Genomic DNA, 131,654 nt, shown 5'->3' with positions numbered 1-131,654 from the left:
GTGTCGGAGCCGGTGCCCAGGGTGCTTTCTGGAGAACCCCAGAACCTGTGTACGTGTTCACTCGGGCCTCAGCAGTTCCCCGGTGCTGGGCCGGCGGGGTGTGGGGGCCCTGGCCAAGTCCTGGGTGGGTGCTGCGAGGCTGAGAGCCGTGCCTGGGGGCAGAGACGCCCGCCCCGCCCGGCCACCAGGAGTCCCAATGGGAGCGTGGCAGCACTGACGTTGAGCATGGTGAGCGGGGCGGGGGCCTTCTCCTGAAGGTGGCCCAGCTTGTGCCTACAGAACTCCTCCCCCAGCTGAGCAGAGACAGGCTAGTGCTGTCGGGGGCACCTGGTCCCCACTGTGCCCCCTCATTGGCGCTCCCCACGGCAGCCTGGGCCTTGTCCTCATGGGGTGGGACAAGGGGCTTCTGAGCCCCAGGCTCAGAGGCAGACAGTGCACGCTGTCAGCTAGGCTGCCCAGGCTCGGGGACCCTGACACTTGGGGAGCGTGTGCCCCGTGAGTTTTGGGTTTCACATGGAGCCTTGGCTCCCAGCCCGCACCTATGCAGTCCTGGGAACCAGAAGGTTCCGCAGAGCCCAGACCACCAGTGCTAGCAGCTGCCCTCAGAGTCTCGGTGGCCTTTGCTGTCGTTGCAGCCGATGTGGACGCCTTCAACCTGCTCCTGGAGATGAAGCTGAAGCGGCGGCGTGAGCGGCCCAACCTGCCGCGCACTGTGACCCAGCTGGTGGCCGAGGACGGGAGCAGGGTGTATGTGGTGGGCACAGCCCACTTCAGTGACGACAGCAAGAGGGATGTCGTGAAGGTGAGTGTCACAGACCACTGGGCTGGCGTTGCAGGCCCCCGGGACAGGGCTGACGGTGAGCTGCTGTGTCTAGAGCCCAAGGGGCCTCCGAGTGGCGCCAGCACAGCCCACACCGCCCCTTCCACACTCGATGTGTTTCCAAGTCTGTGGTCCCCCAGGAGTGGCGAGGCTGTGCTTCGTGCCTTTTCCATTTTACCGCGTGAACCTGTTTCATAACTTTCTTTAGCTGCTGAAGAGTCGAGCTGTCTCATGGCAGCAGAGTGCCGAGGGGCGGCAACACTGGCCACCCAGGGGCCGGGCCTCCTGGTGCTGGGTCAGCTCTGAGGACGCAGGGGGGTGGGCAGGCCGCGCCGTGCGAGGTGTGACCCTGGCTGTTGCAGACCATCCGGGAGGTGCAGCCCGACGTGGTGGTGGTGGAGCTCTGCCAGTACCGCGTGTCCATGCTGAAGATGGACGAGAGCACGCTGCTGCGCGAGGCCAAGGAGATCAGCCTGGAGAAGCTGCAGCAGGCCGTGAGGCAGGTGCGTGGGCACCGCACTCCCTGCTCTGCACCTGTGCGCCTGGAGCCCGGGTCCCCTGGTGTCGGGCCTGGGGCAGGCCCAGCACTCCCTGGGGCTCTGCCTGGTTGAGGCCCCTCCACCCTGGCCGGGGCAGAGCTGGGCCTGTCTCCAGGGCTTCGCCCTTCCTGGGGAGCCTCTCCTCACGCACCGACCCGCCAGCCTGGCAAGACCCAGAGGCCGGCAGCCTCACGCTGTCTCAGTGTGACGTGGGCGTGCCTGGGTCCGAGCCTGGTGTCGTGCACTGTCTGTCGGCCTCCGCAGGCGAATGTGAGAGGGACAGGGCTGCCTTGCCAAAGGTCAGGCTGGGCCTCACAGACGGTCTGGCCCCCAGGGCTGGGCACCTGTGCCAGAGTGAGTGAGGCTGCCCCTCCTCAACCCTTGACTGTTCCACAAAGGGCTTTTTACTAAGAGGAGCCGCCTTCGAAAAGTGACTGTTGAGGCCTGAGTGGCGCATGCCTTGTGTGTGGCGGGACCCGAGGACAGCCCTGTGCGGAGCCCACTGCTGGGCCTGCCAAGCGGCCACCTCGCTGTCCTTGTGTCTCAGCTCTGCCCCTCTGTGGTGCTCAGCTGGACCCGGCCTCCCTCTCCCTGCAGAACGGACTCATGTCGGGACTCATGCAGATGCTGCTGCTGAAGGTGTCCGCGCACATCACCGAGCAGCTGGGCATGGCCCCCGGCGGCGAGTTCAGGGAGGCCTTCAAGGAGGTGGGTGCAGGGTGCAGCCCGGGGTCACGGGGGACAGCTGCCCAGGGCCCTGCTGGCCCCAACACCCAGCCTCTGCCCCAGGCCAGCAGGGTGCCTTTCTGCAAGTTCCACCTGGGCGACCGGCCCATCCCCGTCACCTTCAAGAGAGCCATCGCCGCGCTCTCCTTCTGGCAGAAGGTCAAGCTGGCCTGGGGCCTGTGTTTCCTGTCAGACCCAATCAGGTAGGGCAGCCTGGGCACCGTGGCCGTGGCGCAGGGGCGACCTGCAGGGGAGCTGGCCGGCTGCGCGGCACGTCCTAGCGCGGCCGCACCTGCCCAACTTCCACCCAGCCGAGCCTCCTCAAACAGGGCCCTCCCTGCCCTTCCTTCCGTGGAAAATCCCAAACAAATGGTGCCGCAGTCCCTGCCCTGGGTCAACAGCACCAGCCCCCCGCTGCCCCCGCCCTGTCCCTCGGGGCTGGCAGCCGCACCCTCTGCCCCAGCAAGGACGATGTGGAGCGCTGCAAGCAGAAGGACCTGCTGGAGCAGATGATGGCCGAGATGATCGGCGAGTTCCCCGACCTGCACCGCACCATCGTCTCGGAGCGAGACGTCTACCTGACCTACATGCTGCGCCAGGCCGCCCAGCGCCTCGAGCTGCCTCGCTCCTCTGACGGTGAGCTGGCCGTCCTCACGGGCCCGGGGCTCTCAGGGGCACTCCTGAGCCCGCACTGACTTGCTCCACCACAGCCGAGCCCAGGAAGTGCATCCCCGCCGTGGTCGTGGGAGTCGTGGGCATGGGCCACGTGCCCGGCATCGAGAAGAACTGGAGCACCGACCTCAACATCCAGGAGATCATGACGTGAGCGCCTTCCCCTGGGCTGGGCCCCGCCCCGTGACCCCCAGGTGGAGGCTGGACCCCAGGGAGCATCGACGCGCATGGCGGTGACCCCACGCGTGGGGGCCGAGGCTTGGGGAGCCTACGCCCAGCCAGGCCCAGCCCGCCCCTCCCTCCCCAGCGTCCCACCGCCGTCCATCTCCGGCAGAGTGTCCCGGCTTGCTGTGAAGGCCGCTGTCCTGGGCCTGCTGGGCTACGGCCTGTACTGGATGGGCCGCCGCACTGTGAGCCTGGTGCTGTCGCTGCCGGCCGCGCAGTACTGCCTCCAGAGGGTGGCCGCCGCCCGACCTCCCAAGTAGGACACAGCGCCAGGGATCACCACAGCCCGGGCAGTGCTGCTCACATGGTCGCTGAGGGGCTCCTCAGGAGCCTGCACTGCCTGCAGAAGCACCCCGAGTGCCGAGCCCGCCCCCCATGGGGGTCCAGGCCAGGCAGTGCCTGCACCCCGGTCCACACCACCCAAATAAAGGATTATTTAACTGTCTGAGCCGAGGCTTCCCGGCAGCCCCTCCCCACCTCCCCAACTCATGCTGCATGGGGGCAGGGCAGGGGGAGGGCTGAGCACAGGGCACCCCAGGCGGCGGGGTGTAGCCATCCAGCTGCTGTCCCCTACCTCACTGTGCCTTCTTGTGCCCTGGCCCACAAACGTCTCACGGTGGGTTCCGGGGCCAGGCAAGTTTGGGAAGGGCCGGGTGTCCCAGGCAGCTCCTTAGCGTGGCCCGCAGGAGCTCTGGCGACCCTGTTGCTCCCTGCGCCCTGGCTCGGCTGCTGCCTCCCTGGCTCCATCTCTGCCTTCAGAGGTTCTGTGTTTTTGGCTTTTTTAAATGTCTGAAAATCTTTACTCAGGTAATTGTAACTTCACAGAAAAAACAAACTGAAGCAAGTGTCAGGAAATGCAAGCCTTAAATCTGATTGGGACAGAAAGGAATTCTCCTTTTCCGTCTCGGTCCTGAGAAGGTCAGCCTGGGGTCCCGGCTGGCACGTCGGGTGTGAGCCGATGTCCCGCTGGCATCTCGGGTGTGAGCCGACGTCCCGGCTGGAACCTGCTTCCTGTGCCTCTGACTGGGTGCCGGGGCTGCCTGGCCCTCCCTGGACAGATGGCTTGGGGCCACAGCCTCGGGCCGTGGTTGGGGCTGCCCTGCCAGGGCCAGCGTCCATGTGGGGCCTGTGCCCAGGCAAGCTCTGGTTGTCTCTGTGTTGACTCAAATCAGGTGAAACCCACAGCTGTGAGCCCGGTGGGGCGCAGGGGCAGCCACACGTGTGGATTCATTCCTTAGAAACTGAAATAAATTCTAATTTTGGAAGCTCCTGTTTTGTGAAGTATGTGGAAACAGGGCTCAGGTGATGGGGATGGGTCCTGGTGCCTCTCTGTGCTCCTGGACCACAGGGTGCCGAGGGCACTGCCTGGGGTCCTGGGGCGCTTGCCCTCTGCCAGTGCTCACGGGATGCAGGTCCTGGGCCCCTGGCGCCCAGCCCTGGCCCTGCCCGGCAAGGTGGGCAGGGCGCCAGCTAAGGGCAGCTCAGAGGGGCTCCCGCCCCGCTCAGCACCCCACCCTGGCACAGAGAGGAGGCGGGGCTAGCCGGTGTTCTGAACAAAAGGCCCAGCAGCACCAGAGCTGGGACCTGCCCAGCTAGAGACTGGCGGTGAGTGTGGAGGGTGGTGGGCGCCCTCCTGCAGGCGAAGGGAGGTGGGCTGCAGGGGCTTCACTGCTCAGTGGCCCATCCCCACGTCTGCCCCACAGGGAGCATGGCTGCCCATCCCATCCTGTGTCTGGCTGGCCTCTACCTCTCTCTGGCCTGGGTCAGCTCGACGGTGCAGCAGCGAGGGCCGGTAAGAGTAGCCGGCAGGTGGGCCTCAGCCCCAGGGGTGGGCTGGGAGCTTCAGGGGTGCTGAGCCTGCCCTGACCAGGGTCTTCTCTCCACAGGTGCAGGTGGTGCTGCTGGAACCCCAAGGTCTGGCTGGTGGGGCATGAGAAGGAGGGGCCCTGTCCAGTCTGCGCCTCCCTGGGGGGTCCAGGCAGGGCCTCAGCAGGACAGGCTGCCCTAATCCCTTGTCAGAGGACACTCAGGCTTGGGAAAGGGGGAACACCCAGGCAGACCCCCAGGGCAGCAGGTCTGGGCCATGTTGAACCCATGGGCGAGAGGTGTACGGGGCAGCAGAAGGAAGGCAGAACCGAAGCCCTGGCCAAGGCTGGGGGGAGAGGGGCAGAAGCCACTTGGGGGCCACAGCACCGCCACTTGGGACCAGCTGTATCCTGAGATGAGGGGCAGTGGCAGCTGCCTGCCAGCACGAGGGTGGCGATCATCTGGATATTTTCAGTGGCCAACCCCGCCTGGCTCTGCACACCTGGTGGGGAGGGACTGCTCTCAGGTCTGGTGGGACAGCCCCACCTGGCCCTGCACCCCTGGTGGGGAGGGACTGCTCTCAGGTCTGGGGGGACAACCCTGCCTGGCTCTGCACCCCTGGCAGGGAGGGACTGCTCTCAGGTCTGGGGGGACAGCTCCACCTGGCTCTGCACCCCTGGTGGGGAGGGACTGCTCTCAGGTCTGGGGGGACAACCCCGCCTGGCTCTGCATCCCTGGCAGGGAGGGACTGCTCTCAGATCTGGGAGGACAACCCCACGGCCCGAAGCGGTGTGTACACCATCCAGCCAGAGGGGGCCAGCGCCCCCTTCCAGGTGAGCAGCCCGTCCAGGGGCACCACCCCACAGCATGGGGGGCCCAGTGACCAATGAGATGTTTTGTGGCCATCAGTTTGGCAAAAACAAAAGAGGTACTAGTATTTGTGGTTGGCAAGAGAAAAGCTGGGCTCTGCCAGTGGTGCCCTGGCTTCGTCCCGACTCCTGGGCACAGGAGCGTTCGCTGAGCACTGTTCATAATCTGGAGGACCCAGGGACCTAAACGTCCACCCCTATGGGAATGAGCAAAGAACTCAAAGCACTGCGGTGTTTACAAACCAGAAAGGACCCTGATGACTGGCCCAGGACAAGAAGTGAAGGGAACAGAGCAGCACAAAGCAGAGGAAATGACAGGCATCACCTGTGGGCGGGGCCTGGGCAGCCCTATAGGTTAGGTCTTCACCCCATTTCTGCAAGTTTGAATTTCTATTACTGTGCATGCTCATATTACATTGCTAAACAGAAAAACAATAAGGCAACACTTTTCTTCTTTTTTTTTTTTATTTTCAAGACGAGTCTCACTCTGTTGCCCGGACTAGAGTGCTGTGGTGTCAGGCTAGCTCACAGCAAACTCCTCAAACTCCTGGGCTGAAGCAATCCTACTGCCTCAGCCTCCCGAGTAGCTGGGACTACAGGCATGCACCACCATGCCCGGGCTAGTTTTTTCTCTATATTTTTAGTTGGCCAATTGATTTCTTTCTATTTATAGTAGAGACGGAGTCTCCCTCTTGCTCAGGCTGGTTTCGAACTCCTGACCTCAAGCAATCTGCCTGCCTTGGCCTCCCAGACAGCTAGGATTACAGGCGTGAGCCACTGCGCCCAGCCAAGGCAGCACTTTTCAAATAAAAAGTGCTTGGGGGAGTGGAAATGCCCTCTCTGAGGGAGAGGGAAGGGCGGGCCGTGTGGACAGGCCAAGGCAGTGACTGCCTCTGTCCCTGCCAGGTTCTGTGTGACATGCACGAGGACGGTGGCTGGACAGTGATTCAGAGTCGAGATTGGGGCAGGGAGAAGCCCGTGGACTTTGAGAGGTGCTGGCAGGAGTACAAGGAGGGCTTCGGAGACTTGGGAGGTAGGAGGCTGTGCTGCCCACGGGGCCCAGGGATGAAGCTTGATCAATCCCCTGCAGGAACACACAGGCAGGTGCAGCGGGGGTGGGGGTGAGGTGCAGGCCTGAGCCCGGTGCCGGCTCCCGCAGGTGACCACTGGCTGGGGCTGCAGCACATCTCAGACCTGACCTCCCAGCCAGGCCTGCGGACCGAACTGAGCGTGGACTTGCAGGACGTGGACAACCTCACGCTCTGGGCCCACTATGACAACTTCCACGTCGACAACGAGGACCAGTTCTACCGGCTGACCCTGGGTCTGTACTCGGGGAATGCTGGTGAGTTCCGGGAGGGCAGGGGCTCTCCTGGCCACCTCCCTTGCTGCCAGGGCACTCTCCGTTCCTGAGATGCTCCAGCTGGCTGGGAGTGGGGGTGCTTGAAAGAGGCCAGGACGGGGAGGGGAGGTTGGGACCCCACAGACCCCCAACTTCCCAGCCTCTACCCTGGGAAAGGCTGTTGCTCCCCCAAGTGCCTGCCCTGGGGTCCCAGGTGCCGAGGCATCGCTGAGCCCCCCACCCACACCGTGCAGGGGATGCCTTCCGGGGCTCCGGCCACAGTGACAGCCAGGAGGGCAGTGCCTTCAGCACACTTGACCGTGACCGTGACGGCTGCACACGCTGCGTGGATGGCGCCCGCACCTTCGCCAGCTGCAGCCTCGACCGCTCAGGCGCTGGCTGGTGGTACAGCAACTGCGGCCAGGCCGACCTCAATGGGCCATGGCCAAGGAATGCAGGGGGCCGATCCGGCCTGCACTGGGCCGTGGGCAGTGACACGCGGGCCCTGAGTGCCAGCACACTGCGCGTTCACACCACGCAGGCCCATGGGGCCTAGGCACCAGTTGGCATCGGGTGGGTGAAGCCTCACTCATTAAATGTTCACGCCCTGCTGTCTGCTGCTGCCTCCTTGTGTCAGGGTGGGGAAGGGGCTGGCTCAGCTTCCACTCAGCCCAGACACTTGTTCCCTGGCTAGGAGAAGGCACCCTGGAGGGCTTCTTGGAGGAAGCCATGCAGGAGCTCAGTGGTGAGGCCAGAGGCCCGATCACAGGACTGAGGAGAGCCCCTGCTCGTCCACGCCAACCTGCTGGGACCCTGACCGACAATACTCATGGACCCTCAATAACCCAATCCCACCGGATTCCAGAGTGTAGACAAGATTGATCTCGGGCGGAAAAGAAATGGGTCAGGAGGGCCCAGAGCCTGGGAAAGAGGAAGGGGTAACGCCAGGGTCTGACCAGGTCTCCCATGGCAGTTACAGAGCAAGATGTTGGAAACCAAGGCAGGTGGGTCTGCCAGCAGGCCAGTGGGGAAGACCCCCAGAAAGGATGGGCCTCTGGGCACTCCTTAAAGGGCAGGGCTGATGCCCACTACAGGAGAGGGCTGCGGGCTGAGCACCCACTATCCCCTAGTCGCCACAATAGGGACCTCACCACGCCTTCCCCTCTGCAGAAGGTAGTGAGGGGTTTACTGAGGTCACCGCCCCACAGGAGCAGAGCTGGGTTCACACAAGGACTTGGAGGACCCTGCTGCGGCCCCAGGAGGGATTGCTGGAATAAAGAGTAACCCAGGGAGGGCGGACCCAGAGCAGGAGCTGTCCTATCCTCTTACACTTGGAGTTGGAACCAATAAAGGCTGTCTCCACTGTAGGGAAGAAAACGGTAACCCAGCCAGAAGGGAGCTGGTGTGGGTCCAGGATCCCTGGGTCTTGGGTTCAGGACCAAGGTGGGGAGGAGACTGGAAGGGGGCAGCTCAGGGTGGGCTGAGCTCATTCACTTGGTCACATCCACCCCAAACTCCCGTGTTCACCCCACCCTAGCCCTCCTGGGGGTGTCTCTGAGCACTGGGCGCTGGGGGGAATTGGCGCCCCAGTGAAGTTCCTGCCCTCCTAGACTGCAGGTCAGAGAGACACAAGAAACAGAGACGTAAGGAAACAAGATCATTTCAGAGAGAAGCGCAGCGCGAGGAAAACCACAGGGTGGCAGGAGGCACTGATGGGCAGGTGCCCGCAGGGGCCTAGGACCCAGTGCGCATGCTCAGTCAGCTCTGGGCAGGCCTCCCCCCAGGAGGGCACCGGGCAGAGCCTCGTCCACGCTCTGCTTTGGCCTCACCCTGGAGCTCTTCCTTGGTACAGACCTGTCCCCTTGGAAGACCCTGTCTCAGGTCGACAGCCCCTACTCGGTGCCTACTGGTCCCGGGAACAGTCAGCCGTGGGTCAGCACATCCAGCACAGCCTGCTGCCGGGCCGCCTGCCGCTGACCCTGAGCCGGCTCTGTCACCCCTTCCCGGTGCACGACCAGCCGAGCAATGCAGGGCGGACCCTCAGCGCAGCTGGGGCCGGGGCTGGCCCTGGCTCCGCCCTGAGCTGGGGAGTTCGCCTGGTGGCCTTTTGGGGACACATCACTCATGTCACCGCACTTGGAGCAGTGCGGACCGTCACGAGTCACCCGGGTCGGACCTCCAGGAACCTGCTGGCCCGTGACAAAGTCATTCTGGGATGTTCTTCCAGCGGTCACCCCAGGCTCCTCTAGCCCGTCCAGCTCTCTTGCTGCGTTCCTGGGGATCCCCCGCCGGGTGCGGAGAACTCGCAGCCTCCCACTGCGCATGCGCACGCAGGCGCAGCCTCCCACCGCGCGTGCGCCAGAGGCCCGCCCAGAGCAGGCGCGGAGAGGCGGGCGTGGCAGCCAATCAGAGCCAGACCCCTGGGGGCGCGGCCCGCGCAGGCGCGGTGGGGTCCTCTGCCCGCTGGCGATTGGGCGGCGGGCGCGCGGGGCGGGGCGCGGCGCGCGGGCTTCCGCCAGAAGCTGCGCCGCCGATGGCCGCGCGCAGGGCTGGGCTCGGGGCTTCGCTCGCGGCCGCCCGCGCCAGGTCGTTGCCCCTCGGCCGCCACTGCCCGCCGCGCGCGCCGTGTCGCGGCGCCGCCATGGAGCCCGCTCCGCGCTGGCTGGCGGGGCTGCGCTTCGATAACCGCGCCCTGCGCGAGCTGCCCGTGGAGGTGCCGCCGCCGGGCCCCGAGGGCGCCCCGTCCGCGCCGCGGCCCGTGCCCGGGGCCTGCTTCAGCCGCGTGCGGCCCGTCCCGCTGCGGCAGCCGCGCCTCGTGGCGCTGTCGGGGCCCGCGCTGGAGCTGCTGGGCCTGGGCGCGCCGCCCGCGGGCTGCGAGGCCGAGGCCGAGGCCGAGGCCGCGCTCTTCTTCAGCGGCAACGCGCTGCTGCCGGGCGCCGAGCCGGCCGCGCACTGCTACTGCGGCCACCAGTTCGGCCAGTTCGCCGGGCAGCTGGGCGACGGCGCCGCCATGTACCTGGGTGAGGTGTGCACGCCGGCCGGCGAGCGCTGGGAGCTGCAGCTCAAGGGCACGGGCCCCACGCCCTTCTCCAGGTGGGCCCTTCTCCGGGACCCTTCCCCAGGTGGGACCTTCCCTGGGCGGGCCCTTCTCCAGGTGGACCCTTCCCCAAGTGAGCCCTTACCCGGCAGACCCTTCCAGGTGGACCCTTCCCCATGTGGGCCCTTCCCCAGGTGGACCCTTCCCCAGGTGGGCCCTTACCCGGCGGACCCTTCTCTAGGTGGGCCCTTCTCCAGGTGGACCCTTACCCAGGTGGGCCCTTACCCAGGTGGGCCCTTACCCGGCGGACCCTTCTCTAGGTGGGCCCTTCCCCGGGTGAGCCCGCCCGGGGCTTTTCCACGTGGATCCTTCCCCTGGTGGGTCGCAGGGCGCTGTCCTTCCCTACAAAGGGAAGAGGCCCGGGACTGTGCCCTGAGGCCAGGGCAGGAGGACGGAGGCTGGGGCTGGGTGGCCGGCGCTGCTGCCCCTCGGCCCGGCCCGGCCCGGCCCGGCCCGGTGTGCGGGTACCGCTGCCCCTCCCAGAGGTGGGGCACCTCGTTCCCCTCTGAGAGCGCAGTGCTGACAGCCGCTTGTGCTCCGTTCTCGTGAGTGCGCCAAGGACTGTGGGGTCCCTTGTACAAGTTGCGCGCGTTTGCCGGTTTGCTGGGCTCCGGGTCCGGTTGCACAGTGCTCGGAGAGGGGTGGTGACTGCCTGTTGTCAACACGTCCTGCCGCGTGCTTCCTTCATGGAGGCCTGTTTGGGGGCTGGGGGACTCTTCAGACTGCCGCCCGTGGGCATTCTTAGGGGGCAGTCCTGCTTGACCCCGAGGTGAGGTGGGCCATGTTTAGATTCCCGCGTGCAGCACACAGGTGGTCAGTAGCAGGACAGCCAAGCCCAGGGGTAGCCCGTCCTACGTGCTGTCCTGCCTTCTGTATACAGACAGCACTTAGGTCTGTTTTGCTCTTTTCCACTAAACAGTTACATATACTTAATCCACGTTCTTTAAATGCTTGTTGAATGACTAAATAAATAACATGTAAGCTGGCATTTTATGTTCAATGAATTACGAAATCCATCGCCCATCTGGCCACTCCCTATCCCTCAGCACCCCCTCCACCAGGCTCCGCGTCCCAAGCCAGATCCTCAGACTGACTGGCTTCTCCTCATCCCCCAGTCTCCAAACCTTCCCGTCTCTGTCTGAAAAGTTTACTGAGTGCAGCCTGGCAACCCCCACCCACCTCCAGCAACCTGCTAGAGTTTTCCGCACCAGGAGCCAATGAGAGAGTCTCAGACCCTTGGGACGATGTGAGATTGCTTCTCAGCCTGGGGCCTGCTGCTTCTGTGAGCACCTTTAAACTATGTTTTCATTTTAATGATAATTTAAGTTATAAAGACAAGCCTTTTTGTGAGAGTAATCTGTTGTTGGAAGATGCTTTTTATATTTGAAGACCTGAGTTTTAAATTAAGTCAGTGTTTCCAGACCTGAAGTCTGCTAGAATATTTTTTCCTTTAAAAAGAGAAGGGGGCAAGGTGCTGTGTCTCACACCTATAATCGTGGCACTTTGGGAGGCTAAGACAGGAGAATTGTTTGAAGCAAGGAGTTCAAGACCAGCCTGGGCAACATAGGAAGAACCTGTCTCTTCAAAAGGCAATTTTTTTTTTTAGTTAGCCAGGCACAGCCATGGTGGTGTGCGCTTATAGTCTGAGGTAGGAGTTCACTTGAGCCCAGGAGTCAGAGGTTGCTGTGAGCAATGACGACATCACTGCACTCCAGCTCGGACAACAGAGGGAGACCCTGTCTGCCAAAAAAATAAAAAGAAAAGAGTCCTTTGACCTTACTCAGGCCCTTCCTATAACCCTCCCTCCATGTGTCCCAGTGTCCCTGGCCTCAGCAGTTCTCCAAGATTGAGTCTAAAGTCTGTAGTGGCTGTGAGAAGTAAGACTTATGCAATAAGAACTATAAAACATTGCTGAAAGAAATTGAAGAGGACATAAATAAACAGAAACACATCCCATGTTTATGGATTGGAAGACACTTTTTTTTAGGAGACACAGTCTTGCTCTGTCACCCAGGCTGGAACACAGTGTCATAATCACAGCTCACTGCAGCCTTGAACTCCTGGGCTCAGGTTATCCTCCTGCCTCAGCCTCTCAAGTCGCTATGATTACAGGATGAGCCACTGCACCCAGCTCGAAGAATTAATGTTGTTAAATTGTTCATCCACTCAAAGTGACCTACAGATGCCGTGCCATGCCTGTCAAAATGCCAATGATGCTTTTTGCAAAAATAGAAAAACCCATCCTAATGTTCATATGGAATCTCAGGGCACCCTGAATAGCCAAAACAATCTTGAAAAAGAAGAACAAAGTTGGAGAACTCACACTTCCTGACTGGAAACTTACTACAAAGCTACAGTAATCAAAACAGTGTGGTACTGACAAAAAGACAGCTACAAAGTCCACTAGAACAGAGAGCCCAGGAATAAGCCCTCATTTATAGGGACAAATGATTTTTGACTAGGGGTGCCAAGACCATTCAGTGGGGAAGGGACAGTCTTTTCAACAAGTGCTGCTGGACAACTGGGTGTCTGCATCCACGAGAATTCAGTTGGACCCTCGCCTTACACCATGAACAAAAATCAACTCACTGTGGGTAAAACAAATGTAAGAGCTAAAACTAGAAAACTTAAAAGGAAACATAAGAGCAAATCTTCATGACCTTGGATTTTGCCAGTGATTTATTGGATGATCATTTTTTGCCTAAGCTTTTGCCACAAAAATGGACAAATTAGACCACATGAAAAATATGCATAAAAAGACACTCTCAAAACTCAACAACAACAATAAAAAACAATTCAAAAATGGGTAAAGTACTTGACATTTTCTCAAAAACTTATATAAATGGCCAATAAGCATATGAAAAGATGTACGACTTCGCTAATGTTTAGGGAAATGCAAATCAGAACTATGATGAGACACTACCTCGCACCTAATAGGATGGCAGTTATTAAAAAAAAAATAAGTGTTGGTGAGGATGTGGAGAAATCGGAAGCCCTGTGCACTGTTGGTAGGAATGTAAAGTGATTCGGCCACAGTGGAAAACCGTATGGCGCTCCCTCACAAAACTAAACACAGAACTGCCGTATGACCCAGCCCTTCTGCTGGGTATGCACCCAAAGGAACTGGAAGCTGGTCTCCAAGAGACACTCGTACACCTGTGTTCACAGCAGCATTATTCATAATAGCCAAAAAGTGAAAAGAAACCCGCGTGCCCATCTGCTGGTGATGGATAAACAGCATGTGTATACAAACAAGCTCGTTCAGCCTTAAAAAGGGAGAAAATTCCGACACCTGTCACGACACGGATGAGCCTTGAGGACACTGAGGAGAGAAGGGGCCAGGCACGGAGAGACCGACCCGTGTGGCCTGTGCATGTGACGCGCCCCGGGTGGCTGGGGGAGGGGAATTGGGAGTTGATGTTTGGTGTGGGCGGAGTTTCGATGTCACAAGACCGGAGGATTTCTGCACATGTGTGGTGGAGACGGTTGTGCAATATTAGGGATGTATTTCATACCACTGACGTGCACATTTAGAAATGGGTAAGATGGTAAATCCTATGTGTGCGTTACCAGGATAAAACAATTGAAAAAGAAGGGGTCAGTCATTTGACCCTGAATCAGACTCCATATACCATCCCCCAGTGTGTCTCAGGGTCCCTGGCCTCAAAAGTTCTCCAGGACTTGAGGCCAAAGTCCAGAGTGGCTGTGAGTGGCCTGAGGGCAGTCCCTGGAGCCCCGCGGTGTGGGTTTTGGGGAGCCTTTCCGCTGCTGCAGGTGTGGAGGGGCTCGTACCTCGTGGGGGCCACGTGGGGGCGCCAGTGCTGAGGCGCGGAGGGGCTGTCGGGTGGGGCTACCCCCGAGGCCGCCCGCGGCCTTGCTTGAGCCCAGGAGATTGAGGTTGCTGTGAGCCAGGCTGACGCCACGGCACTCACTCTAGCCTGGGCAACAAAGCGAGACTCTGTCTCAAAAAAAAAAAAAGAAGTGCAGCGGGCTCCACCCTCCGGCAGAGGGCGCACTCTCGCGAGCAGCTTTTGTCGCCAGTTGCTCCCCGGGAGCTTTGCAGCGTCGTGCGCGATGTCTGGGCCGTGCGCGCCGCGCCACGGACCCCTGCGCACCCCTCCTCCTGCCGCGGGAGCTGGCGAGCGAGGGCAGCGCTGGCGTTGGAGTGAGGGCAGCGAGGCGGCGGCTGGGAACACAGGCTTTTTCGAAATAATGGAGAATCGGGATGCACGAAAAGGTCGACCTTGCGTGCAAGGCTCCCCGAGCGGAATCCCCGCAGCCTCCCGAGCCCCTTGCTGCAGCTGCGCAGGCTGCCGCGTGCAGAGCCCCATTGCCCCCGAAGACGCCCTCGGACCGCGTGTGCTCTGCGCCTTGCCCCTCCTCCCCTGCGCTGCCCACCTGTGGCCCGCACTTGGAACCTCGGCCCTGGGCCCACCTGCCGCCCCAAGGTCCCCACCTGGGCTCACGCCCTGCCCTGCGGCATCTGAGAACAGGGCAAAGAGGAGCTTCCGCCGGGCTGTATGGAGCGCTTGCTTTTGCATCCGCCTCCTCATGGGTTGTTTTCAGTGTCTACTACAAACAGTGCTGGTGTGCACGTGTGCGTTCTTGTGTTTAGGTGAAATACACCCACACAAACAGAACTGCAGGCTGAGGGTGTGCTGGGAGCCGCTGGTGGCTGGACTGTCCCCAGCAGGAATTGTCGCAGCCACGGACCGGCGCTCGCCGGGGCTTATGGTGTGCGGTGTCATCCACAATGCCTGCGGGGCCATCCACAATGCCTGCGGGGCCATTGGTGCAGTTTTACAAAGCTTTCTTCTCGTCCCTGTCCGTTCGCTGCCCCAAGTCTTGCTGAGGAACGGGCTCCTGGCCGGGCGCGCACGGTGAACGCTTGTGTTTGATTTCAGACAGGCTGACGGGCGCAAAGTGCTGCGGTCCAGCATCCGCGAGTTCCTGTGCAGCGAGGCCATGTTCCACCTGGGCATCCCCACCACGCGGGCGGGGGCCTGCGTCACGTCCGAGTCCACGGTGGTGCGCGACGTGTTCTATGATGGTAATCCAAAATATGAACAGTGCACAGTTGTGTTGCGTATAGCTCCTACTTTTATAAGGTAATGCCGGGGTCCCTCAGGCCTGTCTGTGCGCACTCGCTTGCAGGGTCAGAGATTCGCGCTTACGCAGCTAGAGCGCCTCGTAGAAGCAGTGAACCGGAGAGACGGCCCCAGCCTCCGAGAAAGCCAGGCCTGTCCCTAGAGCAGTCTCGGAAGCAGACTAACCACGAAGTGGGCGCCTCCTGCCCACTGTGAGAGATGCACAGTGCGAAAGGCACGTGGCCTTCTGGCTCGGGGCCTGTCCTGTGTGTGGACGGTTGTGTCCACGACCCCCGTCCAGGCCCTGGCTGCAGGTAGAGGGAGCAGGAGGAGCAGAGGCCGTGGATGCCTCAAGGCCCCAGAGGGGGAGCCCCCGAGTGGCACTTCCTGGGAGGAGGGTCTGCGGAGTGTGAGGCTCTGGGAAGGTGCACGGAGCTGCTGTCCGGGAGTGACGACAAGGACCTACTCACACGTGACCAAGGAATCGGCCTCACCCACGTGGTGTGTCCCAGTGCCCGGCTGCCATCCTGGGGATGGGCCAGCGCTGGCTGGCCTAGACTCCCTTGGGGCTGGCTCCTGTCCTTGGCGTGAGCCTGCTGGTCTTCGGTGTCACCTGCGGCCTGGCATCCGACACCTTCTCAGTGCCGACTGCCAGGGCCGAGCTGCCCAGAGGTCCTTGTCTGTCTCTGGGGAAGGGGCCCTGCCTCACCCAGGAGACCCCCTGCACAGTGCCCCCGTGGGCACTTCGACGTGGGCTGTCCTGTGCCTTGCGGAGCGTACAGAGCATTCCTGGCCTCTGCCCACCAGTTGCCGGTAGTGACCCTGGTTGTGACAACCAAGACATGTCCAGACACTGGCTGAGGTCCCCTGGGTGACAGTCACCTGAGTGAGAGTGCCGCTGACCACTCCCAACACACTGGCCCTGTCCCCCCTCGCCGCTGGCCCTGTCCCCCCGCCCCAGACAAGTTGTGTCCCTTTGCATGGAGGGACATGCGGCACCCGTGAGCCGGCCAGGTGGAGACGCACTCCCCACACGTGTCCCCACCTGCGGGACAGGCCTTGGTCTGTGCTGGCTGCTGACGTGAAACACGTGTACCTGCTGTCTAGAGCCAAGACACGTTTAGTCGCTTGCTTGCTTTTGTTTCGATCACGCTTCTCTCTCTGCTGTAGGGCCACGAGATGCAGTGGCCGTAACTCCTTTTTATTGTCACAAGGGGCTGGGGTGCTGCTGACCTGCTGAAAACTCAAGTCTCCCCTCCAGGTTCGGATCCTTTGAGATCTTTAAGTCCGCAGACGCGCACACGGGGCGTGCGGGCCCCAGCGTGGGGAGGGACGACATCCGCGTGCAGCTGCTGGACTACGTGATCGACTCTTTCTACCCCGAGATCCAGGCCGCCCACGCCGGCGACAGGGTGCAGAGGAACGAGGCCTTCTTCCGGGAGGTGGGTGGGTGCCGGCGACCGACCACTGCAGGGCACAGGCGATTGGCTGGTGGAGGGAAGAGTCACCTGGAGCCCCTGCCCCTCCCTGAGCTGCCCCCTCCAGCCCCCAAGTCCCATCTTCTCCCAAAGCCCAGGATCACGGGCTCAGCGGTGCTGACGGGCCCCGTGTGTCGGCTCTCTCGCTGGGGGGGGCCAGGCGGGGCACCTGCAGGCGGGAGAGCATTGGGGGGCAGTCGGCTTGGGGGGACGCACTGCGCTCGCTGCTGGGTGCCCCGAGGGTCAGCGCTCACAGCGGCCCCAGCCACACACACCCTGCCGCAGCCAGCCCAGGGCTGTGATTTGGGGAGACGCTGACTGTCCCGGCCGGGGTCTCGGTCGACGCCCAGAGCTGTCACACGCGTCCCTGCCCCGCAGATGGCCGCCCGTCCCCCACATGACCTAACCACCTCCTCTTCACAGGACGCCAGGGTGCAGTGGGGGGACCCTGGGGCCTGCAGCACTGGTGGGGGGAGGGGAAGGCGAAGGCTGCATGGAGGGAAGGGTGTGGAGGCTTGGACCCCCCCGGTGGAGCAGCTCGCCAGGGCCCCTTTCACCATGTGGCTTGGGGGTGGCAGTGGGTGCCAGGCAGGTACTTGTGGAGCTCCGCCCTGCGCGGGGTCAGCCCCTGACCCCACCTCAGCCCACCCGTGTAGGCGAGCGATGGGGCTGCGGGGCTGGGGGCTGGCGGGCCCAGCCTCGTGCTCTGGTGCCGATAGGGCGGGTGTCCCGAGCCGGTCACCGTCAGCGAAGCGGGATGGTGCTGCCCGACTCCTGGAGCGTCCACGGCACCCCGGAGGCGCCGCGTGCAGGGCCTGTGCTCAGCGAGCTCCGGGTGCCACGGGGCCCTCGGGTGCAGCCCTGCTTCCTGGGCTCCTGCCCTCGACGCCCCGCTGGTGCCCGGCTGTGCGGGGGCCGCCGTCTGGTTCCGGGTCAAGTGGGCAGGGCCGGCGGTCAGACCCGGCCCTAGTGGCAGCACAGGGGAGGTGGACAGCGGCCTGCTGGACACAGTGACCTGCACCTAGGACAGGTGTTGCCCCTCAACGGGGTAACTTCCTTGTTTGCACGGGGTCTTCCTGCCGCGCCTGAGGCGGGGGCACGTCAGGGTTCCCTCCTTGTTCTGGTTTGGGTGACAGCCGAGCCTGCGAGCACGTCAGAGAACAGACATGCCGCGTGGGGATCGGGACCCACACGCCCTGCTCACTCGGAACGCGCTTTCTCCTTCCCTTACAAAATACTCTCCTCTGCCCCGTGATCAAGATGACAGAAGATACCAGAACAGGCCCCCGGGAGTCCCGGGGAGGGAGGAAGGGCAGGAGGGCCCCCCCACCCCCGCGCCGGGGCCAGAGGGGGCGGGGCCCACAGGAGGGCATGAACGCGTCTGCCCTGCCCCAGGTGACGCGGCGCACGGCGCGGATGGTGGCCGAGTGGCAGTGCGTGGGCTTCTGCCACGGCGTGCTCAACACCGACAACATGAGCATCGTGGGGCTCACCCTCGACTACGGCCCCTTCGGCTTCCTGGACAGGTGCGTGGCCTGCGCCTGCCCAAAGACCGGCCCCCGGGGTGGCAGGGGGACAGCGAGCGCCTGTGACGTCGTGTTCCGTGTTCAGTTCTCCGAGGCACGGCCTGGTCAGCCGCCCCTGCAAGTAGAAGCCCCGGGAGGGCTCTGAGCAAAGCAGCACGCGCTGCGTCAGCCAGCATTTTGCAGAGGGTCCCTCTGCCGCAGGGCTGCCTGATGGTGGTGGGTTATCAGATCTTACCAACATTCGTGTCACTAGGGCTGGTATAAACCCCCCACTGCTAAATTTGGCTGGCTTTTTTATTTTTTTTTTTTTTGAGACAGAGTCTCACTTTGTTGCCCAGGCTACAGTGAGTGCCGTGGCATCAGCCTCGCTCACAGCAACCTCAAACTCCTGGGCTCAAGCGATCTTGCTGCCTCAGCCTCCTGAGTAGCCGGGACTACAGGCATGCGCCACCATGCCCGGCTAATTTTTTGTGTTTATATTTTTAGTTGGTCCATTAATTTCTTTATATTTTTAGTAGAGACGGGGTCTCACTCGAGCTGGTTTCGAACTCCTTACCTCAAGCAATCCTCCCGCCTCAGCCTCCCAGAGTGCTAGGATTACAGGTGTGAGCCCCTGCGCCCGGCCTTGGCTGGCTATTAAAAGTAATAATTTTAAAAGAAATGAAAATGGATTAAGGCCAGGCACGGCATCTCACACCTGTAATCCTAGCACTCTAGGAGGCTGAGGTGGGAGAATCACTTGGGGTCAAGGGTTCAAGACCAGCCTGAGCAAGAGCCAGACCCTGTCTCTACTAAAAATAGAAAATTTAGCCGGGCATGGTGATGCTCACCTGTAGTCCCAGCTACTCGGGAGGCTGAGGCATGAGGATTGCTTGAGCCCAGGAGCTGGAGGCTGCTGTGAGCTGTGATGATGCCACAGCACTCCATCTGGGCCACAGAGCCAGACCCTGCCTCAAAAAAATTTAAAAAAAGACTGAAAGGAGGTGCGCAGGGGCAGGCGTGGCTCCCTGTGCTCGGCAGAACTGCCACAGCTCTCCCACCCGCGCGGCAGGTATGACCCTGACCACGTGTGCAACGCCTCGGACGGCGCCGGCCGCTACGCCTTCAGCAGGCAGCCCGAGGTGTGCAGGTGGAACCTGCAGAAGCTGGCCGAGGCCCTGCAGCCCGAGCTGCCCCCCGCGCTGGCCGAGGCCGCCCTGGCCGAGGAGTTCGACGCGGAGTTCCGGAGGCACCGCCTGCAGAAGATGCGCCGCAAGCTGGGCCTGCTGGGGGCGCCGCAGGAGGAGGACGCGGCGCTGGTGGCCCAGCTCCTGGACACCATGCACCTGACCGGTGAGGGCACGGGGCCGCGCGCAGTGTTTTACCGCAGTTAGGTCTGCACTTTACCCTCTTAAAGTGCGCACTTCAGTGGCACCGAGCACACTCACGCTGCCGTGCGGCCACTTGCGTCTCCAGAACTTTCCCACCGTCCCAGACCGAGGCTCTGTCCTGCCAAGCACCAGCTCCCCTCCCCAGCCCGGCACCCACCACCCCACTCTGTGAGTTCGATGGCGCTGGGACCCCGCAAGTGGCGTGACACAGCGTGTGTCCTCCCGTGACCGCCTTACTTAGCGAGACGTCCCCAGCGTCCATCCACGCGCATGTGGAGCTTTTCCGTCCCAAGGCCAGTGCTCTGCTGTGTGGACGCTGTTGACGCACTCGTGGGCAGTTTCGTCTTTTGATTGTTACGTCCAGTTGTTATTTTTTATTTATTTATTTTTTTGAGACAGAGTCTCGCTTGTTGCCCAGGCTAGAGTGAGTGCCGTGGCATCAGCCTAGCTCACAGCAACCTCAAACTCCTGGGCTCAAGTGATCCTACTGCCTCAGCCTCCTGAGTAGCTGGGACTACAGGCATGCACCACCATGCCCGGCTAATTTTTTCTATATATATTAGTTGGCCAATTCATTTCTTTCTATTTATAGTAGAGATGGGGTCTCGATCTTGTTCAGGCTGGTTTCGAACTCCTTGAGCAATCCACCCGCCTCAGCCTCCCAGAGTGCTAGGATTACAGGCGTGAGCCACCTCGCCCAGCCTACGTCCAGTTGTTAAAATATCCGAGGATCCACTTTCAGTTCCTCTGGGCACAGTCGTGGGCTTGCCGGCTCGCGTGTTTTAACTGTGCAGCTGCTCTGGCTGGAACTTCCTGTGCGTTGGACAGACGTGTCCCACGTGGGCATCCCTGTCTCGTCCCTGATCTCAGAGGAAGAGTGCTCAGGGTTCCACCACCGAGGGTGGTGTTAGCTGTGAGCTTCGTCGGACTGGTGCTTTCGCCACGATAGGCTGTCAGGTGTTGTCAAGTGCTCTTTCTTGGAATGAAGGTGACCCTGTGCCTTTATTCTTTCATTCATATCTCCTTGTGTTCTGGGGATGATCCCTACTCAGCTGTGGCTGTAATCCTCTTAACCTTAACATGCTGAATTTTGCTAGTATTTTGTGGATTTTTGCGTCTTTAAGGGATATTAGCCTGCAGTTTTCTTTTCTCGTGGTGTCTGTTTGGCCTTGATATTAAGGCCACGCTGGCCTCATAGTTGAGTGAGGGGGTATTCCCTCCTCTTCCAATTTTCCCAAAAAGTTTGAGAAAGATTGGTACTAGCTCTTCTTTAAATGTTTGGTAGAATTCACCAGTGAAGCCATTTGGTCCTGGCCTTTTTTCCTTGGGAAGTTTTTTATTATGGATCAATCTTTTTACTCATTTTATTTAGATTTAGGTCTGTCTGGATTCTCTGTTTCTCCTTGAGTCAGTTTTGGTAATTTGTGTGTTTCTAGGAATTTGTCTCTGTCATCTAGGTTATCTAATTTTGGCATATAATTGTTCGTGGTATTCTTAAAAAAAAAAAAAGTCAGGTGCAGTGGCTCACACCTATGATCCCAGCACCTTGGGAAGCTGAGCTGGGAGGATTGCAGATTGTTTGACACCAGGAGCACAAGACCACCCTGGGCAACATAGTGAGACCCCATCTCCACAAAAAACTTTTCGAAAATAGCCAGGCGTGGTGGCGCATGCCCATAGTCCTAGCTACTCAGGAGGCTGAGGTGGGAGGATCACCTGTACTCAGGAGTTGAAGGTTACAGTGAGCTGATTACACCACTACATGCCAGCCTGGGCAGCAGAGCAAGACCCTGTCTCTGGGGTAAAATGCTGTTGTGGTCACAACACTTAACATGGATCCACCTCTTAACTGTGCAAGTGTATGACACGTGACTGTCCACCACGGGCACGATGCCACACAGCAGATCTCTGACGCTCGTGCATGGCGATGACTAGCACCCCCATTTCTCCTCCCCGCGGCCCTCCCTGGTAACCACCGTCCACCTTTGATTCTGTGAACTGACTGCTTTAGATGTTTCACGTAAGCGAATCGTTTGGCGTTCGTCTCCCGTAACCCTTTCCTATTTCCGTAGGGTCAGTAGCCACGTCCCCACTTCCATTTCGGGATTTCGTCTTGTCCTCTCTCTCATCACTGCGGCTGGAAACGTTCACTGATCTTTTCAAAGAACAAACTCTTGCTTTGACTTTTCTCTATTATTTTTCTATTCTTTTCCATTTATCTCCCTCTGAGCTTTATTATTTCCTTCCCTTTTGCTAACTTCGTTCTCACTTTACCCTTTTTATTCTTACTCCTGCTCCTTAGGTGTGAGGTGAGGTTACTGATCTGCGATCTTGTTTAACGCAGGCATTTACCGCTGTACGTTTCCTTCTGATCACCACTTTTGTTGTATCCCACACATTTTGGTGTGTTGTTTTTGTTTTCATACATCTCTAAGTGGTTTCTAAACTCCCTTGTGACTTCTTATAGGACCCATTGGTTGATTAAGAGTGTGATAGTTAAGGCCGGGCGTGGTGGCTCACACCTGTAATCCTGGCTCTCTGGGAGGCCGAGGCGGGCGGATTGCTCGAGGTCAGGACTTCGAAACCAGCCTGAGCAAGAGCGAGACCCCGTCTCTACTATAAATAGAAAGAAATTAATTGGCTAACTAATATATATATATATATAATTAGCCGGGCATGGTGGCGCATGCCTGTAGTCCCAGCTACTTGGGAGGCTGAGGCAGAAGGATTGCTTGAGCCAGGAGATTGAGGTTGCTGTGAGCTAGGCTGACACCACGGCACTCACTCTAGCCTAGGCAACAAAGCGAGACTCTGTCTCAAAAAGAAAAAAGAGTGTGATAGTTAATCTTTACATTATTTGCGAAATTTCTAGTTTTCTTTCCTCTTAACAAAAGACTCACATGAGATCTACCTTCTTAACAAATTAAGTGTACCCATTTTTAAGTAACTTTCAGCTTCATTCCATTGTGGTTGGAAAGGTTATGTCTTTTTAAATTTATTAAGACTTGTTTTGTAGCTTACTATATGGTCTACCTGGAGAACAAGCCGGGTGCACTTGAGAAGGCTGTGCCCACTGCTCCTGCTGGGTATTCTTCACGCGTGTCTGCTTGGTCTGGGCGGTCTGTGCTGTCGTTCAAGTCCTCTATTTCCTTACTGATCTTTTGTCTGCCTGTTCTTAAAGATGTCCTATTTTTCTCCAACTTCTGTTATAGCTCTATAATAGAACTATTGTCTATTTCTCCCTTCAATTCTGTGAATGTTTGTGTTTTGAGGCTCTGGTGTTTAGTGCATATTTATAACTTTTACACCCTTGTGAACTTTTTCTTTTGCCTTCCTCTATGTTCTAAGAACTGACTCTTACAGGTAGCAGAGTTGCACAGCGGAAGTGTGCTGGGCTCTTAAGAATTGACTCTTTTACCCATATGTAACGCCATTCTTGTCTCTTGTAACTTATCTAAGTACAGCCACCTCAGGTCTTCTTACTTTACTGTTTGCATGGGATTTTTTTTTTCGAGACAGGGGCTCACTCTGTCGCCCAGGCTAGAGTGCAATGGCGTCATGATAGCTCACAGCAACCTCAAACTCCTAGGCTAAAGGGATCTTCCTGCCTCAGCCTCCTGAGTAGCTGGGACTACCGACGCCACTACCATGCCCAGCTAATTTTTTCTGGTTATTTTTTGGTAGAGACGGGGTCTCACTACATTGCCCAGGCTGGCCTCAAACTCCTGGGCTGAAGTGATCCTCCCGCCTTGACCTCCCAAAGTACTGGGATTACAGGCATGAGCCGCTTGGCACTCAGATGGGTATTTTTTTTGCCCTTCCCCCTTCAACCTATCTGTTTTTGAGTGTCCTGGAAGTCTCTTGCAGACAGCATGTGGCTGAATTGTCTATCCATTTTGCCAGTTTGCCTTTTGGTGGAGAGATTAATCCCTTTACTTTTGAAGTAATTACTGATAAGGAAGTACTTCTGCCATTTTGCTATTTCTGTGTCTTATACCTTCTTTGTCCCTCATGTTCTCGGTTATTGCCACCTTTTGGTTTAGTCGTTTTCGTAATATACTCTTGATTCCCTCGTCAGTTTCTTTTGTGTTTAATTTTTAGATACTGTCTTAGGGTTACCGTGGTTACGTGTGACTGTGTCTGAACAAGTCAGGTTGAGAACCTCACTGTGTCGCGCTGAGTCCGAGGCAGGCAGTGGTGGCTGACGGCAGCGGTGGGGGCGGGCACCAGCACGTTCGCCGAGAACGGAGGCCGAGCCGGGTGCAGATGCAGAGGCTGAGCAGTGGGGGCGGGGCGGGGTAGGAGCCCCAGAACCTGCCACCGCGCAGGGCTCAGCACGTGCGCTGGACACAGGGTGTGGGTCGGTCGGGGACAAGCACAAGAGGGGACTCAGGGCCCGTGCCAGCCACTAGCCTGAGCAACCTGTGCTCCAGGTGCCGACTTCACCAACACCTTCTACTCGCTGAGCTCCTTCCCGGTTGAGCCGGAGTCCCCGGACCTGGAGGAGTTCCTGGCCGTGCTGACCGCACAGTGTGCCTCCCTGGAGGAGCTGAGACTTGCCTTCCGACCCCAGATGGATCCCCGGTGGGTACCTGGGTCTTGCTTCCTTGGAATTTATTTCCAGAAAGGGAGGAATGTTCAGAAAATGGGTTCAAGGGGAACGTTGGAGACAGCTGGCTGGGGCCGTGCAGGGGCCCTGGCGGCCACTCCCGTCCCCGGGATGAAGGCAGCCAGGTCCTATCTCTCGACATTGGGACCCGATGGTCACAGAGAAGACAAGTGACACTGACACAGGTGTGAGTGAGCCAGACAGCACGGCTGGGTGACAGTGGCCTCGTTGCCCAGAACAGTCTCTGGTTTACCAGGGAAGGTGGGCGCTCAGGTTCCCAGGCAGATGACGCTTTCCTGCACTGTCCCCAACAGGAAGAGCACGTGCGTGGACGGTGCTGGCTGTGGCAGTGACAGACCCTGGTCACAGGGGAACTCGGGGGGTGGGGCTGTGGGCGCACAGGCCAGCAGGGCCTGCGAAGCCTGCTGGGCAACAGTCCTGATAGCAGAGACACCCCACACGCACTAAGCCCTGGGGTCTTCCTGGTGTCCATGGAAACGGCAAGCCGCAGAGACCGTCCCTGCCCTCAGCAGGACGGGGGATGGGTGGTGGGTGCCCACCTGGGCACCACAGCGGGGCTCCAGGCTGGGGTGGGGACAGGGCCTCCCAGCAGCCCAGGACAAGCCTCGTGCTGCCCCCTCCCCCCGCAGGCAGCTCTCCATGATGCTGATGCTGGCGCAGTCGAACCCGCAGCTGTTCGCGCTCATGGGCACGCGGGCGAACATCACGCGGGAGCTGGAGCGCGTGGAGCAGCAGGCCCGGCTGGAGCAGCTGAGCCCGGCCGAGCTGCAGAGCAGGAACAGGGAGCACTGGGCCGGCTGGCTCCAGCAGTACAGGTGGGTCCACGCGCCAGGGTGGCTACAGAGCGCGTGGGGGGTGGGGGTGCCTTGGGCCCCACCTGCCAGGAGAGCCCAGCCCGGATGTGATTCCAGAGCCCGGCTGGACAAGGACATGGAGGGTGTCGGGGACGCCGCTGCCTGGCGGGCCGAGCGCGTGCGCGTGATGCGCGCCAACAACCCCAAGTACGTGCTGAGGAACTACATCGCACAGAACGCCATCCAGGCTGCCGAGGCCGGAGACTTCTCGGAGGCAAGCGCACGCCTGCCCCTGCGCCACCCCCGGGGCGGCAGGGACGGCCTCAGACCCCCAGCCTCCTCCCCCCAGGTGCGGCGCGTGCTGAAGCTGCTGGAGACGCCCTACGACAGCGACAGCGACAGCGGGGCGGCCAGGGAGCCCGAGGAGCCCGAGGGGGCGGCCGGCCGGCGGCTCTCCTACAGCAGCAAGCCCCCGCTCTGGGCGGCGGAGCTGTGCGTGACGTGATCCTCGTAACCGCCTCGCGGGCTCCAACGCCTGGAGTCTCCGAGGCCCTCGAGTGCTGCGGAGTCACCGAGACGGCGCCGGCTGCCCAACGCCCGCCTCTCCATGACGACAGAGACGTCCAGTCGGGACCTGACCCGTCTCTGCCTGACCCAGCTCAGCAGCACGGCCCGGCCCAGGGAGCTCGGCCTCGTGCGGGTGACGCGGGGCCAGTCCCAGGGACGGGGCAGCTCCTCCAGCCCCCACCGTGTCTCCCGAGCCCCTAAATAAACCACCTGCTTCCTCAGTCGGCCTCCGTGTGTCATTCCTCCCCTGCCCTGTCCCCAGCCGCGGAGAGAAGAGGCAGTGACGGGCTGAGGGCACCTTTATTCCTCGCGTCCCCGCGGAGCAGCCTCAGGTGTCCTGGTAGTAGTTGTTGAAGTTGATGCGCAGCAGGAAGTCCTCCAGGTGGGGCTGGTAGCCGCGGTTCACCAGCTTGGTCACCACTGGGGGACAGCGAGCAGCTCGGACCTCTTCCCGTGGCTCAGGACCCTGCACGCGCTGACCCCGGGCTGACCCCAGCCCCACCTGGCCGGGGGCTCACCTTTGAACAGGAAGTGGGAGTAGTACTTGAAAGTGCTGTAGGACTGCTGCATGAGGGCGAAGTTGGGGTGCTCAGCGCCCCGAGGGCCGCCGGCGGGGCCCCAGGCCTGGGCCATGAGCTGGCTGCGGAACTTGAGCACGAGGCTGAAGACGCTGTGGATGATGTTCATGACCGGCGCCGCCTTCTCCGTCAGCAGGCCCCTGCCGGGACGAGCGCTACTGTGTGGGCTGCGCCCGGGTTGGGGTGGGGACGCGGCCCCCAGCGCCCCTGGCCTCACCTGAAGACGGCCTTGTGCAGGTACTCGGCGTGAGCGCGCTGGATGTCCTCGAGGTCTCGCACCGCGGCCAGCCGGGCCCTGAACTCGCACCAGGTGACGTGCAGGATCTGGTTGGCGATGTAGCCCTGGATGACCTTGACGAAGTGCTGCATCTCGTGCTTGAACAGCTGCAGCTGGCGGAACTGCACGGAGCTGGCCATGTGGCTCACCAGGGCTGCGGGGGGCAGGGCAGAGGGTGAGTGGCAGCCCCGGGCCGGGACAGGTCCCGCCGAGCAGCCTTACCTGTGCGCTTGAGGTGGAAGCAGACGTCCTTGAGCGTCCACATCATGAGCTTCAGCTGCAGCAGGAAGGAGAAGATGCCGCTGTACTTGCCCAGGCAGCTCTCGGTGATGACCATGTTGAGGGGCCAGTCGACCTGCTCAGGAAGCCCCGCTCAGCACGCAGCCTCAGGGCCAGGTCCCCCGTGCCCTCCCCCCCCCCCCCCCCCCGTCCACATGTGAGAGCCGCTGCTGACCTTGTACCTGAGCTCCAGGCAGCTCAACACGTCCGGGGCGTTAGGCGCAAACACCTCCGGCAGGTACTTGAGGGCGAAGGAGAGGTTGGCGGCGTGCGGGGTGTCGCCATGCAGGCTGTACTGCAGCGCCTTGCTCAGGACGGAGTTGAGGACCAGTGGGTTGAGCAGCTCCCCCGGCGTCTGGCCCGCCCCGAGCTGAGGGGAAAGACAGGCATCCAGACAGTCCCACGCCAGGACAGTCCCATGCCAGTCCACAGGACCCAGTGCCCCACGCTGTGCCTGGAGGGCGGGGACAGGCCTCCCCTCCCAGGGAACCTCCCCTCTGCAGCCAGCACCACCCACCCTGCACCAGGGGACCTGGGATCACCTTCTCGAAGAGCAGGTCGCTGAGGGACTGAGCAAACTCGCCGTCCTCCATCAGCAGGAAGTGCCGCAGGGCCTCGCAGTGAGCCTCGAGGTGCAGCTCCACAAAGAAGTAGTCGACTGCGGCCTTGTTCACCAAGGAGATGCTGCGGGGGAGCCCAGGGTCAGGGGTGGACAGAGGGCAGGGACAGGCAAGGGGTGGGCAGAAGGTGAGCAGAAGCAGGGAGTGGGCAGGGGGTGGGCAGGGAGCAGACATGAGGTGAGCAGGGACTGACCAGGGGGTGGGCAGAAGGTGAGCAGAGGCAGGGGGTGGGCAGGGACTGACCAGGGGGTGGGCAGAAGGTGAGCAGAGGCAGGGGGTGGGCAGGGACTGACCAGGGGGTGGGCAGAAGGTGAGCAGAGGCAGGGAGCGGGCAGAAGGTGAGCAGAGGCAGGGAGCGGGCAGGGGGTGGGCAAGGGGTAGGCAGAGGGCAGGTACAGGCAGGGGGTGGGCAGGGGGTGGGCAGAAGGTGAGCAGAGGCAGGGAGCGGGCAGGGGGTGGACAGGGGGTGGGCAGGGAGCAGACATGAGGTGAGCAGGGACTGACCAGGGGGTGGGCAGAAGGTGAGCAGAAGCAGGGAGCGGGCAGAAGGTGAACAGAGGCAGGGAGCGGGCAGGGGGTGGGCAAGGGGTAGGCAGAGGGCAGGTACAGGCAGGGGGTGGGCAGGGAGTGGGCAGAAGGTGAGCAGAGGCAGGGAGCGGGCAGGGGGTGGACAGGGGGTGGGCAGGGAGCAGACATGAGGTGAGCAGGGACTGACCAGGGGGTGGGCAGAAGGTGAGCAGAAGCAGGGAGCGGGCAGAAGGTGAACAGAGGCAGGGAGCGGGCAGGGGGTGGGCAAGGGGTAGGCAGAGGGCAGGTACAGGCAGGGGGTGGGCAGGGAGTGGGCAGAAGGTGAGCAGAGGCAGGGAGCGGGCAGGGGGTGGACAGGGGGTGGGCAGGGAGCAGACATGAGGTGAGCAGGGACTGACCAGGGGGTGGGCAGAAGGTGAGCAGAAGCAGGGAGCGGGCAGAAGGTGAACAGAGGCAGGGAGCGGGCAGGGGGTGGGCAAGGGGTAGGCAGAGGGCAGGTACAGGCAGGGGGTGGGCAGGGAGTGGGCAGAAGGTGAGCAGAGGCAGGGGGTGGGCAGAGGGCAGGGACAGGCAGGGAATGCGCAGAAGGTGAGCAGAGGCGGGGAGCGGGCAGGGGGTGGACGGGGTGGGCAGGGGGTAGGCAGAGGGCAGGGACAGGCAGAGGGTGGGCAGGGACTGGCCAGGGGGTGGGCAGAGGGCAGGGACAGGCAGGGGGTGGGCAGGGGGTGGACAGGGGGCAGGGGGTGGGCAGAAGGTGAGCAGAGGCAGGGAGCAGGTAGGGGGTGGACAGGGGGTGGGCAGAGGCAGGGAGCGGGCAGGGGGTGGACAGGGGGTGGGCAGGGAGCGGACATGGGGTGGGCAGGGACTGGGCAGGGGGTGGGGAGGGGGTAGGCAGGGGGTAGGCAGAGGGCAGGGATAGGCAGGGGGTGGGAAGGGGGCGGGCAGAAGGTGAGCAGAGGCAGGGAATGGGCAGGGAGTGGGCAGGGAGCGGACATGGGTGGGCAGGGGGTAGGCAGGGGGTGGGCAGGGGGTGGGCAGAAGGTGAGCAGAGGCAGGGGGCGGGCAGAGAGTGGGCAGGGGGCAGGCAGGGGGTGGGTGGGGGCGGGCAGAGAGTAGGCAGGGGCCAGGCAGGGAGTGGGCGTGGGCAGGGGGCGGGCAGAGAGTGGGCAGGGGACAGGCAGGGGGTGGGTGGGGGCGGGCAGCACTCACTGGGCAGCCAGCGGGGCCGTGAGGGAGCGCTTCATGAGCACGGGCAGCGTCAGCAGCTCGCTCAGCTGCACGGCAGTCTCATCGGCAGCAGACTGGACCTGGGGGTCCACGGGGAAGGCGAAGGCCCGAGGAAGCACGTGGTGTAGCAGGTGGGCAGCGGGAGGCTCCGCTGGGGGAGGGGGGAACTGTCAGTGTGCGCAGTGGCACGTGCTGGCCCAGGGTGCCGCCCCCGCCCTCCGCAGCTGTCCACTCACACATGCACTCATAGCTGTCCGGGTACTGCTCCAGTGGGTACTGCCTGGCCAGGCCTGCCAGGTAGGCCTGCTCCCGGCCCCAGCGCCGGGCCTCTGCCTCTGCCTCCGCCTCCGCCTCCCCCGCCTCACTGCCAGAGCCCGGCCTGCTCGGGACAGCCGTGTCTTCCTAGGAAGAGACCAGCCTCAAAGAACTGCCTCCCACCCAGCGTGCTGCCCACTGGGCCCCTCCCCCGTGCTGAGAGAGGCAAACGGCACGTGGGGCCGAGAGAGACGAGCCCTCACTGCGCCCCCAGGCCCGGGCCCTGGGAAGCGCCCGCCCTGACCTGTGGGCCCAGAGGCCGACGTGGAGACGTGTCCTCAGCACCTCCGCTCCTCCCTGGGCCTGGGCGGACAAAAAGGAAGGGAGGGCGTCAGGGCCAAGGGCCTGCTGAGGGACAGTAGGCTGGCCCTGGCTCAGGCCATGCCGCCTATGGCCCCAGGACGGCAGCTCAGGTCCTGGCTGACCGACAAAGGAGCCCTGAGGGCAGCCTCATGAGCTGCTGCCTCCTCTTCCCACCAGGACTCTATGGGCTCCGTGGCCCCAAAGCCCCACTTCTGACCATGGGCTGCCCCACTCCACCTGGCTCCTCAGGGACGCCGTCTCCCAGAGCATCGGGCCTGGCCACGGCAGAGGTCGAGGTCTGGAGGCTGGTCTCTTCCTCGATGCCCAAGCCGGAGGAGCACACGGACGGCACCACTTCTACAGGAGACTGGGAACCACGTTCCAGGGTAGGGCTCTGCACCTCCAGGTGGAGGCCTGCCTGGGACAGCTGGCCAGGGGGGCTCCCGTGGGGCGTGGGTACGTTAGGCTCAGCTTCTGGTGACAGTGGCCCCAGCATCATGTGGGACTGAGAGACGTGTCCATGGACATTCCACCGTGGCTGGGAGGGAGCCACGTCTGACACGTTCTCCCCAACCCTGATGTTGGCGTCTGACGCGTGTCCATGGATGTTCCACCTTGGCTGAGTGGGAGCCACGTCTGACACATTCTCCCCAACTCTGATGTTGGCATCTGACGCGTGTCCGTGGATGTTCCACCGTGGCTGGGAGGGAGCCACGTCTGACACGTTCTCCCCAACTCTGATGTTGGCGTCTGACGCGTGTCCGTGGATGTTCCACCGTGGCCGAGTGGGAGCCACGTCTGACACGTTCTCCCCAACCCTGATGCTGGCGTCTGACGCATGTCTGTGGATGTTCCACCGTGGCCGAGTGGGAGCCACGTCTGACACGTTCTCCCCAACCCTGATGTTGGCGTCTGACGCATGTCCATGGACATTCCACCGTGGCCGAGTGGGAGCCACGTCTGACACGTTCTCCCCAACTCTGATGTTGGCGTCTGACGCGTGTCCGTGGACGTTCCACCGTGGCCGAGTGGGAGCCACGTCTGACACGTTCTCCCCAACCCTGATGCTGGCGTCTGATGCGTGTCCATGGACGTTCCACCGTGGCCGAGTGGGAGCCACGTCTGACACGTTCTCCCCAACCCTGATGTTGGCGTCTGACACATGTCCATGGACGTTCCACCGTGGCCGAGTGGGAGCCACGTCTGACACGTTCTCCCCAACCCTGATGTTGGCGTCTGACGCGTGTCCGTGGACGTTCCACCGTGGCCGAGTGGGAGCCACGTCTGACACGTTCTCCCCAGCCCTGATGCTGGCGTCTGACGCGTGTCCGTGGACGTTCCACCGTGGCCGAGTGGAAGCCACGTCTGACACGTTCTCCCCAACCCTGATGTTGGCGTCTGACGCGTGTCCGTGGACGTTCCACCGTGGCCGAGTGGGAGCCACGTCTGACACGTTCTCCCCAACCCTGATGCTGGCGTCTGACGCGTGTCCGTGGATGTTCCACTGTGGCCGGGAGGGAGCTGTTCCAGGAGCGCAGCCTTCTGTGGGAACAGCAGCCCCAGACAGGTGCCCGAGGAGCTGCTCTGTGGGCCAGCTACTCCCCTCAGGACTGACGTGGCTGGGTGGCTGTGGCTGAGGCAGAGCCACCTGTGTGTCAGGGACACGTGCATCCAGCTGCATGCAGGTGTCCCCCCACACCTGCTGCTCTGAGCTGCACGCACAGCCCTCTTCAGCCAGGAAGGGCCCTGGTGCAGGTGCAGTGGCCACAGCTGGCCTCAGGATGGTGCTGAAGTCGTACTCCTGCGGCCCGGAGGGCTGAGTGCTGGCTGCCACAGGCGTCTCCCCGAGAGCCGCAGAGGGCAGGTCTGAGCTGATGGTCTGCAGCACTTCCTCCAGGAGTGGGACCTCGCCAGTCTGCACCGGCTGCTCAGCCCCCGCCACCTGCTGGGAGCCTGTGCCACCAGCGCCCACGGCTGCAGCCTCCAGGAGCTGTGGCGTCGGCACGCTCGGCTGGCTGTGGTAGTCCTGGGCCGCCAAGTGCTGCTCTCTGAGCCTGGAGTCGCAGCCCTGGCCTCCATCTGGGTGCTCAGGACTTGGAGACACGGCCTGAAACACAGTCCCGTTGGACCCTGTCTGACCTCAGTTTCCCTCTGGCTACCTAACCCCAAGTTCAACTCTATGACCGTGGCTGACACTCACCAAGCTCCAAGGACTATGGGGACGTGGCCAGGCCCAGAACACCACATTTGGAGCTCAGGCACCTTGGTCCCGCCCCGGCCCCTCACCTGGGAGTGAGCACTCGGGAGGATGGCCGGTGGCTCCTGGGGCTTGGGAACCTCTGACGCGTCCTTCAGCATGCCCTGGATTCAAGCCAGCAGGACAGGGACAGCAGCTGAGGGGTGACCGGCAGGGCTGCTGCCCAGTGCAGCACAGCCCCACACAGCAGCCACAGCCCCGCTGCCCGCGACGGCCACGTGCACCAAGCAGGTAGAGGCTTCTGATGGGCTCAGCCAGCCTGGGCTGTGGAGGCGCTTGGCACCTGCGAGCCCCTCACCTGTACCCGTGCAGCCGCACGTGACAAAGGGGGCAGCACAGTGCCCTCCTGCGGCTGATGAGAACTGCCAACTGGCCCTGCACAGGCACATACGGCTCTGTGCAATTTCAGGGGTTCAGAGACCCCCAGAGCCAGGGGAAAAGCTTCCTTCTAAAGCCGCTGCGATACCTGAATGCGTTTCTGATCTTCTAAGAGGAAACGCAGACGCTCGCTTTCCAGCCGGTGCCTCTGGATTCTCCACAGCGCCCTCTGCTCCCGCCGAGCCGCGTCCGCAGACAGCTTGCTGTAGTGGTCGACCAGCGCCTGCCTGCAGCCCAGCGAGGACACGTCACCAACGGTGCCCTTGGGCTGGCATGTCCACAGAGGCCCCTGCTGGCACCTCCCCAGGCCCCTGACACGGCCGTTCCCTCTGGGCCCTCACAGCAGCTGCAGGGGCAGCACCTGGCTCCCCCCACCCACCAGACTGGGAGACCCGAGCCCACGTCAGGTTAACGAGCACCAGAATGTGAGCCCACACAGCCTGGGCGAGGCGGTGGGCAGAGCCCTCGGGAAGCCACGCCTCGCCTTGGTGGCGCATCCAGCTTCCCATTCTGCAGGTGCGAACCCTGGGGACCGAGACTAACGCATAAAAGTACATGAAGCAGGCTGGGCGTGGTGGCTCAGGCCTGTAATCCTAGCACTCTGGGAGGCTGAGTCGGGCAGATTGCTCAAGGTCAGGAGTTCAAGACCAGTCTGAGCAAGAGTGAGACGCCGTCTCTACTAAAAATAGAAAGAAATTAATTAGCCAACTAAAAATATATAGAAAAAATTAGCCGGGCATGGTGGCGCATGCCTGCAGTCCCATCTACTCGGGAGGCTGAGGCAGGAGGATTGCTTGAGCCCAGGGGTTTGAGGTTGCTGTGAGCTAGGCTGACGCCACGGCACTCTAGCCCAGGCAACAGAGTGAGACTCTGTATCCAAAAAAAAGTACATGAAGGAAAACCAATGCAAACATTTTACTTGCTTGAATTCAAAGCCTGCCTTGCCTGTCACTCCCAGAGACTGAGCTTCTCTCCAAAGGCAACTGGACTAAAATCTAAACTGGACATTTCCAATTTGGCTGCCGCAGGCAAAGAACACGGTCTCTGTGCCGTGTCTCCTCCTGCTCACGTGCACGGCCCCCCATCCCCCTACCTGCCGTGTGTGCACGTACACAAGCATCGGCGCACACATGCCTCCTGCATGCACACCCCTCAAGCAGCTCCACAAGCAGCAGCCAAGGTGTCGGGGCAGCAGGTCACCCCTCGAGGCTAAGCAGGACGGCCACCCCTCCCCCGATGGGCCTTCTCTAAGACACCGAACAGCCCCCTCAAGGCTCCGGCTCTGCTCCCATAGGCATAGGGCAAGCTGGCGCCACCTCCAGGAGACAGACTTCCGAGTACTCTGCCGGGCAAACGCCAGGACATCAGCACAGCGTGTGGACCTCGCCTGGGCTCCCGCACGGATGACAAAGCCAACCGTGAGAAGACGGTCCCAGAGTACAGACAGATGGCCAGAAGCACTGACCCGGGGAGGGGGTCCCTGGGCTCTGCACGTGAGTCTTTCTACCTTCGTGTACCCTTGACGTTTTTCAAAATAAAAACGTCAAGTCGCTGCCATGAAGGTTAAACACTGTGGTTAAACGCTCACCCCCACCGCCTACCTTGCCTTCCTCTCCAGCTCCTCCTCCAGGGCCCTCAGTCTCCTCTCCCTGTCTCGGAGCTCGCGGGCGTAGCTGAAGTCGTCATCCAGCTCCTCCTGCCTGGCCGCCCGGCGCCGCTGCACCACACACACACAGACACACACGGTGGGTTTGTTAAGTCCCCGCTCCACGAGCCCGGAACCCGCGGGGGCGGCGCCCACCCACCTCCTGGTCCTTCAGGAACTGCTCCTTCAGCCTCTGAAACTGCTCCCGCTTCCGGGCGTCCAAGGCCATCTGCTCCGACATCTGCCGGTCTGCGTTGGGGACGGGGAGAGGTGCACAGTCACGAGGAGCCCCCACAGGGGCCCCCAGACCGCCAAGGGGAGGACACGGGCCGTGCTCACCGCTCAGCGCACTCAGCACCCTGGACGCTGCTTCCCGGGCATGGACAATTAACTCTTGCTTCGCAATTTCCATACGTAGTTCCTGAGAAAGAAAACTGGTACACAACGTGTCCTGATCCTCTGTCCCCTCACCTAGGATGGCCTGGGAAAGGGGACAGATGCTCGTGACACCCACTATTGTCACACCCACCCCTGCACGGAACCAGTGTCGGCAGGCGGGATGTGCAGCTGTGAGGATGGCATGAGGCAGGGACACGGAGATGCCCTCCGTTCTAAGCAGTGACAAGCTGGGGCTGATGGGCTCAGAGAGACGTCTGGGGCTCAGGCCCCAGGCTGAGTGTGCCTACCCTGGAGGGAGACCGGGGGTCTCAGAGAGGGGCTTCCCCACTCGGACTCGTGGGTCTGCCTCTGCCCAGGACTCCCTGCTGCCCGCCAGACACCAGACCACAAAGAGTGTCCTGGGAACAGCACTGGCCCCACCAACGGTCCCCCAGCACACAGGATTCTTGCAGCCCCATCCCACCCACACCTCTGAGCAGGAGGGGAGCCTGCAGAGGCCACGTGGGTGTGGACCCCCGGGCCCTGACCCTGGAACGCCCCTGGAGCTGCCCACGCCAGCAGAGCCTGGGGCTTAGGCCAGGCCACCGAGGCACCGGAGAGGACAGAGCCCCTGTCCTGAGCACCTGGCTCCCCCTCAGCACCCACCCCCCTCAGCACTCACCCGTCAGCCATGGCCTGGATGGAACACGCCAGAAGGGAGACTCCCCACCTTGCACGTTGCACACCCAGTGCCCCTCCCAGGCAGCCTGGGTTCCCAGGGGGCAAGGGGAGATACAGAGAAGGCCCCCGAGACCTTGGGGCCACGCACCTTCTCCTCCTTGCTAATGGAGCTGTGGCGAGCCACCCTCTCCATCCGCCCCACGTAGACGGCGCAGTCCCTCTCAACCTCCTTCAGCTCCTCGAGGGAGAAGATCACTGAGATGCGAGGCACGGGGGTGTCAGACCAGCAGAGGTAATGCTGCCAGGAGGGACAGCCTGCAGTGAGCCCTGGCAGAGCCGGGGCAGACAGCACAAGGTCCAGGCACGGCCGCTGCATCCAGCCTGGGCCCCCCAGAGCCCCCCCGCCAAGCACAGGGCCCTCGCCAGCCGTGCCCGCGGGTGACGGGACCCTCCTCACCCGGGGGCAGCACAGCTTCAGCAGGTTGATGGTCTTGCCACAGACGTACACGTCGTAGGCAATGTGCTTCAGGAACACAGGTACGCAGTCCTCCACTTCTTTGGAAATGAGCACATAGCCGTGGGTCCAGTAAAACTTATCTACAGGTAACAGGGAAAAAATGAGTGGCCTGTATCATGACAGTCCCGACCCCAGGCCCACAGGTGTGGAGGTTCTGCCCAGCACTTACCTCTGAAGCCCAGGTATTCATGGTTCACCTGGATCATGAACTCGCCGTAAACGTCTCTGAAGACCCCACTGTACACCCAGTCGTGAATGAACCTGTGGACCATGGGAACAAACGAGTGAGGTGGGCGTGGCCAGCAGTGAGGTGAGCATGGTGAGCAGAGGAGCACACGGCCTCCTGCCCAGGACACCTGCAGCCAGAGCCCACCTAGCCACCTTCCTCTCAGTGTGCGCTCCTGCACTCGGCAGGTGTCTGGCAAGAGGATGCTCCCAGACACCTGCCTGGCCCAAGTGCAGCCCTGCCCCACCCATCTGGGGAGCCCAGGCCTGTGCCCACCGCGTGTAGGGCTCGCAGCTGGTCTTCAGCAGGGACAGCAGCACAGGGTAGTGCTCGTTGCTGCAGTTATCCAGCGCCTCCTGGTATAGGTAGGACAGCAGCTTTACTCCCTGCAGACGGCAAGGGCAGGCAGGCTCAGCACAGCCAGAGTGGGAGGGGCAGCCCCCTCTCCCCCCCCAGTAGCAGCCCCAGGGGAGCCACGCCCAGCCGGCCCCACTTCCTGGAGCTGGCCAGGCCACCACCCTCAACAGGAGGCACAACTCACCGTGGGGAACGCAGCCCTGGGCCCTCCTCCGCTGGCTCCTGGGAGCACAGTGCCCACGCCACAGAGCTCAGCCAGGTACCTAGACCCAGAGGCTGGATCAGACCAAGTGATGGGGCTCTAGGTCCCCAGGCCAGGACCAGACACACCAGGTGAGCAAACTCTCTGTGCATCTTCCTTCTCTCCCAAGTGACGGACCCGCCCACCCACCCACCCAGGCTTTAAAAACCACTTGCATCCCAGAACCCAGATTTGAGCTACCTGCCAGGTCCTCACCTGCTCTCAGGCTCCAGCCAGGACTCAAGCCCTCTCACATCTGGGACTCCCCTGCCCCATCCCTGGGCTCCACCTCAGCCCCCCACTGCTTGGCCCAGGTCACCACCTACTCTGGCCTGGGTGGCCAGGCCCCTTGCGGCCCCTCTCCCCTGCAGCCGATCTGAGCTCCACACAGCAGCACCACACACCCCCACTCCAGGCCCCTAGCTCCCCATCCCCACTGCATCAGGCACTCTCAGCCCTCAAGTCCCCTGTGTGTGGAGGCCCCACCTCACATAGCTCCTGCCACATCCCGGCCCCCAGCCCCTCTCCCTTCTGACGGCACTGGCCAACACTGCCTGGTGGTTCACCAACCCCCAGTGCTGCCCAGGCAGGAGCCCCCGGGCCGGGGCAGGGATGGCCGCAGGGGGCCGACGGCAGACACCCACAGCATCCAGCACCTGGTGGGCTCAGCCAGGCCAGGGGTGTCCTGTCACCTGCTTGGGAGCAGGGCTGACCCTCCACAGCCCAGCAAGCCCCTAGGCTCACCTGAGCTGCCGGCCCAGTTTCTTGAAGAGAAAGCCGATGGTGAGGAGGCTCAAGGTGGGCGGTGTTGAGAGAACGCAGGCCCGGTAGTACTGCAGGTACCTCCTCAGGCCGCTGGTGAAGGCCTGTGGGCAAGGGACCGGGAGGAGAGCGGCCGAGCACAGGGACAAGGCCATGGGCCCAGGGCCTGAAGGTGCCCCGGTGCTGGGAAGGGGCTCCATCTCCCAAGCAGTGGGCACCTGTGGTTAAGTCCGGCCACCCAGCCAGGCAAGAAGCAAGGACCCCTCACGGGAAGCCACGGGCCCACTGCAAAGCCTGTCACTGCAACTCGTGCGGGGCTGTGGGGTGATGCTGGGAAAGGGTGTCTGGGCTCTGAACACCGGCGCTCAGCTGCTCGGACCACAGGGGTCTGGGCGGCACCAAGGGTCCCGGGCTACACCGCAGCAGTGGGGCTCCTTGGGCCATGCCAGGACAGGAACACCCAGGAGTCATGTGGCCTGGCCTGGCTACACATGCCTGGCTACACATGCCAGACAACCAAGAACCACAGTCTTGCCTTCCTTGGCTTCTCCTCTCTGCCCCTGGCCCTGGCCTGGGTGCCTACTCTGACCCATCCTCCACCTTGCAGCACCCGGGGCCTCCACACTTGCTGCTCTTATGCCTGGAAGGTCGTCCGCCTGCGGCTGGGGCCATACCTGCCTCCCCAGCCAGCACTGCCTAGAACCTAAACCCCACCTGCCACCCAGCAGCCCCGCAGTGGCACCAACGCACGAAGGGGCCCACGCGGCCCAGCTCCTCCTGGGCCCTGGGTCCTCTGCCCATCTTCCTGACGCCCTCTCAGTTCTCCCAAAACGCCCTGCTTGTCTGCACACCTGTCCTCTCCCACTCAGGCCGCACCTGCCCTCCTGTGGAACCAACCAGCACGTGAGCCAGCCGCAAGTCTGTCAACAACAGTAATTCCTGGAGCCAGACTGGGCTCGGAAACCCCAGCACCCACAAGTCCAGCAAGTCAGACACGGGCGCCCTGCCACGCCAGCCTCACAGTGCACTGGGGCCCTGGGGCGCGGGCGGCTCCTGCTTCCTCACCGTCTGTACCTGTCTCGCTCACCCTACGTCAGCGGGTCCTCCACTCAGGCCGCCAAATGCTGGCCACACCTGCCTCCCCATCCCTTGACCCAAACACATCTGTCCCAGGTGTCCAGCAGAATGACGGGTGAGGTCAAACATCAGCACCGGTCACCCCATTCCTGAAGAGCAACTACCCCCGGGTTTTAGGTGTTACCATGGAAACAAAAGGTTTGGACTCGGTGGTCCTGGAGTAGGGTCTCTGACCCTCTTTCCCAGGAAGTGCACGCGGCTCTCGTGACGGTGTGGGGCAGCGTGAGGCTGAGGGCCGTACCTGGAACACGAGGCCCTTGTTGTATGAGGAGTCCAGGACGGGCTGCAGGGAGAAGTGACTCAGGCGTGTGTAGTGGGTCCCGTATTCGGCCACCTCCGAGAGAAGGCTGCCGACGCTCTCGGGAGACGCTCCCGACACGTGGACGCCGCGCTTCACCACGAAGGCCTGGGCCGGCTGGGCAGGGGCAGAGGAGAGGTCACAGGGGCCAGGCAGCCGGACCTCAACCACCAAACTACTCAGCGCCCCCCAGACCGGACACCCAGAGCCAGACACACAAACAGGAAGTTCTAAAAGCAGAAAGCAAAAACACCCAAAAGGCATACTCAAAACTATCCCACCCCTAGTAACAAAAAACTACAAACCAAAACAAGGCATAATTTTTCCCTGACCACACTGAAAAATACATGTTTAAAATGCCAACTGTGCATCTACCCAAAAGATCAAAAGTCACTTTATGAAAAAGACACCTGCACTCGAATGTTTATAGCAGCACAATTCACAATTGCGAAGCTGTGGAAACAACCCAAGTGCCGGCCGGGCGCGGTGGCTCAAGCCTATAATCCTAGCTCTCTGGGAGGCCGAGGTGGGCGGATCGTTTGAGTTCAGGAGTTCGAAACCAACCTGAGCAAGAGCGAGACCCCGTCTCTACTATAAATAGAAACAAATTAATTGGCCAACTAATATATATACAAAAAAATTAGCCGGGCATGGTGGTGCATGCCTGTAGTCCCAGCTACTCGGGAGGCTGAGGCAGCAGGATCGCTTGAGCCCAGGAGTTTGAGGTTGCTGTGAGCTAGGCTGACGCCACGGCACTCACTGTAGCCTGGGCAACAAAGTGAGACTCTGTCTCAAAAAAAACAAAAAACAAAAAAACAACCCAAGTGCCCATCAATTCATGAGAGTGGATTAATAAAATGTGGTACGTGTACACCATGGAGTACTATTCAGCTTTAAGAAACAATGATGACCTAGCACCTCTTGTATTTTCCTGGATAGAGCTGGAACCCATTCTACTAAGTATCTCAAGAATGGAAAAACCAGCACCACGTGTACTCACCAGCAAATTGGTATTAATGGATCAACACCTAAGTGGACATATAGGAATGACATTTATCGGTGTCGGGCGGGTGGGAGGGGGGAGAAGGGGATGGGTATATACAAACATAATGAGTGAGATGTGCGACATCTGGGGGATGGTCACGCTTTAAGCTCTGACTCGAGGGGGGAGGGGGACAAGGGCAATATACATAACCTTAACATTTGTACCCCCATATATGCTGAAATAAAAAAAATTTTTTTTTAAATAAATAAATAAAAATAAAATAAAATGCCAACTGTGGAAGAAGGTGCAGAGAAACAAGGCCTTCCACGTAACGGGTGCACACGGACACCCGTCCTGCATCGGGAGCTTTAAAAGCACCTGCCAGTGAGTCTGACAGTTCAACTCCTGGGATGTGCCCAGAGGAAACAATGGAAGCTGTGCACCGAGTCGTGACAGCATGCCGTCCACAACACCGCCCGCGACCGCAGGGCACGGAGAGTCCTGGACGCCCTCACACGCAACACGGTGACAGAAGCACCAGAGGGGACGTCACAGCAGGACGTGCCTCCGCTCACACAGAGCGCAGCTGTCACACCGGGACCACGCCGTGCATCCTGAGGAAACGTCACCAAGAGAGCAGAAGGAAAGAAACGATAGAGAGCAGAGCAGACATAAACAGAGAGCAGAAAATAGAATCAACTAAACCACAAGTTGGCTCTTTGAAAAGATCAACAAAACTGGCAAATCTTCAGCTAGAATGATTAAGAAAAAAGATGACTGTGAAAAAGAGAGAAGATTCAAATGACTAAAATCAGAAATGACACTGGGAATATTACTAACGATTTTATAGAAATGAAAAGCACTGGCCAGGTGCGGTGGCTCACGCCTGTAATCCTAGCACTCTGGTAGGCCGAGGCGAGAGGACTGCTTGGAGGTCAGGAGTTCAAGACCAGCCTGAGCAAGAGCGAGACTCCGTTTCTACTAAAAATAAAAAGAAATTAGTTGGACAACTAAAAATAGATAGAAAAACTTAGCTGGGCATGGTGGCACATGCCTGTAGTCCCAGCTACTTGGGAGGCTAAGGCAGGAGCATCCCTTGAGCCCAGGAGTTTGAGGTTGCTGTGAGCTAGGCTGATGCCACAGAACTCTAGTCTGGGTAACAGAGGAGACTCTGTCTCAAAAAAAGAAAAGAAATGAAAAGCACTATAAGAAAATACAACTGTATGCCAACAAATTAGATAATCTAAGTGAAGCGGACCAATTCCTAGAAATATACAAAGTAGCCAATCAACTGGGACAGAAATAGAAAATCTAAATAGACCTACAACAACAAGACTGAACCAGTAATCAAACCCCCAAAAGGTGAAGACAGTAAATTTTATGTTATATGTACTTGATCACAGTTTGAGAAACACAAAAAACAAAAAAAAGTTCCCAGCAAAGCTGGCCCTTCTCGGACTCCAAAACTGAAGAGGGAGCACGTCCTAACTCATTCTGTGGGGCCAGCATTACCCAGATACCAACTCAAGACAAAGGCACTACGAGGAAAGAAAACTACAGGCCAATATTTCTTATGAATATAGATGCAAAAATTCTCAACAAAATACTAAAACACAAAATCCACCAGAGTATTGAAAGGGTTATATACCACGATGTAGTGAATTCTTATCACCTTCCATTTCCTCGGCACCCTTGAGTATGCCGGCTGCGTCACTCCTGACTCCCCTCCCAGTCAGTCCCTCTATGTGGCCAATTCAGATTTCTGCCTCCTGGTGACCGCTGACCTGTGGGACAGCTACACACAGCCCGCCTGGCTGGCCCCACTGAGCCCACACCCCAGTGGACTATGCCAACGTGCCAAGTGACCACCTCTCGGGCAGAGCATGACCTCCTGGGCCTCCCGCCCGCTTGCTGTAAACCCACCATTCATACCATTCCAGGGATGGTCTAAAAGAACAAAAGAAAAAAGGAAAAAAGAAAAAAAAAGAAACCAGCCAGTCAAAACTCCCTGCGGAAACCTTGTTTGGATAATGCCCTAGACCCCAATAAGAGTTTGGCTCGTGGGTCCCTCTCTCCCATCACAAGTTCCCTGACCCTGTGTGGATGCAGCCTCTAGCTGTGCCATGTGTGCTCCCGCCCCTAAGACCTGTAAAATCTTATTTCCATCTTGTGTCTCTCCTAAGCATTGAAGGGGTGCTCTCCATCTTAAATATTCTAAATTAAAACACAAAACCAAGTGAGTTTTATTCTAGGAATGCAACATAAAAAAAGAAATGTAATATACCACATTAATAAAATGAAACAAAAAAACCCCACATGATCATCCCAACTGATGCAGAAAAAGCATTTAACAAAATTCAATACCCTTTCCTGAGAAAATACTCAATAAATTAGGAATATAAGGGAACTTCCCTAACACAATAAAGGCTATATATGAAAAACACTCAACGAACATCATATTAAACAGAGAAAGACTGAAAGTATTTTCCTTAAGATCTGAAACAAGACAATACCTGTTTTTGCCACATCTGTTCAATATAGTACCAGAAATCCTAGCCAGAGCAATTAGAGAAGAAAAAGAAATAAAGCTATCCAAATTAAAAAGGAAGAAGGAAAATTACCTGTTTTCAAATGATATAATCTTATATATAAAAAACCCTAAAGACTCCTTTAAAAAATTTTCAGAACTAAAAAGTTCAGCAAATCTGCAGGCCACAAAATCAACACAGAAAAATCAGCTGTATTTCTATATGTTAGCAATCAAAAATCTGAAAAGAAAATTAAGAAAACAATTATATTTATAATAGTAACAAAAGAATAAAATACTTAGGAATAAATTTAACCAAAGAGGCAAAAAATTTATACATGAAAACTATAAAACAGTGCTGATAGTTTCAGTCAGAAAATCAGAATAAATAAGTTAACACCTGCTGAAAGAAATTGAACATCTAAATAAATGAAAGATAATCCTAGCACTCTGGGAGGCCGAGGTGGGCGGATCATTTGAGCTCAAGAGTTCGAGACTAGGTGGGCTGGTCTCGTTAATAGAGACCCCCATCTCTATTAAAAAAATAGAAAGAAATTAGCTGGACAACTAAAATATATATATATATATTAAAAAAAAAAAAATTAGCTGGGCATGGTGGTACATGCCTATAGTCCCAGCTACTCGGGAGGCTGAGACAGGAGGACCGCTTGAGCCCAGGAGTTTGAGGTTGCTGTGAGGTAGGCTGACACCATGGCACTCTAAGCCAGGTAACAGAGTGAGACTCTGTCTCAAATAAATAAATAAATAAATAAATAAATAAATAAATAAATAGAAAGATATCTCATGTTCATGAATCAGAAGACTTAATATTAGAAAGATAACACTATTCAAAGGGATCTACAGAGTCAATGCAATCCCTATTGAAATACCAACAACAGTCTTTTGCAGAAATAGAAAAACCTATCCTAAAACTCATATGGAATCTCAAGGGACCCCAAATAGCCAAAACAATCTTGAAAAGGAAGAACAAAGATGGAGGACTCACACTTCCCCAGTTCAAAGCTTATTACAAAGCTATAGTCATGGCTGGGCGCGGTGGCTCACACTTGCAATCCTAGCACTCTGGGAGGCCGAGGTGGGCAGATTGCTCAAGGTCAGGAGTTCGAAACAAAGCTATAGTCATTAAACAGGGTGGTACTGGTGTAAGAATAAACACATAGACCGATTAAATAGAATAGAGTCCAGAAATAAACCCTCACACAGATGTGGCCAGCTGATTTTCACCAAGGGTGCCGAGACCATTCAATGGAGAAAGGACAGTCTTTTCAACAAATGGTGCTAGACAACTGGATGTCCACATGCACGAGAATTAAGTTAGACTCTTGACTTATACCATGAAAAAAAATCAACTTAAAATGGCACACTTTAAGAGCTCAAAGTAGAAAACTCTCAAAAAGAAACATAAGAGCAAATCTTAACCCAGGAATCCAAAGTTAGTGGGTTATGAGACGCCACTACACTCCAGCCTGGGCAGCAGAACAAGACCCTGTTTCGGAAAAAATAAAAAGTAAAAAACAATAAAATAGAGGAAATCTTCATGATCTTGAACTTTGGCAATGATTTATTGCATATGGCACCACAAGCACAGGCAACAAAAGAAAAAAGTCTGAGAAGCCACCACAAAAGAACACTTGAGATACAGAAAGAGGATGAGCACTTATAAGGAAGAAAAACACTGCACAACAGGACTTCATTTTTCTAAACATACTCATTTGCTCCTCAAGCGCCCAGCAAGAGGGCTGGATGAGGCACAGCTCCCGCCCAGAACCCAGGAGCCCCAGCATGCTGGCCAGGAGACGTCTGTGAGAAGAAAAGTGGCAGAGTCCCCAAAGAGTGACACTCTTCCTCGAGGCAGGTGCTCCTGAAGGCACCCCCACTGCTCGGGAGCACTGAGAAGGCCCGGAAGGCACCTCAGCACTTTTCCAAGATGGGACTGGAAAAGGACGTGTGTTTCCTGTTGTTTCACTGAGAGCGATAAGCATCTTACTCTGGTTCAGTTTTTAAAAGGACATTAATAAATTAACACTTTTGAGAACGGAAATGGGATGACTGCCTCATTCTGCCCCACGCAAGGACTGGCGGAGGGCGGGTCCCGCGGCCAGAAGAGAGCGCTTCTCACCTGGCAGAGGGAAAACGTGGCGGACACAACCCCGATCAGGACGTTCAGCGCATCCTTCACCAGCTCGCACTCCTTCACCAGCACGGGCTGCGGGGCCTGCAGGAGGCCCCCGCTGAGCAGCTGCAGCTCCCCTTGGCGCAGCCTGCAGAACCTGTCAAAGGCGTCCCTTCCCGCCTCTGTGAGGTAGGGCTCCTCTCTGTGGCCAGGGGGGCTGTGAGGGAGACAGAAGACAGCCATCAGCAGATGCAGTGACCACGCCCCGGCACCCGGTGTGTGCGCTCTTAGAAGGAACATTTAGAATCAAGCTGGAATAGAAGGAAGAGAGTGATTCAAAAACAATAAATGCCTATGAAAGGCCTGGCGCAGTGGCTCACGCCTATAATCCTAGCACTTTGGGAGGCCGAGGCGGGCGGATAGTTTGAACTCAGGAGTTCGAGACCAGCCTGAGCAACAGTAAGACACTGTCTCTACTAAAAATAGAAAAAATTAGCCCGGCCTGGTGTGGCACATGCCTGTAGTCCCAGCTACTCGGGAGGCTGAGGCAGGAGAATTGCTTGAGCCCAGGAGTTGGAGGTTGCTGTGAGCTAGGCTGACGCCACTGCACTCTAACCCAGGCAACAATGCCTCAGCCTGACTCGTCTGCAATGTCAGGGGTCATAGGTCAGGTTTACAACCAAATGGGCAGTGGAGAGGCATGGGATAGGTGAACTCGGGCCCAGCCACCACATGACCCTGTACAGGTCCCGTGATAGCTGCCGTCACAAGGAGGACCACAGCATCTTTGCTCTGTGAGGCCCTGGGGAAGGGTGCCTGCGGAAGCTGCCCCGGCTGAGCTAAGCACACTGCTGGGCACACACCAACGTCTCAGGAATGTCAGCTGTAGTCCTCCGTGTAGGAAGCACTGCCAGGGTGCTCCTCAATGCTGGAGCTCTGTGCTCAGCTCTGTCCTTTCAGAGCACAGGAAGAGGATTAAGTGCACTAAGAACAGATGACAAGTATGGTGAACTGACGAGTCATCATGTCTCCTAAACAATGACCTGTAAAACTAAACCTAGAAAAGTGTAAGCTAACCAGTGAAATACCACTAGCAAATATTTACAGAAAAAAGCAGTAACTTGTAGGGCCAGTTTTTAAACATGTGAGGGGTTAGCAGAGAGCAGGACCATCATATTTGCTTTGTACATGCAAAGACAGGACTGAGGCCCTGGCAGCATGTTACAGGGAAGAAAAGCAAGACAACTGCCCACATCTTTGTGCTGGAAAGCAGGGAGCCAGGCATCCCTGGAGGGACCCACTTGGGGGTAGATGACAACATCCAGGAAAGCCCACTGGACATGTGCTCCTCTCCAGGGGACGCTGCAGGCTCTGGGGGCAGCATGAGGGGGCACTCAGCTCCCTGCCCGTCCTGATTCTTTAACTGAGTGCTCCCCAAACCAGGTATCACCAGTGGATTGGAAGTGAAAGGGGGGGGTTCCATGACCCAACAATAGGGCAATGTTTGTCTTCAACTCCAGTTCTGGGAGTTTTTGAGAGATACCAGCACATCAAAGACTCTGGGAGGTCCTGAGTGCAGAGACCTCTGGACCCAGATGAGCCCAGGGAATGAGTGGCCACTCCATCCAGGGAGCAAGCTACTAGCACCAGTCAGGCAAAGGATGCTACAGCCAAAATCTCTCACCAGCCAGAGTGCTACTCCCAACTCTTCCAGAGGTGGAAAAGAAAAGGCTCCTTCGTCAGCACCCTGTGCCCAGATGGCATTTCTTCCTGCACTGACCACACAGCCTGTTAGGCAGCCCTCGGCTACCTGGGAGCCCTGGTAGTAAGGACTTAACTCAGCTGCCTACTGACCACCCTGCTGAGATTAAGGCAATGCAGGAACTTCCTTAAAGGCTGGAAGTCGTTTCCCTGTGCATCTCTCTTCACTGGCGGGACTCAGACAATTCTGTACACCAGTCTGGCTGAAACATCCAGATTCCTAACCCCATCCGAGCTGCCTGGGCTCACTGAGCACGCACTGCCCTCCACATGCCAGGGCCATGCTCACGCAGGGTGGGGGTGGTGCAGGTGAAGGCAGAGAAAGGCCCACGCACCATCCAACTCGCTCCCAGCACCTCCGCTTGCTGGGCTCGTAAGTCAGCGCGGCTTCCCACAGGTCCAGGTCTGGGGTCATGCTGGGTTCAGACTGGGAATCCGGCGTCAAATTGGAAGCTGACTGGAACCCTTCGTCCTCCCACTGGTCCACACTCTGAGGAACCTGCAGAGCACACGGAAGACACATCACCACCCGCTCCTCTGCCCCCACGACTCGTCACAGGGGCTTCACTTGCACTCCTGTTTGCTCACCAAGGCAAAGACCCAGCACGTGTGTGCTGTACAATGTTTTCCTCCAACAAACCATTTACAGAATTAAAGAAAATGATTTATTAAAACTTTCAATGTCCAATTCCTCACACATGCCTCAATATAAATTACGATGAAAGTTTTAGGGAATGCCTCTGACCTGGAAATTCCATTTTGGGGAACTCAGCATAAAAAGTCATACCACATACAAAAAAATTAATATACACCAAGATGTCTATGGTAGCACCATTTACATCTGGAAATAACCTGAATATCTCATAGTAACGAATGACTAAAAGTAACACTTTTAGCGATATTTATAAAGCACAAAAGTCAATAATGACTTACATCATAACATAAGAAAAAATCCCCATATTATAGGTGGGAAAAGTCAGTCAAAATGCATGTACAACATGAACAAATATTTTTGCCATGTGTGACTTGAGCAACTAAGGAACTGAATTTTTGACCAGGCGTGGTGGCTCATGCCTGTAATCCTAGCACTCTGGGAGGCTGAGGCAGGAGGTATTGCTTGAGGTCAGGAGTTCGAGACTAGCCTGAACAAGAGCGAGACCCCGTCTCTACTAAAAATAAAAAATAAATTAGATGAACAAAAATAGGAAAAAAATTTAGCTGAGTGTGGTGGTGCACGCATATAGTCCCAACTACTTGGGAGGCTGAGGCAGTAGGATCGCTTGAGCCTAGGAGTTTGAGGAGGTTGCTGTGAGCTAGGCAGACACCACGGCACTCTAGCTCGGGCAACAGAGTAAGATTCTGTCACAAAAAAAAAAAAGAGGCCGGGCGAGGTGGCTCACGCCTGTAATCCTAGCACTCTGGGAGGCCGAGGCGGGCGGATTGCTCAAGGTCAGGAGTTCAAAACCAGCCTGAGCGAGACCCCGTCTCTACCATAAAAATAAAAAGAAATTAATTGACCAACTAATATATATAATATAAAAATCAGCCGGGCATGGTGGCTTGTGCCTGTAGTCCCAGCTACTCGGGAGGCTGAGGCAGGAGGATTGCTTGAGCCCAGGAGTTTGAGGTTGCTGTGAGCTAGGCTGACACCACGGCACTCACTCTAGCCTAGGCAAGAAAGCGAGTGTCTGTCTCAAAAAAAAAAAAAAAAGAAAAGAAACTGAGTTTTTTATTTCATTTCAATTAACTTAAATTTAAACAGGCACTCTAGAGGACAGAAATGACTTAATAACATGCTCTATTAGGTAAAAGATGAAAAGCAGCATGTTGCCATGGCCTGTAGATGGGCAGTACCCTCCCTGCTCAGGAGGGTGGCACCAGAGAGCCCACTCCAGCATCCCTTCCTCAAGACAGCTCAGCCATCAGGTGACCTAGACTTGAGCCATGCTTTTACCAAGATAAAAGAAAAACCAAAGAAGGCATTTTCCAAATCCCCAGAGAGATAAAAGCAGGAAAACAAACACTCTACCTTAATGGCCAGTCCAGAGAGGTCTGCACTGTCTGGCACCGGGGGCAGGTCCAGTCGGACATCCATGTCGTAAGTGCGGCTGTGCACAAGGGCACCAAAGAGTGAGACCCGGGTGTCTCTCTCAAATCTGTCACTGCAAGGGTCACCAAATGAAAAGAGCCCAACAGTGGGCAGGCCAGTGCCTGGGGCAGCCTCCATAACCTGAAGTGTTTCCTGGATCATGCTGTGACACAAAGATTCCTCTCTGGAGATCAAAGACTGAATGTCCATCTCAAACACACTCAGGTCATAGCAGTCATACCCACCATATGGAATGTTTCTCCCAACATGCTTGCTGTTAAGAAAGTAGTCCCGTTTTCTTTGCAGTACTTGAGGGGGACCACTCCCTGCCAGCTGAACCAGGAGATCCAAAACAGACCCCACCTCCACAAGCGGACAGCAAGGGGCTGTTTCAAGCTCCTCCACAAGCTCCTCCAAACGGTCTGCCTCGGGGCCCAGGCCACCAACTCTTAAGTCAAAGGACAACATTAGGATTTTGTTTCTCACTGGGAGTTTTGACAGGTCAGGCTGCAGCTGATGCATCTCATCTTGAAAAAGATTTGTGAAAAGAGCATTGTAGGCCACCCTCTTGAGGCTCTGCTTTGCCCTCTTCCGGTTCACATTGCGCTGGCCCAGGTGAGTCTTGGCAGCAGGCAGGAGGGCCTCACACAGGTCATCGAAGAGCTGGGTGATGCTGGCCATGCCGACCCCTTCTCAACTCCGGGCCACCAACGTGTGAGAAAACACCTCGCCCCGACTTCACTTCACATTCTGAAAGAGACAGGGAGTGGGAGGTCAGACAGGGCAAAATGACAGGTAGCCTCTTAACCCTGAAGCTCAGAACCTGCACTTTAAACGGGTTGCTCAACACGGAGTAAGCATGCTCTGCCCTCCCAAGCCCGCCTGTGCTGCCCCGGTGGCCATTAGGCCGGGCCGCAGGAGCTCGGCGTTTTTCTTCTAATTCAGTAGTCCTTAACCTTCAGGGGACCGCAGAACGTGAAAAATCCGAAGAACAAAATATGCATGCGGGCAGTACATAGTGGATGTACGCGGCCTTGCGCGCGTTCTCGGGGTCCCCTTGTAGGTCTGGGAGCGGCTGCCGCCCAGGGCCTCGCACACTAAAGGGGGAGTTTGGAGGTGAGGCCGGGGTGGAGGGGAACAGCGGCGCGGGCAGGGACGCTGGGGTCTGACCTGTACGCCAGCCCAGTCGCCAGGCCTCACCAGGGCAGAGAACCATTGATTCCCACTCCCGCTCCCGCCGCTGCGTCACGGCCACGCGACCGTCAAGAGCGCCACAACAACCAGCGCACCGGAATTGCGTCAGAGGGGAGGGAGGCAGCCAGTGAGCGTCGGGGGGCGTGGCCTGAGCCACGGTCTGGCCCCGCCCTGCGGCTTCCGCAGCGCACTTCCGGCTGGCGCTTGAGTCGCGCGCGCCGGGAGGCCGGCCTTGGCTGGTGTGAAGGAGGCGGAGTCAGACTCTGGTTTCTCCAAGTTTATTGACGTGGGGCGGGGCAGCCGCGGGGCGGGGCGGAGCTCGGAGGGGCGGGGCGGGGCTGGGGCGGGGCGGAGCTCGGAGGGGCGGGGCAGCCGCGGGGCGGGGCGGAGCTGGGCCGGGAGGGTAGGGACCGGCGAGGCAGGGGAGGCGGCGGGAGGTGGGGAGCTGCGGAGCTTGGCCGGGCTGGGGCTGGCGCTCCCTGTTACTTCTGCGGCGCGCTCGCTCCCGCCGCGTCCGGGTCCGCGCTGCCTGGGGAGGACGGCGCTGGGGCAGGGGGCGGGAGAGCGCGCCGTCGCGGCTGCGGGAGCCCTGGCCGCCCGTCCCCGCCGCCAGTCCTCAGCCGGCCTCACCGGCCACCTGCAGCATCTTCCACTGTGGCGCCAGCTGCCGTCTGAGGTCCCTGAGGGCCCGGACGTCCTCTGGAGCGGCCCCCGAGAAAGGGCCCAGGCTGGGAGGCGCCTCTCCGTGCAGCACCCGGGCCAGGACCCCGGCCAGCTCGGGCGTGGACTCCTGCACCAGCGCCCAGGGGAAGCAGTCACTGTCTTTCCCAGCCCCCACCCCACCGCGGGTCCACCCACCCACCCGACTCACCTCCTCCACCAGGGCCAGGACTCGGCCCCCTGCGGGCCCCCGCAGCACTGCAGCCAGGAGAGCTGCGTGGGGGCCCTGCAGGCCATGGGCAGGCCCCAGGGCCACCAGCACCAGGTCGGGCTGGAAGCCGTAGGCCAGGGGCAGCACCAGGCCCAAGATGCAGCTCAGGAACCCACCAGTCATCTGTGGATACAGTAGGGCCCCAGCCTCTCATCCAGGGACTCCCCTCCCGCTGGCTCTGCCCCTGCCTCCTGGGAAGTGAGCAGGGAGCCAGGAGGGGCCAGGGGCCTAGCCCTCATGACAGTGTCAGTGAGGGCAGCTGCACACACTAACGGGGTCCTCCCCCAGCTTCCCTGCCACACAGCATGGCCACTCACCCCTGGCAGTGGCACGGAGACATGGAACATGGAGGGGGCAGCTGCCTCTTTGCCACCGATGCTCAGCCACAGAGTCCTCCTTCCAGGGAGAGCAAGGACATGGACGAGAGTGAGCCCAGGCAGCAGAGACAAGGCAGAGAAGAGCCAGGGAGCTCTGACTGCTGACCCTCTGTGCGGAAGGCCCGCCTGGCATTGCCCCATCCCAAACCCCAGCTGAGGAAGGCCCCATTCTGTATACAGAGTGCCCCACCCACATGCCCATCCATGTGCTTGACTGGATAGATGCGTGACCTGAGTCATACCCATCGTCAGGGAGGTCGAGGGGCCGGTCCAGTTGTCCCAGGGCTACGCAGAACAGCCTGGAGGAAGAATTGGCCCCAGGACAGGCTGTGTCCACACTGCCCAGACTCCATTCCCAGAGCTCTCCCCATGTGGCCAGCTGGGGCAGGGGCTACCCACAGGCCCTGCCCTTGGGGGGCTCACCTCTGGGCTCCACGGGACAGCCCTCTCCGAATGGCCACATCCAGGGTGGCCACTACAGCAGAGGCCCGGACGGCTGCGATACCGCTGCTCACCTGTGCGATGAATCAACAGTTGTGGGGGAGGGGGCACCAGCCCCCCCAGACCAGACCAGGTAAACAGACCCAGTCGTGGCTCCTTTTGGCCTGTGTCTACATGGCTGTTATCTGTCCTTGCTTACACTCTGGGGTCAAATCACTCCATTTCTGAAAATAAGATGCTTAAATCTATACTTAGTTCTTTCATTATTATCATCCTTTTGGGGCACAGAATGTGGGATAAATCTATACTTTAAATTGTCCCCTTCACCTCTCTGCCAAAGAACATTTAGTTGGGGAGGCTGAGGCAGGGGACACCCACAATCCCGTCCCCCGGTCAGTTCTGGGAATGGCTCCTGGCACAAGGCGACACCCATGTCCCTGTGGTTCTATACCACCCAGCCCCCTCTGCACTGGCCACACCTCAGTGTCAGGTCCTGGGCCCTACCGAGTCCACGGCACCCCCAGCCCCTCCCAGGTACCCCCACCTGCCCAGCCAGGATCCCATCTAAGAGGTACAGGAGCTTCGCAAGTGCAGTGAGGGCCTCGTCCTGGGCCAGGGATGCATGTGGCCTGTGGTGGACAGAACACATGGACAAGTGGCCACAAAGTGACTGCACACCAGCATTTGCACAGACACGGCCCCACCGCTCTCCCCAGGCCGGCCCTGCCCACCTGGCCCAGGCCTCTGCCTCCTCCCTCGGTGCTGATTTCTCCTGATGGAGAACGTCAGGGGGCAGGCCCAGGCTGGCATCGGGCGCCGTCAGGGCAACAGCCGTGCGGACGGGGGGTGTGGGGTGGAGCCGCCGCTGGTCCAGGAGGGAGCTCAGCGCAGCGGCCACTGCCGCCTCGCATGCAGGGCCCCCGGGCAGCACAGACAGGGGCCCCCCCTCCGGAGAGTGGGCGCTGGGACTCAGTGCAGGGGCCACATCTAGGGACAGTTTAGAGTCACTGCCACTGCAAAGAGGCGCAAGGGGGGATGCCCCAGCCCAGGCCCAGGCCCCACCAACCTTGCTGCTGGAGGCTCACCCAGTGAGGGGCCTGGGCTGCTCGCACACTCTGGATGGACTCCAGGGTGCTGCGTGGGTGAATCGAGAGTGGTGAGGCGAGGCCTGTCCTCCTCCCCCTCCCCCCCCCCGCCCTCTCCACCCGCCCCCTTCTCACCTCTGACACGGCATCAGGGGCCCCGGCAGGGGTGGGGCCGGATCCCCCAGCAGGGCCTGCACCATCATGCACACCGACTGCGCCAGGGACTCCAGGTGGTAGCCGCCCTAGGAGAAGGGCAGGGGTGTCACTGCGTGGGGCTGGGCTCCCAAGCTCCAAGCCTCCGGCCCCCCTCACCTTCCCCTGTCACCTCCAGCACGGCACAGACCCGGCCGCCGGCCAGCACCTGCAGCAGCCGTGTGAGGTGGGCGAAGCACTCCGGTGTGGCCCGCATCTGCCCCTGGAACCAGAGCTGTGCGTGATGGGGGCCGGGCCCAGGACCCCAGAGGCCCTCCCCGGCCGGGCCAGGCCCTCACCTCGGGGTCCCCGATGGCCGAGTCGAATCCCGCGGAGACTAGCACCAGCTCAGGGTCAAACTACAGGCCGTGCCAGGGTGCAGAGGGGGAGGAGGAGGCTGGAGCGGGTGCAGGGGGAGCCTGGTGCTGCCTGCCTCACCAGCCCACTGCTGCTGAGAGGCCCTCCCCACTCCTGCCTTCATCTCTCGCCCACCTGCCCCAGGGCTGGGGGGCTGCCTGCCCTGGGGCCCACCCACCGTGCAGTCACCTCAAAGGCCAGCGGCAGCAGCAGGTGCAGGAAGGCGGCCATGTAGTCGGCATTTCCCATCCCGACCTGGTGGGGTGGGGTGGTGTGCAGGGTATCAGTGGGCCAGCGCTGCCAGTGGGGACTCGGGCCACACTCTGGAGGCCCAGACCCGTAGGGTGGGGGGCCCGGGGTTGAGCGCGGGCACCTGGTTCCAGGGCAGGTTGACAGTGAAGCCACGTCCCTGTCCCCGCCCAACAGTGTCTGCATCGGACTCTCGCAGGAAAGGCCAGAAGCGCCCATGCTCATAGCGGTGCCAGGAGAAGTAAAGGACACTGCAAACGGCCAGCCGGGGTCAGGGGTCAGAGGTCAAGACCCTAGCAGCTCCGTGGCTCCTCGAAGAACCTGACCCAGGAGGACACAGCTGCATCTCCCCCCCTTGGATTTCCCAGGCCAGGCTGTGCACCCCAAAAGTGGGGTTGTAGGGAAGGGTTGTGTCACTGCCCCCAGCTCACCTGGGGTCATCCTCAAAGATGTACTGGGTGCCCTGGCCGTGATGGATGTCCCAGTCCACAATGAGGATCCTGGGACAGACAGTGCTGGGGGTCACTGGGGCCTCCCACCTCCAGCCAGGAATGGGAGGCGGCCGGGTGGGCTGTCGGCCTCGTTTGCCCCTTCCCATCTGGCCTGGGTCCTCCACCACCCCAGCCAGCCTGGCACACACCTGTGCAGCCCGTGTTTCCGCTTGGCATGTTCAGCTGCTATAGCTACGTTGTTGAACACGCAGAACCCGTTGGCAGCCGCCCTCTGGCTGTGGTGCCCAGGGGGCCTGGGGGGTGAGAGTGGGGTATCGCCCACATCAGGGTCCTCCTGTCCCCTCCCCAGGCCACCCAGGAGGGGGCAGGCAGCTCTCACCTCACCAGGGCGAGCCCATTGTGCGCGGCTCCCAGGAGCACGGCGTCCACCAGCTGCAGCGCAGCCCCCGCAGCCAGCCGGGCACAGTGGAACGTGCTCTGCGGGGCAGGGGTGCAAGTGAGCCCCATGCCAGGCCACAGGGTACCGACCGCTGGGCAGGACAGGACAGGCCCGGGTGCCAGCAGCAGCAGCAAGCAGGGCATGCAGGGTGCTGTCACATGCGTGCACAGGGCTTGGGGCTGAGTGTGAGCACGCAGGCGTGTGGGTGTATCTGGGAGGGTGGGTGTGCACAGGGCACGCACCGGGTGGAAGTACACGGCGTCGAACTGTCCGGACAGCGCCTGCAGCTCCCCCTTGCCCAGGTCCTGGGTCCCTCGCACCAGGGCCACGTACTCCGGGCTGCAGACGGCAGACAGGCAAGGAAAGCAGGGTCACCACAGACGCAGGGAGGGCAGGAGTTGGGGCCCACCCCTGCTGCTTCGTGCCTGCGAACTGCTCACCCACCCACCCGACGGTGAGACTGGCAGGCTTAGGGAGGCCCAGGTTCCCGGGCAGGCTGCCCCCCAACCTGTGGCTCCTGGTCTGACCTGTGCACCAGCCCCAGCTCTGCCTCCGAGGCCTCGCGGGCTGACAGCTGCAGGCACCTCTGCTCCAGGCCAAACTGCTGCAGGTGGTCCAGGACTGCAGTCAGGCGCTCGGGACACTCGATCTCGCACTCGGGGCTGGGGCAGATTGGGGGCTCAGTGTCCAGAGCTCCCCACCATCCCCAACCTCAGCCAGGCCACACTTACTCATCCCAGAGCAGCCGGGGGGCCGTCATGTCCTCGTGGTACACGAGCGCGGTCCCCATGGCTGGGCTGTGGTTACTCTGCATCACTCCCGGGTGGCAGGACCCAAACCCCTCCCTCAAGGGTGACTGCACATCCTATGCCCACATGGCAGCCCCGGGAGCAGCCCGGTGCCTGGGACCTGCCTGGGACAGAGCCAGGGCGGCAGGTGGGGCCAGGGCAGGGACACTCGGGACTCGGGCAGCTCAAAGTCCCCGGTGCACAGATGGCGCCAGGGCGGGCTTCCGGCTTCCTGTGATTGGGACTGGGTCCTGTTCCACCCCTGGCGGCAGCAATCCCCGCCCCAAAGCGGGACGGGCCAGAGGAGGCCCCGCCACCCGCCCGCCCCCTGCACCCGCCTCCTCCACCTCCAGAGCTGCCACGGTGGGCAGCGGGGTGAGGGTGGAGCGTGGCGTGCCCAGGCCCTCTGGGGCTGTCCCTGGGCCCCTGCCCCACCCGGCCACGCTCCCTTCTGCCCCCAACTTCCCTCAAGCCCACGTTGAACACACAGGCCTGGGGTCAGGCTGGCAGCACCCCACGTCCATTGTGGCCTGGGGCCTGCCCACCAGGGCTGAGGAGGAGCCAGTTGAAGGAGGGGCTGAAGCTGAGGTCCACAGGGCTAGTGGCTTCTGGGAGTGGGGAGCTGGTGGTCCCAGGCAGTGGTTGTGGCTCAGTCCCCAAGTTGGCAGGACAACTGACAGAGTCAGAGAGTCAGGGCAGAGGCCAAGATGCTGGACAGGAACCGGGGCAGTCGGGGAGGCAGGGCAGGTCTGACGGAAGGGGCACAGCGTGTGAAGGAAGGGGGTGCTGGCACAGCCACAGAGCAAGATTCCCCAAGAGAGGAGGAAACCTGCAGCCTCGCCCAGAACCCTAGGGCGGGCGCTGTGGCCAGGAGTGTGCACCTGGTGCTCCGCCATAGGGTCCTGGGGCCCCCAGTCCCCTTCCTTGCTCAGCCCCAGGCAGGGCCAGCCCCACCCGGGCCTCCCTCCTGCGAGCAGCAGAAACCGCTGGACCCGACAGAGCGCAAGGGCTGCGGATGTCTGGCAAATCGGGACCACTCCCAGCCAACTGTGGAGGCTCGGAGAGCACAGAGGGTCTGGGCAGGAGAGGCCCAAGCGTGATCCTGGGCAGAGAAGGCCACTGTCCAGTGTGGCAACTCATCGAACCCAATTAGGCAGGGCCAACTGTACACACGTCCATCCAAACTCCCAGCTGGAGGAGGGGGGGCCCCGGGCCTGCCCCCCGATCCCCGCACATCGCTGTGCCCCAGCCTGGCCCCACTCTGGGTGCACCTGCCCATGGGAGGTGGGGAAGAGGGAGGGCAGCGGGAGCCCACGCATGGGCTGAGGCCTGTGGGGGGAAGGGCAGGACCGGAGGGGTCTCGAGGTGCTCCGCACATCCCCCATCTTCCCAGGAACCTTCTAGCGGTGGAGGGTGCAGGGAGCTCAGCCAGGCTCGAGGCCCAGGCTGGATCCTAACACGGCCCCCACCAGGCCCTGCCCCTGGTCCACACCCTGCAGCCTGCACTCGGAGCTGTCGGAGGAAGGTCACCCTAGCGTGGGGACTCACAGATCACTGGCGACGTGGGCACCAGCTCTGTGACCTGGGGGAGGCAGGACCCCCAGGAGCCCCCCACCCCGGCTCTCAGGCCAGCTCCTATCTCTGTGCAGCTCCGAGGCCTCAGGGTGGGGACGCAGCGTCAGGACACACAGCTGGACAGCGAGGTCTACAAAAGCGTTTATTCCCTTCTAGCCACGCTCGCACGCCACGGGCCGACTGACGCTCCGGGCTGGGCTGCGGGAGAGTCCGTGGCTGACCCTGAGCTGGGGCCTACGCCCGCCCCCCCCCTTCCTCTCCAGCAGGGCCTGGGGCACGCAGGACTCGGAGACCAGGGCGCGACCCCTGGCCCCGCCAGCTCTGATGTTTCTTGCTGCACCTGCAGGGCGCTGAGGCCCCGGGGGTTGGAGGCCATGCCCAGCTCGGGCAGAAGTCCTGTCCAGAAAGTCCAGACGCCTCTGCAGGGCGGAGGTTGTGCCGGAGAACAGAGGCGCAGGCCTGGGAAGGAGGGTCCATGGAACGAGGGCTCTGCTCCCAGTAGATGCCTTGGGACGCCAGCCCCGGCCAGGGTCAAGGTGGTGACCAGGACCCCCTCCCAGGGGGAGGCCAAGGCAAGAAGCCCCCTCTGCCAACCCGGAGCCCAGAGGTCTTCACAGAGCCGTCTCCTTGGAAACCCTGGTCCCCAGCTGCCTGGGCGGCTTGAAGCTGAGCACCTCTTTGTAGGTGACACCTGAGAGGTGAGGACAGAGATGGGTCCTCAGCTCACAGAGCAGGCAGGGTGGAGCCAGGGCCGCGGGGGGAGGGGGGGGCAGTCCTCTCCAGCTCTGCGGGGCCAGTGCACTGAGGCAGGCCTCTGTGAAGTGCCCACAGCTATCTGTCTGGATTTTCCCAGGGAAAACAGCAGGCGACAAGCGCTTGCATTCCTGACCAAGGGCTCGGCCACAGACAGGCCACATGTGCACCACGGGCGGCTGAGAAAGCAAAAGGGCCCAGCCACAATGTGTGTGGGTGGGGACCACAGAGAGGATCCTGTGGCCTGTGGTTTTCAAGTTATCTTTTTTAGCATCAGAAACCTTTCATCAAACAAAACCAAACTCATAAGCGCACAGCACAGCACGAAGAAGGGCGGGGCCCCTGCCGGAGGCACCCAGGAACCCTGTGGTCCTCAGGAACACAGTTTGAGAACCTGAACCCACCCAGCCCCACGGGGTAGGGGGAGGAGAGAGAGGGAAAGAAAGGGGAGGGGAGGAGGGGAGGGGAGGGGAGTAAAGGGGGGAGGGGAGGGGAGGAGAGGGGAGGAGGAAGGGAAGAAGGGAGGGGAGAAGGGAGGGGAGGAGGGGGGAGGAGGGGAGGAGGGGGGAGGAGGGGAGGAGGGGGGAGGAGGGGAGGAGGGGGGAGAGGAGGAGAGAGGGGAGAAGGGAGGGGAAGGGGAGGAGGGAGGGGAGGGGAGGGGAGGGGAGGAGGGAGGGGAGGGGAGGGGAGGGGAGGGGAGGGGAGGGGAGGAGGGGGAGGAGGGAGGAGGGAGGGGAGGAGGGAAGAGAGGAGGAGGGGAGGAGGAGAGGAGGGAGGGGAGGAGGGAGGGGAGGAGGAGAAGAGGGAGGGGAGGGGGAGGAGGGAGGAGAGGAGGAGGGGAGGGGAGGAGAGGAGGGAGGGGGGAGGAGAGGAGGGAGGGAGGAGGAGAGGAGGGAGGGAGGAGGGAGGGGAGGAGGGGAGGAGAGGGAGAGGAGAGGAGGGGGAGGAGGAGGGAGGGGAGGAGAGGAGGGAGGGGAGGGGAGGGGGAGGAGGGGAGGGGGAGGAGGGGAGGGGGAGGAGGGAGAGGAAGGGGAGGAGGGGAGGAGAGGAAGGAGGGGAGGGGAGGGGGAGGAGGGAGAGGAAGGGGAGGAGGGGAGGAGAGGAGGGAGGGGAGGGGAGGGGGAGGAGGGAGAGGAAGGGGAGGAGGGAGGGGAGGGGAGGCAGTGTGCCCCACCCCAGGCTGGCCATGCAGCCCCCGAGAGCACCAGCCCAGCTCTCTCGGCCACCCCAGAGCACTCCAGAGCGGAGGCCAGCTCCAACATGGGGCTTCCCTGAGCATGGGCTGCGGCCACACAGGGGTTGCCAGTGCTCAGACAGGACAGGCCTTTGAGGGAGGGGTGCCCCCCCCAAGCCTGGAGGGGGAGGGCACAGCTGCAGGGGAGGGACAACCCAGTCAGGCTGCACGGGGAGGGCGAGGCCCTGGGGGTTCCCGGGGGCAGGACTCCGAGTGTGTGCAGCCGGGGAGGGCGAGGCCCTGGGGGTTCCCGGGAGCAGGACTCCGAGTGTGTGCAGCCGTCCAGATGGGAGGGCTCCTGAAATGGGGCGAGGAAAGGCCAGGGCAGACGCAGGGCCGTGAGCAGAGAGGCCCTGGGGACAGGTGGACGCGGAGGGGGCTCCAGGGTGGCCCCGGTCTCTGGCCTGGACTGGGGGTGGGGGGAGGCAAGTCTGGGGCCACCCTCCCCTCATGCGTCAGCTCCAGCCAGAGGCCTCGGTCCCAGGTCCCAGGCCGCGTGGCTCTACGCTGCCCTCTGACCTCCCGCCCTCCTCTTCAGCTGACCTGCGACCCGGGGAAGGGCTGCAGGGCTTGGCCTGGCCGCCTGCAGGGCCGCGCGGAGCCCACTCACGCTTCCACTCGTCCAGCGTGCGGTCCACGTCGTCGAAGGAGTCGTCGTACTTCTGGGCCACGGGCGTGTCCTCCGTGTCGTGCAGCGACTCGAAGTAGGGGTGCGCCAGCGCCCCGGCTGCCGTCACCCGCTGCTCCGCGTCCAGCACCAGCATCTTCTCCAGGAGGTTCACCGCTGCGGGGGGCTCGCATCAGGCCGGGCTCGGGACGCCCCGCTGCACGCCCCGCGCCCCCACCCTGCCCTACCCAGGGGGCTGGCGTTGGTCAGGATGGAGGCGAAGTCCTTCTTCTCCAGCTCGGGGAGGCCCTTCATGTAGTTCTTCGCCTGTGGGGGAGACGGGGTGAGGAGCCGGCCCCACGCCAGGGCGGCCCCCCACCCACAGCGCCCCACTGACATCCGCGCTCTGCAGCCTCTGCACAAACTCGGGCGACGGCGTGCCGGTCACCTTCATGATCTCCTTCAGCTGGTCCAGGTCTGCACTGAGCTCAGGAGCACCCCTGGGGCTGGAGAGCAGGGACCCCCTCCCTGACCCCGGCCTGGGGAGGAGCCCGGCCCCCACCCGCCCCCCACGCTGCCCCACGGTCCCCACCCCCCACGCGCTGCCCCCACCCTCCCCCCACGCTACCCACCACCCCCCAGGCTGACCCCCGGCCCCCACCCGCCCCCCGAGCTGACCGCCGGCCCCCCCCACACCCCCGCTGCCCCACGGTCCCCACCCCCCCACATGCTGCCCCCGCCTGCCCACCATGCTGCCCCCACTGTCCCACACACTGCCCCCCCGGCCCCCACTCACCCACCATGCTACCCCCACCGTCCCCCACACTGCCCCACAGCCCCCACCTGCCCCCCACACTGCCCCATGGCCCCCACCCGCCCACCATGCTGCCCCCACCCACCCAACATGCTGCTCCATGGCCCCCACCTGCCCACCATGCTGCCCCCACCTACCCAACATGCTGCCCCCCAACACTGCCCCCACCCGCCCACCATGCTCCCCCCACCGTCACCCACGCTGCCCCACAGCCCCCACCCCCCCACCATGCTGCCCCCACCATCCCCCATGCTGCCCCATGGCCCCCACCTGCCCACCATGCTGCCCCCACCTACCCAACATGCTGGCCCCCCCGCCCCCAACACTGCCCCCACCCCCCCACGCTGCCCCACGCCCCCCCCTGTGCTGCCCCCCGCCCCCCCCGCCCATGCCCCCCCCATGCTGCCCCAGCGGGAGGATACGGTCGTTGCCCTTGAACAGCGTCTTCCCAGTGATCATCTCTGCCATGATGCAGCCCACGGACCAGATGTCCACTGAGACAGAAGTCCCGGTCAGCGCTCCGTGGGTGGCGGGGGACGAAGACAGGGGAGGGGAACGCAGACATGGCCGAGCGGGTTTGCCCTGCCCAGGCCCCCGTCCAGCTCCCACCCAAGCTCAGCGGCCGCCTGGGGAGCGGCCACCAAGACGTGGGGAGGGGCCGGGCCACGGGAGGCCAGGTCTCTGGGCAGCGTCTCACCCGTCTGTGTGTAGCGCATCCAGTTCAAGATGACCTCAGGCGCCCGGTACCACCGCGTCACCACGTAGCCGGTCATCTCACTGTCTGCCTGCCTGGCCAGGCCAAAGTCCAGGATCTGGGAGGGATGGGAGAGGTGGGGCCGAGGGACCCCTGAGGACAGGCGGGCCAGTTGACCCCAAGGGGGCTGGACTGGGCTTGAATGCAAGCTGCAGCCTCCTGCCGACTTCCCAGGGCTTGGGGCTACAGCCTCGGACCCCAAGCCACCCACTTCTCCCCCGTGGCCGGGTCACTCAGCCTGACCAACGTCAGGAGCAGGTGGTCTGGGGGTCTCCCTACCCGCTCAGCCCCACCTCAGGTCAAGCACGGGGCCCCAGGACACCCCACCCTCTCCCGAAGCAGGGAGGGCCTCCCCAAGGCCCAGCGGCCAGTCAGCTGCTCCGCCACTGCCCAGAGCCTGAGGCCTGGGCCTGAGGACGGGCAGTCAGGGAGGCTGGGGCGCCTGGCTCCCTGCCCCACGGTTCTCCCCACAGGGAAACACACACCTTAAGCTCACAGTCCTCGTTCACTGCTAGATTGCCTGGCTTCAGGTCCTGGGGGCAGAGCAAAGGTGGCCACGATGCCCAGCCCACCAGGGCATGTGCTCGGCCCAGAGCCCGAGCAGCACCTAAAGAAGGGGCCACCGGGATCGGCCTGCCCCCGTCCCCCCTGCAGAGGTGCCTGAGAGCCCAGGGCAGACATCCAACAGTGCCCTGCTCAGACCATCCCGTGCACCCCCCACCAGACCCCATCAATCCCCCGGAGGTGAGAGGTGATGCCGGGGGACTGAGCCCCCCCATGCCCACACGGGGGAGAACCACCGACGGGTGCCCCTGCCAGGACTCACCCTGTGGATGATGCCAGCGGCGTGGATATACTGCAGGAGGGGGAGGGAGGCAGCCATCAGCTCGGGGACCCCAGGGGGCTTGGAGCCACAGAGCCCCACCCCCGCCCAGCAGCCCCCTCCGCGGCCCCACCTTGAGCCCCTTCAGCATCTGGTACACCAGGAACTGGATCCGGTCCTCACTCAGCTTCTCGTGCTTCATGAGTTTGCCCAGGTCAGTCCCCATGAACGGCATCACCAGGTAACTGAGTGGGGCCGGGCCCAGTCAGGGGCGGGGCCTGCCCCTGGATGGGGGGCCTGCTGCCCCACCCCTCAAGTACACAGCCCCAGAGCAGGCCAGGCTCTGTCCACTGTCTGGCCCACCTGTCTCTCGGCAAGACCCACACCTCCCTCCTGCCTGCCCTGACTAGAATGTCAGGCGGCCAGGAACTGTGCTTTGGGTTTTTTGTTTTTAAGACAGGGTCTTCCAATCCTAGCACTCTGGGAGGCCGAGCGGGCGGATTGCTCGAGGTCAGGAGTTCACAACCAGCCTGAGCAAGAGCGAGACCCGTCTATACTATAAATACAAAAAAAATTTAATTGGCCAACTAATATATATAGAAAAATTAGCTGGGCATGGTGGCACATGCCTGTAGTCCCAGCTACTCGGGAGGCTGAGGCAGGAGGATTGCTTGAGCCCAGGAGATTGAGGTTGCTGTGAGCTAGGCTGATGCCACAGCACTCTAGCCCCGGCAACAGAGTGAGACTCTGTCCAAAAAAAAAAAAAAAAAAGGGCAGGGTCTTGCTTCGGTCGCCCAGGCTAGAGTGCAGTGGCATCACCATGGCTCACTCCTGGGCTCAGGGGTCTTCCTGCCTCAGCCTCTTGAGCAGCTGGGACTACGGGTGCATGCCGCCACACCTGCGTATCTTATTTCTGTAAAGATGGGGTCTCACTATGCTGCCCAGGCTGGTCTCGAACTCCTGGCCTCAAGTGGTCCTCCCACCTCAGTCTCCCAAAGTGCTGTAATCACAGATGTGAGCCACCATGCCCAACCCACTTTGGGGTTTTGAAGGGTCTCAACTGAAGGGTGGGCCATGCATGCCAGGCTAGGGACTGAGGCTGCATCCTGAAGGCAGCAGAGCACGAATCTTCATACACAGGGGAGGGAGGTGGTGGGTTTGCATTTCAGGCCTGGGTGCCAGAGAGAAGAGGGCCTGGGGGTGAGGGTGGGGGTCAGAGGGGCGGGCTGGGCAGGTGGAGAGAGACCAAGGGGTGCAGCACTGAGCCCTCACGGACGCTGAGGCCAGTGTGGTCTATGACCTCTGCAAGCCAGGCAGGCAGCAAGGAGCCTGCCGCGCTCTCCAGCCCTTCCTAGGCCTGGCCCTGGGGTCTTGGCCAACAACAGCATGAGTCCAGGGCGGCCGGCCACAGGCGGGCTCGACAGGGCAAGGGCAGGGTGGGTCCTCCCTGCCACCTCTGGCCCCTCCCTGCCGGCAGAAAGGTCAGCGGCTCCAGTTACAGGCCACACGCTCAGTGCCAGGGTCGAGAGCACGGGACCTGTCTGTTCTCAAATGCCCAGGCCCAGGGTTCACACCTCCAGTCCTGGAGCGGGCCCAGGTACAGGCTTAGAGGGGACAGGAGGCCTGAGCTCCGCTGGCTGTGCCAGTGCCACAGGTACCAGGGGCACACGGGCGAGGGGGTGGGCCGTGTGCACCCCACTCAGGCTGTGGGGTGTCCCGTGCCACCCCAAGGCCTGGAGCTGCCCTGCACCCTCCTGCCCTGGCGGCAGCCCAGGCCGGCACTCACAAGTCTGTGAAGTCATCCAGGCTCTCGTCAGGAGTGAACACATCCAGCAGCCCGATCACCTGGGAGAGGGCCAGGGCGCCAGGTGGGGTTCAGGGTGCAGCAGGGGGCCCAGGGGCTTGGGCACCCCCAAGGGTGGCACTGCCTTGTAGGCGGGAACCCCCACAGCTGTTCTGGTCACCCCCACTGTCCATAGGGCCTGACTCGGCCCGTTGGCAGTGTGGCCCAGCCCTGGCACACACATCCACAGGCAAAGGCTATTTTTGGATGGTGACAGCCGGGATCTCCTGGGGGAGGGGCAGCCCCAAGTCTGGGCTGGCTCTGAGCCACCAAAGGGCTCCAGCCCCTTGGCCCTTCCTCCCCTTTTCCTCTCCCCCCCAGCCAAGCGGACCCAGGACCAGGTGAGAAAAGCCAATACCCGGCAGGTTCTCCCCCAGGGCAGGCAGCACTGTGACCCCCTGGTCCCCGAAGACCAGGTGGCGGGAGATGGACAGCAGACAGGTAATGTGCCAGCTGCTGCCCAGCACCTGGGCAGACGTGGGGGACAGGGCCTCCAGGTCCCAGAGAGGCCTCGAGGAAGAGCTCCGCACAGCTGAGCAGCCAAGAGGCAGGTGGACGGGCCAGCGGGGGACACCTGGCAGAGGCCACACACAGACAGCGGCCGAGGCGGGAGGGAGAACACTTCGAGAGCTTGAGGAACTCGGGGAGGGAGGCCAGGTGGCTGAGGCCCAGGCCAGGGAGGAGCTGAGGAGAGGCCAGAGGGAGCCCGGGCACCGCCTCCCACACCAGGTCAAGGTTTGGCTCGATCCTAAGAGCCGGCAAGGAAAGGGGTGAGCACAGGGGATGTTAAACGCACCCTCTTGCCTCGGTGCAGGGACAGACCAAGTGAGGCGAGAATGGACACCCCATGGAAGGACATCTGGGTGACCACTGTCACCACCAGGCCCAGGTCTGTGGGTGGGAGGGTGGGAGGGTGGGTGGATAGGAGAAGGGAACAGAGGGGCCTGGGGGCCAAAAGCCTCAGGGGCGCCCGGGAGAGTTTGGTGAGAAGAGCACGGAGAGGACAGGGCCTCAGAGGTCAGGGGTCCACCAGATGCGCTCTGCCTCTGCAGTGCGGATGGAGGCCCGGAGGAGCGGGCTGGAGTTTGAGGGGAGGCAGAGTGCCTGGGGGTGGCAGGACTGGGCCTGTGGCAGCCCCTCCCTCCCACAGCCAGCAAGACCAGCAGGAGCCTCGGGGTCCTCAGGGGAAAATGGCCCCACACAAGGTGCAGAGCGTCCCAGCTGCAGGCAGGCAGGAGCCCGGTGGGGACGGCAGGACCCACTGGCACCGCAGGGTGACCCGGCACAGGCTGGGCCACAGGTGGGCAGCGAGCTCTTGGCTGGACAAGAGCCAGGCAGGTGGGGTAGGTGGGCAGCCGTGGGGGGGAGCTGGATGACAGGGGCAGACATGGGGAGTCCGTGGGAATTAAGGGCCCACCAGGCAGCCAAGACAGTGGCAGTGGCCGGGAACCCACAGGATCAGTTTGCAGGCGGACACAGGGCCTCATTCTCCCAGTGGGCTGGTGGCTCCAGTGACCCAGGAAGGTCCAGAAGGAGCATGGGGAGCTGGAGTCTCAGTGCCCAGACCGGGGTGGAGGCGGGAGTGGCGGCCCAGGCAGCACTGTCAGGAAACCAGAGCTGCGCTGGCAGAGAGATGGCTCTCAGCAACCAGCTGTGGCCACGGGCGAGGGCCGGGGCAGCCACGTGTGGTGTCCCAGGGACAGGACAGGGAACAAGAGAGGCCTTTCCCACATGGGGCCTAGACATGCCCCCCATGAACGTGAGTGTGTCTGTGAAGGCCACCGTGCCCAGTGCTCTCAGAACACCAGTTCCCTAAAGCCCTTCGCCAGGGACCCCTGAGAGCTGAGGGCCGGCTCCAACATCCCGCCTTGCCCTGCGGGCGGCCGCTGGGAGAGCAGGACGTAGGCTGGGTGGGTCCAGGACAGGGCCCCGGATGGGGAAGAGGGAGGTGCCTCTTGCAGGAAAGCCCTTCTTCCACCTGGAGCAGCCCTCGCCGCTGGGCTCCTGGCCAGAGGCAGGGTTCCGAGCGAGAGGAGGAGCCCTTAGGCCAGACCCCTGACCAGGCACCGGGGTTGAGGAGCCAGGCGTGGCCCTGGAAGAAGTCAAGGGCCTGAGCCCTTCCCCGGACGAGCTTGGAAGGGGCCCTGCGCTCGGCCTCCCTGTCCCGGACACAGCCCCGGCTCCGCCCGCCCCCACAGGGGTTGCCCCGGGGCAGGGGGGCCGGCCTTCTGGGGAGGGGAGATGAGCTGGCCTCGGGCGGGAGTCCCCCAGCTGCAGGCCGGGGCGACTCACGTTCTCGTGGTGCATGTGTTTGAGGAGCCGCAGCTCGCGGTAGGCGCGCTTGGCGAACAGCTCTGACTGGAAGGGCCGGTACAGCTTCTTGATGGCCACCTTGGCGCCCGTCCGGCTGTCCACGGCCGAGCTGCGGGGCGGGAGCTTAGCGGGAAGGCCGGTGCCCCCGACCCGCACGACACGCCCGGCCGCCCCGCCGCCGCCGGCCCGCGCTCACCACACCGCGCCGTAAGCGCCCGAGCCCACGGGCTGCAGGTCCTGGTACACGGCGCGCACCTCCCAGGCGGTCTTGGTCACCTCCTGGCGGTAAAAGCCACTGCGGGCAGGTGGCGGAGAGCTCATGGCGGGCTCGGGCGCCGCCCCCGCCGCGGACCCCGCAGGCACCGCGTTTGGAGGACCAGGACCCGGGATCAGCGGAGGTCCCTTGGCGCGCGCCCCAGCCACCGAGCCGCCCGATCGCCCGCCGCCGCCGCCGCCGAGGCGCTCCCGCGCCCAGCTCTTCTCTCCCGGTCGCCCTCCCGGCTCTCCAAGGCGCCCACCCCAGCCAGACCCCGACCCGGTGCCGGCAGCGCACGGCCCCTCCCCGGCACACGGACCAACCGGCCCCCTGGCCGCGCGCACGTGATGCCCCCGCCCGCCCTCTGGCCCCTCCGGAAACCCGAGGCGGCCGGCCGGACGGGCGGGCGGGGAGGTAGGGCCAGAGGCTGGGGGGAAGGGGACGGGGAGGAGAGCGCCACCCCAAGCTCTCTGCCCTCTGGCTGAACTTCCCGGCCTGGGATGGGGGTTGGGGGTCTTAGGGGAAGGGGAGAGGGGACTGCTCCTTACTAACCACCACCCTAGGGCGCTGGGCCCATCCCCAGCCCTGGGCACTTGTCCAACTGCGGGAACACCACCTCGCACTCCATCCCCACCCAGTCCCCCATCCCTGAGGCCCCTGGTCTGACCCTGTGTTCCCAATGTCCACCTCCCACCTCACCCCTAGAGATGCCCTGCCAAATGTGAGGTCCTCTAGCACCTGTCTTGCCTGCATCTCTCTTTCCAGAGAGGGGGGAGCTAGTTCTGTCTCCCAAACTTGGGAATATGTGGGTGCATGCCTATTGTCCCAGCTACTAGGGAGGCTGAGGCAGGAGGATGGCCCGAGCCTAGGAGTTGGAGGCTGCAGTGAGCTGTGATGATGCCACTGTACTCTAGCCAGGGTACAGAGCAAGACCCTGTCTCAAAAATAAATAAATAAATAAACAAGCCCAGTCTCCAGCAAGGTGTGCCTGCCTCCAGGGGTAAAGGGGGGACCTGCTCGGGCCCTGGGCCTGACCACTCTGGGGGGGTGGGCACCATCTTGGGCAGATGCTCCTGGAGGGCAGAGCCCACACCCCCTCCCAGCCCAGCGACCCAGGCCTGAGGAGGGAATACGGGGTCTGTCCCGGAGCCCACAAGGCTGGTGGGTAACAGGATCCCTGGGCCCCCCTGCCCCGCCCTCTGTGCCCCGCCTGCCCGCCATGAATCAGCAGCTCAGCGGCTCAAACTCAGCCAGAGCAGCTTTGCACCTGGGCTTTGGTGTTGATCTGGAGCATTCAGGAGCCGAGGACCAGCGAGCAGGGGCAGCTTGGGGCCACCCAAACCACAACCACCTGTATCCCGTGCCCTTCCTGCCCTGGGCCACCCACCTCCTCCAGGAAGCCCCCCAACTGTCCCCCTTATCTCCAGGGGTCTAGCAGGGTCCCATATCAGACCAGGCTCCCGAAGTGGGGCTGTGTCCCCAGTTATGCTCCTGTCCTCCACCCCCAAACGCTAGACTTGGCCCAGCCTGGTCTCCAGGGTTCCCCCCAGGACTGGCCGTCACACTGACCAAGCCCCTGGAGGTCCTGCTCCCAGATGGTTTCCACCCCTGCCCCAAGACCCAGGGCAAAGACACAGACTGTCCCTGACCCCTAGAGACATGCTGCCTGACCTCCAGCATGGCCTCGGTCCTCTCCCCCATGTGAGCTGCAGTGGGCAGTAGGAGCAGGTTCGGCAGGTGAACCCTTGGGGTTGAGGTGACCTCCTTCACCTTAACCAGGAAGGAAGAAAAAGCTACTTATGCTACCCTACTCAACCCCAGGGAAAGGCAGGCCTTTGCTCCCAGGGACACCCAACTGCCCCCCAGCCAGCCTCCCAGACCACTGAAAGAAGGCGAGAGACTGGGTCTGGGCCAGGATTCAAGGCTGCCCTGTGAATCCCTCGAAGGGCAGCTGGGGGTCACCGTGCAGGTGGCCATCCGCCCTGTTCCCTCAGTACCTGCCCACCTGCCACATCCTCCCCTGGGCTCCCAGACCTTGCAGGGAGCAGGGAGGGTGCCAGAGATGGCTGTTTGTCCACCTGGGGGCCCGAGGGATCTGGCCACTGCAGGCCTCTGGTGGTGCCGGGCCAGCTGGAGATGTGCGGGACCACAGGGGCAGCAGGGCCTGGAGCCTGGGACGCAAGCTGAGCAGGAGGGATCCTCTTTATTGTGCACCCCTGGTGCAGGCACTTGGCCCCAGACCTCCCTGGACCCCTCCAGGCAAGAGGCCACCACCACTCCAGGGAGGAGCCACACCTGACATCTCTGAGCAGTCCTGTCCCAGAGGTTTGTCCATTCGCCCCACTCTGGGAGCTGACCCACAGACCAGAGCACCTCGGACCTCCAGCTGCAGCCACCGCGAGGGCAGAGGTAGAGAGGGTGGAGGAGGTCAGGTCTCGGCTGAGGTCCAGGCAAGTGTCCAAGTCCGCATCCATGCGTGCTGCCTGCCTTAGCGTCCTCAAGGCTGCACCCCGCCCCCCACCCCAACAGCTGGAGTGTGCCTCACGCCTCAGGGACCAGCTGGAGCTCCAAGGAGAAAGCCCCCAAGTGGCTGCCCCATTGGCCCACTGGAACCCCTAGCCTGGCTCTCATCATCCCTTGTGGCATCAGGAACTAAGGGGAGGGGAAGCAGTAGCACACCCACCCGAACTCAGGCTCCTGCCCGACATGGCTTCTGGCCCTTGCATGCCCACGGATTCCCCCGCCCAGCACACGTCCTGACATGTGAACACTGGGACCACATGCTCGCGCCCGTGTGTGCCCACACACCCCACAGGCGACACAAGGCTCCAGGCAGCCTTTCTCATTTGACACCCGGTGGTTGTCCCGCCCTGCCACCCCCACGGGGAAGATCCTTCTGAGCCCGGTGGTGCACTGGCCCTGCCTCAGCTCTTGGGTCTGTGGGTCTCAGCAACCACCAGGGCAGCCCCCACTTCCAGGCTGAGCAGCTCTACCCACTGAGACCCTGGCCCCAGTGTACCCCACATAGCTCTCTGGGACAGAGGAGATCAAGAGACAGACACACTCCCCAGGGGGACCCCTGTGGCATCCAGACACACAGAGAGGTCCCAAGGGAGAGCCCTGTGGCCAGGAGGGGGTAGGAAGACCAAAGTAGACCCAGGACACCTGGTCCCAGACTCCTACACATGGCAAGCACACGTGCACAAAGGTTTGTGCAGTCTTATGTGTGTACACTCTCCTCAAGGCATGGGGTCCCAGACCAGGGGTCAGGGCTGCCTGGCCATGGGGGTGTAGAGGAAACCTGACCCACTGAGGGAGGGTACAGGCTCTCTCTGGCCTCTCCACAGGTTCAAGGGTAGCAGCAGGGCAGCACCTCACTGCTCAATCTCCAGGCTGCCTGGCGGTTTTGGAGGCTCTGGAGGCTTGAAGCTGAGGACTTCCTGGTAGGTGAGCTCTAGGAGTGAGGGGAAAGGTCAGCTTGTGGTGCCCAGCCCAGCTCCCACCCTCTGAGCACAGCTTCAACCGAGGCTGGGAGCCAGAGCCTGCCTTCTGCTAGACGCCCCCACCTCTGCCAGCCCGACTCTGGAGTAGGAGGCCAGTTGTTCCTCCTCCCAGGACACTCTGGGCAGGATCTGGGGCATTGCCTCCAGGGGGGGCGGGGAGATGCAACCCCAGGCCCTGCCCCACCCCCCATGCCCACACCAGGCTCCTGGGCACCCCCATGCCCACCCTTCCACTCCTCCACTGTGCGGTCTTTGGCCTCGACGCTCTCATCGTAGGGCTCTGCCTCTGGCTCATCCTCAGGGTCGTGGTACTGGCTGAAGTAGGCATGGGCCAGGGCTTCCGCCGCACTGACCCTCTGGTCACTGTCCAGCACCAGCATCCTTCCAAGGAGGTCTATGGCTGCAAGGGGGCCAGTGGGGGGTCAGCTCTGCATCCAGGGTCTGATGTGTAGCCCAGTCCAGTCCCAGGGCCAGTCCTCACCCAGAGGGTTCGCTCCGTGGAAGATGCTGCTGAGGTCCTTCTGGGGCATGGGTGGCAGGGACTGGATGTATGTCCGGGCCTGGAGGCACATAAGAAGGACCTGGGGGCTGTTCACCTCCTCCCTCCCTGGCCCCAAAGTGGGCACAGGGCTTTCCGAGAGAAACCCCTAGACTCATTCACTCCAACAGGCCTGGGCAAGGGCACAGGCAGACCAGACCTCCTCCCCACAGGGCCTGTAGAAGCTGGGTCCAGAGCTTTTCCTGCCCCTCCACTGCCCACAGCCAGGGCACTGCTTGTCAGGGAGGTGGTTTTGCCCTCACTGTCCCTTGTGCCAGGAACGTCTTCCCCTGTCTACCTGTTTCCCCAAACAGGTTGCATGCCTACCCTGGGTTCTACCCCACCATGCCCCATGTTCCCATCTGGTCCCCATATTTTCATGCCACCCTCTCCCCCAGAGTACCTGCCGCTTGATCAGCAGAGGGAGCTGGTGGCTGGTTGGGCACCGACTTACATGTTCTGAAGATATCTTTGCCAGAACCTCGGGGCTGGGTGTGCCCACCACTTCCATGATGCGCTTCAGCTGGTCAATGTCTACCTCGCTCAGGAAACTCCCACTGGCCAGCCATGGACCTTTCCCTGCCCCCAGATACAAGATCCTGGGGCACTGCCCAGAGCCTACAGCTGAGGACAGCAAGCCCACGGCGGCATAATACAGGGAGGCAAAAGGAAGCGAGACCTGCCAGAAACGGCCATAGCCCCACTACAAGAGGGGACCCTGGCTTGACGCTGCTCCCCAACCTGGGCCAAGGATACAGTCATTTCCCGGGAAGAGGGCCTTTCCTTGGAGCAGCTCAGCCATGATGCAGCCCACAGACCAGATGTCCACTGTTGGGGGAGGGGAGGGAAGGGGAGGGGAGAGACCTCCATCAGGCTGCCCACCCCAAACCCCTCCTCTGGGAGCTAAGAGGAGCCAGCACAGTTGACCCTCAGTCACAGCCAGGCCCAAAGACTGGCAGACTCCATCCTCTATGCCCAGCTCTGGGCAGGGGCAGGAGTTAGCTTGGACCACAGAGGCCATCGGTCACCTGCCACCCACCATGTCCCTCTGAAGGTCTTTTTGTTTTGTTTTGTTTTATAAGAACATAAGCTGTTAAGAACTGTTCTTTTTTTTTTTTTTTTTTTTTTTTTTTTTTTTGAGACAGAGTCTCACTTTGTTGCCCAGGCTAGAGTGAGTGCCGTGGCGTCAGCCTAGCTCACAGCAACCTCAAACTCCTGGGCTCAAGCGATCCTTCTGCCTCAGCCTCCCGAGTAGCTGGGACTACAGATATGTGGCACCATGCCCGGCTAATTTTTTCTATATAAGTTGGCCAATTAATTTTCTTTCTATTTATAGTAGAGATAGGGTCTCACTCTTGCTCAGGCTGGTTTTGAACTCCTGACCTCAAGCAATCCGCCGGCCTGGGCCTCCCAGAGTGCTAGGATTACAGGCGTGAGCCACCACGCCCAGCCTGAATGTCTGTTTTTGAACGCTGGTTCCAGACCTTGCCTGTCACCAAGACTGGGCATGCCCCTCCCAGGGTCCTCATCCTTTGGCTCCACCCTCCCCAGGCCTAGGTGTGAACTCCGCCTGCCCGCCCACCCTAGACACCTGTCTGGTTGTAGTGCATCCAGTTCAGCATGATCTCAGGTGCCCGATACCAGCGCGTCGCCACGTATCCCGTCATCTCCTCATCAGCCTGGCGGGCCAGCCCGAAGTCCAGGATCTAGAGCAACCGGGAGGGGCTCTCAGCGTACCCCCCATAGCCGCTGCCCCATGCCACTGCCACCCCAGGCCCCTCGAGCCCCTCACCCTGAGCTCGCAGTCCTCATTCACAGCCACGTTGCTGGGCTTCAGGTCCTGCACGGGCGCGCAGGGGCGTGAGCGCAGGAGGCGCAGCCGCGCCAGCCCTCGGACCGACCCTCACCCGCGGCGGCACCTACCCGGTGGATGATCCCGGCCGAGTGGATGTACTGCAGGGGGGAGATCGCTGAGCGCCCGGCTTCCGCCCGCGCCCCCGCGCCCGCGCCGCCACCCCCGGGGCCCGGGAAGCCGCGCGCGCCCACCTTGAGCCCGCGCAGCAGCTGGTAAACCAGGAACTTGACGTGCTCGTCGCTCAGCGCCTGGCACTTGACAATGTTGTTCAGGTCGGCGCCCATCAGCGTGGTCACCAGGTACCTGGGGCGGGCAGGGGTCAGGACGGAGCCCGCCGCGCCCTCCCCGCACGCGCCCGGGCCGCTGCCTCGCCCGCCCGGCCGCTCACACTTCGCTGAAGTCCTCGATGGACGTGGCCGGCGTGAAGACGTCCAGAAGCCCGATGACCTAGGTGGTGAGGGGAGTCAGGACCGGGCGGCGAAGCCCTGCCCCACCGTTCAGCGCTCGGGCAACGCCCCACTGGCGCCAGGCCCCGCCCTCCGAGGGTCCCGCCCCCAGGCCACCCCGCCCCATTGGTCCGCCCCTCGTGGGCCCACCCCCCCAGGGCCGCCCCGCCCCATTAGTCTGTCCTCCGCGGGCCCGCCCCCAGGGCCTCACCGCCCCATTGGTCCGCCCTCCGCGGGCCCGCCCCCAGGGCCGCCCCGCCCCATTGGTCTGCCCTCCGCGGGCCCGCCCCCAGGGCCGCCCCGCCCCATTGGTCCGCCCCTCGTGGGCCCACCCCCCCCCAGGGCCCCCCCGCCCCATTGGTCCGCCCTCTGCGGGCCCGCCCCCAGGGCCTCACCACCCCATTGGTCCGCCCTCCGCGGGCCCGCCCCCCACCATTGGTCCGCCCCCCGTTGGCCCACCCTCAGGGCCACCCCGCCCCATTGGTCCGCCCCTCGTGGGCCCAACCCCCCAGGGCTGCCCCGCCCCATTAGTCTGTCCTCCGCGGGCCCGCCCCCAGGGCCTCACCGCCCCATTGGTCCGCCCTCCGCGGGCCCGCCCCCCACCATTGGTCCGCCCCCCCGTGGGCCCAACCGCCCCATTGGTCCGCCCCTCGTGGGCCCACCCCCCCCAGGGCCGCCCCGCCCCATTAGTCCGTCCTCCGCGGGCCCGCCCCCAGGGCCTCACGGGCCGCCCATTGGTCTGCCCTCCGCGGGCCCGCCCCCCGCTCACGTTCTCGTGCTTCAGGTGCTTGAGCAGCCGCAGCTCGCGGTACGTCCTCCGCGCGTGGATCAGCGACTGGAAGGGGCGCGACAGCTTCTTCACCGCCACCTTCTGGCGCAGCCGCGTGTCGTAGGCCGAACTGGAAGGCGGGCGGCCAGTGAGGCGGCGGCGGAGGCCGGGCCGGGGCGGGCCCGGTGGCCGGGACGGGTCCTTAGGGCGCCGCACGCACGCAGACGCTCGGTGGGCCCGCGCCCGCGCCTCTCCGACCGGCTCTCTGCGCGTCCGCTGGGAAGAAGCCCCTCGGGGCCGGCCCGTCATGCCAGTGCTCGCCGCGCAAGGTCCTCGCTCGTCTCATGTCCCTAGCCCCGAAGTCCCTCACCCCCAACCCGGGACCCCCATTCAAAGGCCCTGGTCCCCAACCCAGGACCCCCATTCAAAGCCCCTCGCCCCCAACCCAGGACCCCCATTCAAAGCCCCTCGCCCCCAACCCAGGACCCCCATTCAAAGCCCCTCGCCCCCAACCCAGGACCCCCATTCAAGGCCCCTCGCCCCCAACCCAGGACCCCCATTCAAAGCCCCTCGCCCCCAACCCAGGACCCCCATTCAAAGCCCCTCGCCCCCAACCCAGGACCCCCATTCAAAGCCCCTCGCCCCCAACCCAGGACCCCCATTCAAAGCCCCTGGTCCCCAACCCAGGACCCCCATTCAAAGCCCCTCGCCCCCAACCCAGGACCCCCATTCAAAGCCCCTCGCCCCCAACCCAGGACCCCCATTCAAAGCCCCTCGCCCCCAACCCAGGACCCCCATTCAAAGCCCCTCGCCCCCAACCCAGGACCCCCATTCAAAGCCGGGGAGCCGTCCCTCAAGCCAGAGTGCAAATAGCACATCAGGAAAACAGTCGCTGGCGTGTTCTCCCCGGTGCCTCCAAATATTCAAAATGTGGAGGGAATATTGGTGAGCGGTGTTTATTGCACCGTTATTTGCAACTGAAAAACTAGACAGTGGAAATGTCCCGCTGAGAGTGGCCTCTGGGGGTTCTATCCCACCCTCGGCTCTACTTCCAGAGGTCCAGACCCTTCACCTCCACACCAGCCTCCTCACCCACCTACTCTTAGCTGGAGAGGCGGCAGTCACCACTGTCATCCTCAAATGCAGGTGAGACAGGATCATGCCCGCCCTCCCCAGGTCCCACCGCCCTCAGGATCAGCACGCAGATATGAAGCCACCTCTGGAGTAGGCACCTTCCTGCCCTGCTGAAGGATCCCCTCTTTCCTGCTTCTGCCCCCATCTCTGGGCCTCTAGGCCCTCCTAAGTGTGAGTGGAGACTTGGGCCACCCCCATGCCCACACTAGGGGAAGAGGGGCAGCCCTGCTTGGTCTGGGGTGCTCATGGGTGTGGTGGAGGTGCAGGAGAAGCAACTAGGTGCCTGGGGCATCTGTGCCCCCCAGGCCTGTGACTTTCGGGGGAAGGTCCAAGTCACTCCTGGGGTAGGAGGTGAGTGGAGCAGCCCTTCCTGTGGGGCAGCAGAGCCTTTGCCTGATTTTATCTGTGCAGTCAAGTGACAGGGAATTGACACCATCAGCAGCCTCAGCAGTGGAACTGAGCAAAGGGGGCCAGGGGTCAGCAGAGAGAGACTGGGCCTCACCCGGGAACTTGATACCCCTCAGGAACTCCCAGATGTGGAGTCCCAGAGGTGAGTCCAGCCAGGCCCCCTTATCCCTGACCCTCTTCCCACCCTTGAGGTCTTACAGATAAGACAGGTGTGTGCTGGAATGGGTAAATGACCTGCTGTGAGGCTTCTGATGGCAGGCAAAGGATAGCGCAAGACAGGAGTCTGCTCTGGGACCCCAGCCCCTGCTGCAGGCTCCTGAGCTCCGCTTCTGGAGGAGCCCTGAGAAGCCCCCTCCTAATCTGCAATGGCCTGGAGCAGCACTCTGCCCCACCACCTCTGCCTTAACACCTCCACTGCTGCAGTGGACAGCAGCTCTCTGGCACTGGCCTCAGTAAGGACCCAGCGGGGGGTGGGGGGTGGGGAGGCACCTCTCAGTGTCCACAGCCGGGATCAGCCCCACTGTCAACATCAGAGCTGCAACCGAGGGCTCCACTTAACCACGTCATCTTAGCCCCCTGCAGAACCGGTTCCAGGGTAACTGAAGCCTCAACCCAATCTGGATGCCCCCATCCAGACTCCGTGGTCTGTCTGGGTCCCAGGCCAGTTCTGGGGGCCCCAAGACCTAACTGGGCTGGGAGGCTGTGGTCTGAGCGCCGTAGGTTGGGGCAAAAGTGGGTGAGGTGTAGACGCCCCAGGGATTGTAGGGAAATGGAGGCATCTCTGTTCAGGCCTAAACCCCATCTGGAGTCTGAGACTCCAGAAAACACGGGGCGGCGGGGGTGGGCAGGACCCACAGGGGAGCCTGAGGCCATCCTAAGGGGGAGAGGTCTCTATCTCCCTCTAGCTGGGCTTTCCCTTTTCAAACAATAGCGCCCACCGGGGCGGGGCTCCCTGCTAGCCCCAGGGGCTGCCCAGCCCTTGCAGGAGTCAGACGTTTAGGAACCCGGGGGACCCCCCCTCCTGCCAGCTGTGACGCCCCAGGATTCGAGCCGGGTGGGGGACTCTCCCAATCGGGCAGGGCCGGAGGACCCCCCCCATTGCCACCAGAAGCAGCGCCTTGGAGGAAAGTTTCCTTCATGCCCCCTCCCCCCGCCCCGTTCGTTCCCCTGATCCGCGCAGGGCGTGGGGCGGAGGCAGGGCGAGGCCCCTCCCCGTGCCGGGAACCCCGCGCCGGGCGGGGAGGGGGCGCACGCTGGGGCCGGTCCCAGCCCCCCTCCCCGGCCCCCGCCTCTGCCCCGCCCCTACCAGACCGAGCCGTAGGCGCCGGAGCCCACCGGACGCAGGCCCTGCAGCCGCTGCGGCACCTCCCACACCGTCTTGTTCAGCTCCTGCCGGTAGAAGCCGGCGCGGGGGCCCGACATGTCCGGAGCCGCCACCGCTGCTCGGCCCAGCCCCGGAGCCCCGCGCCCGGCGCCGGAGCCCGAGCCGAGCGGAGCGAGCGCGGCTGCAGGGGCGGCGGGGCGGGGCGGGGCTCCGGGGCGGGGCCGGGCCGGGGCGGATTTCCCGGGGCGCGGGGGGGGGGGCTCCCCGAGACAAACGCGTGGCTTCCTGCCCCTCAGAGGCGGCGGCAGAGCGGAAACCAGCCGAGGCGGGGGGCGGGGGCGGGCGGCGAGGATCTGACATCCTCCCTCCGTCTGTCACCTCCCGGGGCCGCGCACTTCCCCATTCTGCGCCCGCGTCCGCCCGCCCAGCGCCGCCCGCTCGGCCCCTGCGCTCCGGCCCCAGCGACCCCCCAGGAGGGAGGGAGAACCGTCAAAGGCGAAGCAGCCAGGGGTGGACCATGGGAGTATTTTTCAAAAAGACGCAAAATACCACCTAATAAAAACTGGGCACTTGGTTAAAAATTAGCCAAAAAGGCATTGGATAGGGCTCTTCTGTGCTGGGCACATGACGGCGCCCGGAGCCCGGGCCAGCCTGGCTGCCCCCCACCCCCGGGCCCCCGCGGAGGACGTTCCGGCCTGGGCGGTCGCGTGGGCCTCCTCGGAACCCTCCCGGGTCTGACGTCGGCCGGCGCCGCGCCCGGAGCGGTGTGACCGCTGGGCCGGGCCTGTCAGGACCAGGGACAGCGGCGTCGCCAGGGGCCTTTGGGGTGTTGTACCCGCGAGGATCTGTCCCAGACGGGCCCTCTTTGGCGCCCAGCACCTTTCTTCCTCCTCCTCGGCTGTCCCCTCTTCCAGGCAGCCCGCCCTGGTTTTCCCCGGTGCCAGGAGCCGCCCGGTTTGCAGGGCCAGCCACGTTTCCTCCCGGCCTGGAGGGCTTGTTCTCACGGCTGCTTTCACGGTGACCAGGGGAGAGCGCCGTGTCCAGCCTCCCGGGCGCCTGCGCGCTCGGGCGCACGTCTGCTTTGGTTCCCACTGGACGGCGACCCGGGCTCGGCCGCCCCGCGGAGAAAGGACCCGACCCTCCGCCCCGGGGACAGTGCAGTGGGGGGGGGGCGGGTCTCCGTGGCTGGCCGGCCCCCCAAGGAAAATGGGAAATCAGGCTCCCAGTTGCCTGGAAAACTTTTCTTAACGTCAAAGTCCGAGTTTCAACGTGAAAGCTCTTGGTTTTTAAACATTGGCAACCAAGTTAAAACATGTCCAGACAAATGGGCGAAGCGACTCCACCGCCGGCGAATCCGGACCGTGGGCGCCGACGAGTGGCCGAGGACGCAGGGCCGAGTCCCAACCGCGCCGGCCCCTCTCGCTCGACCTTGGCGAAGTCCCGAGCCACCCCGGGCCTCAGTTTCCCCTCTGCGAGCTGCTGTCCGACCAGGGGCCTGGTAGGGGAGTCCCCACCCCCGCCGCCCCTCCGGCCCCCCAGCCCCAGCGCCCCCAGTCCCGGGGCGTCTTTCAGCGGCCGTGGCCTGGCGCGGAGCTCGCGGCGCTTCAACCGCGCGGTGGGAACTGCGGCCGCGGCCTGGGGGGAGGGGCGGCCTTTGTCTGCGCCGCGCCGGGCCGGGCGGGGCTCAGCCCGTTCCCATGGCGACCGGCCCCGCCCCCACCTCCCTGCTGCGGGGCGGCTCGGTTTCTTCTACCCGGGGAATCCGAGGAGATGAGGGGCGGGGAAGGTCTGCCTACCCGCCGGAAGTCCCCGCCAGGTGAGTGGTCAGCGCCGACCAGAGCCCGGCGGCCTTCCTGCAGGCCGGGGAGCCCAGCCCCACTCGGTGGGTCCTCAGTAAACCTGCGCTGGGAACCCCCGGTGTGCTTGCGGCCCCTGGCAGAGGTCACCTCCACCGCGCCTGCTGGTGACTGCTGGTGACGGCGCGGTCCTAGTACTGCAGGGCCGGCTTCAGGTGGCGGGCAGTGCGGGGAGGCTCCCCCTGCACGGACAGGCAGTGGAGGGCTGGGCTGAGCCCAGAACTGAAGGGAGATGGTGGTGGGAGAGGTGGGGTCCGGAGGGTGGGTGGCTGGGGCAGGGCAGGCCAGCAGGGCAGGGGTGTGTGTGGGGGCCGGGGGCTGCAGTGGAATAGCTTCCTTCCACCCTGGGCTGTGATCCACTGTCACCCCTGCGTATCCACACCTACCCCTGCTCTCCATGTCTGCTCCCCCACTGGTCCTCTCTGCTCCCTCCCAGCCCCCTGGCCGTGTTCATCTGGCCTTGTTCACCAGGGCCCAGGTGATGGTGGTGCAGGCAGGACGTAGCCATGGGCTGCCCACTGGCTTCTCATACCAGCTCTGCCTCCTCCCACTACTGGGGAGGACAATGGGACGTGGAACAACAGGGTGGGCCACCCCTTGTCTGCCACCATTCCGACCACTCGGGCTGGCCTGCTCACCCCACGCACCCCAACATCTATGCCCAGTTTCTACCCCTCACTGGAGCCCTGCCTGGGCATTGGACTGTCAGACCTGTAACCTCACCCCATCTCGAAACTTCACAGAGGGTAGGGGCTCACTGGCCCTTCCCTTCCCTCCTGACCTCCGGGTTCCCTGCCCCTACCTGAGACCCTACTCAGCACACCTGGACTGTGTGTTCTACCCCAGCACTCTGGCTTCACAGCACCTTGTTCAGATTTCCTGACCAGCCAGGTCTCTGGGAAGGGGGAGCCCAGTGTCTGGCCGTAGCAGCAGTGCCATTTCAGGGGGCCTTGGAGCAGGGGGCGTCAGTTGTTTGCCTGCGACCCCCTTCTTGGGGGAGAGACAGCTAGCCCTTTTCTCTGTGGCTTGGATGGGGCTGCCCCAATCCTGGGGCCCAGGATCAGCCTTGCCCACCAAGAAAGGGACCACCAGCCACCCATGTGCCCAGAGCGGGAGACTAGGGCCGCCTGATGATGAACCAGCGCAGGTTGGGAAGCAGTTCAGAGAGATGGAACCCAAAACCTGAGCATTTGGATCATGCCACACCTGAAGCTAGATGCTCACTTCCTCCTACTGGGCTGCCAAACCCCCTTTCTGCTTGAGTTGGGATTCGTGGCACACAAGGGAGGCCACAGAGAACCCTGGCTCTCCTGTGTGATGCTGTCTTCCTGGCACTGGTACAGTGCCTGGTGTACGGCGGGTGCTCAGGAAGGACATGTTTGGCGAACGAGGTCCCATGTGCTGATGCCCTGCGGGGCACCTCTCAATCCCACCTGCCCTGAGCCCTTTCCTGAGACTGGGAGCAGCCGCCTTCCCCTATTGCCAGCTTCCGGGACAGCCACGCCCATTCCCCATCTGCAAAGGTGCCGCTTGCTCTCAGTCACGTGGACCTGGAGTCCTGCTGAGGTCCTGAGTCATCCTGGCATGGCTCACGGGACTGAGAAGCAGCTGACCTCGTGCCACGGCCACCATCCGTGGGACTCAGGGCCCCCTCTCCCAGAGCTACTAAAGCCGTGCTGTGTGGAGTTCTTACTCCTCCTGAGAACGCAAGGTCAGGACAGGGGCTCGCGGGCAGTGCAGCCCAGCGCCCGGTGAGGCCCAGCTGGGCACTGCCTTGTGCCCCTCCGAGGGGTAGGAGAGGAGAGACAGACGGGTGGCCCCAGAGGAACCCAGTCAACCAGCAGAGTGAAAAAGACAGCTGTATTTGATTTACAATGAACAAAATTTACAAAAAGGATGGGGGGGGATCCTGGTGGAGCTGCCCCCAGCACCCCCCCAGACCAGGGCAGGGCCTCCAGGACCCCCATTTTGCTGGGCCTCCTCTGGCCACCAGGGCCCCGACGTCTGACGCCCACCTTTGAGGTGGGGCCCAGCGGCCCTTAAGTCCACCCAGAGTGCTGGCAGCCCCTGGGGAGGCCGGGTGAGGTCAGGAAGGCATCGTACCGCTTTTTCTCCTCTTTCCATCCTGGTGGACAGACGGACACAAGGTCTGGGAACTTGCCCCGGGAGGGGGGGCTGCAGGCACTCAGACCCCACCCAGAGGCCAAGCCCAGGTATCTGAGGTGGCTGCTGGTGCGTAGGGGGGAGGCTGAGGCCCGACTGCCCCACTGTGGCATCATAAGGCACGTTTGCAAATCACTCAGAAGACTGGACACAGAACACCTGCTGCTGGTCCCACGGAGGGAGCTGGTGCTGGTGAGGGCGCCCGGGCAGTATTGCTCAGGAGAGATGCTACCGGCTGCAGCTCGGGGCGGGGCCCTGCCACAGCCACTCCAGATGCTGGGGCACATCCTGCCGGGGAGAGAGGGGTGCTCAGCCGCAGACCACGCAGCCTTGACCCGAGGGGCTGCCCCACCTCATCCCAGCGCTGGCTACGCACACCTGTGCCCGAGGCAGCATTGGAGGTCAGAGTTCAGAGGTCGGTGACCTTATTCTCAAGTGCAGCTGCAATCTGCTGCAGGCGGAAAGCCAGCTGCATCTTCTGGGCAGCGGGGTCTTCCTCCAAGGCATTGATGATCTGAGGGCGGGTCGCGTCAGACTACAGCCCAGGGCAGGGTTGGCCCCAGCACTCCCGCCCCGAGGACCGGGACCCTACCTCGTCGTAGTACTTCTGCGTGTACTGGTAGAGCTGGTGCAGCGCTACGAGCGTGTTCAGGGAATCCGTGTGTGCCTGGGGAGTGACAGAGGACCCAAGGGAAGAAGGGGCCATGGGGGTGGCCGGGCAGGCCCAGTGTGGGTCGCCCAGGACAGGAGGCCGCCCCGACAGGACAGCTGGCTGGGACATGACGGCTCATGCTGGTGTCGTGGGCACAGGAGGCACACGGGCTCCCCCGTGGCCTGGCAGCGGACAGATACCCACACGCGAGATGTGCACACGGAGACGGCCACAAACACGGCCAGTACAGCAGAGACAGGAGGCAGACCTGGCTCACAGCTGCTCACACTGCCTGTGTGCACACGCCGCGGCAGTCATAGGCACGACACACTCAGCTGCATTCACACACACACCCACACGAAGGTGCAATCACACTACACACTCGGCCACATTCACACACACGCTCACACATGAAAGTGCAATCACACGACACACTCGGCTGCGTTCACACACATGTACACACACGAAGGTGCAATCACACAACACACTCAGCCGCATTCACACACATGAAGGTGAAATCACACAACACAGCCACATTCACACACACACTCAGGTGCATTCACACACACACACACGAAGGTGCAATCACAGGACACACTCCGCTGCGTTCACACATGCAAAGGTGCAATCACACGACACTCAGCCACATCACACATGCACACACACACTTAGCTGCATTCACACACGCACACACATGAAGGTGCAATCACACGACACACTCAGCTGCATTCACACACGCGAAGGTGCAATCACACGACACACTCAGCCGCATTCACACATGCGAAGGTGCAATTACACGACACACTCAGCCGCGTTCACACGCACGCACACACACACGTGAAGATGCAATCACACGACACACTCTGCTGCGTTCACACACATGCGCGCGCACACACACACACACGACAGTACAATCACTCACACCTCCTCCCATGACTCAGAGTCACACGGTGGCCTGGCCCGGGACAATGTCCCCCCCGCCAGTCGGCACAGCATGATATACGGAAAGGGGTGGGGGGGCCTTGGCCCGGCCTGGGGAGGGTCAGTGGCGCGTCCCTGTGGTCCCCTTACCCGGGAGATCTCCGCCAAGTGTGTGTTCATGTCCTGGTCGCTGACCTGCACCATCTGCCGGATGCCCTTGTAGTAGCTGCAGGGGAGGGGGGGTCACCGGTGGGTGGTGGGGACGCAGGGTGGGGGGGTGGCAGACGCCTGAGGCTGGGCCTCGAAGGCCTCCCTGGGACTGAGCTGCCCACCACGGTCCCCCTCCGCCCAGGGGCCCCTCGGAGGGATGAAGGGCGGGTCACCCAGGGTCTGGCCGGGGTGGGACTCACTCCTCCACCATCTTCTTGTAGGTGGAGATCTCCTTGGCGTACAGCAGCTTGTTGCTGGGAGAGTCCTGCGGGAGGACACAGCCAGTGACACCCCAGCCAAGATGGGCCCCTGGCTCCCTGACGTGCCTGGGTGTCACTGCCTGTAACTTGTAATTTGCAGAAAAACTCAGTTTCTCCGCTATGCAAGGTGGGGGGAGGGGAAGCAGGGCAGCCCCACGGCCCGGCCACCCTCCACCTGCCCACGTCCGGAGCTCCGGCCTGCAACATGCACACCTGGCCCATCCAGACTCACCCGGCGGCTTCCCTGGCCACCCTCCCACCAGTGACACTATCCACACATCCTGGGCACCTGACCCGCCCCCCCCCCCCAGATCTGCCTGGGCCCCGCAGCCTGCACCCCTGCTCACTCACGCGGCTCAGCTTGTGCTCCGTGCGCGTGCAGGCGTCCATGAAGGTCTGCGCGATGACCGACAGGGAGGCGTCCACCACCTCGTGGACGTGCACGTCGAAGATGAAGTGGGGGTTCTTGAGAATGTTCACCCAGAACCGGAGGGGTAAACTGAGGCAGGGCGGCAGGGAGTGAGTCCCGCGGGCAGGCGGGCGGCCGGCCCTCACCCGCCGGCGTTCCGGGTGTGGACAGGACCCTCACCTGTTGGTCTTCCAGATGTGCACGGTGTCCTCGTCCTTGATGTCGTGCTTCTCCGCCTGCTCGTCCAGGAAGTCGAAGAAGTACTTGACCGCGGGCGGCACGGCGTGGCCGGGCGCCAGCACGCTCTGGAAGAAGTTGTCCACGAACTGCTGCAGCGTGCCCTGCGGGGGGGGGGGGGGGGGGGGGAGGCGGGGTCAGCGTGGCCTGCGGGGGGCGGGGTCAGCGTGGCCTGGGGGGGTGAGGTCAGCGTGGGGGGGGAGGCGGGGTCAGCGTGGGGGGGAGTGGGGTCAGCGTGCCCTGCGGGGGGAGGTGGGGTCAGCGTGGGGGAGGGCCGGAGCCCAGGCCTGCCGGCCGCTGGCTGCACTCACGCCCGCCGCGGCCCACCTTAACCGACAGCAGCCTCGTCAGGTAGATCTCGGTGATGGCTTTGGTCCGCTCCTTCTCCTTGACGCTGCCGCGCTTGGACTTGCCCTCATCCACCTCGTCCGCCGGCCGCACCAGGTGCCACACGCGGTTCTCCTCCTCCAGCAGGGCGTGGCCTGCAGGGGGGGCCAGGGTGAGGACTAGAGCCCGGGAGTCCGGGGGCCCTGGGTCCCTCTGGACAGCAGCAGAGAGGGCAGGGGCACGTGTGCCGCAAGGTGGCCGCGGTCCCAGCTGACCTCCAGGCACCAAAGGGCATGGGCGAGGGGCGGGACTCACGCTCCCCAGGCAGGTCCTGCTGGCTGTCCTCCGGCTGCTGGGAGACCCCCACCTTGGACAGGATGAGGGTGGCGCCGTCCCGGACCTGGGGAGCACAGCCGTGACCGGGGGCACTCCCCGCAGCGCCAGTCTGGCCCCGCCCCGCCGCCCGCCCGCGCACTCACGTTGTAGTGCATCAGCGTGTTGATGCGCTTCCACCGGCCCTCCCGCTGCGAGGTCAGGTCCAGGTCGGACAGAATCTGGGCCGTGGACCCCGGTCGCCACTCTGTGGGAGAACACAGCCCGGCTCCTGGGGGACCGCGGGCACAGGCAGCCCTGTCCTCGGTCCGGGCAGGACACCCCCGCCACCCCGCCCAGGCCGGCTCCAGCCGGTGCTCACCGAGGACCACGCTGTCGGGCTTGGGCCAGCAGGAGCAGGGCTGCGTGCGGTATACCTGGTCGATGACCTTCTCCTTCACCTGGGAGATGGTGTCGCAGTTGAGGACCTTGACTGGAATGGCGTCGACCCCTTCGTCCTGCACGATCACGCTCACTGTCTGCCGGGGACACAGGACGAAGGGTCAGCAGGACAGTGGCCCTCGCTTCCACACGCTGCTACCCCTGGGCCTTGTCCGGCCCTCTGTGCCCTCAGGCGGACGTGCTGGCCGCCGGCTACGACCTCCAGGCACCAAAGTTGGACTGTCCTCCCACTCTGTGCCTCCCCTGCCGGCCTCGGCTCAGGACAGAGGGCGGGGACTGCTCACTGACACGTCACCACGCAGCGTCACGGGGCCACACGTGCACAGACTGAGTGCACACACGGACATGTGTCCACACACACAGCCTGAATCCTGTCCCAGGGGACATGTGGCTCACATGTGCCCACGCTCACCACCAGCAGACCCCACGCGTGCCCAGGAAGCAGCCGTGCTCAGGGTGGGGACATGCACAGCCTCCTCCCCTGGGGACCCCCGCCCACGACCCCCCCAGGGCAATACCCAAACCGACAGCGAACAGGAGCGGCCTTTGCACTTGACCTTGCCCGCCCTGACGCTGAGCCCTGCCGTCCCGACCCCTGTGGTCCCGTCCACGGCCAGGTCCCCCCCACCCCAGGCAGCCCCCAGCCCGGAAGCCGGTCCTCGGTGCTCGTACCAGCGGCGCATACTCCACGTCGTCCCCCAGCAGCCCCGTGTCGTTGAGCGTGTACTTGGCCTTCTTCTGCACGGCGTCCACGGGGCCCTTCTCCACCTGGTGCTTGATGGCCTTGAACAGTTTGTACAGGGGCTCGCCGGCGCTGTCCTGGGGCGACAGGGGGCAGCTGTGTGGGTCGGGGCACTTGGGGCCTGAAGGAGCCCCCCAGGCCTGGGCAGGGGCGGGGGGGGGGGGACTGCCCGTGTCGGGGGCCAGGCCCACCCGAGGGTGCTGGACAGGCAGGTGGCGTGCGGAGGGTGCAGCCCTGAGCCCCCAGGTGGGGGCGGCACCCACCTTGAGGTGCTGGTACAGGCAGATGGACATCCAGTTGGACAGCATCCTCTCCACCACCGTCTCGGACCTATGGGCGCAGCGGGTGGGATGGCACCGAGGTGGCCCTGGTCCCCGCGAGGCCCAGCCGGCTCTCGCAAGCCCCCGGCCAGTTGGCGCCTGCTTGGCCTCTGCACCCAGCCCGGTGCTGTCCAGCCACACAGGTGGCACCAGCCATCTTCGTGGGGACTGTCACCTCCCACCCACTCTGCAGCGGCTGACGCTGAAGGCAGAGCAGCCGGGTGGCCGGGAGAGACGGCTGGGTGGGTGAGGGCAGGCCGCCCGGCTGTGTGTTCGGGGCCAGGATGCCCCCCAGGCTGTCCCCCGACCCGCCACCTGCCGGAATCAGCCCCGCGCCCCGCCCAGGCCGCCCCTCGGCCCCGGCCCCTCGCGCACCTGCGCAGCATCAGCTTGGGGTTCTTGGCCACCACGTACTGCTCCATGAGCTCCAGGAAGAGCGTGCGCATGATGTCCGTGTAGTACTCGAGCTTCCCGTGCAGCGCCACCGTCAGCAGCGACGCGAAGTACACCTTGGCGCGGGCCGAGAACTCCCGCTGGTTCTCCAGCGTGTGGATGAACTGCGGGGCCGGCGGGGCAGCGGTCAGAGTCCACCGGGGACCGTCCTGCCCCGCCCCTCACCACGCCCCACCGGCCACGCCCCGCCCCCGCACCCCACTCACGTTGATGAGGAAGGACTTGCTGTTGAGCAGATTGGAGAACTGGTAGAGCGCCTGCTCCACCACCGGCCGCCGCGACGCGGGGATGTCCAGCTTGCCCGTGATCATCACGTCCTTGTCGCCGTCCTTGGAGGGCAGGAAGAAGACGCGGTCCGTGTAGGTCTTGTAGTCCAGCACGGGGATGCCGGCCTCGTGCACGTCGTTGGTCTGGTCCTCCATCTCGATCATCAGGTCTGCGGGGCGGGCGGGGCGGGGCTCCGGTTGAAGCGGGGTTCCGGGCAGCCGAAGCCCCCCCACCCCGCCCCGCCGGGCCCTACCCGTGAACTCCTTCTTGCAGCGGTCACGCACGCTCTCCTCCAAGCCCTCCAGCTGCGACTTGATCTTCTCGTACTCGCGCTCCGCCTGCTGGCTCTTCCTCCTGGGGGCACAGGCGGGTCCCTGCGCTGACCGCGGCGGGGAGGGGCAGCGCGTGGCTCGGCAAGCGGGTGGGCGCGGCCGGTGTGGCCGGAGGGGTCAGGGAGGGGTGCCGGCTGGCGGGCTGGGTGGGGGGGGCTCACCAGTAGCAGTAGACGGACACCGCGATGACGGCCACCATGGGCACGATGACCAGCGGCAGGATGAGGCTGAGCGGCACGTCGCTCACACGCGTGTCGTACTCCACGCGGCCCAGCACCCACTCGCGCGAGCCGAACTTCACCTGCACGGAGGGAGGGGCCGGAGGGGGGAAGGGCTCAGCGCTGGCAGGTGCGGGGGCGGGCTCCCCGGTCCCCCGCCCGCCCCCCCACGCACGATGAACTCCGGCAGGTTGTGCGTCGTGTCGCGCTTCTGCCGCCGCTTGGGCGGGGGCTGCACCTCGGGGGGCTCGCAGTACAGGTCGGTCTCCGTGAGCGTCTTCATGACGCAGCGCTCGGCGCCCACGAAGGCCTCGGCCTCCTGCAGCGTCATGGCCTTGTTCAGGTTGGTGCCCTGGGGGTGGGGGTGGGGGGCGGAGGAAGGGCCAGGTGAGCGCGAGGAGTGGTCTCCGGTCCCTCGGCCCCGCCCGGCTCGCCATGCCCGGCCGCGTCCTCACCCGGGCGTGGATCAGCTTGTTGACCTGCTTCTTCACGCCGCCCGTGAAGTTCTCGAAGGTGGGGTCGGGCACGTACTCGAAGGCGCCGGACTCGGTCTTGAGCAGGGCCTGGTGCCCGTCCATCTGGACCAGCACCGTGAGGTTGTAGGCGTCTGGCTCCTCGGGGACGGCCGGGGACAGGAAGACGACCTTGGTGTCGTTGTAGAACACGTACTCGGTGCCCGTGACCTGCGGGGCGAGGCGGCAGGGCCGTCAGGACACCGGTGCTGGGCCCCGCCCTTCCCGGCCTGTGGGGGGAGGGGTGGGCGGCGCCAGGACTGACCGTGGTGGGCTGCAGGGGTCCGGCCTCCCGCCGCCGCCGCCAGGACTGCAGGGGCTCCGCGATGACCACCATGGCGAACCTCTGGATCAGGCTGAAGCCCTGGCCGGTGACGCTGATGTTCCGGCCACCGCTGGGGAGGGCGATCTTTAGTGGGCTCAGCCGGGAAGCGCGGACGTCCACCCCACCCCCACCCCTCCGGCTCGGGGCCGGACTCCGGCCATGCTGGACTTTTGGGGCAGGGGCCGTGGCACAGGCAGGGCGCAGGGTCCTGGGAGGAAGCTGATCTGGGGGTGCAGTGGGGCTTTCCAGAGACCCCTTCTGGCCAGGGCGCCAGGGAGGTACCCGGATGTGGGGGTGGGGTGCGGCCGGCTCCCGGGCTGGCGGGATGATGGACGGGGCCGGCCGGAGGCAGCTGCAGGGGCTTACCTGACGAAGCTACGCAGGGGCTCGAAGGCCTGCAGGACCGGGTTCTCGCAGTAGGTGAAGAAGATGCCGGGCCCGGGCACAGTGGAGCCCCCGTAGGAGATCTCGAGGGGCACCTGGCCCAGAGTCGCCTGGGGGCCTGTGACGCACTGGAGCTGCGCCCCGAACTGTGTCCTGGGGTGGGAGGGGCCGGGCTGCGTCAACCCCACCCTGGGGCCAGCCCCAGCCCTGCGGGGCGAGTGGCAGGGCGGATGGGCCGGCGTGGCTCCGCCGCCCCGCGGGTTGTGGGGAGAGGGCCCCGCCCCCGGGCAGCTGGTGGTGACACCCACACTTTGCAAGGGACGCCGTTGAGGGTCACCCGCACGTCTTCCTTGGAGCCTGTGTCCAGGTGGGTGCCGTTGATGGTCAGCGTGGTGCCGCCGGCCTTCGGGCCCTGACGGGGCTCCACGCTCAGCGGCTCGGGCTGCTGGAAGGGCCACAGGGGTGCCGGGTCAGTGCGGGGTCAGGGCATGCGGCCGTGCTCGGCCCCAGCCCCGGGTCTCTACTGGACGATGACGCTGCTAGAAAGCGGCAGGGCAGAACCCACCGCCCCTGCGCTCAGCACCTGGGGCCAGACCCGCTTCCCAGCACCCAGGGCCCCGGGCCGGCCACTTACTTGGAAGGTGAACTGGACGCTGTCGGGGGAACGGCCCAGTTTCCCATTGACGTCCACCTCCACGCCACCCGTGAGCGGAGCCTCCGCAGCCTCGACCACGCACACAATCCTGGCGGGGACAGGCGGGGTAGCCGGACCCTCCCCAGCCCCCGACCCCCAGCTCCCTGTCCGCCCAGCCGCCAGGCCCCGGCACCCCAGGTGGGGACTGGCACCCCAGGTGGGGACTGGCACCCCAGGTGGGGACCACCCAGCCCTGCACTCACTGGGTGGACACGGAGTAGCGCTCGGGCTCGAAGACGCAGTTCTGGCCGGCCACGGTGACCCCCTTGACGTCGTCGGCCCTGACGCCCAGGTTGGACCCGAGGATGGTGACGTGGACGCCCCCGCCCAGCGGACCCGTCTCCGGCTGGATCTGGAATCGGCGGATCGGGAGAGCCCCGTGACCCAGTGGCCTTCGGGGCGGGGGCTGCGGGGGTGGGGGGGTGTCACGGGACGGGCGGGGGCTCACCCGGGTGATGACGGGCGGCGGGCACTCGGAGGTGGCGTTGGCGCACAGGGCCTCGTACACGCACCTGCCCTGCCCTCGGCACCACACGCACCTGTAGGCGGGGTCGGCCGCCAGGCACAGGCTGCAGTCGCTGCGGCCAAAGGAGCAGTTGTAGAGCGTCACTGTGCAGGGGGGAGGCAGCAGTCAGCGGCCGCCCAAGCCCCGCGCCGCTGCCCCACCCCCGGCCCCAGCCCCCGCCCCGGCCCCCGCCCCACCTTGGAGCTTGCTGTCGATGTTCTTGCCGTAGGACTTGACGTACAGGTGCAGGGGCAGCGTCTCGTTGGCATCGTGGGACAACTGGGGGACACGGTGGGGTCACATGGGAACCCCCGTGCGGCCACACGGTCTCCTCTCAGCTGGCCGAGGGGCTGCAGGGGAGGCCCTCACGCGGCTGTAGCCTGAGAGCCACAGAGCCAAACGCACACACACTGCCAGGGGTGCCTGGTGGTGGAGGACGCAGAGGGACCGGTGCTCTGGCCCCCGGGGCAGAGGGCGGCGAGCGTCTCGAGGCCACCCTGGTCCTCAGCAGGGCGGGCTCTGGCCAGGCGCCAGTCCCAGGTGGCCCCTCTGCCCTTTCCCTAAAGCATACGGAGGCAACGCCCCTCCCCCCACTGCGGCCCTGGGGTCCAGAGCCTGGCACGCCCGCCCCGCCGCCGTACCTTTGGGGTCCGGAAGACAAAGGTCCCCGACTCCTGCATGCGCACTGGCTCCTCGAACTTGAGCAGGTCGCTGCCCGCGTGCAGGGAGGAGCCCTGTGGACGGTCCGGTCAGGGCACTCTGGCCAGGCAGTGCCCTCAGGGCCTTGGCATTCCGGCCTCTGCCCGGGCCCCCTTGGGTGTCCCCATCCCTAATGACCACCCAAGAGCCCGACGCACCTGCGTCTGCAGAAGACCCTGGCCGTCCCTGTGCAGGTGCCCCGGGGCACCCCGAATGCACTGGCCGCCCTGCCGACCCCCCTCAAGGGCCTCCTTCCCTGCCGCTGCCCCCCAACATGCCCCGAACACCCCCTCCTGCCGGGCCCACCTTCACCGTTTCCAGGTTCCTGCCCTGGAAGGTCACCTCCGTCTCATGGTTCATGGGGATGACCACAGGGCTGGGGTTCAGGAACTGGGGGCAGCTGTCCTCCTGGGGGAGAGCGGGGGGGGGGGGTCAGGCCTGCGTGGCCACAGCCAAGCGGCCAGCCCCCCGCCCCCAGGGCCCCTGGCTGGTCACCGTGTGGGCGCGGACGATGCCGTCCTCGGGGTTGGGCGAGGCCTCGCGGCACTCATGGTAGCGCAGGTCCCACTGGCAGGTCCAGCGGTTGCTGGCGCAGGAGATGCACCTGCAGGAGAGGGCGGTGAGGGGCCGGGCCGGGCCGGGTTGGGGGCGGGGAGGCGGGCGAGACTCACGGCAGGTTCTCCACCAGGCTCATGGCCTCCCGGCAGTCGTAGAAGGGGTACTCGTGGGAGGTGAGGAAGATGTCGCCACGCCTGAAGCGGAGCTGGATGCTCACGGACACGTGATCTGCGGAGGGCAGAGGGCACGTGTGTGTGGGGGGAGGGCAGGGGACGGGGTGCCCGGACGGAGATGGGCCCCGGTGTCAGGGGGCTTCTCGCCCCCTCAGAGGCCGTGGGCAAGCCCGTCCCGGGGCTTGGGGCTGAGTGTGGAGATCCTCGATCTTCCCCGGGGCCCTGCTGGCACCCCCACCCCGCGGTGTCGGCCGGGCCTGCCACCCGCTATCTGATCTGGGCTCCGGTGTCGGCTCCCGGGGCTGGCTTGCCTTCCCCCGGCGGCTCCTGGCAGTCTGGCGGGAGGGCCTGCCAGGTCCCTGCCCACGTCACCGCCTGGCCCCGCTGCCCCCAACGCTCAGGGGACACAGGCAGGTGCCTGCTCTGGCCCACGCCAGGGGACCCTGGCAGCTAAGGACTGAGAAGGGTGATGGGCCCCCGCCCAGACGGCGCTGCCGGGCAGGGGTGAGGAGGCAGGGGGAGGCAGGAGGCGCCTACCCTGGCCCGGCGGCGTGCCAGGGATGCTGCTCGGCGAGTTGCAGACCACGGCGTCCCCCTCCACGCGTGCGGCGTGCGGCGCCGAGTCGCCAAAGAGGCACAGGAGCGCGTCGTCCTCACCCAGGGCGGGGAGTGGGCTGACGGCCAGCTGCACCTGGAGGGGTCCGCGAGCTCACATCTGGGTCCCCCTCCCCCCAGCAGGCCCCGGCACCTTGTCCCTCCTGCTCTCCAGAGAGAGGCCCCTGCGTGGGTCAAGCCGATGCCTCAGAGAAGCCTCTAGAACCCGCCTCCATTTCACCCAAAACAGGCCCCCGAGGGGTCACCCCCACCCACCCAGGTCACAGGGTCACGGGCCCGGCGCCCCCTCCCTGCCCCACGCACCTCCCCCTGGGCGCGCCGGCTCATGTTCTGCGGCTCGGCGCCGGTGACCACCACGCAGGACCTGTTGCGGCTCCACAGCCAGTGGCTGGGCTCCTCCGCCCGCGGGCACTCAGCCCTCCTGGTGCATCTGCGGGGACAGAAGGCAGCAGCAGCCTCAGCCCTGGGAGCCCCTGCCCCAGGCCCGGGACGGCGTCTCGCTCCCTGGGGCCCATGCCATGTCCCCCAGAGTCCACAGCCGGCGCTCACCGTCCCTCGACGACACACCAGCCACAGTAGGGGTCCTGGGAGTCGCGGCACTGCTCGCAGGTTGGGTAGCTCAGACACTCCTGCACCGGGGCCCGGAACACCTGGGGGAGCAGGGCCGTGAGCCGGTCTGTTCTAGGCAGCGGACGCAGGCTGGGCTCCACGTGTGGCCGTGGCCTGGTGGCTATGCCTGGCGTGGGAGGCAGACGGGGCTCCCAGGGAGGCCTGGGGTCCTGGCCATGGAACCTGCTCAGGCCCTGGCACCCTCCGAGGGTGCTTGGACGTGTGGGGGCTGCAAGGACCGGCCTGAGGGGCCCCTGTGCCAATCCCCACAACGAGCTTGGGGGCTGCAGAGGCCACGTAGTTCCCTGCCACCGGGACAGGGCAGCAGCAGGGCCACAGAGAGGCATGGCAAGGCACAGGACCCACCAGATAGACACAAAGTTGCAGAGACAGGATTGCAACCACTGCCCAATTGGCCAGGCGTGGTGGCTCCTGCCTGTCATCCCAGCACTCTGGGAGGCCGAGCTGGGAGGATTGCTTGAGGTCAGGAGTTCAAAACCAGCCCTGAGCAAGAGCGAGACCCCCGCCTCTACTAAAAATAGAAAGAAATTAATTGGCCAACTAAAAATAGATAGAAAAAATTAGCCAGGCATGGTGGCGCATGCCTGTAGTCCTAGCTACTCGGGAGGCTGAGGCAGGAGGATCGCTGGAGCCTAGGAGTTGGAGGTTGCTGTGAGCTAGGATGACGCCACGGCACTCTAGCCTGGGCTACAAAGTCAGGCTCTGTCTCCAAAAAAAAAAAACAAAAAAACCCCCCAAAACTCTTCAAAATAAAAAACACTGCCCAGGAACCGCCAGGTGACTGGGTGGGCCCCGTGCAGCCCAAGGAGAGCAGCCCGGCCTGGGCTCCGCAAGCCCCCACCCTCCCCCACCCCTCCAGGCGGGTCGATGCCTGGGTCACGGTGGCCGCCGCCCTGCCCCGAGGGTGCTGTCCTGGCAGTGTCTGGCTTGCCTTGTCCTGGGTCATGGCGTACAGGCTGGCCAGGTCTCCGGACAGCACCAGGTCCTGCTTGATCCTCTTGTTGATCTCCACAAGGATGGAGCCGTACTCCGAGGACGTGCCGTCCGGCGCCAGGTACACCTGCGGGTGGGGGCGGGAGCGTGAGCACAGGGGCCTCCGGCACACACGGACCTGTCGGAGCTCCCGGCCCTGCCCTCACCTTGAGGATTCGGCCGTCGGAGGTGCCCAGGAAAGCAATGGTGTGGCCGTTCTCCGCAGTCACCGTCACGGCCGTCAGGTTCAGGCCCCCACGCTGCAGCACGGCCGTGGCCGTGAGTCCGTCCCGGCTGCCCAGCGGGTAGGGCAGGTGCTCCGAGCCACACGGGAAGCTCTGGCTGGCGCCCTGCAGACCACACGTCAGCGGCAGGCAGGCCCTGCCCAGAGCCCCTCCCTACCAGGGACCCCAGCTGTGCGCTGTCCTGCAGCACACGCCACTGAACAGGGCCCACGGGACATGGGACACAGCACACACACATGCAAGGCTTACGCTGGCCCAAACCTCAGCCACACGGCACACACGCACCTCCAACCAGGCGGGACATGCAGACCCAGGCACTGTGGTCCCAGTCCCCAGCCACACGGCACACACGCACCTCCAATCAGGCGGGACATGCAGACCCAGGCGCTGTGGTCCCAGTCCCCAGCCACACGGCACACACGCACCTCCAACCAGGCGGGACACGCAGACCCAGGCACTGTGGTCCCAGTCCCCAGCCACACGGCACACACGCACCTCCAATCAGGCGGGACATGCAGACCCAGGCGCTGTGGTCCCAGTCCCCAGCCACACGGCACACACGCACCTGCAACCAGGCGGGACACGCAGACCCAGGCACTGTGGTCCCAGTCCCCAGCCACACGGCACACACGCACCTCCAACCAGGCGGGACATGCAGACGCAGGCGCTATGGTCCCAGTCCCCAGCCACGAGGCACACACGCACCTGCAACCAGGCGGGACACACAAACCCAGGCGCTGTGGTCCCAGTCCCCAGCCACACGGCACACACGCACCTCCAATCAGGCGGGACACGCAGACCCAGGCACTGTGGTCCCAGTCCCCAGCCACGCGGCACACACGCACCTCCAATCAGGCGGGACACGCAGACCCTGGCGCTATGGTCCCAGTCCCCAGCCACGCGGCACACACGCACCTCCAATCAGGCGGGACACGCAGACCCAGGCACTGTGGTCCCAGTCCCCAGCCACGCGGCACACACGCACCTCCAACCAGGCGGGACACGCAGACCCAGGCGCTGTGGTCCCAGTCCCCAGCCACACGGCACACACGCACCTCCAACCAGGTGGGGACACGCACACCCAGGCACTGTGGTCCCAGTCCCCAGCCACGCGGCACACACGCACCTCCAACCAGGTGGGGACACGCACACCCAGGCACTGTGGTCCCAGTCCCCAGCCACACGGCACACACGCACCTCCAACCAGGCGGGACATGCACACCCAGGCACTGTGGTCCCAGTCCCCAGCCACGCGGCACACACGCACCTCCAATCAGGCGGGACACGCAGACCCAGGCGCTATGGTCCCAGTCCCTAGCCACACGGCACACACGCACCTGCAACCAGGCGGGACATGCAGACGCAGGCGCTATGGTCCCAGTCCCCAGCCACACGGCACACACGCACCTCCAATCAGGCGGGACATGCAGACGCAGGCGCTATGGTCCCAGTCCCCAGCCACACGGCACACACGCACCTCCAATCAGGCGGGACATGCAGACCCAGGCACTGTGGTCCCAGTCCCCAGCCACACGGCACACACGCACCTCCAACCAGGCGGGACATGCAGACGCAGGCGCTATGGTCCCAGTCCCCAGCCACACGGCACACACGCACCTCCAACCAGGTGGGGACACGCACACCCAGGCACTTATCATCTCAGTCCGTGCAAGCAGCACTGAGGACACGCATGGGACACGCACCAGCACGTGGCCGCCGCACTGGATCTCGCCGTGGAAGGGCTTGTAGAAGGTGTCCCGGGCCGCCTCCCGGGTGCCCGTGTAGCAGGCGTTGCGGTTGGCCTCCATCTTGGCGTGGACCTCCTCCAGGGGGAAGAGGCAGAGGCCCGAGCCGGGGCCCCCGCCGCCGCGGCCGTCCCTGCTGAACGCGGCGTAGAGCACCCTGCCCGCACCGGGCGCGGCCACGGAGGCCGCCAGGCAGAGGCCGAAGGCGGGGGCCTGGGCGTCGCCGGGGTCTCGGCACTGCAGGTCCATCTCCAGGTAGGAGTAGTAGTAGGGGTCCTGCTTGCACATGCGTGCCAGCAACGTGCGGTTCTGCGCCGGGTGCTTGTCCTGCTGGTTGAAGACGAAGAACACGTACGGGCCATCCTCGAAGGCCGCCACGAACTGCTGCGTGTTGGTGGACAGGTAGCCGGCCTTGTAGGTGGCGTGGTCCGTGTAGGCCTCGAAGGCCTCCCGGCCGTCGGCGCGGTCCAGCAGGCGGGTGCTCACGATGACGCCGTTGTCGTGGGGGCCGTTGCCCTTGCCCACAAACAGCACGCGCTCGCCGCCGGGGCCCGTGGAGCTCACCAGCCCCACCGTGGCCACGCCCTCGTCATTGCTGGCCACGAACGACTTCTCGCCGCTGCCGTCCTCGTAGAAGAGGCGCGTGGAGATGTTGCTCAGGGAGCGCAGGGCGCAGATGCCCTTGAAGAGGCTGCCGCACTCCACCAGGCGCCTCCGGGGCGGGTCGAGCAGCAGCAGCTGGTTGACGTTGTCGGTCAGCATGGCCTCGTGGCACTGGCTGGCCTCGATGGGCGGCGTGCACTTCTTGTTGTCCGGGGCCGGGCCCGTGGCCGCCCGCTGCTCCAGCTGCAGGTCGGCGCTCAGCTGGTACAGCGCGTTCACCGCGCCCAGGTACACCACGCCCGAGGCCCCATCCACCACCAGGTGGTTCAGCTCCGTCTCGCTGCGGAAGGACTCCAGCTTGCGGGGCCGCAGGCCCGAACCCACACCCGCCAGGCCCAGGAGGGTGAGGGCCCAGAGCAGCAGTGCCATGGCCCCCGGCAGCCTGTGGGGAGAGAGGAGGGTCAGGGGCGGCCGGCCCAGAGGGCCTTCCGTCCCCTGCAGCCACCCGCCCGGCCCCCGTCCAGGAATGACGGGAACACAGGCCAGAGAGCGTGGGGGGCACCCCACCGACTGGGGAGCCCAGTGCCCAGTCCCTTCCGGCCTTCTCCTCCCCAGAGATCTTGAAGGAAACCATTTCCCAGCCCTTTTCTCAGGTTCACCCGGGGGGAACGGGCGCAGTGGCTCACGCCTGTCATCCTAGCACTCTGGGAGGCTGAGGCCAGGCGGATTGCTCAAGGTCAGGAGTTCGAGACCAGCCTGAGCAGCAAGAGCAAGACCCCTGTCTCTACTAAAAATAGGAAGAAATTAGCCAGACAACTAAAAATAGAAAAAATTAGCCGGGCACGGTGGCAGGCATGCCTGTAGCCCCAGCTACCTGGGAGGCCGAGGCCGGGAGGATCGCTTGAACTCAGGAGTTTGAGACCAGCCTGAGCAAGTGCGAGACCCCGTGTCTACTAAAAATAGGAAGAAATTAGCTGGACAACTAAAAATAGAAAAAATTAGCTGGGCATGGTGGCGCTTGACTGTAGTCCCAGCTACCTGGGAGGCTGAGGCAGGAGGACTGCTTGAGCTCAGAGTTTGAGGTTGCTCTAGCCCAAGTGACAGAGTGAGACTCTGTCTCAAAACAAAAACAAAAAGGAAAAGTTCACCCTGTAGTCTAACCTACGACTGGGGCCAACCCACAGCCCCTGCCCAGCACAGGACCTCCCGGGGAACGGGCGCCCTGACCTCCAGCTCCGGGTTCCCAAAGCCCCCAGGGCAGCGAAGCCACACCTCCAGGAAGTCTCCCGGGTGCTTGCACATGTGTCCCCAACCTGGTGACCCCAAGAAGCTCTAGGTGGTCAGGGAGGCGCTGGCCGAAGTGCACAGGCCCAGGCTGACCACTCGTGGAACGAAGAGAAGCAGAGGAGACCAGAGACGCACAGCTGGGAGCGAGGGGCAGCCCAGCCCAGCAAGTGCGCACACTGTGGGCACCGGCCGCCACAGCCGCTCTGACAGCAGCCTGGCCCCACCTCCCCGCCAGACCCCCTTCCCCTGGGAGAACCAGCAGGAGCCAGCAGCGTCCACCCACCCCCCTCACTTGCCCTCCCAGCACAGAGCCTGGGATGTGTGGACGGACAGGCAAGACCCTGTGGGCAGCTCTGGACCCGCCAGGCCTCTAGGAGGGAGGCTGCCCGTGGGCTGGGCCAGACCACGTCTGTGCGTGCGTCTAACACAGCGAGCAGCCTGCAGGGACGCACGCTCCTTAGGGGCCTGTGCCCGTGTGGATGAGGGCAGACCGGTTAGGCGGGGTGGCGCCATGCTAAGGGCCCCCAACTGCAGGAAGATCTGAGGCCCCCAAAAGTGGACCCAGGGCCAGGCGCAGTGGCTCATGCCTGTCATCCTAGCACTCTGGGAGGCCGAGGCGGGAGGAGTGCTTGAAGCTCAGGAGTTCGAGACCAGCCTGAGCAAGAGCAAGACCCTGTCTCTACTATAAATAGAAAAAAATTAGCCAAAGAAACTAAAAATAGAAGAAATTAGCCAGGCATGGTAGCACATGCCTGTAGTCCCAGCTACTCAGGAGGCTGAGGGAGGAGGATCGCTTGAGCCCAGGAGTTTGAGGTTGCTGTGAGCTAGGCTGATACCACGGCACTCTAGTCCAGGCAAGAGAGTGAGACTCTCTCAAAACAAACAAACAAAAAGTGGACCCAGAACCCGTGTGGCCCTCCCTCCCCGACTACAGGGCACCAGGATCACGGGAGACTCAGGAGCAAGCGGTGGGCAGGGCCGCTCTGCCTCCAGGCCCCCCCAGGGCCCGTGTACCTCTCCTCTGGGGACCCTGCTCTGTCCCAGCCAGAGTCCCCTGCAGCAGTCCCCACCACAGCTGCCCTTTCCTGGATTCGCCGTAACGTTAGCTGGGCGCACCTGTGACTGTCTGGGGGTGCCACGGCACCTGCCAGGTGGGGCCGGCTGCTGCCAGCTCCCCAACTCCCCATGCAGGGCCCTGCCCTGAGCCCCAGAGTGGCGGCTGCTACACCCCCTAAGGACACTTTGAACATCACCTCCCTGCATGCGCTCTTATCCCCTGGAAAACCAATCTCTCCCACTGCCTATTATCTTTTTTTTTGAGACAGAGCCTCGCTTTGTTGCCCAGGCTAGAGTGAGTGCCATGGCATCAGCCTAGCTCACAGCAACCTCAAACTCCTGGGCTCAAGCGATCCTTCTATTAGTTGGCCAATTAATTTCCTTCTATTTATAGTAGAGGTGGGGGGTCTCGCTCTTGCTCAGGCTGGTTTCGAACTCCTGACCTCGAGCAATCCGCCCGCCTCGGCCTCCCAGAGTGCTAGGATGACAGGCGTGAGCCACCGCGCCCGGCCTATTTAATAATCTTAAGCACACAAAGAACAGGCTACGAGGCAAAAACGTCAGAAGCCAGTCAGCAACCCTCCAGTGACAGTCCCTCCCGAGTGCACCCAGGGACGGCCGTGTCTCCACGGAGCAGGCCTTGGGCCAGGCTCTGACCCGGGTGCTTTTGATGGACTTTCTCCTTTGGGCCTCCTGCAACGGCCGGTGGAGCTGCTGCTATTGGCCTGTTCCTCAGCAGAAGAGACTGCGGGACTGAGAAGGGAAGTCACCTGCCCGGGGCCACGCTGCCGGGTCGGGTCGGTGGCCGGGATTCTGACCTGCAGCAGGGGTGGCACAGCCTCTGACCACTGCACTTCCGCCTCCTGGGCGGGTGGGGTGGGGGGAGCTGTCTGTCCTGCTCTGGAGCCAAGCAGGGTGTGTCCCTGGGGCCCCAGCGTTGGCGAGGCTGTGTTTATACAAATAGGGTGGCTTTTTCTCATGGACCCTGCAAGCCTCCCATCAAACCCACTTCCTTCTTTTCTTTTTTGTTTTAGTATTTGTATTTCTATTTATTATTATTATTATCATTTTTAAAGAGACAGGTTCCTTTTTTTTTGAGACAGAGTCTCACTTTGTTGCCCTGGCTACAGCCCCGTGGCTTCAGCCTGGCTCACAGCAACCTCAAACTCCTGGGCTCAAGCGATCCTCTTACCTCACCCTCCCGAGTAGCTGGGACTACAGGCATGCGCCCCCATGCCCGGCTAATTTTTCCTGTATATTTTCAGCTGTCCAAGTAATTTCTTTCTGTTTTTTTGGTAGAGACGGGGTCTCACTCTTGTTCAGGATGGTCTCGAACTCCTGAGCTCAAACCATCCACCCGCCTCGGCCTCCCAGAGTGCTGGGATTATAGGCGTGAGCCACCGCGCCAGGCCAGACCCGCTTCCTTCTTTGCTCAGGCCCCTGGGATGCCCCCCACCAGGCTGTGGCCGCTCTCCACTCCCAACCTGCATCCCTCTGTCCCGACTGTCTACAGGCTTCCTCAGACCTCTGGAGGAAGCACAGTTAAAGCAACTGACGGACAAAACCCTCCCACCCAGGGTTGCCATGTGAGACAACGGGGCTGGGCTGGCCTCCGGCTCCCGGTGGGGAAGGTGCCCTCAGCCAGGCAGCTCCCGCCTCTGCACAGAACCCCCACCCAGCATGTGGGTGGCAGTGCTCAGTTCCTGCCCAGCCCCTGGGGACCCCCACCATGCCCACCGGCCAGCAGCTGGTGAGAGAGATGACCACCAAGAGGGACAGGGAGGGCCCTGGCAGCTCGGTGGGGCAGAGGCCGCCAGTGCCAGGCACAGGTGAAGGTGGCTCAAGGCAGGGCAGGGAGGGAGGGAGGAGCCTCACCAAGACGGGGGGTGGGGGGTGGGGGGTGGGGGTGGTGAGCAGACTGGGGAGAAGACAGTGGCCTTAGTCAGAGGCAGGAAGATTTCACAAGCCCCTCAGGACCCTGGGGCAGATCTCAGGGAGGAGGCTCCCACCCAACCCAGGGTCCTCCCTCTGGCTCAGCTGCCCGTCCAGAGGAGAGTGGAGGGCCCAGCCACTCCAAGACTCTGCCCCAAGCCCGGCGACCTAGGAGGGGCCAGATCACTCCCCACACCCACTTCGGTGGCCACTACGGCAGGCAGGCCCTCCTGGGGATGAGAGGGTCCTGGGCCTCGGCTGCCCCCTGCAGGCCCCCAACCCCCAAGTCCGCCCAGCAGGGCCTCAGCCCACACCCAGGCCCAGGCTCACCAGGGTCGGGTAGGCTCCGGCTCCACTCCCGTTCCGCCCCCGCTCCGCCCAACCGCAAGCAGGGAATGAATGGAATGTACCGGGCGGAGCAGGAGCGGGGGCGGGGGCCCAGCCAGAGCGGGGTGGAGCCACGCACCCTCCCGCCTGCCGTCCTGTCTTGTCCTGCAGGGCAGCTGGCCTGCCCACACCGGAGCTCCATCAGGGGAACCCTGGGCGCCTCCTGTCAGGAAAAGCTCTGGCTCTGGGCCCTGCCGGCCACTGCACTGCCCCCAGCCCTCTCCCTCCTGACCCACGGGGCCTGCACGGAGAACGCCCTCCGCCCCCTCTGGTCAACCTTTCCTGGGACACAGCCACCTGGCTGAGGCCCCTGGGCAGGAGCCCATCTCTGTCCTGGTCCAGGGCCAGCCCCCCCCCCGGGGGGGCTGGTACACCCTAAGTGCTCAATAAATACCACGAGTGCCACCAAGGAAAACCACACCAGCCCAGATACCACACAGGGCTCCAGGCCCCTGCAGAGCCCAGGCCTTCCAGAGTGGCAGGCCAGAGGGTGGGACCTCGCTTGCAGGGGGCAGCTCCCTGCTGCTCAAAGACAGACACAGCCACCTCGGGTGACCTGCCTGGCCAGGCCCAGCAGCACAGGGTGACCCGTGACCGCAGCAAAGCTCAGGCCCGCGGCGCGGGACGCGCCAGGCACAGCCAGCTGAGCTTCCTGCTGCCGGTGTTCCTGGAACAGGAGGGCAGGCGGGCAGCAGGAGCTTCCTGTTTTGAAGCAGCGCTGGGACCCCCTCTTTGCACAGGGCTGTGGGGATTTCCTCGGGCACCAGGCAGCCTTCTTCCTGGCAGAAGCTCAGAGGTGCACTTTCAAGAAGCCACACCGACTGTGGCCTGCTGCCCAGGAAGTGCCTGGACACCACCCCCCAAAATTCCCAGCTGCGATGTTCCAGAACCCAGCGCCCCGGCGCCCACACGCTGACCTACGCTCCACCTGAGCGAAAGAAAGCCTGGTTTCAGAGAAACGGGGGGCCCCATGGCGCCCCACGGACAAGGAGGCTCCCACCCCACCCGCCCGGGGCCACACTCGCCTGCCCGGGGGTCGGCACAGACGTGTGCACACAGCACCCCTGAATCCTGAGCTCTCCACCCGACCCCCTCTGCGTCCATCTGCCACCGGCCACGGCAGGGGCTGCGGCCTGCCTGGACAGGGCCTCCAGGACACCACTCAGCGTGGTGTCTACACGGCCCCCAGCCTCACTGTCTACACCGCCCAGCCACCCACCGCCTTCCCAGGTGGGCACGGCCCCCTCACCGCGGCTCCAGTGGTCCAGGTCAGTTTCTGCTCCAGGCCGGCATCAAGATTCTCTAGGAGGCAAAGGAGAGACAGTGGTCACAACACCAGGAGCCTGGCCTGCCTCCACCTGTCCCCTCTGCTCCGCCTCACTGTGCGGGGAGGGGAGGGGGAGAAAGAGCCCACAGGACCCCACCCGGCCTCCCTCCCTCAGACACCTCCAGACACCTCCTAGCCCGGGGCAAATCACTCACTCGCTCCTCCCAGAGCACCAAGCCCAGCACGCCCCTCCCCCCCCCTCAGGGCCAAGTTTACTCATACTGTCGGCCATATATATATATATATATATTATATATATTTTTTTATTTCAGCATATTATAGGGGTACAGATTTTAAGGTTTCAATAAATGCCCTTTCCCCCCTCTCCCCCCACAAGTCTGAGTCTCCAGCGTGACCATCCCCCTGTCGGCCTTTTTGAACTAGTTACCCATATCACTCCGAATAAAATAAAAATTTGCCTTCTGAAAAGCAAGCACACCCACGACCCTGAAACGCTACTTACTAGCCGTGTGCCCTTGGGCAAGTTACTTAACTTCTCTGTACCTCATTCCCCATCTGTGGAAGGGAGACGGTAACGGTGAGCTACCCCAGGGGGTTTTGAGGACTAAACGAATTCATTCAGGAACAGCCAGGGAGCATGCCACACTGTTACACTGCGACTGGCAACTGTACCCTGGCATCCTAGATAAACCCCTTGTAGACAGGGAGGCACAGACCCCAGGCACTTCCGGGCGTGTGGTTTGTAGTAGTGAAACTTTGGCAGCCACACGGCACCCACTGAGGACGCTGGGAACCACGAGGCCGGTGCAGGTGGTGGCCTGTGTTGACACAGCATCATGGCCCAACAGGTTTCCTAACCGAGGGCCTGAAGCCCTCAATCTAAGTTGAAAATAGTGGACTTTGGGGGCAAGAAGGAGGGGCCCGGGATAGCACAGTAACTTTTTTTTCTTTTTTGGGGGGAGACTGAGTCTCACTACCTTGCCCAGGCTAGAGTGCCGTGGTGTCAGCCTAGCTCACAGCAACCTCAGACTCCTGGGCTCAAGCGATCCTCCTGCCTCAGCCTCCCGAGTAGCTGGGACTACAGGCATGCGCCACCATGCCTGGCTCATTTTTTCTATGCATTTTTAGTTAGCCAATTAATTTATTTCTTTCTATTTTTAGTAGAGACGGGGGTCTCTTTCTCTCTCTTGCTCAGGCTGGTTTCGAACTCCTGACCTTGAGCGATCCACCCCCCCACCCCCAACCCCCCCACCCCCCCACCCCCCACCCCCCCCACCCTGCCTCCCAGAGTGCTAGGATTATAGGCGTGAGACACCATGCTGGGCCAGCACAGTAACTTTAATAAAAAAAAAAAATGTGTCTTACTTGTGGAAACACAAAGCAGCTCACCCGACAGCACTAATGGCTCTTCCCCAGCCCACTCCTCTGGCCCCACATGGCCTCAGGACTCAGCTTTTCCGGCCTGGCGTGACCACCCCAACCAAGGCTCAGCCATGGAACCCGGCTTCTGCTGCAGGGCCACGGCAAGCCCACTCTGACCAGCCCGGCTCGGTCAGGGGCCAGAGGACCCACCAGGCCCGTCCCTCCCCTCCCCACCCTGCCAGGACCCTCCTCCATGTGCTCTGTGCAGCAGGCTCCCCACCTGCCCCCGGCAGGACAGCAGGGCCCAGGCTTGGACCCAGGGCTAAGCCCAAGGGAGACCTGCAGGAGTGAGGCGAGAAGGGTGGCGCACACTACACCCACACACAGGCACAGGCTTCTGTGCTGAGCAGGGAGGGGTTGACCTGGCCAAGGGACTGGGGGGGGGACTGGGAGGGGGGAGTCGCAATGCGGCCTTGTGACAGGAGCAAAGGGTGCTCCTCCGCTGGTGCTCCCAGCGGCCATGGCCGGGTGCGGTGGCTCACGCCCGCCCGTCATCCTAACACTCTGGGAGGCCGAGGCGGGAGGATGGCTTGAGCTCAGAGGAATTCGAAACCAGCTTGAGCAAGAGCAAGAGCCAGACCCCGTCTCTACTATAAATAGAAAGGAATTAGCCAAACAACTAAAAATAGAAAAAAAATTAGCCGGGCATGGTGGCGCATGCCTGTGGTCCCAGCAACTCGGGAGGCTGAGGCAGGAGGATCGCTTGAGCCCAGGAGTTGGAGGTTGCTGTGAGCGAGGCTGACGCCAGGGCACTCTAGCCTGGGCAACACGGTGAGACTCTGTCTCAAAAATAAAAAAAGAAAGAAAGAAAGAAAACTCAGCGGCCAAACCACAGGGCGCCTGGGGCCCACAGGGAGGATGCATCAGGACCCACCTGCACTTGCAGAGGGCGGGGGGCCTGCGCTGGGGGTGCCACGGTGCTCAGGGTGCCCCCTTTGCCACCCCAAAGGGTCAGCGCCCGGCCTCTGCAACCTCTGCACCTGCTCCCTCAGCCTCCCCCAGCCCTGACACATCTCCCTGCAGCACCCCCCCCAAGCCGGCACCCTCTCCTGACCCAGGTTGGGGGTGGGGGTCAGCTGCAGGCAAGGCCAAGGGAGGCCAGCCTCTAGCCAGGGACACCCTCTCCCTGCACAAAAGGAGGGTCCCTTCCAGCGCCTCCAGATAAAGGTCCCTCTCCAGGCCCCTGAGGTCATGGGTCAGCCCCCCCTCCTCCCCGGTTGCTGTGGTCACACACCCAGAGCTGCAAGCAGGCCCAGCTCTGCAGCAGGACAACTGGGTTCACACCCTCACCCTGTCCCCTTTTCTAGCTGGGTGACGTGGGCTATCCACAAAGCTGCTCCGTGCCTCGGTTTCCCCATGTGTAGCCTGGGAGTAATAACGGTCCACCTCAAAGGTGCGCTGCCTAGACCAGGCGTCCTCAAACTATGGCCCTGCCGGCCACATGCGGGCCACATGCGGGCTGCCTAGCACATTCATCGGGCCCTCCAGGTGTTTTTGCTGCTGCTACCTGTCCTGCTTAGCAGCCGACTTGTCCCGGGCCCACAGTGCTCACTCTCCAACGGTCTCGGGGACAGTGAACTGGCCCCTTGTTAAAAAAGTTTAAGGACCCCTGGCCTAGAGGTCTGTGTGCCTGGGGGTGTGTGCAAATCCCTGCGGCAGGGCCCGCAGAGAGAAGCACTCAGGGAATGCTGGCACCAGAATGCTGCCGTGTCCCTGCTGTACTGCCCCCTGCAAAACTCCCACTATTCTTCGGAACCCTGAGACACCCTGCCGCACCCTGCACAGGAGGGACTGTCATTCACCCTCTGAGGGCTGTGGTCTTCATTGACCGGCCCTCTGTGAGCAGGGCCTGAACACCGGCTCTGGCCAGGTGGGCACAGGTGGGTCACAGACTAGGGAACCAGGGAGGGAGGGTGCACTAGGGAACCCGAGTTGTTCCAACTAGGGAACCGGGGAGGGGGAGTGCCAGCCCCCCAGCTTCCAACACAGCAGAAGTGTCTCCTCCCCCAACCAAAGTTCCAAAGGGCTCTGGGCCGCAGCCCCCCGCCCCCCAGACTGAGTAGATCCATTATGAGCCCTTTCCGCCTGGTTACCCTCCTGGTTACCCTCCGAGTTCCCTCCTCAGGTTCCTTTTTTAACCAGCGGCGGCCAGGCCCCTAGCACAGGCTGGCGTGCTCTGCCCACCCCCACCCCACCAGGAAAAGGTGCACAGGCGTCTGCAGGGGAAGGTCTAGGCCAAAGGCTGGGAGCTGTCGGCCCTGGTCTGAGCACCCCTCACCCTCCCCAGGTCTCAGCCCCACTGGCGGAGGTTTCTGGGGTGTGGGGCAAAGGTGGGGGTTCTTTTCAGCATTTTCAAGCACACACGGATTGAGCAATTTCTGAATGCTAAAATCAAATCATCGCAAAGCAGACAGGCCCAGGGGCAGGAAGGTCTCAGTCTGGGGGCTGTGCCAGGCCAGGCCAGGCCAGCAGGCTGTGGGCTGGGGGGGCACCAGGCAGGGCTGGGACTGGGGGAGCAGAGGCAGTCAGGCAGGGGCAGGGACCAAGAAGGCCACCCAGGCACTGGCAGACACAGAGGAAGGGACAATTCAATCCCAGGCTAAGGTCCAGGTGGGGACAGGCGGGGGAGGGCATAGGTACAGCCCTCCCCCCTGCCTCAGTGAGGGGAGCGTCCTAGCACTTGGCACACCCCCTCTACAGGTAAAAAGCCAGGGAGGGCCTGGGGCTGGGCGCAGTGGCTCCCACCTGTATTCCTAGCACTCTGGGAGGCTGAGGTGGGAGGATGGCATGAGGTCAGTAGTTAGAGACCAGCCTGAGCAAGAGTGAGACCCCATCTCTACTAAGAATAGGAAGAAGTTAATTGGACAACTAAAAATATATAGAAAAAACTAAGCCAGGCATGGTGGCGCGTGCCTGTAGTCCCAGATACTCGGGAGGCTGATGCAGGAGGATCGCTTGAGCCCAGGAGTTTGAGGTTGCTGTGAGCACTCTAGCCCTGGTAACATAGTGAGACTCTGTCTCAAAAAAAAAAAACCCTGGGAGGGAGACAGGCCCTGCACTAGAGACCCCCATGGTGTGTGTGTGGGGGAAGGACACCTCTGACAAAGTGGGGGCGACGCCACCCTAGGGCAGCTCAAGGGGCTTCTGAGAGGGGCTTGCCCCCCGCATGGGTGGGGGCTCCGGAGCAGCGCGAGACCCCCGACCCACCGGGCGCCGGGGGTGGGGCCTCTGCTCGCGCCGCCCAGCGCGCAAATCTGCAATTAGCCGAGCCTGAAACCACTCGGAAGAAACAAATCGGCAGCGCAGCGCGAAACCCAGCCTCCAGCCTCCGCTGTTTTCAAAACAAGCGCGAGACGCCTCGGCGCGGGTGGGGGCGGCCTCCGCCCGCCCGAAGCCCCCGCCCCGGGCGCGCCCCTCGGAGGAGGACTACAGCCCCCGGGAGGGCGGACGCGAGGGGCCTCCCGCACCCAGCCCCACCCCCACCCGCTGCTTGGTGTCTCGGGTCAGAGTTCAGCTCCTGGAGCTCGCAGGCCGGGAGGGGCATCTACTGGGTGGGACTCGGAGCCTGAGGCCGACCTGCGCCAGGCCTGGCACCCCCTCCGGTGAGGACGGCCCAGGCCCCCTTCCTCCCCGGCAGCGCCCCCTCCCCAGGCGGCGGCGCCGCCAGACTCCCTGGGGAGCGCAGGACGGTTACCTGGGAACGGCGAGGGAGGAAGGCGCGGGGCGGGGGGCGAGGACGCGGCGGCGGCAGCTCCTTGGGGAGCCCGGGGCGCTGGGCCGGGGGCGCTGCTCGCTGCCACTCGCGCGCCTGAGCCCGGCGGCCACCCGCCCGCGCCCTCCCGGTGACTCCTGGCGCCCGCCCCACCTGTCGGCCCCTGTGCCCCGCGCACCAGGACGGGAGCACGCGGGCTCTGGCTCCACGGACCAGCTTCACCGGGCCGGCCGGGGGACCCCGGGACGCGCCGGGTAGGCGGGTGGGATCCTGACTCGGAGTAACAATGACGGCGGTGGCGACGGTCACGTGGGCCCAGGGAGACTTCCCCTGGAAGTGCTCACCTGGCGTCAGGCAGGGCGGAGTGCTCGCCAGGCCATTACCTGAGTCCTCCCGGCCAAGGAAAGGGAAAGGTGAGCGCTTCGCCCCTGCCTGGGGGGGTCCCAGGGTTCCTCCCGACAACCTGGCTGCCCATCACGCATGACCCCCCGGCCCAGAGTGGAGGCCAGACTCACCCCAGACGAAGGCTGAACTCTGTCCGCACAAGCTGACTTAGGAACAAGGGTGGGGCAGGGCGGGTCTCCAGGAACAGCCTGACTTCCTAGCCTGGGCCTTGCGTCAGCCCCAGAGCTCCCCCAGGACTCCGGGACAAGGACACCTCCCAGGTAGACGCTGTCACCAGCCCCTTCCCCGCTAGCCCGGGCTCCTGAGGCTGGCTCCTCCTTTTGGGTCCACCTTCCCTGCAGTCTGGACTCTGGGTCCCAGCAGGGAAAGTCACCCCCTGGCTGTTGGCAGTGATGAGGTCACCAGTCCAGCGAGGATCCTGGGTGTGCCTCAAGAAGCCCAGGGCGTTTGCGTAGCATGACGTAGAGTGCTCCTTATCACCTGCCCTGGGCTGGGTCAGCCATACCCGCACCTGCCTCCCTGTGGTGGCCTTTCCCCAGCTGCACACAGGCAGCCTCTCAGCCCTGTGCCTGAGGTCACCTGGCACCCAGGGCCTCTCTGCCTCTAGCCCCGGCCCTCAGGCACCCCGTGAGCTCACCTGGCAGAGGAAGGGTGTCTGCCCCAGTCTCTCCTCTGTGCCCACTTCGCCTCCACACATATGGGGTACCCTACAACGGGGGGCCCCCACGATGCCAGCCATCGAGCTGCCCTCCCATCACGGTGTCCCCCAATTTCATGGCCCTCCTCAGCCTTCCCTGGGGACACAGCACACCTGGCACATCCAGGGCACGGGGCCTCCAGGGCCCTCGGACAGAAATCTGGAGCACCCTCCCCACAAGCACTGGGCCTTCGGAACCACCTCTGTCCTCCCAACAGCCCCTTTCTGGGCCCCAGCCGCCACTCGTCCTGCCTGGACGTGGCTGCGTCCCCCTCCCCGGCCTCCCCACTTCAGCCTCACCCTGCCCCTCCCTCCACGGCAGTCCCTCAGGTCAGGAGCCCCCCACTGGACAGGCTGGCTGAGGAACAGTGGGCACTGCCAGGCATTCAGGGCACAAAGAAATGGGGCCGTCTGTCACCACTGCCAGGGGCCACCAGCTCACCGGGACGAGGAGAGCACTGGGACAGCTGTCCGGTCACAGAGGGGCTATGGGGGGTGGGATTGGGGGGTCAGACTCCAACCCTAAGCCTTTCCAGCAACAAGCACCCCCCCCCGTGCTGATGTCTGCCTCCAGCCCTGCCCGCAGCCCAACCCTGAGCTGCCCACACACACCTCCCCCTTCTCCAGCTCACCCCCCACAGCTGCGGGTCGGGGACCGGGTCCTGGCGGCTGCTGGCCAGGGCAGCCAGAGCATCATGGTGGCTGCAGCTGGCCCGGGACCAACGCCCGCCCAGAGCCCCTTTTCCACCGCCGGGGGTGGGCACGGGGGCGGGTGGTGAGGGCCCCAGCGAGTGAGGAGTGAGCAAGGCCTGTAATCTCGCCGTCAGCTTGTGTCAGCCCGTCAGCGCCTCGGCGGTCACCCCGGCCCCGCCTCCCCCATCACAGCTGAACCCCACAATTAGCTCGGGGCACTGCGCCAAGCCTGCGTGCCAGACACCGCTCACACACGTGACCATACGTGTGCAGGCACACACGTCGTGGTGCTGATGGGACAGTCCTGCCAACTGGGGTCTCGCCCCAGACCCAGAGTCTGTCCCCAAGACAAAGAGCCCGAGGGAGACCGGGCGCGGAGGCTCGCGCCTGTAAACCTCAGAGAGGCCGAGGCGGGAGGATCGTTTGAGCTCAGGAGTTCGAGACCAGCCTGAGCAAGAGTGAGACCCCCGTCTCTACTAAAAATGGAAAGAAATTAATTGGACAGCTAAAAATATATAGAAAAAATCAGCCGGGAATGGTGGCACATGCCTATAGTCCCAGCTACTCGGGAGGCTGAGGCAGAAGGATCGCTCGAGCCCAGGAGTTGGAGGTTGCTGTGAGCTAGGCTGACGCCACGGCACTCTAGCCTGGGCAACAGAGTGAGACTCTGTCTCAAAAATAAAAAAGCCTGAGGAAAGACCTCAGACTCCAGGACTGGGGTCACCCCAGGATGCCCATGTGCGTGACATGGGACAGGAGGGACGAGCTGTGCTCCGAGGGGCCTGGGCAGGCCTGGAGTGCAGGCTGGAGGAGGCAGTGGGCAGAGGGACCGGATTTCCCAGTGAGGAAATGCCCAGAGCAAGCAGGGCAATGAGTGGGAGGTGATGCCCGGCAGCGGTGGGGTTGCGTAGGGGGCGCCTGGCAGCGCCCCAGCTCCCTCCTGGAGGCCTGGCTCAGTTCTCGGAGGAGCTGCCGGCAAGGACAAATACACCAGAGTCTCGCCAGGGGCCACTGGAGCCTCCACGTCTAGAACTGGGGAGACCTCCAAGGAGCACTGCTGGGCCTGGGGGTGGGGCAGGTCTGCCTGGGTCTCCCTGTCTCCCCCTCCCCCCCCACCCAGAAATCCTTTTCTGGGTCCCTGGGGCAGTCTCCAAATCAGGTCTAATGCCAAGGGGGGGGGGCGAGCCCCTCCAATTGCTCTGGCCAACCTGGGGGAGCAGCTCTGAGCTAGGAGGAGGGCAGGTCCTGCTGTAGCCCCTCCCTCCTACCACCTGCCCCTTTCCCGGCAGCTTGCCCAGCTCAGCTCAACTCAAAATAGCTTCTCCCACTCCCTGGGCGGGAGAGGGGTGGCCCTGGTGTCAGGCGGGTGAGGCCGGGTGGGGGGCCCAGCTGGGCTCCCTCCTCCCCCCCTCCCTGGGAGCAGCCACCATCCTCCCCAGAGAGCCCTGGGCCTTGGCTCCAGAGCTGGCCCAGCTCCAAACACACCTGGGGGTGGTGAGGACCCACAGAGCCCCCACCTCCCATTTGTCCGCAAGCCCCCCCTGTGGCTAGGAGAGGCCCTGCAAGGCTGAGGTCACCCCAACTTCCCCACCATCTGCCACGCCGAAGCCCCTGCCTCTTGTGCCAGGCCCCTGACGGGCCACGCTCCTGCTTTGGGGCTATCCTCAGACCCCCAGCACTCACCTAGATTCAAAGCCAGGGCCCAGGTGGACACAGTGCCAGCCATGGAGCGCCCTCTCACCAGGGCCACCTGTGCTGCCCCAGGGACAGCCCCCTGGAAACTGCCTCAGCCTTCGGCACCCAGCTGAGGACCGGGCAGGGCAGTGGCACTTCCTCTGAGAAGCCCCCAAAGCTGCCTGGAAAAGGAGCCCCCACCGGCCTCCAGCCCCTCCCTCAGCACCTGGGAGGACCCCCAGTCACCAGCCCATAGATGCCTGGTCTGGCCCCAGCAGGTGGGCACCTGGGAAGAGCCCCAGCCCTGCAAGGGGCCAGCAGGCGGCCGGAACTGTCCCAGCCACAGGCGCAGACACCTGCCTGGCCCCTCAGGGGCCCGTGTTGACACAGCTGGCCTCCACCACCACGGGGGACATCAAGCCCTTTTCCTCTTTCTTGCTTTTGCTGAGGAGGGGCCCAGCTGGGGCAGCGCAGACATCTGAGCTGGACCCCGTGTTTCTCCACCCAGAGCCCCACATGGGGACTGTGGCCAGCTGTGCCCAGCTGTGGGGCGGGAGCCCCACCCCAGGGCCCGATCCCTGCACCCTGACGTCAGCGCCCCAGGACGGGCTGCTGGGCTGTTGGCAGGTCTGCGGTCGGAACTGAGGCTGCACCCACGCAGCCTCCCTCTCCCTGCCGCAGGCCCGTGCCTGGACTCGGCTGGCACCAGAATGGGGAACTGCCGGGTTTCAGAGGCCAGGAGACCTCAGGGGTCTGAGAAAGAGAAGGTGTGCAGGCCGGGCGCGGTGGCTCACGCCTGTAATCCTAGCACTCTGGGAGCCGGAGGCGGGAGGATCGCTCAAGGTCAGGAGTTTGAGACCAGCCTGAGCAAAAGCGAGACCCCCGTCTCTACTAAAAATAGAAAGAAATGAATTGGCCAACTAATATATATACATAGAAAAAAGTTAGCCGGGCATGGTGGCGCGTGCCTGTAGTCCCAGCTACTCGGGAGGCTGAGGCAGAAGGATCACTGGAGCCCAGGAGTCTGAGGTTGCTGTGAGCTAGGCTGATGCCACGGCACTCTAGCCCAGGCAACAGAGTGAGACTCTTGTCTCAAAAAAAAGAAAAAAAAAAAAAAGGGAAGGCGTTCCTGTTCCTGGCCCAGGGCGAGGCCCTCACTCACCTGGCAAATCAAACAGGGACACCAAGCAGCTCAGGTGTGACCTCAGCCATTCCAGGGGGTGGCGGGGGACGGGGTGTCCTTGAGCCACAGAGGTGGGGCCAAAGAGAGGGGCAACAGAACCCCAGCTCCTGGCCCTGAGCAGCCCTAGGCTCCTCCCATGACACAGACGTGGCCATGGGGTGGGGCTGACCTGAGGGTAACCCCCCCCCAGCAGCTTGCTCTGCCGTCCCCGACCACCCTGGCTCCATCTGGGGCCTGAGTCCCCATCGCCCAGCCGGTCCCTTCAAACGCTCGCCCTGACCGGGGTAAGGCAGCAAGGCCGAGAGGGCCGCCGTGCCCAGGGGTCCTGGCTTGGGGTTGGGGCGGCTGTGGCTGGTCAGCAGGAAGGGGATGGGGTGCTCGCAGTAGCCTGTGCCAGAGGATGTGAAACCAAGGAAAGGAAGAAAGGAGAGGAACCATGTGTAGCTGGGAATGAGGAGGGCAGCCAGGGGCCCCCAGGCCCCCAGCACCCCCTGGCCAACCACAGCCACTGACTCACCCTTCCCAGCCTGTAATTAGGCAGAGACCGGCCCTACCCCACCCACAGCCCCACTCCCCCAGGGGAGAGGACCCTCCGGTGAACCTGCATCCACCTTGCAGAAGGGTGGTCAAGGCTGGACCCTCGCAGGCCAGGGCTGGGCTCCAGGCCTGCTCAGCTCACCACCTCGTCCCATACCCGTGTCCAGGGCAGGGTCTGGGTATAGGAGGCCTACTCCTGCCCACGCCCTCGAGGCCAAGGCGGAGGCCTGGCTGAAGCTAGAGGAACTGCACTCTTGCTCCTGGGGAGACAGCTTCCGTGGCTGAGCGCCTGGCAACGCGGAGCAGTCTGCCTAGCTCAGGGACAGCATGGGGGTGGGGGGTGACGGAAGCCACAGCCTCTCCTGGCCAGTGCATCCCCCTCCCTGCACCCAACACCCCAGGGGGATCATCAGCTCCGGCCCCGGAACTCGGGAATGAGGCGGGGGACAGGGCATGTGCCATATGGACCCCTCCCCAGGCCGCCAGCCCACCCCGGCGCCTTCCAATCCAATCCCTTCTGCTCCACTGGCCTGGGCTGGGGCCAGGCCCCTGGGCTCCCTGCACTTGGGCCCCAGCTGCCAGCTCGGCCTCCCCAGCACGGTCCCCATGCAGGCCACTGGGCACATGGCCTCAGGCACGCGCAGGCCAGGACTTGGGGGCTGACCCGACAGCGTCCCAGAAGGCTCTCCACAGGGACCCGTCTCTGGCCTCAGTCTCCCCAGCTGTGAGATGGACGGGCTGACAGGTGCCACATCCAGGTTGAGGGCATGTCTATCAGTCAGTGAGCCAGCTGGGCTCAGCCTTAGAGATACCCCCCAGTCAGCCTGACCCACGCTCCCCCTCACCCCAGCCTCAGCTCTCCTCGCTCGGCAGGTGGTGTACGGGGTAGGTGACCTGCCCAAGGTGTATCCCTGAACTTGGGTCTGGAGGGTGGCCTCAGAGGCCTGGAGGCTGTGCTGTGGGGCTTCTAGGAGTACAGGGGGTCCCCTGGCTGGGTCCAGAGCTCTTCCTGTCCCGTGGACCCACTCCAGGCTGGGCAGGGCCTGCCAGGGCCAACCCAAAGGTGACACATCCCCTCCCACCCCGCCCTGCCCCCAACCGGTCTGAGCAGCCGCTGCAGGAGGTGGTGGAGCTGCCCAGACTTGCCTGTCCCTCCCTCCTGGGGCTCTCAACTCATGGCCCCGGAAGTGGATCCCTCTCCCCCTTTGGGGGGTGGCTGGATGCGGCTGGATAATCCAAAATAATTCCTTCTTGGCAGGCAGCCCGTGGGGGAGGGGGGACTCGCATTCCAAACCCTTGTTTTTCTCAGTCACTTCCCTCCTTTACTGGGGCAAGGAACCCCTGGCCAGATCTCAGGCCTCCCCCAGCTCCTCATATGGGGGGGGGGGCAGGGGGCCGCCTGCAGCTCCTTCTTCTTTGGGAGTTTCTGTGCTGATCCTACCCTGGGAGGGAGCCTCACCTCTGGCAGGGGAGGGAGAGCTCCTCCCCCCCACGGTCCAGCTCTCCGGTTGCTCCTTCCTGCCAGGGCAACATCTGGGCTGGGGTCAGGCCGGGAGCCCCCACTCCGGGCAGCTGCACTCTCCTGCCTGATGCCAAGGAGGCTGGGTTTTAAAGCCACACAGACTTGCTGTGCTTCAAGGCACAGGACCCGAAGTTAGACACTCGAGAGGGAGCTCCTTGGGCAGGTGAGGGCCCAGAGAGCTCTCCAGGCCCCAGGAGGTTGGACTGGGTTTGGGGCCCAGCCTCACACACCCCCAGTCCTGATCTCTGCCACGGGCCATGGTGGGCACAGGCCTTTCTTCCTTTTTCAAGGAGCTGGAAAGAGCAGTCTAGTGACGTGGAGGGAAGCTCCAGGGCTCTGGAGCTGAGACCCCCAGATAGGGGAGGCAGGACCCCCAAATTCCACCAAGTAGCCTGGCCACAGAGTGCCAGGAGAGCACAGCTACTTGCAGGAGGAGGCCCGCCAGCAGGTGAGAGGCAAGGCCCAAGCACCAATCACCTCCCCACCCCTCGCCCCTCAGTTGTAAGACTTCCTGGGTCTCGGGGTGTCCACCCAGGTAACCCACCAATGACCCATGCCTGGGATTGCAGAGACCCTACCGAGGGGCAGGCCCAGGGCATGAGGTTTCGCCACGTCCTGGGTGCTGGTCTCCACCTCCCCGAACACTGCCCCAGGGGACCTGGGGACTGCCAAGGCCTGACAGCGTCCAGCCCCCTGGGGAAAGCCCGGGCCAGGCCAGCCGGCGTCTGTGCTGGCTCAGCCTGGGGCTGGTGGCCCCGAGCTCTTGCACTTGAGGGACGATGTCCCTTTGATGCGCGGGTCTCGGGGGGCTTAAGAGGTGGGGAACTTGGGCGGAGAGGGTGGGTCCGGAACCAGGAGGGATCCCACGCGACTCCAGCGGGACGCGGGGCCCCAGCCCGGCCGGGCCATCTCCCTGGCCGCGCGCCGCAGGCCTCGCCGGGCCCGGAGGAGCGTGGGGCTGCAGCGGCCCGGCCCGGCCCACCCGGACGCGCAGGCAGACGGCGGCCCAGGCCCGCGGAGCCCTCCTGGCGGCAGCCGCCGCAGGTCCCCAAGGTCCCCAAGCCCGGGCGCGGCGGCCGGGGCGGGGCGGCGCCGACGGCGAAGCCCCCACCGGCGCGACGCCCCCGCAGGCCCCGTCCCCGAGCTCCGTACCTGCGAGTCCGCCGCCGAGGCTCGATGGCGCCGGGCCGCGCTCGGCGCTGGGCTCCGGCCCGCGCTGCTGCCATGGAGACCGGCCTTTGTGTGGCCAAGGAGGGGCCGGAGCGCGCGGGAGCTGCCGGCCCCGCCCCCGACAGGGGAGAGGGGGAGCGGAGGGCGGGGAGGACGCGGGAGGGGAGGGCCGGGGCTCCCCGCGCCCCCAACCTCCCCAGGCCCAGCGGCCGCCTGCGCGCGCCGCGTCGCCGGTAGTTTCGGCTCCGGTTCAGACCCGGGTTCCCGCCAGGCAGCGTCCTGCCCACCCCGCCGCTGTCCCGGAGCCGCTGCGCCCACAGATGCCCCTCGGCTTGGGCACCACCCCAGGAGCGCCCGGGCGGGAGGGGGCTCGGAGCTCCCGCAGGCCGCAGGACGGTCCTCCAGGGTCCCCGGGTTCTCTCCGGGATGCGTGGGGCACCGGAGCCTCACCGCCAGGCTACGGACAAGCCGGCCACACCTCTGCCATTTTTGGTGGGTGCTGGCCCTTGACCCTTTTCCACAAGTCTCAGCACCCCCAACCTCCTGGAGAAAGAGGGCACCTGGCAACACCCTCAGGACACATCCGTGGTCTCCAGTAAGTCTGGGGCCTCCTGGACCCTCAGCAGCACCTCTGAGGAACCACCACCCCTGGGGTTCCAGTTCCTGGGCTTGAGCTGGCCCCACTTCTGGCCTCCCAGCCCCCATGCCCTGGTTCTGAGGGAGGACTTGGGGCTGTACCCCAAACCCTTGCCCTCACCCACACGCAGGGACAGTCCCTCCCTGGGGACCTGCCTTCCCACCCAGACTTGCCCCCTCCTTGCAGATGTGTCTGCTTCCTCCTGCCCCCTGCCCTGGGGACCTGCCCCCAGTGGTCAAGGACTCCCCCAGCCAGACAGATGAACCCATTAAGGAACTGCTCAGAGTCACTCCTTGGTTCTTTCCTGAGTCTGCCTTACCCCAGCTCTAAGCAGCGGGGCCTCTTCCAGCCCCATCCTTCCCCCTTGGGCCCTGAACCACAACACCCCACCCCATGCAGACCAGGGTCTGACAGGGTTGCCAGAAACAGAGTCTCACTATGTTGTCCAGGCTAAAGTGCCGTGGTGTCAGCCTAGCTCACAGCAACCTCAAACTCCTGGGCTCAAGTGATCCTCCTGCCTCAGCCTCCCGAGTAGCTGGGACTACTGGTACACGCCACCAAGCCCAGCTAATTTTTTCTATATATTTTTTTTTAGTTGGCCAATTAATCTCTATTTTTTATAGAGATGGCGTCTCACTCTTGCTTAGGCTGCTTTTGAACTCCCTACCTTGAGCGATCTGCCCATCTCAGCCTCCCAGAGTGCTAGGATTACAGGCGTGAACCACCGCGCCCAGCCTGGGTTGCCAGCTTTTATCAAAAAAGGAAGTGAAAAGACAAGTGTTGTGTCACAAAAAGGCAATTTAATAAACCAAAAGATGTGGGAAGGCCACTACTCCAGACTAAAAGGGAACCTTTAAAAATAGAAGGCAGGAAGCTGGAGGAAGAGCTATCCACCCCAGACGTCCTCAGCCCAAGCCCCTCCCTGGCCCCATCCCAGGCCTGCCCACAGCCCTCTCCAGCCTCCCAGGGCTGTGACCCCCACACACACCCTGCAGCCGCCCTTGCTCCCTCTTCACTGCCTGCCCCTGGCCTGGGTGTGTGTAGGGCGGTAAGGCCATGACCCAGCCCAGGACACGGGACAGAGGCTCCACTGCTCAGAGCTGACCTGACCCTGGGTAGGCAAGGGGGCCGTCTGGGGGACAGGATGGAGCCAGCAGGTCCCTATCCACCCACTCTGCTGCTTCTGCACTGGCCGCCAGGCCCTCGGTAAGAGGCTCCCTGTGGCTTCTACCCCTCAGCCCTGGATGCTGCCCCAGGCAGAGCTGCCCACCCCGCCAGTGTCCTCCCGCCCCACCCCGCCCCGCCCCCAGCGGCCTGGAGGACGAGCCACTGTGGGGATGTCCCACCTGTGCAGGTTTTAGCCAAGGGTCCTGACTGAGGGTAGCCAGGGGCAGGACCTCTGCCATCCCCTCAGCCCCAGCTGTGTCGGCCAGTGTTTCAGGGGCCACACCCCAAAATGGAGGCATCTCTGCAGACACCCCCTAGAGACCCTCCCCTGGACACGGAAGCCGGCCCCTCCGTGCCAATCAGGCACAGGCCATCTGGGGCTGCATTTGGGCTCCATTCTCACCCAGGCTCTCCGGCCTGGCCCTTTTTTTTTTGAGACAAGAATCTCCCTCTGTTGCCCAGGCTAGAGTGCTGTGGCATCAGACTAGCTCACAGCAACCTCAAACTCCTGGGCTCACTCGATCCTCCTGCCTCAGCCTCCCAAGTAGCTGGGACTGCAGGCATGCGCCACCATGCCCGGCTAATTTTTTCTATCTATTTTTAGTTGGCCAATTAATTTATTTCTATTTTTAGTAGAGACGGGGTCTCGCTCTTGCTCAGGCTGGTTTCAAACTCCTGAGCTTGAGCGATCCTCCCGCCTCGGCCTCCCAGAGCACTAGGATTACAGCACCTGGCCAGGCCTGGCCCTTTCGAGGAACAGGTTTGCCCCTTCCCTCTGCCTGTTCTCCGTCTGCCAGCGCTTGTGTCCTGGACCCTGCACCGGACTGTCTGGGCCCAGCTGCCCCCTCCACCACCCTGTCCTGTGCCTGTGATGGGGACGTGGCAGGCTGCCCTAAACCGTGGTCAGGATGGACAAGGCCACATGTACAAAGTCCTGAGAACAGTGCCGGGCACAGAGACACCCGGCACGTGGACACCTGGCTTGTGTCCGGTACCCAGCCAAGCCCAGTGTGGAAAGTGGTCAGCGATGCCTCGATTCACCCCTGCTCACGAGAGGACGTGGTCTAGGGAGTCCCAGTGAGGACCCACAAGCCCGTGGCAGCTGCAGGATCGCCCTGAATGAGGGTTGCGCCCCCGGAACTGGATGGGGCTTCGGCAGGAGAGGAAAGCCCTCCCCCGGCCCTGTGTGTGCTGCACCGGGACCCCGGCTCAGGGCGGTGGACAGCGCCTCACCCAGGCCTTGTGGGGCACAGGCCTGGTCTCCACGGACGGGCCTCCCTGCAGCTACCCCGTCAGGCATCCACACGGGGCCCGCTCTTTCAGATGAGGAGTCTGAGGGTCTGAGTGGCCAGGATACTTACCCACGGGCACACAGTGGGGTGACACTGAGCTGGGGCTTGGCTGCAGCTCTGGGTCCACACCCGGATGTCCACCCTCCCCTGGGCCCTGACGGTGCTGCCACCATGTGCTGAGCGGTGACAGGGCTCTACCTTGCTGGGCCCAGTGCTTGGAGGGGTCATACAAGGGGGACAGTATGACCCAGAGGTGGCACCTGGTAGGGACCCTCATCTCTCACCAAGGAGCTCAGCTGCACCTTGAGGCTACAGAACCATGGAGGCTCCCGCTGGGGAGGTAGGGTCAGGCTGCACGTGGGGGGTTTCTACACAAGGGGATGACGAGAGCACCTGTCGTGTCCAGGCTGGTGCCAGGTGGGGTCTTTCGGGAGCAGGAACCAGGACAAGGCTGTGGACCCTCTGAGGGCCGGGCCGAGCCTGCTCTCCCAGCAGGGGCACTGGGCCCCACACTGCCGCTGCCCACCACACCCCCAAACCACAGCCCTGGGCAGGTGGGGCCCAGCAGGGCGCCGGGGCGCTGGGCAGAGCTCCCTGCTGCAGAGCAGCCTCCCCCCACGCCAGCGGCTGTGGGCAAGACGGCGGGTGGGCTGTGAGGAGGGGCCCCCTCAGCTGCCTCCCTGTCCTGGGCCGGGCAGCCCGCTGGGGCTGAAGGACACATCAAACGAGACGTGTGGGGCTGGGGCAGATGGACGCCGGGAGGTGGGTGCGCAGCAGGGCTCGTGCCCACCCCGCCCCCTGGCCTGCGGCCTGTGGAGGGCAGGTGGGACCAGGAGGAGGGGAGGCTCTGCCAGCCCATAATCCCCCAGTAGTTAGGGACCAGGCTGCGGTTCCAAATGTCACGTTTACTGCTGGGACAATGGCGCTGCGGGGAGGGGAGCCCCGAGCCTGGGCGGGGGGCCAAGGCCTGGGGGCTCATGCTTGGCCGGGGGCCACCGCTGCCGCCGGGGAGTGGGAGGCCCGGCCAGACCTCGGCACCCTGGCCCCGTCCTAGGGCGGGCACAGGACGGCCTGCAGGTCCTTGGGCAGGGAGCGGATGACCGTCTCGATGTACAGCTGCGCCCGCTGCAGCGTCGCCTCCTTGACGGGCAGCTGGTGGGCCTGCGCCCGCGCCTGCAGGGACAGCGCGGTCAGGGGCAGCCTCGGTCGGGCCCGTGCCCGCTTGCCGCTGGGAGGCGCCTCACCAGCTTCTCCCGCAGTTTCAGGACCAGGTCCACGACCTCCACCTCAGACTTGTCCTTCATCCAGCTCTCGATGTTCTGCCAGGGACAAGGGCGGGTCCTCGGTCCCCGACCCGGTCCCCCACCCCTGCCCGGGGCCCCGGGCTCCGTCCTCCACTCCCAGCCTCCCTCACCGCCTCACAAATGGCCTCCAGGTGCAGCGCCTCCAGCTTCTGGGCCATCTCCCTGTGCCGCTGCCGGTACCAGCCGTCAAAATGCGGGGACTTGAAAAACCTCCTGTGGGGGTTGAGAGGCCAGGGCTGTAGGGCCGACCCCACGGGCTGAGGGAGGGGGCACGGGCAGCGATCACCCTCGGCCCACCCACCTGTAGAGGCCCAGCCAGTCTCCTTTGAGGATGCAGGTGAGCTGGGGCCCTGCGTGCTCCAGGCTGCGCAGGAAGTCGTCCTGGCTGAAGGGGCGGATCTGCGGGGGGGTCTGAGACGGGCCAGGTGAGCGGGCCCTTGGGCCCACGGCCTCCAGACCCTACAGACACTTCCCAGACATGCTCCTCCCACCTCTGAAGACCCTGGCCCCCACCCCGCCTGGGACGGATCCCGGGACGGCCCTTGTCAGGGAGGAGGCCCCGAGCCCCGCTGGGGATCCTGCCATCCCTCTCCCCCGGCCCCCACCCCACGCATGGTGACCGGGGTGCATGGCGGCTGCGAGCCCTGGTGACAGCTCGAGCACACCTGCAGCCTCCTGCCCCCGACCCTCCCTCCTCTGGGGTGGGGACGCAAATCCACCCTCCCGGGGCCCACCTGGACCCCCACCTTCCAGGGCGAGATGCTCTTCTGCAGGGGCATGAGGCTGGCCATGTAGTGCTCCTGGGGTGGGCAGTGCAGTGAGCCTGGGGCCACAGCCCCCGCCGCCGCCCTCCCGCCCTCCTGCTGCCCGGGCCTCACCAGGGGGATGATGAAGCTCTGCGTGAGCTCCAGCAGGTGCCGCCGCAGCAGGGCGCTCTGCACATCCGAAGGCCGCTTCCTCTGCACGCCCTGCGGGAGGGGGGCAGCTGAGCCCCAGGCAGCCCTCACGCCACCCCAGCACCCTGTGCCTCCCCAGCCCATCCCCACCAGCCTGCACCTTGAGTAGCCGTTTGAGCAGCGCCTTGTCCCGGTGGAGGTGGGCTGTGTAGCAGGTGTAGAGGCCTGGCGGGAGGGCGAGCTGGCACCCTATCCTTGGGGGGCTGAGCTCCCGCACCCCACGGCCCCACGGAAGGGTGAGGGGAGGGCATTGCATCTGCCTGCAGCCTGTTTCCCAGCACCTGCACGCCTCACCCACCCCGGCCCCAGACACAGAGAGTCCCACAGAAGAAGAGAAGGGAGTGTTCCCCGGCCCAGGGACTGTGAACTCTGCTGCCTGAGCCCTGGAAGAAGAGGAGGGGTTCTCGGGAGGCCTGACCGTCCCGCCCAGGAGACCTGCCAGTGGAGACAGCCCCCTCCACGGCACAGGGGGCTCCAGCCCACGGGGAGTGCAGACCTGGCTTGGTGTCGAGGGTCTTCAACCGTGAGGGCTTTTTCAGCTTGACCTGCTTAGGAAGGTCCCCTGCGAGATGTGCCCGGGGGCCGGGCCTCAGGCCTGCGGCTCTGGCCACTCCCACAGGCTCAGCCCTCCCAGACCCCCACCACACCTGCCCCAGACCCTCACCTGACATCCTGGGCTCCCCGACCCGGAGGATGTGGGGCCAGTGCTGGAGTGTTTTGATAAAGAAAGGGTTTGTGACTCCCAGGACCACATTTGGTCTAGACGGAGAGAGAAGAGAAGAGGCAGAGACAGGCCCGGGGAGGCGGGGCGGGGGCGGGCTCGGGGGTGGCGGGGAGGACACACACTTACGGGGCCTGGGCGCGAGTCGTGAACTCCTTGAACTCGGCGTCGTGGATGGTGAAGTACGGGCGGAAGTCGCAGCAGAACTTGAGGGGCTGCAGGCAGCTGCAGGGTGGGCGGCAGGGCGCAGGTGAGGGGCGGCTGGGCACACGGGACGGCCCGGTGCCCCCGCCTGGGACTCCAGCAAGGCGGTACCTGGTCAGGGCCAGCACCATCTCCGAGGACACGTCGGGCGAGGGGGCCAAGACCACCAGGGGCTCCCCGAGGAGCATGAGCTCCCACAAGGTCTGCACGTGGGCCAGCACAGGCCGGAAGCACCTGTCGCCAGGCAGGGCAGTTGGGGGTCAGGAGGGTGCGGAGGGGAGCCTGCGTGTGTGTGTGTGTGTGTGTGGCCCCGCACCCCTGCCCAGGCCCCCAGCTCAGCCCTCTCAGCACCGTCCGTGCTGGGACCCGGCTCTGGTGAACACGGGGCACCGGCCCAGGGGAAGACGGTGCCGAGGACATTTGAAGACACGAGTATATGTCAGGCCACTGTGGCCACCATGATAGTCCATCTGTGCTGGGCTTGGCCCTGGGAACGGGGGACTCAACCTGGACCCTGCCTGGGAGGGGCTGGCAGTCCTGCATGGCCCTGACGCCCAGGTAGGGGCCGCTGACCCCGATGGGGCACCACACCCAGACGCCTGCTGTCACGCTGGGCCCAGCTCAGAGCAGGACCGTCTCAAAGCCCAGGCTCCCGCACAGACTCAGGCAGGGAGGCAGAGAGGGTAGCCTGAGGCTCGGATGTCTCCCTCTCCCTGCCACCTGCCTTCCAGAACCTGCCCACCGTCCCCGTTTCCTCTGAGTGCAGACACTTGGGCTTGGTTTCCTTGTCTGCACAATTCTCCCTGCAGGATTGTCCCACGGGCTCCTCACCAGTGGTCCCTCCAGGGAGTCCCACCCTGCAATGGCCACGCACACACACGCACAAGACACACACATGCACACACACCCCACCCACCTGCATCCCCCACATGCATACACACAACACACACCCCACATACATGCAGTCCCACATATGCATACATACCACACACATGTGCATACACATCACACACCACACATGCACACACAAGACACACACAAGGCACACATGCACACACACCACCCACCTGAACCCCCACATGCATACACACAACACACACCCTACATACATGCACAGATCCCACATATGCATACATACCACACACATGCACATACATATCACACCACACTGCACACACACAACACACACATGCATATACACCCACCTGCACCCCCCACATGCATACACACAACAAACACATACTACATACATACACACACCCCACACACATACATGCCACACATGCACACACATGCACATATAAGACACATATATGCATACCCCCACCCACCTGGATCCCCTACGTGCATACACACAACACACATCCCACATGCATGCACACACCCCACACATGCAAACATACCACACACATGCACATATACATCACATACCACACAAACCACATAACACACCATACATGCACACACATAACACACACAATATACCACACACTACACACATGTGCATACACCCCACACAAATACACACACCACACACGTACATACGCACACATGCACACATGTGCACATCCACACATATATACATGCACACACAAACACATGGTGGACTCCCCCACAGTGGCGGGTGGCACCCTACAGGGCTCACCTGAACAGGTCCAGCTCGTGGAGGCTGGTGAGGACCACGGGGGCTGGCAGCAGGTTCTGAGGGAGGGAGGGGTCAGGCCCAAGCAGCACCTCTCAACCGCCCAGGGAGAGCCCGTGGCGCCCGCCCTGCACGCCTCCCCCACAGCACTGGGCAGGATGGAGAACCCCCAGCCCTGCACCGAGACAGGTCTGGCTACCCTGCAGTGTGGGCCAGCAAGGCAGGCGAGGTGCCGCCCGGCCCGGGAGGGGGTCAGGTGGAGCCCACCCGTCTCCGCCTCGGCTCACACCTCCTGGTCGCGATGCTGTGGAGGACTGGACTCGGGCTTGTCCACCCTGGACGGGATGCGCACCTGAGGAGGGAGGGGGCAGCTGCCAGAGCGAGAGGCTGTCTGGGTGCACCTGCAGCTCCCGCTCCCCCGCCGACTGGCCCTCACCTGGATGACAACTCCCATGACGGGCAGGTTCAGGGTCTGCCCAGGCACAGGGGCCGGCCACTGGTCAATCTCACTGCAAACTGTGGACACAGGTGGCCGGTGTCAGGACACTCCCCAGGGAGACGCTGCCTGCCAAGCCCAGCAGGGCCGTGCCCGACAGCCACTCACCTGCTTCCAGGCAGGGCGCCAGCTTGTCAAAGTACTCGGGGGCGATCAGGCTCAGCAGTGCCTGGAACAGCCGGACAAAGGGCAGACGGGACACCAGCACCAAAGACTGCGGGGACACAGGGCCGGTCAGAGGGCGCCTGGCTCAGGGACCCCTGAAGCCAAGCTGACACCCCAGCAACCCCACAAGACAGACAGCCGCCCCAGGAACAGCCCAACTCAGACCCCAGATTTACTAGACAGAAGAAAACCCAACGCCTGACTCACGGGGAGGGGAAAACCCCTAGATGACAGCAGGGTGGGGCTGGACCTGGGGGCCTGCAGAGGGACACATATGGTGGCCAAGATTTCTGGAATGATCGCCCCAGGGGCCAAGCAGTGCCTCAGTTCGAGGATGAAGTTGCTCTAACTCTGAAGGTGTGACCAGAGCCCGCTCCAGGCAGCGGTGAGGGCAGGAATGTCCTGGGCCAAGACAACCGCCTCGGGCCCCATGCTGGGCAGGGAAGGGGCCCAGTCCCCAGAGGGGCTGCAAGGAGAGCTGGGCACAGCGGCACCTCCCTCCAGTCCTGCAGCAGGAGGGTGGGCACTCCTAGAGGCGCAGGGCTCCCTTCCCGGCCTGCCTCCCAGCCGCACCCCCAGCGCACCCAGCAGCTCACCTTCTGGAAGTAGCCCCTCTTCATGGAGCTGTCCTTCACCTGCCTGAAGTACACGTAGCCAAAGTAGTGTGCAGGCTCCCTCTGGAAGCACAGAGCACAGAGCTAGCCAGGCCCTGCCCCCCAGACCACCCTGCTAGCCCCAGGGGCAGGGCCGGGGATGCTGAGGAGCGCCGCCTTGAGAACCCGCAGCTCCGAGGTCCCTGCACCGTGGGGCCTGCCCTCTGGCCACCAGGGTGGAGGTGTCCCTGGGTCAGGTCCTTGGCCCAGAGGGTGGACCACACCGCTGCAGGGAACACCCTGCGGACACGGAAGGAACCAGCCCACACGGCGGAGCCCACACGCGGAGAGGGGCTCAGGGAAGGCCCACACTCGGCCCAGCCTCGGATGCCAGGTGCAAACGGAAAGCTCCAGGGGGGGCCCAGTGCGCCCCCAGAGGAGCTGCCCACCCCTGGTGAGGACGGTGCCTGGACCTGCAGGGCAGGTGGGGCCGCAGCACTCGGTGACTGCGCAGGGTGGGTGGGCCTGGCCAGCGCCTCCCCTGCCACTCAGCCCCAGGCCTTTGCAGGGGCTTCTCGCTCTGACCCTGTCCCGGCGGGGCCCCCCGGGAGCGGGGCAGGGGCAGGCGAGAGGCAGCCCGTGCTCACCTACCTGCAGCGCCACGGGGGCCCTGCTGTTGTACTGCCGGTCCTCGGCGTGCCAGGGGCTCCTCTGCCCTCCACACTGGCGCATGCGGAAGCTGAACTGCGTGTCCCCAAGGCAGCCTGAGAAGGGGCAGCCCCGGCACGTGTGTCAGGGCTGGGAGCCGCCCTGCAGGCACTGGAGTTGGGGTCCCGGGGCAAGGGCCCCCGCGGGGCTGGCATCCGCTGGTGGAAATCCCCAGAGGGGAAGGACACCCCAGGGCTGGGGTGTCCCTCAGTGGGCTCCTGCCCTGACGCCCGCACTCCCCACCTAGTGGTCTTGGAGTGAGCACAGCACACAGAGACACACCTGGAGCCTGGCTCAACCTGCCCGAGACAGAAAACGGGCGCTAACGGGCCGTGCAGACACCTGTGCCCTGGGGATGGGGGCGGGAGGATGGCCCCGCTCCTGGTGGCCGCTGTGGTGCGGTTGTGGGGAGACACTGGCCTCTGCTGGCCCCTCTGTCCAGAACCACCTCTGTCCACAGGAATCTGAGGGGCACGGCTGCCCTGCGGCAGCACGGAGGTCTGGGTCCCCCCCTGGGCGGGGACGGGGCGGGCACCACCCACCCCTGCATCAGGTGGCTGCGACGCCCCCGGCCAGGCCGCAGGGGCCCCCAGCGTAGCCAGTGTCCACCCCGGGGAGGGTGGGGGCAGCCTACCTGAGTGCGAGTCAGGAAAGGACAGGTAGCAGATACTGCTTTTCTGAAACACACAAAACCCGGTGAGGGCTGTGCCCTCCTGGCTGACGTCCGCTCCCAGGAGGGCCGGGACCCACCTCCTTGTCTGTGAGCCGGAAGCCGCTCGGGTACACCAGCTGCGGAGGAAGACAGGGCACCGGCTGGGGCGGCAGCACCGCGGGCTCACGCCGGCTGGGCTGCGCCGTGGGGGGCGCAGTGTCTGTCGGGCTGCGGGTACCGTGTTTCCACAAGAATAAGATGGGGTCTTATATTTTATTTTTCCTCAAGAAGACACCCTAGGGCTTATTTTCAGGGGCTGTGTTATTTTTTTTAAGTACGGTACAACAATCTACATTTATCCAAATAGAATTAAGTCGTCTTCTGGAACGTCATCATAACTCTCCAAACCCCAAATTACATGAGAATCTTTTTTTTTTTTTTTTTTTGAGACAGAGTCTCGCTCTGTTGCCTAGGCTAGAGTGAGTGCCGTGGAGTCAGCCTAGCTCACAGCAACCTCAAACTCCCGGGCTCAAGCAATCCTTCTGCCTCAGCCTCCCGAGTAGCTGGGACTACAGGCATGCGCCACCATGCCCGGCTGATTTTTTCTATATATATTAATTGGCCAATTAATTTCTTTCTATTTATAGTAGAGACAGGGTCTCGCTCTTGCTCAGGCTGGTTTCGAACTCCTGACCTGGAGCAATCCACCCGCCTCAGCCTCCCAGAGAGCTAGGATTACAGGCGTGAGCCACCACCCGGCCAAATCTATTTCCTTTATAACCATTGGCCCCAATCTCTCATGTGGAGCCATAGAGCTCTCACGGGGCAGGTGAGAAGGGTTGCTCATCTTCTTGACCGCTCCGTGACGGAATAAATGCATGGGTTGTGCAGATCCGCTGTGTAGCCTCACCCGTCACTAGATCTTATTTTCTGGGTAGGGCTTGTATTGTGCACATGCTCAGAAATCCTGCCAGGGCTTATTTTATGGGTAGGTCTTATTTTCGGGGAAACACGTATGTGCCCACAGAGACTGGCTGGCCCCTGGCCCCTCCCACCGCACACACGCCATGGGATCCCTAAGCGCTCAGCCAGCCAGAGGCTTCTCTGCTCCCTCCTCCCTCCCAGGACCCTCCCAGCACAGCCAGCACCCTTGGGTGGGCTCCCGACTCCTTCCTTATACCCCTCGTCCTCAGGGCTGCCCGGCTGAGCCTCCCTCTTGCCCAGGCGGTACTTGGGCCTCCCTGTGCCCCCAGCCCCGATGCTGTCCCCCACGGCGTCAGCAGGGGTTTGGGAGCCCCCTGACAGCCTCTCACCTCGAGTGGTCACAGGGCCAGAGGGTCTCGGGCCATGCCACTCTCCCTGGCCTCCTCGCCTGGCCACGGTTCCCCGTGATGGCAGCTTCCTGGGGGGCATCCCCACCCCTTGCCCTGCTCAGCCGCCCTCAACCGCCGCCAGGGCCTGTGCCCCGGCTGCAACGTGGTGAATGACCAGCCGGACCAGCCCGCACCCCCTGGGAGTGGACGGCCAGTGAAAGCGCAGGCCCTAAGCGACGGGCTCCGACCGGTCTGGAAGACAAGCTGTGCTCTGGAGGAAGCAGCAGGCCGGGCGGGCACGGCTGGGAGCCCAGCCCAGCGCATCCTCGCACAGGCCCGTGGCCAGAACAGATTTCCCGCCGGGTGCTGTTAAAAGGGCAGGGAGCCCCCAGCGCCCCCATTCCCGGTGGGCTCCTGCGGAGTCTCCGGGCTCTGCCTGGAGCCTGCTGGGGGCCCCTGTGCACAGCACCCCCTCTTACTCCGCCGTACTTCTGTGCTGAGGAGGTGGGTCTGGCTGAGGTTTCTGAGCTGTACCCCAGCTGCACACACCCCGCCCTGCTGAAGCGGCACTGCTTGTGTGCACGTCTGGTCTGGGCTTTGTCTCTCCCGCTGCATGCTAAGGAGGCAGAGACCCTGTCCTGTGCCTTCTGCCTCCCAGCACCTGGCAGGTAACAGACCCGCCCCAAACACAGTATTTGTGGACTGTGTGAAGACATGTCTAGGAGCTCCACCAGGATGAGCAGGTGAGGCTGGAAACCTTTTTTTTTTTTTTTTTTTTGAGACAGAAAATAATAAAAAATTGCCTCTGTTGCTGGGGCTAGAGTGAGTGCCATGGAGTCAGCCTAGCTCACAGCAACCTCAAACTCCTGGGCTCAAGCAATCCTCCTGCCTCAGCCTCCCAAGTAGCTGGGACTACAGGCAGGCGCCACCATCCCCGGCTAATTTTTTCTATATATTTTTACTTGGCCAGCTAATTTCTTTCTATTTTTAGTAGAGATGGAGTCTTGCTCTTGCTCAGGCTGGTCCTGAACTCCTGACCTTGAGTGATCCTCCCGCCTGGGCCTCCCAGAGAGCTAGGATTACAGGCGTGAGCCACCGAGCCCGGCCTAAGGCTGGAAACCTTAATGTGAGAGGGAAGCCGGTCACGGAGCTGTCAGCTGGGCACCAAGACTCGGTCAGGGAGGGCAGGGAGCCCGGGGAAGGTGGGAAGCGGGGGAGGATTTGGGGGGCTGGACCCACAGGGCTGCTGCAGGACAGCTGCTTCTGCATTGAGAGGAGGGCTGAGGACAGGCGGCAGCCGGGGCAGGGCCACAACGGGCCCTCTGCTTAAGGTCAGGGGTCTGTGCCTGGCCTGGTGGCCACAGGAGTCTGGCAGCATCTGGGCAGGCCAGCTCAGCCTCTGAGCTCCAAGCCCACGCCCGGGGGGCCCCGCTGGAACATCTCTCTGGGGAATCCACCTTCACAGGCTGGCTCATCCTGCTCGGGAAGTGGCTCTGGGGTCCAGGTCCAGCCTAGAGGCTGAGAGGGGAGCCAGAGCTCAGCTGACCAGGGTGGGCCACGCCACGGTGAGCGGCCAAATGGAGCTGACCCTCAGAACAAGGAGTCCTCCCAGGCCAGGCTGTGCCCTGCCAGGGTCCCAGGAGGCCCTGTCCAAAATTTTCCCCTGCGCCAGCCTGCACGGGTCGCTGCTCCTAGTAACCTGGCCATCCCTGAGTACACGTGGTGAACTTCTGTTTGAAGAAGGCATGTCTAGGAAGTGGTTCTCAAAGTGTGGTACGGTTACCCCGGGGGTCCTTGGGGTCAAAGCTATTCTCATGCACTGGTGCCTCCGTCACTCTCTCTCTTTTTTTTTAAGACAGAGTCTCACTTTGTTGCCCAGGCTAGAGTGAGTGCCGTGGCATCAGCCTAGCTCACAGCAACCTCAAACTCCTGGGCTCAAGCGATCCTCCTGCCTCAGCCTCCCGAGTAGCTGGGACTACAGGCATGCACCACCATGCCTGGCTAATTTTTTCTATGTATATATTAGTTGGCCAATTAATTTCTTTCTGTTTATAATAGACACGGGGTCTCGCTCTTGCTCAGGCTGGTTTCGAACTCCTGACCTCGAGTGATTCTCCCGCCTCGGCCACCACACCTGGCCCCAATTTTCTCAGTTTTTAAAAAAGTTATTTAAGGCCGGGCGCGGTGGCTCACGCCTGTAATCCTAGCACTCTGGGAGGCTGAGGCGGGAGGATCGCCTCAGCCATGGAGAGCTCTTGAGGTATTCCAGCCATAGGTCACCCCAGAGACCTCTGGGTGAGCTGAGATCGTGGAGCCAGGCCCTTTCCTCAGCGGCCCTGCCTATCCCCTCTCAAGCCGGACCACTGGCCTGGTACAGAGGCCCCAGTGCTCCCACTGCATGGGACCCCCAAAAGCCCAGTACTCAGGGGATCCTGTGAGGGCTGGGGGGTCCCGTGAAGGCTGGGGTTCCTGGGAGGGCTGGACCACTTATTCTCCATGTATCTAGCACAGAGTGTGAACTCGTGGGGTTGGGGGGAAGCCTTGTCTCTGGTTTATTTCCAGGTTTCTGTGCTTGGTCCTGGCTCTGTGGGGGCCTGGCAGTGACAGCTGCTCAATGCTTGATTTACTGGCTGGGCACCATGGCTCACACCTATAACCCCAGCACTTTGGGAGGCCAAGGCAGGAGGACCACTTGAGGCCAGGGGTTCAAGACCAGCCTAGGCAACATAGCAAGACCCTGTCTCTACAAAAAATAAGAAAAATTAACTGGATGTAGTGGCAAGGCCTGTAGTCCCAGCTACTCAGGAGGCTGAGGCAAGAGGATCACCTGACCCCAGTAGTCGGTGGCTACAGGGAGCTGCGTTTGCATCACTGCACTCCATCCTGGGCAGCAGAGTTAAGATCCTGTCACAAACAAACAAACAAACAAACAAACACCTGATTTACTGAACAAAGGACAGCTCCTAGTATTTGCTTATGTTGGCTTTTTCCTGGAGGGATTACCTGAAACGCATTCCCCTAGGTGTCTGGCTGCCTCATCCTCCAACTTATTTAGCTGAGTTCATTCCTTCCTCTGAGCCACATCCTTCCTAGCTCAAGTCTTCCTTCCATCCCAGCACCAAGCACGTCCTGGGGCTTTGCAGAGCTCAGCCAGGCTGACTTGTGCAGAAGTGAGTGCAGGGTAGGTGCTCCCTGAAAGTCTGGGGGTCCACTGAGTGATCCTGATCTTCTCTATAGCTTCCGGGGAGGGAGGACAGGCAGAGGTAACCTGATAGTGTCGCATGGTTAAACCACAGATGGATTCATTTCCAGGGTTTTACATAGAAAATGAACCAAAGGGACCCAGGTCACTGCTATGGACCATTTCAGAGGTGACCCTGGGGTACCCAATACCCCACAGCTGTGCAGCCTCAGCAAAGGCTCAGAAGTCCAAGCACACACAGCCTCTAACAGTATTTGCTTAGAATTGACTTTCTGAATGGTTAAGTTTTAGAAAATTATACATGAGAATGCCCTAAGGAAATAGAAGAATCTCTTACCTCTGTTGTGATCTTGCTTTTCTTTAAGAGACAAGGTCTCACTTTGTCACCCAATCTGGGGTACAGTGGTGTGATCATAGCTCACTGCAACCTCAAACTCTTAGGCTCACCTTGGGTGATCCCCTCACATCAGCCTTATGAGTAGCTGGGACTACAGTTAAGTGTCACTGTGGCTGGCTAAATTTTTTCTTCTTTCTTTCTTTCTTTCTTTTTTTTTTTTTACAGACAGGGTTTCCCTAGGTTGTCCAGGCTGGTTTTGAACTCCTGGCCTGGCCTCAAGCGATCCTCCTGCCTCAGCCTCCCAAAGTGCTAATTACATGATTACAAGGCATGAACCTAGCTTCCTTGTGATTTTATGGGGAACAATTTGGGCAACAGTATTGAAGTGGGCTCTGCAATCTTGGTGAAATCACTTCACCTCTTTTTGGCCCCTCCTCCCAAGTGGTGCTCTTTTCAAACGTGCACCTGCTGGGGGTGGTGAGGGCTGCACTGAGAGTCCTGGGAACAGTGCCAGCAGTCTCACTAAGAATTATACTTTTCGGTTTAGAAGACTTTAGGCTGAGTTCAGCAGGGCCTTAGAAAAAGTCTCCTAACCACAAGGACATGCTGCACTAGCTTTCCTGATGATAAATCTTCAGCCTCATCTTGGCCACTAGCTGCAGTTATGGGAAGCTCATTACCTCTCAAGAGACTCCTGACAGTGCAGCCTACCTCCCCGGCCCCTCTACCTGCAGGTCAGCTCCCTGCTCTGTGCTATGGCCTTCAGGGCACAGAGAAGGCCTCCTTGAGTCTGGCATTTTCACCCGCACTTGGAGGAAGAGTGGGTGGATGGGGTGGAGGCTTGCAGGCAGTGGGAAGACCACAGACAGCATCTTTAAGCCCAGGCCAGGCCAAGCTGGGCACAGCAAGAATGGTACAAGACGAGGGTGGAGGAACCCAGCAGGGGCCCTTGGAGTCCGGATTCGATTCTATATAAGCAAGGACGAACTGCAGGATTTTCTTTTCTTTTCTTTTCTTTTTTTTTTTTGAGACAGAGTCTCGCCTTGTTGCCCAGGCTAGAGTGAGTGCCGTGGCGTCAGCCTAGCTCACAGCAACCTCAAACTCCTGGGCTCAAGCAATCCTGCTGCCTCAGCCTCCCGAGTACAAGCTGCAGGATTTTAAGGAGAGCCACAAAGGTTGAGCTCTGGGGTGAAGTCAAGAGGAGTAACCTTGGTGATGGCGGGAAAGATGAAGGATGTGAGACCCCTGTTGCAAGGTGAGTTGTCAGCCTTGCTTGGGGTGGGATGTGGAGGGAGGGGAGGAATGGAGAGTCAAGGGACCCATGGGTCTCCAGCAGGAGCAACCGAGGGGATGAAGGTCTCTCTCGTTGATCCGGGGGGGAAAGGTGGGGTGGGGATATGACAGGTACCTATTAGGAAAATTCGAGGCTAGCCCGGTGCGCTCTGGGAGGCCCAGGCGGGAGGATCGCTTGAGGCCAGGAGTGAGCTATGATCATGACACTGCACTGTCCAGGCTGGGAGACAGAGCGAGACTCTGTCTCTAAAAAACCAGAAAAGGAAAAAGAGAAGACTCGAAAGAGTACCACTCTGCTCACGCAAAGTGCAGGCCCTGTCTCCTCCGTGCAACGTGAAGACGACACCGAGCGCAGCCTCCCTCTCCCGACGGCCCCTCGGCCGGGGCTGGCGCCGCCGCTCACCTCCAGCGCCTGGCCGAGCTCCAGGTCGAAGGTGACCACGCACACGCACTCCAGCCAGGCGGAGAAGCGCGCCCAGGCCGCCGCCGGCTCACCCGCCGCGGGGCCCGAGGCCGTCGGCCCGGCAGCGCCCAAGCCGCCGCGAGCCCGGCGAGGCCCAGCGCCTGACGGCGCGTCCATGGCGGCGGCTCCCAGCGGCCCGCCGCGTTGCCGAGGGAACGCGGGCCGGGGGCGGAGGCCGGGCGGCGCGGGGCGGGACCGCGCCTGGGAGCAGTCGAGCGCCCCGCGGGCCAGAGCGGCCGGGCGCAGCGCCGCCGAGTGCACCAGCGAGAAGGGCCCGCGAGGGCCAGAGCGGCTAGGAGCCGGCGGGGAGGACTTCCGGGGAGCCGGCGGGGAGGACTTCCGGAGGCGGAGGCACCCGGGGACTGGCAGTCTGGGACTCAAGGGGGGCCGGCCCGGGGTTCGGGGTCTTCAAGGCCGCAGGAGGCTGGGCTGGGGAAACCGAGCGGGGCTGCGAGGCTGGGCGGGTTTCCCGGCGTCGCCCCACTGGCGTTTTTTTTTTTTTTGAGGCAGAGTCTCACTTTGTTGCACAGGCTAGAGTGAGTGCCCTGGTGTCAGCCTAGCTCACAGCAACCTCAAACTCCTGGCTCAAGCAATCCTTCTGCCTCAGCCTCCCAAGTAGCTGGGACTACAGGCATGCGCCACCATGCCCGGCTAATTTTATATATATATATATATATATTAGTTGGCCAATTAATTTCTTTCTATTTATAGTAGAGACGGGGTCTCACTCTTGCTCAGGCTGGTTTCGAACTCCTGACCTCGAGCAATCCGCCCGCCTCGGCCTCCCAGAGAGCTAGGATTACAGGCGTGAGCCACCATGCCCGGCCCCCACTGGCGTTTTCATAGCCGAGTTTAGTCGTTATGGCGCCCCATTCCTGCGCCTGGGACGCGCGTGCCAGCCGCGTAGGCGCGTTCCCGAGCCTCCAGCCGGCCTGGCTGGATGAGGCTTAAACCTGCAGGTGGCAGGTGCTGCCATGAGGGGACTTTTTAGGGGCGGAGAGCGGGGACCAAGCGGGAAGGGACTTTTTGTTTTATTTAACTGTTTATTTATTTTATTTATTTATTTTTGTTGTTGAGACAGAGTCTCGCATTGTTGCCCACGCTGGAGTGAGTGCCGTGGCGTCAGCCTAGCTCACAGCAACCTCAAACTCCTGGGATCAAGCAATTCTTCCGCCTCAGTCTCCCCGAATAGCTGGGACTACAGGCATGTGCCACCATGCCCGGCTAATTTTTTTTTTCCT

General features: G+C 62.8%; 9 protein-coding genes across 22 annotated transcripts in view; 3 read left to right on the top strand and 6 right to left on the bottom strand.

Moving 5' to 3' along the window:
• The window catches only part of TRABD (TraB domain containing), a 10,758-nt gene extending 6,511 nt beyond the window's left edge, over window positions 1-4,247 (top strand). For 3 of the 4 annotated variants that reach the window (XM_076006892.1, XM_076006894.1, XM_076006895.1), the window contains exons 3-10: window positions 1-49; window positions 636-802; window positions 1,183-1,323; window positions 1,957-2,067; window positions 2,149-2,288; window positions 2,549-2,721; window positions 2,796-2,907; window positions 3,065-4,247. The exon at window positions 1-49 is cut by the window's left edge and continues 30 nt beyond it. In XM_076006892.1, the coding sequence (XP_075863007.1) occupies window positions 1-49; window positions 636-802; window positions 1,183-1,323; window positions 1,957-2,067; window positions 2,149-2,288; window positions 2,549-2,721; window positions 2,796-2,907; window positions 3,065-3,242 (1,071 nt within the window). In that variant the 3' untranslated portion in view covers window positions 3,243-4,247. The remainder of the gene's footprint in view (window positions 50-635; window positions 803-1,182; window positions 1,324-1,956; window positions 2,068-2,148; window positions 2,289-2,548; window positions 2,722-2,795; window positions 2,908-3,064) is intronic. The other variant, XM_076006896.1, reaches the window with a different exon arrangement.
• Window positions 4,248-4,360: 113 nt separating this feature from the next.
• LOC105885022 (angiopoietin-related protein 5-like) lies at window positions 4,361-7,610 on the top strand. Of its 2 annotated transcripts, XM_076006898.1 has the most exons (7): window positions 4,361-4,587; window positions 4,686-4,774; window positions 4,869-4,896; window positions 5,530-5,621; window positions 6,564-6,690; window positions 6,817-7,002; window positions 7,254-7,610. In XM_076006898.1, exons 2-7 carry the CDS (start codon window positions 4,691-4,693, stop codon window positions 7,553-7,555), a joined length of 819 nt encoding a protein of 272 aa, XP_075863013.1. In that variant the 5' UTR covers window positions 4,361-4,587; window positions 4,686-4,690; the 3' UTR covers window positions 7,556-7,610. The 2 variants fall into 2 exon arrangements, with proteins under 2 accessions (XP_075863013.1, XP_075863012.1); XM_076006897.1 differs by lacking the exons at window positions 4,361-4,587; window positions 6,564-6,690 and having other exon boundaries at window positions 4,683-4,774; window positions 4,869-5,621.
• A 1,894-nt stretch (window positions 7,611-9,504) lies between these two features.
• On the top strand, window positions 9,505-25,769 carry SELENOO (selenoprotein O). 2 transcript variants are annotated; one of them, XM_012789561.3, is made up of 9 exons: window positions 9,505-10,092; window positions 15,001-15,204; window positions 16,445-16,625; window positions 18,057-18,187; window positions 19,239-19,519; window positions 23,991-24,141; window positions 24,817-25,002; window positions 25,099-25,255; window positions 25,331-25,769. In XM_012789561.3, exons 1-9 carry the CDS (start codon window positions 9,533-9,535, stop codon window positions 25,493-25,495), a joined length of 2,016 nt encoding a protein of 671 aa, XP_012645015.3. In that variant the 5' UTR covers window positions 9,505-9,532; the 3' UTR covers window positions 25,496-25,769. The 2 variants fall into 2 exon arrangements, with proteins under 2 accessions (XP_012645015.3, XP_020143429.2); XM_020287840.2 differs by lacking the exon at window positions 25,099-25,255 and having other exon boundaries at window positions 25,331-25,483.
• Window positions 25,770-25,832: 63 nt separating this feature from the next.
• TUBGCP6 (tubulin gamma complex component 6) lies at window positions 25,833-49,315 on the bottom strand. 2 transcript variants are annotated; one of them, XM_076006890.1, is made up of 26 exons: window positions 49,219-49,315; window positions 47,989-48,798; window positions 46,295-46,458; window positions 44,205-44,415; window positions 38,496-38,669; window positions 37,100-37,221; window positions 36,299-36,377; window positions 36,034-36,143; window positions 35,701-35,792; window positions 35,472-35,611; window positions 35,163-35,312; window positions 34,295-34,376; window positions 34,116-34,204; window positions 33,912-34,027; window positions 32,399-32,537; window positions 31,962-32,036; window positions 29,913-31,782; window positions 29,617-29,675; window positions 29,294-29,459; window positions 29,040-29,208; window positions 27,225-27,366; window positions 26,858-27,052; window positions 26,626-26,758; window positions 26,344-26,557; window positions 26,067-26,266; window positions 25,833-25,968 (listed from the first exon to the last, which is right to left on the bottom strand). In XM_076006890.1, the coding sequence occupies exons 2-26, from the start codon at window positions 48,727-48,729 to the stop codon at window positions 25,877-25,879; spliced, it is 5,724 nt and encodes a 1,907-aa protein (XP_075863005.1). In that variant the 5' UTR covers window positions 48,730-48,798; window positions 49,219-49,315; the 3' UTR covers window positions 25,833-25,876. The 2 variants fall into 2 exon arrangements, with proteins under 2 accessions (XP_075863005.1, XP_075863006.1); XM_076006891.1 differs by having other exon boundaries at window positions 49,249-49,315.
• Window positions 49,316-49,563: 248 nt separating this feature from the next.
• Window positions 49,564-54,783, bottom strand: HDAC10 (histone deacetylase 10). Of its 2 annotated transcripts, XM_012789559.3 has the most exons (19): window positions 54,497-54,783; window positions 54,293-54,427; window positions 54,008-54,104; window positions 53,706-53,803; window positions 53,515-53,619; window positions 53,306-53,374; window positions 52,999-53,125; window positions 52,815-52,880; window positions 52,568-52,627; window positions 52,402-52,491; window positions 52,212-52,318; window positions 52,058-52,125; window positions 51,723-51,978; window positions 51,536-51,620; window positions 50,974-51,065; window positions 50,793-50,849; window positions 50,491-50,569; window positions 50,114-50,296; window positions 49,565-50,032 (listed from the first exon to the last, which is right to left on the bottom strand). In XM_012789559.3, exons 1-19 carry the CDS (start codon window positions 54,577-54,579, stop codon window positions 49,859-49,861), a joined length of 2,031 nt encoding a protein of 676 aa, XP_012645013.2. In that variant the 5' UTR covers window positions 54,580-54,783; the 3' UTR covers window positions 49,565-49,858. The 2 variants fall into 2 exon arrangements, with proteins under 2 accessions (XP_075863004.1, XP_012645013.2); XM_076006889.1 differs by lacking the exon at window positions 52,568-52,627 and having other exon boundaries at window positions 49,564-50,032.
• A 1,479-nt stretch (window positions 54,784-56,262) lies between these two features.
• On the bottom strand, window positions 56,263-65,842 carry MAPK12 (mitogen-activated protein kinase 12). The gene is made up of 12 exons (XM_012789552.3): window positions 65,466-65,842; window positions 65,249-65,378; window positions 62,900-62,958; window positions 61,247-61,358; window positions 61,117-61,146; window positions 60,776-60,823; window positions 60,234-60,348; window positions 59,959-60,030; window positions 59,120-59,199; window positions 58,971-59,049; window positions 58,726-58,899; window positions 56,263-56,819 (listed from the first exon to the last, which is right to left on the bottom strand). Exons 1-12 carry the CDS (start codon window positions 65,588-65,590, stop codon window positions 56,740-56,742), a joined length of 1,104 nt encoding a protein of 367 aa, XP_012645006.1. The 5' UTR covers window positions 65,591-65,842; the 3' UTR covers window positions 56,263-56,739.
• A 1,867-nt stretch (window positions 65,843-67,709) lies between these two features.
• MAPK11 (mitogen-activated protein kinase 11) lies at window positions 67,710-75,700 on the bottom strand. Of its 4 annotated transcripts, none has more exons than XM_076006888.1 (12): window positions 75,485-75,700; window positions 72,637-72,766; window positions 71,810-71,868; window positions 71,613-71,724; window positions 71,490-71,519; window positions 71,359-71,406; window positions 71,158-71,272; window positions 70,323-70,394; window positions 70,021-70,100; window positions 69,510-69,609; window positions 69,255-69,428; window positions 67,710-68,979 (listed from the first exon to the last, which is right to left on the bottom strand). In XM_076006888.1, the coding sequence occupies exons 1-12, from the start codon at window positions 75,598-75,600 to the stop codon at window positions 68,900-68,902; spliced, it is 1,116 nt and encodes a 371-aa protein (XP_075863003.1). In that variant the 5' UTR covers window positions 75,601-75,700; the 3' UTR covers window positions 67,710-68,899. The 4 variants fall into 4 exon arrangements, with proteins under 4 accessions (XP_075863003.1, XP_012645005.1, XP_012645002.1 ...); XM_012789551.2 differs by having other exon boundaries at window positions 69,510-69,588; XM_012789548.3 differs by lacking the exon at window positions 75,485-75,700 and having other exon boundaries at window positions 72,637-72,982.
• A 3,499-nt stretch (window positions 75,701-79,199) lies between these two features.
• On the bottom strand, window positions 79,200-113,368 carry PLXNB2 (plexin B2). Of its 3 annotated transcripts, none has more exons than XM_020287835.2 (38): window positions 113,251-113,368; window positions 100,215-100,267; window positions 93,659-94,745; window positions 91,878-92,060; window positions 91,670-91,798; window positions 90,658-90,758; window positions 90,412-90,538; window positions 90,031-90,184; window positions 89,434-89,548; window positions 89,258-89,366; window positions 89,069-89,170; window positions 88,705-88,797; window positions 88,261-88,342; window positions 88,007-88,167; window positions 87,762-87,910; window positions 87,499-87,607; window positions 87,173-87,309; window positions 86,847-87,017; window positions 86,421-86,550; window positions 86,099-86,326; window positions 85,819-85,995; window positions 85,587-85,726; window positions 85,347-85,447; window positions 85,033-85,262; window positions 84,749-84,930; window positions 84,317-84,383; window positions 83,984-84,130; window positions 83,232-83,388; window positions 83,017-83,117; window positions 82,853-82,937; window positions 82,538-82,692; window positions 82,154-82,314; window positions 81,916-82,063; window positions 81,505-81,569; window positions 81,245-81,320; window positions 80,114-80,188; window positions 79,898-80,035; window positions 79,200-79,809 (listed from the first exon to the last, which is right to left on the bottom strand). In XM_020287835.2, exons 3-37 carry the CDS (start codon window positions 94,730-94,732, stop codon window positions 79,931-79,933), a joined length of 5,526 nt encoding a protein of 1,841 aa, XP_020143424.1. In that variant the 5' UTR covers window positions 94,733-94,745; window positions 100,215-100,267; window positions 113,251-113,368; the 3' UTR covers window positions 79,200-79,809; window positions 79,898-79,930. The 3 variants fall into 3 exon arrangements, with proteins under 3 accessions (XP_020143424.1, XP_075863001.1, XP_012644998.1); XM_076006886.1 differs by lacking the exon at window positions 113,251-113,368 and adding an exon at window positions 100,756-100,809; XM_012789544.3 differs by lacking the exons at window positions 100,215-100,267; window positions 113,251-113,368 and adding an exon at window positions 98,909-98,988.
• Window positions 113,369-117,254: 3,886 nt separating this feature from the next.
• DENND6B (DENN domain containing 6B) lies at window positions 117,255-130,620 on the bottom strand. 2 transcript variants are annotated; one of them, XM_012789542.2, is made up of 20 exons: window positions 130,354-130,620; window positions 123,904-123,942; window positions 123,788-123,830; window positions 123,097-123,209; window positions 122,449-122,529; window positions 121,796-121,901; window positions 121,628-121,707; window positions 121,481-121,543; window positions 121,195-121,250; window positions 119,661-119,783; window positions 119,475-119,570; window positions 119,289-119,383; window positions 119,121-119,186; window positions 118,725-118,789; window positions 118,547-118,636; window positions 118,415-118,468; window positions 117,970-118,079; window positions 117,779-117,881; window positions 117,609-117,683; window positions 117,255-117,537 (listed from the first exon to the last, which is right to left on the bottom strand). In XM_012789542.2, the coding sequence occupies exons 1-20, from the start codon at window positions 130,528-130,530 to the stop codon at window positions 117,415-117,417; spliced, it is 1,758 nt and encodes a 585-aa protein (XP_012644996.2). In that variant the 5' UTR covers window positions 130,531-130,620; the 3' UTR covers window positions 117,255-117,414. The 2 variants fall into 2 exon arrangements, with proteins under 2 accessions (XP_012644996.2, XP_075863002.1); XM_076006887.1 differs by having other exon boundaries at window positions 117,970-118,067.
• Window positions 130,621-131,654: the final 1,034 nt, after the last annotated feature.

The sequence above is a fragment of the Microcebus murinus genome, chromosome 10, assembly GCF_040939455.1.
Source record: "Microcebus murinus isolate Inina chromosome 10, M.murinus_Inina_mat1.0, whole genome shotgun sequence".
Classification (NCBI taxonomy): Eukaryota; Metazoa; Chordata; class Mammalia; order Primates; family Cheirogaleidae; genus Microcebus; species Microcebus murinus.
Note: the sequence above shows the minus strand (reverse complement) of the source record. Positions and strands in the feature narration are given on the sequence as shown.

What these genes read in the sequence shown, in the direction of transcription:
- LOC105885022 (XM_076006897.1), top strand. Translation starts at nt 5,066, where the DNA reads ATGTTGAACCCATGGGCGAGAGGTGTACGGGGCAGCAGAAGGAAGGCA. An exon ending in GGGCCAGCGCCCCCTTCCAG is followed by an intron (nt 5,622 to 6,816) that starts GTGAGCAGCCCG and finishes CGGCTCCCGCAG; the next exon opens with GTGACCACTGGCTGGGGCTG. An exon ending in TCTGTACTCGGGGAATGCTG is followed by an intron (nt 7,003 to 7,253) that starts GTGAGTTCCGGG and finishes CACACCGTGCAG; the next exon opens with GGGATGCCTTCCGGGGCTCC.
- SELENOO (XM_020287840.2), top strand. Translation starts at nt 9,533, where the DNA reads ATGGCCGCGCGCAGGGCTGGGCTCGGGGCTTCGCTCGCGGCCGCCCGC. An exon ending in GGACACCATGCACCTGACCG is followed by an intron (nt 19,520 to 23,990) that starts GTGAGGGCACGG and finishes CCTGTGCTCCAG; the next exon opens with GTGCCGACTTCACCAACACC. An exon ending in CGACCCCAGATGGATCCCCG is followed by an intron (nt 24,142 to 24,816) that starts GTGGGTACCTGG and finishes CTCCCCCCGCAG; the next exon opens with GCAGCTCTCCATGATGCTGA.
- TUBGCP6 (XM_076006890.1), bottom strand. Translation starts at nt 48,729, where the DNA reads ATGGCCAGCATCACCCAGCTCTTCGATGACCTGTGTGAGGCCCTCCTG. An exon ending in ACAAGGGCCTCGTGTTCCAG is followed by an intron (nt 37,222 to 38,495) that starts GTACGGCCCTCA and finishes CCTTGCCCACAG; the next exon opens with GCCTTCACCAGCGGCCTGAG. An exon ending in CTGCACAAGGCCGTCTTCAG is followed by an intron (nt 26,267 to 26,343) that starts GTGAGGCCAGGG and finishes TCGTCCCGGCAG; the next exon opens with GGGCCTGCTGACGGAGAAGG.
- HDAC10 (XM_012789559.3), bottom strand. Translation starts at nt 54,579, where the DNA reads ATGCAGAGTAACCACAGCCCAGCCATGGGGACCGCGCTCGTGTACCAC. An exon ending in ATCTTTGAGGATGACCCCAG is followed by an intron (nt 53,126 to 53,305) that starts GTGAGCTGGGGG and finishes GGCCGTTTGCAG; the next exon opens with TGTCCTTTACTTCTCCTGGC. An exon ending in GGTGAGCCTCCAGCAGCAAG is followed by an intron (nt 51,979 to 52,057) that starts GTTGGTGGGGCC and finishes AACTGTCCCTAG; the next exon opens with ATGTGGCCCCTGCACTGAGT.
- MAPK12 (XM_012789552.3), bottom strand. Translation starts at nt 65,590, where the DNA reads ATGAGCTCTCCGCCACCTGCCCGCAGTGGCTTTTACCGCCAGGAGGTG. An exon ending in AGAGGCTGCAGAGCGCGGAT is followed by an intron (nt 59,050 to 59,119) that starts GTCAGTGGGGCG and finishes TCTCCCCCACAG; the next exon opens with GCGAAGAACTACATGAAGGG. An exon ending in GACCAACGCCAGCCCCCTGG is followed by an intron (nt 58,900 to 58,970) that starts GTAGGGCAGGGT and finishes AGCCCCCCGCAG; the next exon opens with CGGTGAACCTCCTGGAGAAG.
- MAPK11 (XM_012789548.3), bottom strand. Translation starts at nt 72,945, where the DNA reads ATGACGGGCCGGCCCCGAGGGGCTTCTTCCCAGCGGACGCGCAGAGAG. An exon ending in ATCGAGGACTTCAGCGAAGT is followed by an intron (nt 71,725 to 71,809) that starts GTGAGCGGCCGG and finishes TGCCCGCCCCAG; the next exon opens with GTACCTGGTGACCACGCTGA. An exon ending in AGCTGCTGCGCGGGCTCAAG is followed by an intron (nt 71,520 to 71,612) that starts GTGGGCGCGCGC and finishes TCCCCCCTGCAG; the next exon opens with TACATCCACTCGGCCGGGAT.
- PLXNB2 (XM_020287835.2), bottom strand. Translation starts at nt 94,732, where the DNA reads ATGGCACTGCTGCTCTGGGCCCTCACCCTCCTGGGCCTGGCGGGTGTG. An exon ending in TGGTGTGTCGTCGAGGGACG is followed by an intron (nt 90,539 to 90,657) that starts GTGAGCGCCGGC and finishes CTGTCCCCGCAG; the next exon opens with ATGCACCAGGAGGGCTGAGT. An exon ending in GCCGGCGCGCCCAGGGGGAG is followed by an intron (nt 90,185 to 90,411) that starts GTGCGTGGGGCA and finishes GGACCCCTCCAG; the next exon opens with GTGCAGCTGGCCGTCAGCCC.
- DENND6B (XM_012789542.2), bottom strand. Translation starts at nt 130,530, where the DNA reads ATGGACGCGCCGTCAGGCGCTGGGCCTCGCCGGGCTCGCGGCGGCTTG. An exon ending in CTTTCCTGACTCGCACTCAG is followed by an intron (nt 123,210 to 123,787) that starts GTAGGCTGCCCC and finishes GCCCCTTCTCAG; the next exon opens with GCTGCCTTGGGGACACGCAG. An exon ending in GACCCTCGACACCAAGCCAG is followed by an intron (nt 118,790 to 119,120) that starts GTCTGCACTCCC and finishes CCCTCCCGCCAG; the next exon opens with GCCTCTACACCTGCTACACA.